Source organism: Dysidea avara, chromosome 5 (genome assembly GCF_963678975.1).
Source record: "Dysidea avara chromosome 5, odDysAvar1.4, whole genome shotgun sequence".
NCBI classification, from domain to species: Eukaryota; Metazoa; Porifera; class Demospongiae; order Dictyoceratida; family Dysideidae; genus Dysidea; species Dysidea avara.
Window position 1 is genome coordinate 12,937,581 of NC_089276.1, and position 144,179 is coordinate 13,081,759.

Consider the following 144,179-nt stretch of genomic DNA (forward strand, 5'->3'; position numbering starts at 1 on the left):
CGTTACATAATAGTTATTACATTTTGTGATTTCAAGTAATGTAATGCATTATTATTTAAGTTTCTTTCAAGGAACCCACAGTTCATTATATTAGTAACAAAAGTAACGTGTTATTACATAACGCATTACTATTACAGTTCGTTAGTGATGTGAAATGATATTCATAACACATTACCAGGTCCAGTTAGTGTTACTCAACAGCTTAATGGCTGAAATAATCTACTGTCTCAATCCCCTATAATAAAATTATCCATTATTAGTTCACACCTCAGACAACTGATCACGTGATTTGCCGGCAATGGTTAGGTATGGCTGAAGAGAGCATCTGCACACAGGTGCAAGAAGCCAGTAGCTATATTTACAGAAGTGTTTACTATATACTACATAACTCAGTAACTAACATACAAGGTGTAGCTAAAGGAAAGGTGTATGGTCAGAGCAAAAGTAACTTAATATAATATATTAAGTTACTTACATTTGGAGTAATATGTAATCTAATCCAAAACAGCCAAGCTGTAAAAATAGAATGCGGCCCTCAAAAAGGCTATGGTGAAAAAAGATGTGAAATCCAAGGTGGCGGCCAAGAAATGGCTGTGATGGTAGGTTAATGATGAAAATTTTGATAACGACAAGTCAGGTGAATTTTGGTGCTGCTTGGTCTTAGCACAAAATTCACCTGAATTGTTGTTATTAAAATTTTTGCCATTAACCTACCATCACAGCCATTTCTTGGCCGCCACCTTGGATTTCACATCTTTTTTTCACCATAGCCTTTTTGAGGGCCACACTCTTTTATTACAGCTTGGCTGTTTCTTTTTGTATATGTATACCTCAAAGCCAGCCATAGGCTGGCTTTGGGGCTTTTTAACCTATCTTTTTGTCTTTACCACAGGAAGAAGAAAAGATGAAGCAGATGTTAAATACTTGAAATATTTCTGATTTTATCAGTAAAATTGTACCAATTATATATATATATATATAATACATATATTTATTACAGAACTCTACATGGTGGTTTCTTTGTAACTGAACACTCTACAAGGTGACTTCTTCTAGTTGATCTCTGTACAGGGTGAATTGTTTGTGGCTGAACTATCTACATGCAAGGTAACGTCTTCTAGCTGATCTGCAGCTGAACTCTCTACATGGTGGTTTCTTTGTAGCTGAACTCTCTACAAGGTGCCTTCTTCTAGCTGAACTCTCTATAGGATGATCTTTTCATAGCTTAACTCTCTTAAGGTGATTTGTTTGCAGCTGAACTCTCTACATGGTGATTTCTTTGTAACTGAACTCTCTACAAGGTTACTTCTTCTAGCTGATCTTTCTACAGGGTGATCATGATTTGTTTGTAGCTGAACTCTCCACAAGGTAATTTCTTCTAGCTAATCTCTGTACAGGTGAATTGTTTGTAGCTGAACTCTCTACAAGGTTACTTCTACTAGCTGATCTCTCTAGAGGGTGATTAGCTGAACTCTCTCAGGTGATTTATTTGCAGCTGAGTTCTCTACATGACGGTTTCTTTGTAGCTGAACTCTCTACAATGTAATTTCTTCTAGGTGATGTCTCTACAGGGTCACTTGTTTGTAGTTAAACTCTCTGCATGATGGTTTCTTTGTAGCTGAACTCTCTACAAGGTAATTTCTTCTAGCTGATGTCCATACAGGGTCACTAGTTTGTGTAGCTGAACTCTCTACAAGATGACTTCTTCTAGCTGATCTCTCTACAGGGTGATTTGTCTGTAGTTGAACTCTCTACAAGTGATTTGTTTGCAGCTGAACTCTCTACATGATGGTTTTTTTGTAGCTGAACTCTCTACAAGATAACTTCTTCTAGCTGATCTCTCTACAGGGTGATTTGTTTGTAGCTGAACTCTCTACATGGTGGTTTCTTTGTAGCTGAACTCTCTACAAGGTAACTTCTTCTAACTGATCTCTCTACAGGGTGAATTGTTTGTAGCTGAACTCTCTACAGGGTGATTTGTTTGTAGCTGACCTCTAAACAGGTTACTTGTTTCTAGCTGATCTCTTGAAAATGCGTTGCAGTCTTAAAAATGCGTTGCAGTCGTAGTGTGTTATTATTGCTCCTCCTCGTATTGATCCGACGCTGGATTTCTCTTGTTCAAACAGCTGGAGAAGACCAGCTCGATGATTGTGAAGTAGAATTTTGCCGTAAGTTGACTGTTTCTTGCAGGGCAGCATTTTCACACTTTGGTTGCCAAATTACCGAGGCTGCACTATGAGCAGCTCTGTCATTGCTGAGGGCTAATTTCTCGATCTCTGCTCATATTGGCAGGAGATATTTCTACTAACCCTGGACCTGGTTCTTCCAAATACCCTTGTACAGCTTGTTCTCGCAATGTGAATAGTAATCACAAGACGTTGCAGTGCAACGAATATCAATCCTGGTCGCACATCAAGTGTGTTGGTATTTCGCAGTGAGTTTATGGAGAGCTACTGTGTAAGGCTGAATTTTCATGGCAGTGTCCGTCGTGCTTATTTTCAGAGCTTCCTTCCTTTGATGCTTTTGGGGATTTCTTTGATGTACATGATGAATCAAGTGTTGATAGCTCTAGTGTCCCTTTAGCACTTAACCTCCTCTCTGTAGGAATTAGAATTGTTAACCACAATATTCAGAGTATTCGTTTCAAGCTATCTGAGTTAACACCGTGGTTTGAAGCTTGTGAGAACAAGGCTACAATATTCTGTTTTACTGAGACATAGATTAAACCTAATGATCCTCCATTGGCTGTTAATGGATTTATTGTGTACACCTCACCTTTTTTATCACGCCCTGGTAAATCTAGCTATCTACCTGGATCGTGTTTGGTAATATCTAATACAATGATTGTGGAAAGGCCACCAATATGCGAATCATTGGAAAAATCCTGCTGTACCTTGAATGTAGTTTGTTGCTTTGTTGTATGTAAATGTGCAAAGACGGCTGTTATATCTGTATACCGCTCTCACTCCACTGCTGTGAAAGCAGGTTTGGATGACTTGCAATTAATAATATCTGAACTGAAACTACATGCCAAGCACATTATTATTGCTGGTGATTTCAACATTGATATACTTGCTAATTCCAGTACTTCAATTGCCTACAGTAATCTGTTGACAGATCTTCAGTTATTCCAACATGTATCTGAACCTTCCAGAGTCACTCCAGTATCTTCCACCCTTATTGATCACTTTATCACAACTCCTAAATTGAAGGTCAACTCTGTGTGTCAGGCAGTTGGTCTTAGTGATCATTTAGTTCAGGTGGTTGATAACAGTAACATTCGGTCACTTAAGCCTGCTAAATCTGTTATATATGTTCGCTCATATCGCCACTGTGATTGGGATGCCATGAGAGAATGTCTTCGTACTGCTCCTTGGCATGTGATGGACATCTTTGATGATATTAATGATAAGTGGCATTTTTTCAAGTCACGTCTGTATTACGCTCTCAATCAGTATGCACCTTTGAAACGAGTGGTCTCCAAATGTTCAAAATGGCCAACTCCTTGGCTTACTGATGATCTTCTTCTAGCCATCAAGGAGAAACAACATACCAAACGCCGTGCTGCTAGGACACATCATCCTGATGATATGGTTGTGTATAAGAAGCTGAAAAACAAATTGAAAGTATCTGTCCATGAGGTCAAGCTGTGGTATCTATATTCATTATTAGATAAGTCCAAAAGTGATCCTCATATCTTCCATGATTTTGAGGATGGCCCAAATCTCCAGCAAGTGTAGCAAATGCTGACCTGTCACCTGATTCACTGAATAATTTCTTTAGCACTGTTGCTGTTTCTGATGAACACCAGCCAGCTACTCAGTATACTTCATCCTGTAACAAGCCATCTGACTCCTCATTCCACTTCACATCTATCTCTCCTCAAGATACACAAAACTTGTTACAACATATAAATATCCGAAAGTCAACTGGTCCTGATGGCCTCTCTTGTCGCTTTCTCAAGGAAGTTGCAGTTGAAATTGCCGAACCATTGACCAAACTTTACAATACCTCTCTACAAAGTGGGTGTATTCCCCTGGAATGGAAGCAATGTAATATCACACCTGTGCATAAAAGTGGACCTCAACATGATCCTTCAAATTATTGTCCAATCTCTGTTGTTCCAGTCATTGCTAAAATCCTAGAAAAGATTGTTGCAAATCAACTGAATAGGTACTTTGAATCCAACAAACTTTTGAGCCCCTTTCAGGGTACATATCTTCAAGGCAAATCTACAGAACAAATCCTTCTTTATGCTGTTGATACTATTGTAAGTGCTCTGGACTGCGGAAAAATTGTATGCACAGCCTTTTTGGATCTCCACAAAGCGTTTGATTCTTTGGATCACACCATTTTACCGAATCGCCTTAGTGAGATGGGTGTGTCTGGGAGTGAACTTGCATGGTTCACAAACTATCTTTCCAATCATCTCCAACGAGTGAAACTTAATGGTAGTGCTTCTTCTTGCACAACTGTAAAGGGCAGGATCCCTCATGGCAGTGCTCTATTTGTTCCTTATTTATGTTAATGAAATGCCTTCTATTGTCAAGTTTGGTAAACTATTACAATTTGCAGATGACACCACACTTATCTGCTCTGGTTCTGACTTTGACTCCATGAAGATGCAATTATCCCATGACCTTGCTTTGGTTTCTGATTAGATATCTGCTAGTCATCTGAAACTTAACATCAATAAATCCAGTGTAATGTGGCTAACACCTAAATCATCTCAAAATGTGCCATGTCCCTCCACTATTGTTAATGAAAATCAGCTAAAAGAAGTTAACCACCAAACATATTTAGGAATCATTTTTGATAAACAGTTATGTTGGGACCATCAAGTTAATGATATATATAAACAAGTTGCATATCAAGTTGCATATAATCTTCACTTATTAATTAAGTACTCATTGGAACTCTTTGACATTTTCCATCCTTAAATTACTCACAGAATCACTAATCTTTTCGAGAATAAGTTATGCATTACCAGTATAGGGTCCTCCTTTGAGGAAGGATCAAATTTCATGTTTACAGTGATTACAAATTCATGCTGTCCGTATAACCAAATCTTTACGTAAATTTGATCACATATCTGTACATCGTAGAGAGCTGCACTGGCTATCTGTACCTGACATCATACAATTACAATCTATTGCTGCTATGTTTCGCTACTACAAACAAAAAGTGACTTTACAATTAGATCTTTCAATTGTCTTTGGTCGTCAGCACTCATACAACACATGCTGTGGTGATTATGTTGCAAATATTTGTAATTCTAAGCTCTCCAGAACTAGGAAATATTTTCGCTGTAGTGCCTCTGCTTATTGGAACTCAATCCATTCAACAGCATCATTTCCTAGTACATTGACTTGTCCCATCTTTGTTAATTATGCTAAATCTATATGCTTAGCTAAATAATTATGAGTGTTAAATTTGTAACTACATGTCCTGTGTTGTGTATTATTATATGTATTTTTTTTTGTTTGTTTGTTTGTTTGTTTTTGTATAATTTGTTTGTGTTTTGCTCTGTGTGTTGTATATGTACTTAGTTGCTCTGGTAAGGAAGAATGGCTTATGCTGATTACCTAGAGGATAAATAATAAATCAAATCAAATCAATTCTCTTCAGGGTGACTGCTCTATTAGGATGACTGCTCTATTAGAGTATCTCGATCTCGCACTTGCTACACCAAGTTGGATTTCGTGTTATAACTCCGTGGCTTTAAGTCTGATTCTTTTACACCATTGAAGAGCTTTCTAAGTTGATTACTCCATCTGTACAGCGATTTTCAAAGCATTACCCCAAGCAGCTTTTCTGTTAGGCCTGGCAAGTAGTCGTTTTCTATAGAGCGTTTTCATCACGTGCGCATGGTTACGTAATTTTATAGCTTGCCCACACGTCGGCCATTTTGTTGCACATGCCGAGGTAGTTGCGATGGGACTTTGTGTGATTTTTGGTTGTAATAATCGTTCTGATTCAAAAGTACGACGTGTTTCTTTCAGCAGAATCCCTGCCATAAGGTATCATTATGGAGAACAAGAGTATCAGCTGTCACTGAAAAGAAGAACTGCTTGGCTTGCTGCTATTTCGCGGGATGATCTCGACGAGAGCAACATGCAAAACTATATGATCTGTTCGAAACACTTTCATTCCGGTAAACCAGCCAAAGCCATGGATGAAACTAACATAGACTGGGTCCCTACACTCCACCTCGGACATGATAAACTCCAGCAAAGTTCACAGCCTACACAGCTGCAAGTGAAGAGATCTGACAGAGCTAGAAAAAGAGCTGAAAGACAACGGCAGGCAGAAGAGGAGCAGTTAATGTTATCTGAAGTGATAAGTATTGCTAACAATGAAATCGTTGATGAAACTGTTGGTGAGCTGATCAATGAAATTGGTTTTAATGTCTTTCAGTTGTTTGAAATCGAGGCTGCTGCCATGGAGCTGGTGACAGAAAGGATAATGATTGAAGAGTTTTCAATTTCCATTAAGGATCTGGTAAAGGAAGAAGTCAGATCAGCTATGCTTGCCTTTACATGCACTGAAGGCAGTTGTAAGTGTGCAGATGAAGTGACCAGGCTGAAAGAAGAATTACTAAAATGTCATGAGATAATTCAAGAGCTGTCATCCAAACTTGAACTGCACTTGCCTCCCTTTTGTGAGGAGTCTCTCAAGGATGACAGCATTGTGAGCTTTTACACTGGATTACCAAATCTAAAAGTTTTAAGAGCCATTTACAATCATGTGTGTATTACACTACCAGGTGAGAGATCTGCGCAATGTAAACTTACAAAGTTTCAAGAATTCATGGTGGTAATGCTGAAATTAAGAATCAACCCGCCTTTGGTAGATTTAAGTTATCGGTTCAATGTTTCACCATCGACGGTATCCAGAATTTTACTCAAGTGGATAACGCAAATGGACATCAGACTAAAAGGTCTCATCATTTGGCCTGAGAGGGAAAATTTACAGAAGACCATGCCCAATTGCTTTCGCCTATCATTTGGCAAGAAGGTAGCAATTGTGATAGATTGCTTTGAGATCTTTTTGGAACGACCATCCAATTTGAAGGCGCGATCATCAACTTGGTCCAATTATAAACATAGGAACACTGCTAAAGTACTACTTGGAATTGTTCCCCAAGGAGCAGTTGCTTTTGTTTCAGAAGCCTGGGGTGGTCGTGTAAGTGACAAGCATTTGACAGAAAACAGTGGGATTTTAAGGAAGTTATTACCAGGCGACATTGTGTTGGCAGACAGAGGGTTTGATATTAGCGAATCTGTTGGTATGATGCAGGCCAGATTACACATTCCTGCATTCACCAAAGGAAAAGATCAGTTGTCTGCAGTTGAGATAGAGGAAACCAGGACAATCGCTAATGTCAGGATTCATGTAGAATGTGTAATCGGAATGGTTCGGCAAAAATATTCCATTTTACATGACACCATACCGATTGATTTTGTTATAATCAGAAAGGGAGAAGATACTCCATTATTGGACCGCATCATTCGCATTTGCTGTGCTCTTACTAATGTTTGTAATCCAATCGTACCAATTGATTGAATTATTGTAAATAACTTTAACACAACAAATCACAACAATGACAAAATTATGATTATATTCAAGAAACCATAGTAATACAACAGCTCTAACTATTTGCGTGGCAAGAGAACAGCACAGGGAATTTATTTCTTTTTGCTTCTCGTAAATTGTGTCAATTTTCGACAATCAGGGCAATACCATTTACCCTTAGGAATGGCAGTTAACTGGAGACATTCAAAATGGAACCACTCAAATCGACAATTAGGGTTGTCACAAGCTATCGTTGTGCCATCTTCAGGCCCACGACAATAACAGTATTTAGGCTCACTGTTTGCATCTGATGTTTCGAGGTTAGCATTGGGAAATTCAGTGGGCCTAGTGTACCAGTTTCCCAAAAGCTCTGGGAGAAGACATGTTCTAAAGAATTCTTCTGCTTTTGGTACACATTCTTCAAGCCAAAATGAGAAGTTTTTCTCAATCCGTTCAATATACACATTGTCTTGATCACTTTCAGAGGCAAACGTGCATACACAAAAATCAGAGTACTGTGCATCACAAACAAACAGCTGTGTTTGAACCTGATAATAATAAGAATGTGTCTCAACTAAAGTTAGTTTGCCATTTACCTCCTTCAGACAAAATTTAGGATCCTCCCTAGCTGCAGCAACCACTGAAGTGTCTCTATGGCAATATGGACATTTAATTTCCAGCACACCTTTTCCACAACAACTACATTCAATAACCCCATCAGGGGAAGCCCCAATAAATGGCCATTGTGGGTTTATGACCAGTCCGCTATCCAAAACTTTAAAATCATTATGCAAGTTGGAATTAATTCTGCAATAAATATCTCGAGCTTGTTTCTCGTGTTTGCATCCCCATTCCGTCTGCTTGCTGGCAAAGCTAAAAGCCTCAGGATAGCAGATACCCTTAACTAGTGACTGTGATGGATGAGCCAAATTCGTATGACACACAGCTTTCATCCGTGAGGCCGTCACCCTTCCAGCACGGTATGCAAACCACAACTTGGAGTTACTTTGTGATCGGGTTGCCTTTTCCACTGATTGTGCCATCTCTAAGGTGAGTTCAATTTCGATAGACTTGCAAGCTTGCAATAAGCTTGGATAGCTTAAAGTGATGTGGCTTGATTGTTGTAGGGACTTTAAAGGTACTGGAAAGGTATCCAGGGTAGACTTTGGGACATATTCATCAGAGTGTTCTGGAATCAATGACAAAACCAATGGCTTGGTACCTCCAACACTCAGATTTGCAAACAATGTTTCCAATTCTGACGCCGTAGACTCTTTACCCATAGCTGTTGCTCCATGCTCAGTAGCATCGTCATTGCCTTCTTCGTCTATTGCTTCATCCAACTTCCTTTTTTTACCCTTTGCAGATGTAAAATCAAGATCTTTGATAGGTAAATATTCAGCGTTTTTCAGAAAGGATGGAATAATCCATTGGCACTTCTCCTGAGTGCAAGTAGGTGAAGTACCTTGTATTTTTACCACAGCTTCAAGGTAAAACAAAATACTTGCAATGTGAGAACACACTTCTCCAAGCCCTGCCATGCAATTGCAGTGGGCGCAGCATATTTCTCCTGATTCCTCTATGATTATCCAGGAACGTAATGGAGGTTCACTTACTCTTTGGGAATGACGGACCTACAACAATAGCAATTTTATTAGACAGTACTGTGTTAGCATATGCATAAGTGTATATAGTCACATTTAATTCTTATGTACAATATTACAGTAACAGCTTACACGGCCAGTGGTCAAATATTTTCCAGCAATCTTTCTTGTAACAACATCTTTTACCCACCCGCAAACAAATTGGTTATAAGCTTCCAAACTTTTACGGCCTTTAAATTGTGATATAGTAACGAAACTAGTCTTTAAAACCAGATACGAAAGCAAGTCAGTAAGGTCCACAGGGGGTAAATCGCTCGTTGCTCCGGCTCCTGGAAACACTCCCAGAAAAGGATCCACGTTGTTTATCAGCGATATCTTCTTGACATATCGATCTTTCGCATCACGTGGAAGACCAGCAGCGTACGACGACAGATTCAAGGTCATAATTGCGACCATTCACAGGAGTACTGAGATTTCAACATGTGCAACAAAATGGCCGACGCGTGGGCAATCTACAAAATGACGTGAGCATGCGCACGTGATGAAAACGCTCTATTAGCTAAATTAAATCTCGATTGCATAAATGTCACACACTGTTAGTTTTTTCGTTGTATCTTCCTGGTTGTTAGCTTGATTTCTTTCAAACCACAAAAGGTTTTAGGTTCAATAGTTAACCTATTCACCCATCAATTTTCAGCTTCTTCCCATAAGCGGTTTACCCTGTAGGCGTGACAACATAATGGTGTTATTTTTCGTGAATAATCGATAAAAACTCTGCCTGTTTATCGTATTTAGTTAGGTGGCTTAGCAAAAAAATGTGGACACAACTGACAAAAGCACCAATGTTTTTTCTGTGAGTTCCTTACCACATTAGATTAAAATTTTTGATTGGATCCACCTCAGGCATGCATGCTGGGAAGCCATCCAAGGCTCGGAAATATGCCTTTTTGCTATTTTGGCATTTTAAATAGTAATTTGAAACTTTAGAATAACCTAGAGTATTTCAAGTGACACTAAATTATAAAGGATGTTATTAAGTTATAATTTATGTCATTAAATTTAAATATTTATCAACACGTGTCTATTTTTTGTGTTTTATTCACAATTACTGTATTAGAGCAGTCAGGCAGTCCTGTAGCACAAAGATAAGCACATATCCACTCAGCATTTTACATTCCCTTGAACCACAATCACTTAAAGCATGCAATAATCCACCAGATCACCACCACAAGTATCCCTAGGCTGTGTTGTGTTGTGTTGTGCAGTACATATGAACTCTCCTCAAGCATATATGTACGTATTTTGACATATGGAACCTTTAGATTAGCTTGCTCTGAAGTGTACAATTTCCGGCGTAGGGGTCCAGATCTAGGAGTGTTTACCCCCTCAGAAATTTAACCATGTACGTACTTGCTTATAGGAGAAGCTAGTAGAGTACATTTCATCATTTGTTTACTTATGATACAACAAGCGTACCATAACAAAAATAAAAACAGCAAGGAAGAGAACTAAGCTCTTCTGAAAACTAATCAGTGCTGCATGGTCAAAATCAAGACACACGGTAGTGTGTCGTGCGGCCCAAGAAGCCGGCGCCCCACACCGTGAGTATATTTACAGGAAGAAAGAAAACGTCATTTTCACACCTTTGTATCTCGATGGTCCCTTATCCGATTGGAACCAAATTTGCTACAGAGTTCCCCGCCAGCCAAGGGAGTCTACATTCCAAATTGTAAGGAAATCGCTCCAGCCGTTTCCAAGATACCAGCTGCCAAAGTTTCGATTTTTTTTCTTCGTTTTTTTTCTTCGTTTTTTTTCTTCGTGTTTTCGCACACTTGCAAAAATTGCTATAAAACGCAAGCGCGTGCTCCGATCGCCTTGAACGTTGGAACACAGAAAGGGAGTCCAAAGGCGAATCCTAGCATCAAATTTGGTGCAAATCCGATGGATGGTTCAGGAGTTATGACCGATTATTCGCGTAAAACAAGATCGATTTGTTGTCACGCCTACAGGGTAAGCCGCTTCATGTAATGAGTTGAAAACTGCTATGTAGATGGAGTAACCATCGTAGGAGTGCGTTTTGGTGGTTTGAAAGGAATCGAGATAAAGACCATGGAGATATGACACAAAACCCAACCTGTGTCACAATTATGCGATCGATTTTTATGAATAAAAAAGTATTAGTTATTACGCCTACTAGGCAAACCGCTTAGAGCAATGAGATGAAAATCGGTGTATAGCTGGAATACTCTTCATAGAAAGTCCTTGCAGTAGTACAGAAGAATCGGACTACAAACCACTGAGTTATGATTCGAAAGCCAACTCGGTGTAGCAAATGGAAGATCGAGATATTCTAATAGAACAGTCACCCTAATAGAGCATTCGGCTAATTTATTTACTCCATTATAGAATTCTATTACATTACAAGTTATTCTGTAGGGAGTTCAGCTGCAAAAAGTTAATCTTATAGACAGTTCAGCAAGAAGCAAGTCACCCCGTGGATAGTTAAGCTACAAATATATATCACTGTAGAGATTCAGAACATTACAAGTCACACTGAAGAGAGTTCAGCTATAAACAAGTCATGCACCCTGTAGAGAATTCAGCTACAATTAAGTCACTCTCTAGAGAATTCAGCTACACACAAGTCACTGTGGAGAGAGTTCAGCTACAAACAAATTACCCTGTAGAGAGATCAGCTACAAACAAATCAACCTGCAGAGAGATCAGCTACAAACAAATCAGCTTGTAGGGAGATCAGTTACACACAAATCAACCTGTAGAGAGATAAGCTAGAAACAAATAACCCTTTAGAGAGTTCAGCTACAAAAAATCACCCTGTAGATACATCAGCTAGAAACTAGACACAATGCAAGGAATTCAGCTACAAGCAATCACCCTGTAGAGAGTTCAGCTAAAACAAATCAACCTGCAGAGAGATCAGCTACAAACAAATCACCTTATAGAGAGTTCAGCTACAAACAAATCAGCTTGTAGAGAGATCAGTTACACACAAATCAACCTGTAGAGAGATAAGCTAGAAACAAATAACCCTGTAGAGAGTTCAGCTACAAAAAATCACCCTGTAGAGACATCAGCTAGAAACTAGACACAATGCAAGGAATTCAGCTACAAGCAATCACCCTGTAGAGAGTTCAGCTAAAACAAATCAACCTGCAGAGAGATCAGCTACAAACAAATCACCTTATAGAGAGTTCAGCTACAAACAAATCAGCTTGTAGAGAGATCAGCTACACACAAATCAACCTGTAGAGAGATAAGCTAGAAACAAATAACCCTGTAGAGAGTTCAGCTACAAAAAAAATCACCCTGTAGAGACATCAGCTAGAAACTAGACACAATGCAAGGAATTCAGCTACAAGCAAATCACCCTGCATTCACCCTGTAGAGAGTTCAGCTAAAACAAATCAACCTGCAGAGAGATCAGCTACAAACAAATCACCGTATAGAGAGTTCAGCTACAAACAAATTACCCTGTAGAGAGATTGGCTACAAACAAATCATCCTGCAGAGAGATCAGCTACACACAAATCAACTTGTAGAGAGATCAACTACAAACAAATTACCCTGTAGAGACATCAGCTAGAAACTAGACACAATGCAAGGAGTTCAGCTACAAGCAATCACCCTGTAGAGAGTTCAGCTAAAACAAATCAACCTGCAGAGAGATCAGCTACAAACAAATCACCTAATAGAGAGTTCAGCTACAAACAAATTACCCTGTAGAGAGATCGGCTACAAACAAATCATCCTGCAGAGAGATCAGCTACACACAAATCAACTTGTAGAGAGATCAGCTACAAACAAATTACCCTGTAGAGAGATCAGCTAGAAACTAGACACAATGTAAGGAGTTCAGCTACAAGCAAATCACCCTGTAGAGAGTTCAGCTACAAACAAATCAACCTACAGAGAGATCAGCTACAAACAAATCACCTTATAGAGAGTTCAGCTACAAACAAATTACCCTGTAGAGAGATCGGCTACAAACAAATCAACCTGTAGAAAGATCAGCTACACACAAATCAACTTGTAGAGAGATCAGCTACAAACAAATCACCCTGTAGAGAGATCAGCTAGAAACTAGACACAATGTAAGGAGTTCAGCTACAAGTAAATCACCCTGTAGAGAGTTCAGCTAAAACAAATCAACCTGCAGAGAGATCAGCTACAAACAAATCACCTTATAGATAGTTCAGCTACAAACAAATTACCCTGTAGAGAGATTGGCTACAAATAAATCAACCTGCAGAGAGATCAGCTACACACAAATCAAATTGCAGAGAGATCAGCTACAAACAAATCAACCTGTAGAGAGATCAGCTAGAAACTAGACACAATGCAAGAAGTTCAGCTACAAACAAATCACCCTTTAGTGAGTTCAGCTACAAACGAATCAACCTGCAGTGAGATCACCTACGAAAATGCACCTTGTACAGGGTTCAGTTACAAACAAATTACCCTGTAGAGAGATCAGGTAGAAGAATTCACCTTGTAGAGAGTTCAGCAACAAAGAAACCACCATGTAGAGAGTTCAGCTGCAAACAAATCACCCTGTCGAAAATTCAGTTACAAACAAATCACCCAGTAGAAAGATCAGCTAGAAGAAGTTACCTTGTAGAGAGTTCAGCTACAAAGAAACCATCATGTAGAGAGTTCAGCTACAAAGAAATTACCCCATAGAGAGTTCAGCTAGAAGAAGTCACCTTGTAAAGAGTTTAGCTACAAAGAAACCATTATGTAGAGAGTTCAGCTACAAAGAAACCACTATGTAGAGTGTTTAGCTGCAAAAATCACCTGTAGAGAGTTCAGCTAGAAACAAATCACCCTGTAGAGAGATAAGCTAGAAGAGGTTACCTTGTAGAGAGTTCAGCTACAAAGAAACCACCACATAAAGAGTTCAGTTACAAATAAATCACTTGTAGAGAGTTCAGCTACAAACAAATCCCCCTGTAGAGGGATCAGCTAGAAGAAGCCACCTTGTAGAGAGTTCAGCTACAAAGAAACCATCATGTAGAGAGTTCAGCTACAAACAAATCACCCTGTAGAGAGATCAGCTAGAAGAAGTTACCTTGTAGATAGTTCAGCTACAAACAATTCACCCTGTAGAAAGATCAGCTAGAAGAAGTCACCTTGTAGAGAGTTCAGCTACAAAGAAACCATCATGTAGAGAGTTCAGTTACACCACCATGTAGAAAGTTTAGCTGCAAACAAATCACCTGTAGAGAGTTCAGGTAGAAACAAATCACCCCGTAGAGAGATCAGCTGGAAGAAGTCACCTTGTAGAGAGTTCAACTACAAAGAAACCATCATGTAGAGAGTTCAGCTACAAACAAATCACTCTGTAGGGAGTTCAGCTAAAAAAAAATCACCCTGTAGAGAGTTCAGCTAGACGAAGTCACCTTATAGAGAGTTCAGCTACAAAGAAACCATCATGTAGACAGTTCAGCTACAAAGAAACCACCATTTAGAGAGTTTAGCTGCAAACAAATCACCTGTAGAGAGTTCAGCTAGAAACAAATCACCCTGTAGAGAGACCAGCTAGAAGAGGTCACCTTGTAGAGAGTTCAGCTATAAAGAAACCATCCTGTATATAGTTCAGCTACATTTCAAGTCACCCAGTAGAGAGATCAGCTGCAAAAAAATATCCTGTGGGGAATAATGGGCATGTAATAAATATCTAATCCAAAACAGCCAAGCTGTAAAAAAAGTGTGCGGCCCTCAAAAAGGCTATGGTGAAAAAAGATGTGAAATCCAAGGTGGCGGCCAAGAAATGGCTGTGATGGTAGGTTAATGGTAAAAATTTTAATAACGACAATTCAGGTGAATTTTTGTGCCACTTCACAAAATTTACCTAAATTGTCATTATTAAAATTTTTACCATTAACCTACCATCACAGCCATTTCTTGGCCGCCACCTTGGATTTCACATCTTTTTTCACCATAGCCTTTCTGAGGGCCGCACACTTTTTTTACAGCTTGGCTGTTTTGGATTAGATTTCATTTCTTTTTGTATTTGTATACCCCAAAGCCGGCCTATGGCCAGCTTTGGGACTTTTTTAACCTATGTTTTTTTCTTTACTACAGGAAGAAGAAAAGATGAAGTAGATGTACATTAAATATTTTATCAGTAAATGTACAAATTATATATGCTGTATAATACATATGTGACCGGATTTGCGAAAAGGGGTCTTCCACACACATCCAATTTGCCAACTTTGACAATTGATAACTTCAGATTGGAAAGAGCTATTGCCTTGAAATTTGGGCAGTAGTGAGCACCACTATAGCTGAATACATGGTGAAATGTTCAGGTTAATATGTTACTTGAACACTGAGTTATGGTCTCCAACGTTTATGGAATTGGATGTTTGTGGAAGACCCCTTTTCGCACATCCAGTCACATATATTGATTACAGAAATCTCCATGGTGGTTTCTTTATAACTGAACACTCTACAAGGTGACTTCTTCTAATTGCTCTCTCTACAGGGTGAATTGTTTGTGTAGCTGAACGATCTACAAGGTAACTTCTTCTAGCTGATCTCTCTACAGGGTGATGTGTTTGTAGCTGAATTCTGTATAGGTGATTTGTTTGCAGCTGAGCTCTTTACAGAATAGTTTCTTTGTAGCTGAACTCTCTAAAAGGTAACTTCTTCTAACTGATCTTTCTACAGGGTAATTTGTTTCTGGCAGAATTTTCTACAGGGTGATTTCTTTGCAGCTGAACTCTCTACATGGTGGTTTCTTTGTAGCTGAACTCTCTACAATGTAACTTCTTCTAACTGATCTTTCTACAGGGTGATTTATTTGTAGCTGAACTATCTACAAGGTAATTTCTTCTAGCTGATCTCTCTACAGGGTGATTTGTTTGTAGCTGAATTCTGTACAAGTGATTTGTTTGCAGCTGAGCTCTTTACAGAATGGTTTCTTTGTAGCTGAACTCTCTACAGGGTGATTTGTTTGTAGCTGAAATCCCTACAAGGTAACTTCTTCTAGCTGATCTTTCTACAGGGCAATTTGTTTGTAGCTGAGTTCTCTACAGGGTGTTTGTTTGCAGCTGAATTGTCTACATGGTGGTTTCTTTATAGCTGAACTCTCTACAAGGTGACTTCTTCTAGCTGATCTCTCTACAGGGTGATTTGTTTGTAGCTGAACTCTCTACAGGTGATTTGTTTGTAGCTGAACTCTCTACAAGGCGATACTTCTAGGTGATTTCTCTACAGGATTCCTTGTTTCTAACTGAACTCTCAACAGGGTGATCTGTTCATAGCTGAACCTTCTACTGGGTGATTTGTTTGCAGCTGAACTCTCTAAATGGTGGTTTCTTTGTAGCTGAACTCTCTACAATGTGACTTGTTTCTAGCTGATCTCTCTACAGGGTGACTTGTTTCTAGCTGAACTCTCTACAGGTGATTTGTTTGTAGCTGAACTCTCTACATGGTGGTTTCGTTGTAGCTGAACTCACTACAAGGTAACTTCTTCTAGCTGATCTTTTTACACTGCATATTTGTTTGTAGCTGAGTTCTCTACAGGGTGATTTGTTTGCAGCTGAACTCTCTACATGGGAGTTTCATTTTAGCTGAGCTCTCTACAATGTGACTTCTTCTAGCTGAACTCTCTACAGGGTGACTTGTTTCTAGCTGAACTCTCTACAGGTGATTTGTTTGCAGCTGAACTCTCTACATGGTGGTTTCTTTGTAGCTGAACTCTCTACAAGGTAACTTCTTCTAGCCGATCTTTCTACAAGGTGATTGAGTTTTTTGCAGCTGAACTCTTTACATGGTGGTTGCTTTGTAGCTGAACTCTCTAAAAGGTGACTTCTTCTAGCTGAACTCTCTACAGGATGATTTGTTTGCAGCTGAACTCTCTACGTGGTAGTTTCTTTGTAGCTGAACTCTCTACAATGTGACTTCTTCTAGCTGAACTCTCTACAGGGTGACTTGTTTTTAGCTGATCTCTCTACAGGGTGACTTGTTTCTAGCTGAACTCTCTACAGGTGATTTGTTTGCAGCTGAACTCTCTACATGGTGGTTTCTTTGTAGCTGAACTCTCCACAAGGTAACTTCTTCTAGCTGATCTTTCTTCAGGGTGATTTGTTTGTAGCTGAATTCTCTACAGGGTGATTTATTTGCACCTTAACTCTCTATAAGGTGACTTCTTCTAGCTGAACTCTCAACAGAGTGATTGATTTTTTTTGCAGCTGAACTCTCTACATGGTGGTTTCTTTGTAACTGAACTCTCTACAGGGTGATTTGTTTGTAGCTGAACTCTCTACAGGGTGATCTGTTCATAGCTGAACTCCCTATAAGGTAACTTCTTCTAGCTAATCTTTCTACAGGTGATTTGTTTGCAGCTGAACTCTACATGGTAGTTTCTTTGTAGCTCTACAATGTGACTTCTTCTAGCTGAACTCTCTACAAGGTGACTTGTTTCTAGCTGATCTCTCTACAGCGTGACTTGTTTCTAGCTGAACTCTCTACAGGTGATTTGTTTGGAGCTGAACTCTTTACATGGTTTATTTCTTTGTAACTGAACTCCCTGCAAGGTGACTTCTTCTAGCTGATCTCTCTACAGGGAGATTTGTTTGTAGCTTAACTCTCTACAGGTGATTTGTTTGCAGCTGAACTCTCTACATGATGGTTTCTTTGTAGCTGAACTTTCTACAAGGTAATGTCTTCTAGCTGATCTCTCTACAGGCCGATTTGTTTGTAGCTGAACTCTCTACATGATGGTTTCTTTGTAGCTGAACTCTCTACAAGGTGATTTCTTCTATAGCTGATCTTCCTACAGGGTGATTTGTTTGTAGTTGAACTTTCTACATGATAGTTTCTTTGTAGCTGAACTCTCTACAAGGTGATTTCTTCTATAGCTGATCTTTCTACAGGGTGATTTGTTTGTACCTGAACTATCTACATGATGGTTTCTTTGTAGCTGAACTCTCTACAAGGTAACTTCTTCTAGCTGATCTCTCTACAGGACAATTTGTTTGTACCTGAACTCTCACATGATTGTTGCTTTGAAGCTGAACTCTCTACAAGGTGATTTCTTCTAGCTGATCTTTCTACAGGATGATTTGTTTGTAGCAGAACTCTCTACAAGGAAACTTCTTCTAGCTGATCTCTCTACAGGGAGATTTGTTTGTAGCTGAACTCTCTATACATGATTTGTTTGTGGCTGAATTCTCTACATGATGGTTTCTTTGTAGCTGAACTCTCTACAAGGTAACTTCTTCTAGCTGATCTCTTTACATGGTGAATTGTTTGTAGCTGAACGATCTACAAGGTAACTTCTTCTAACTGATCTCTCTACAGGGTGATTTGTCTGTAGCTGAACTCTCTACAAGGAAACCTCTTTTAACTGAGCTCTGTACAGGGTGAATTGTTTGTAGCTGAACTATCTACAAGGTAACTTCTTCTAGCTGATCTCTCTACAGAATGATTTGTTTGTAGCTGAACTATCTACAAGGTAACTTCTTCTAGCTGATCTCTCTACAGGGTGATTTGTTTGTAGCTGAATTCTGTATAGGTGATTTGTTTGCAGCTGAGCTCTTTACAGAATGGTTTCTTTGCAGCTGAACTCTCTACAAGGTAACTTCTTCTAGCTGATGTATCTACAGGGTCACTAGTTTGTAGCTGAATTCTCTACATGGTGGTTTCTTTGTAACTGAACTATCTACAAGGTGACATCTTCTAGCTGATCTTTCAACAGGGTGATTTGTTTGTAACTGAACTCTCTACAAGAAAACTTCTTCTAACTGATGTCTGAACAGGGTGAATTGTTTGTAGCTGAACTCTCTACAGGGTGATTTGTTTGTAGCTGATCTCTATACAGGTTACTTATTTCTAACTGATCTCTTGAATTCTGTTCAGGGTGACTGCTCTATTAGGATGACTGCTCTATTAGAGTATCTCGATCTCGCACTTGCTACACCAAGTTGGATTTCGTGTTATAACTCCGTGGCTTTAAGTCTGATTCTTCTACACCATTGAAGAGCTTTTCTAAGATGATAACTCCATCTGTACAGCGATTTTCAAAGCATTACCCCAAGTGGTTTATCTGGTAGGCGTGGCAAGCATAATAATAATAATAATAAAATAAAATAATAAAAAAATAGCTAATCTCGATTGCGTAATTGTTACACACTGTTGATTTTTTCGCTGTATCTTCCAGGTTTTTAGCTCGATTTCTTTCAAACCACAAAAGGTTTGAGGTTCAATAGTTAACCTATTCACCCACCGATTTTCAGCTTCTTCCCATACGCGGTTTACCCTGTAGGCGTGACAACATATTGGTGTTATTTTTCGTGCATAATCACTCATAACTCTTTGCCTGTTTATGGTATTCCAGCCAAAGTTGGTACCGAGATGCGCCTTTATACCCCCCTTCTGTGTGCCAAATTTCAAGACAATCGGTTAACGCGTTCGCGTTTTATAGCAGTTTTTGTAAGTGTGCGAAAAGAGGAAGAAAAATAAGAAGAAAAAAAAACCGAAGAAACTAAGCCAATTTTTGAAGTCGCATATCTCAGGAATTCCTGAAGCGATTTCGCTCAAATTTGGAATGTGGAGTACTGAAGTTGGAGGGAATCTACACAGAAAAATTTGTCTTGTTTCATTAAGGCAGCACAGAGCTACGGAGGTGCGAAAATTGCGTTTTGTTTCTTCCTGTCAATATACTCACGGGGTTGCGCGCCGGCTTCTTGGGCCGCACGACACACTACCGTGTGTCTTGATATGTATATAATTTGTATAATTATTAATAAAATCAAAAATAATTGAAGTGTTAAAAATCTGAAGTTCTTTTCTTCCTCCTGTGGTGAAGAAAATACACATGGGTTAAAAAAGCCCCAAAGCCAGCCATAGGCCGGCTTTGCAGTATGCAAATACAAAAAGAAGTGATATCTAATCAAAAACAGCCAAGCTGTAAAAAAAGGTGCGGCCCCCAAAAAGGCCATGGTGAAAAAAGATGTGAAATCCAAGGTGGCGGCCAAGAAATGGCTGTGATGGTAGGTTAATGGTTAAATTTTAATAACGACAATTCAGGTGAATTTTGGTGCCGCTTGGTCTTCGCACCAAATTCACCTGAATTGTTGTTATTAAAATTTAACCATTAACCTACCATCACAGCCATTTCTTGGCCGCCACCTTAGATTTCACATCTTTTTTCACCATGGCTATTTTGAGGGCCGCACCTTTTTTTACAGCTTGGCTGTTTTTGATTAGATTATATTTGCAGGACTGATTTATTGAATGTAGGAATTTGAAAGAATATTACCACTAGAACAGTCATCTATAAAGTTCTGCTTCACAGTAATAAAATTACCATGACCACTGTGCTAGTTGAACTCTTCTTTGCATGTAATTTCAGCACAGCTATATTGTATGCATACAATTGTGCCAAACATGTCATAGTTGAAATTCTACACTTTTCATTAACTTATCAGCGACGTATTGCAATTCTGTATTTTTTACATCCTAACCTAGCATGTCAAAGCTAAATATGTGTAATCTTTGGTTGCTAAGTTTCACGGTAATGGTGAATGTAAACATGCAATACTAAAAGTTATTTTTCACTGCTACAGTTTGATCTTAAAATTGCAATACTTCATCAGTTTGCATCATATGTCTGAAACATCTTTAAAACTATAGCATTTGATATATACATACCTGCATGTCCAGCCAAGCTCTGGTAGTAAGGCAATTATATTTACATGTACAGTAGGTTGCAAAATAAAGTTTACGTTTCGTAATTGTAATTACGGTGTGATTACTAAGTAATTACCATGTTTGTACTGTAATTACGTTTTGACCGTAATCTGTAATTATGCAAAAAAGTAGTTTTTCACCAGCCATATATACAATATACTCATAGTTACCAATAGAGCATAATTCGTAATTACGCTTTGTAATTACGCTACTACAGCGTAATTAAAATTACGAAACGTTAACTTTTTTCTGCAGTCTACTGTACATAGTTAGTCATTTATACTCTACCATTGCATAATGAAAGCTGTTTGGAAATTCATGAAAAAAATCCATCCCTGGGTTATACTGTACTTAAACCACACTTTGCTCTCACAAACCCTGGTGAAATCCTATACATCATATCCACTACTACAAATAATATTATGCATTTTTAGCATTACTTCAGCTTGAGACTTGAGTAAAGGAATTTTATCTTACATGGTATATAGTTGTACTGCTGAGTTAATGGTATGGAGAACCTTATTGTTGTGGTCATGCATGCGATTTCACAAAATCATGCATGTAGCACTAACACATATTTTCATACTAAATAACAAGAGCTGGTGTAGTATAAGCTGGTAAGTTATCAAGCTATAGCTACTTTGCAAACAAGCATAAAATGAATTCTGTATAAGATGTGACATCTGCATGACTACAGTATTTATTTATTTATTTATTAAGGCTTTACAGCAAAAGTATTGAAGGTCTGTAGGACACCTGGTCCTACAGCCTGTTTAAAGTTGTTACAGAAAGTGTGTTTGAAAAGGTGGAGAAAGGAGAAAAAATCCATGACTGGACCTGGGAGGCCTCGAACCTGCAGCCATCCGATTAACGCTTGAACAGGCAGGTGTCCTACAGACCTTCAGCACTTGTGCTGTAAAGCCTTAATAAATAAATAAAATAAAGCATATTATGTAAGAGATATTCATTTATATACCACAAACTAATTACTGCAAATATTTTTTTTTACAATGTATATTCATTTCCATAGTGAGCAACTATAGAGAAATTTCTCTATACAGTTTGTGGATTATACAAGCTGTATACGCTGTAAACCATAGGTGACTGAATTTGCGAAAAGTACACAATTTAAATACCAGCAAACAAAATGATGTAACACTTGACTCCTTATACTGAACTTGCTCTTAGTACCAGAATACAGCTAGATACTGTAGTTACACCCATGGAAAATTTCAGGCTATTATATGCCATCATCAAAAAGTTATGAAACTTCAAAATTCAAAAAATGGGTCAAATTTTGTGTGTCACAGAAAAGGTACCTTTTTGCAGATCCAGTAACAGTCAGTATGAATGAAACAATTACTTGTCAGCATTGAATAAAGCTTGTGAGAGTAATATTACTGTTTATCAGCTCTTGGTTTAATCTTCAACCCTGCATAATGTTCTCTTGCATGAAATAGAGCAAAACTAGCACTTATATGGCTTGCCAATTTTGAAAATTCTTCAGCTACATAACTATAAATGCTTTTATGGAAAGGCCCTTTTTAGAATAATAGATCCTATCAAAAATTGAAGTTAAGGTTGCACTAGATATGTGGAGAAAGTTTGGTGCTTTTGTCACTGGTGACCACATTAGTTTTAAATTTAGCTTTAAGCAACCTAACTAATTCCAGCCAAAGTCCGTACAGAGATGCGCCTTTATACCCCCCTTCTGTGTGCCAAATTTCAAGGCAATCGGATATGGCATTCGCATTTATAGCAGCTTTTGCAAGTGTGCGAAAAGAGGAAGAAAAAAACCAAGAAACTAAGCCAATTTTTGAAGTCGCATATCTCGGAACGCTTGCAGCGATTTCACTCAAATTTGGTATGTGGAGTACTGAAGTTGGAGGACATGTCCACACTAAAAATCGTCTTGTTTTATCTAGGCAGCACAGAGCTACAGAAGTACGAAAATTGCGTTTTCATTCTTCCTGTCAATATACTCACAGGTGTTGTGCGCCGGCTTCTTGGGCCGCACTACCGTGTGTCTTGATATAATATTACATTGACAAAGTAACTTTCCCAACACTAGTGTACTGCCTGTGGTGAATATTCTTTTTGAGTATCTCGACCCCACAATTTACACTTATTTGGTTTTCGCTTAGTAACTCTGGAGCTGTTACTCCTTTGTTTCAAAAACTATCATAGGCATTGCTATCATGGTTAGCCTATGTAAATACCAATTTTTAATTTATTCCCTAAAACATTTTACTCAGTAGCCATGATAAAAGTTCAATCTTTGTTATGTAAATCAACATCCATAGCACCGTGGGTATTTATCAGGTATTTAGAGATAATGAGTAACTCTCTAGAATGCCTATGGATATAATTACATGAAAATAACAAGGAGAAAACATCCTGACCACCTGGTAGATTCCTGTAAGCATTCGAACGTAAATCGGATGGCTGCAGGTTTGAGGCTACCTAGGTCCAGTTATGGATTTTTTCTCCTTTCTCCAACTTTTCAAACACACCTTATGTAGCTAAAGTCTTTGAGCAGGTTGTAGGACCAGGTTTCCTACAGACCTTCAGCCCTTGTGCTGTAAAGCATTAATAAAAATAATTTAAAAAATTTATCAGATTCATAACAAACTCAGTACCTTAATTCATCTTTTAAATTTCAAGGTAATCAATTTATGCATTTGCACTTTGTACCAATTTTTGCAAAGTGTGCGAAAAGAAATCTTGGCCTCGTGAAGGAAAAATAAAGTTTGTTGTGTGGCCTACCTTATAGTACTTGGATATAATGCAAAAATAGTGTAGTTTAGAGAAGGGACCATGCTATGCATGTAAGAAAATTGCATTTTCTTTCTTGCTGTCACTAACATGTAGTGCGCTGGCTTTCTTGGCTGTATGACATACTACCATGTGTATTGATGCTGTTATGATTACAAATATCTTTAAACTGTCTTTCAGAAGTGTTAAAAATAAAAAATAAGTTAAATTCAGAGCAACAGACTATATTGTTAATAAATCAGTGTAGAAAAGTTTCCTTGCTTGTTGCTGCTTTATATGTTGCTGCTTGGTGTTGCTTGTTTTATAGTGCTTTTGTATATACTTTTGTTTTTGCATTTGTTTTGCACTGCTACAGGTGTAACTGTACATGTGTATATTCTGAAATGGAAGAATGGCCTTGGTCGAATTCCAGAAATAAATCAATCAAATCACCACACCTCTTACCATTCTATTTATTCAAATATGATTACCTACTTCCTTATTGTTCTAGCTGTATTTATAAAGGTAAAAATAAGGAATAGTGACCACATTTCTTGGACCAGGTAGATGAGAGACTGACTTGAGATACTCTAATCCAGCAGTCAACCTAATAAAGAAGTCACTTGTGTATAGCTGTATGCTATATAACTAAAAAATATAAAAAATATTAGTAATGATAAATGAAGTAGGGATCCAAATAGTGAAACAAGAGATGAATGATGGTATTGCAGTACAGCTGGGAAAATTCCTACTTTGAAAATGGCATTGAACAAATTAATTATTTTTTATTTTACTATAATATTATGCCAATGTAGGGATTTTCTCACAGAGCTATGATATAATACCATCATTTGTGTCTTCATTTGCTATATTTTATCATTTGGGTGTCTACTTCATTTAATTTTCTATTGTAATAATTTATATACAGGAAGCGACTTTACTTGGGTTTTTTCAAAAATTATATTGCTGGTAAAGTGTTCTTAATATTGATGACCACTGAATTACAACCAGTGTCCTATTCCATTGAGATTCCAGGAATAGAGTATTATTACACTGGAACAATAGATGTTAACAATGAGGACATTGTGGATCTTCCTAGAAGTGTAGAAGTGCTATCGCACGATGACACTGTGAAAAAAGCTCAGAATAATAAGGTCTATAACAGTCTTATTATGTTAGTATTGGAATGAAATAGTACAGCATATATTAATAGATTAGGACTTTACTATAACAAGCTTATTGAATACATTTAAGACAGTCATATATTAGAGATTAAATCACTAGTATAGTGCAGTGTATTATCAGACTATACTAAGCCTATTTCAACCATATATTGGCTACTATACTACTGTACTTTTTTACTTTCCATAACCTTAATTAAATAATTTCTATAATTATATTTGTAACGAATTTAATTCTGTAAATATGTTAAAACCACAATAGGTACAGCTAGTAAATCAATGTCTCCTTGGCCATGACAGTATCAAATCAATTTCGTCATTTATCAGTCTTTATCCAACTGCAGCAGGTAAGACAGTAAATACAATTCACAAGTTCCATTACAAATTACCTGTATTATCATCACTATGTAGAACTCTGTGACAATCTGTTAGTTGTCTGGTAGAACTGTCCCACAGCTCTAATACAAAGACGGTAAATATAATGTGTATTCTGGACAATCGTTGGACTTACAGTCTGTAACAATAAGAATCTCATAAAACTGAGACCTTGTCTGGAAACCTAGTATTACCATGTAGAACGGCGGCTAGGTCCCACAACTCTATTAAAGATGGTAAATATAATGCGTATACTGAACAATCATTGTACTTACAGTTTGTAACAATCTTTTAAAACTGAAACCGAGTCTGAGACCGACAATCCATGTACAACTAAGACAAGTCTGATAAGACCAGGTCTCACAACCCTAAGTGGAGGCAAACATAATTCATATTCTGGATTATTTGGTGTACTTACAGGTGTTATCAGTGAGTCTAACCAGACATAAAACAGCCACTTAGTATGTGACTTTGTTGGGCTAACGTGTTACATAAGCTCACAAGAAGCATCTGATACACTGATAACCAAGTCCAAGAATCTTGTAATCACTAAAGTACAACTGAAACAAGACTAAATATAATATAATTTGCATACTCTCAGTGAACTTACTTTTGTTAGCAATACGAGCATGGTCAGTGAAATAAGGACAAACAAGACGGAAAAGGTTCTTGAAAGCACTCAACTCATTTACAGTGCCAGACAAGGTAGCAGCCATCAGCTGTTGATAAAAAGTAGTGAAAAACATGAAGAAATGAGACCGGTTCCCAGAAGAAATGAGACCAGTTTCCACAAACCTAAACGAAGGTAAATATAAATTGTATACTGGACACTCTCAGTGTACTTACTTTCAGATGTTAGATGGTATTTATCACACGGATTCCTTGAGTGTTCTTCAGGAACTGGGCAACCATCGGATTCTCGTTACTCTTACCACACTGTCTCTGTATGCCAAACAAATTCTCGAGAGCATCTTGGCTCAGTTTTTCACTCAGAAAACTGTTCACCCCATCCATTTCAAATAAATACGGAATAAGTCCAAGAATGAGGAAACTTTAAGTAAAGCATGCAGTAAACATGTTGGAATGCATATACAAAGGCATTATCTACCTGTTATCCTAATGCCTTGCTCCGTTATGCTGCTGAGCACCATTTGCTTTTTATCCTCTGGGTCACAATCCTTCCAGTCATTGACACTTCTCTTCCAGTGGTCCAGGTACATTAATAGTTCTCTTAAAAACTGTGTAGGAAAACATGAAAACACTCAAGTATTATTACTAGCAAATCTTACAGTCAATCTAAAGTCATTGGGACCACGATATGGCAGTAGAAATGGCTTCCTGCTTCTCTTGCCAGCTGAATATGAGGACACATTAAAACAACCGAAAAACTTGTCAAACTTTGCAATGAAATATGAAGTCTCAAAGCCTCCCCTCCATTGAGTTGTATTGCTTTGGACACCGAATCACTCAGAACCTTCAAGAAACACATGTAAAAAACATGTACACTATATATATATATATATATATATTACAAACCTGTACCGCCAAATCAACACGCATCTTTGAAAAACTGGTAAGCTTGATGTGCTCATAAGTCAATTTCGGCACTAGAGACAGACTTGGTGTTGTTGTCTGAGCACCAGTATTCCTGTAATATAATTCAACCACCAGTTGCCAATCAATCGAATACCCATTGCACTGCAGTAAAACAACATAACAACAATGCATACAGGCCCATTTTATTCTTACCCAAAGTTTTCCCCTTGCAAAGCAATTCCTTATGGTTTTAATAAGGTGAGATGGGTCTGATATGAAAAATATTGGTGGTTTTCCTGGACAAAACACATTCACTGTCTTGTACGTCAGTTCTTTCTTAGTACCATGTAGCGAAAACATGCGACAGTTGTCACTGGCTCCATCACAGGTGACTGACACTACAGTTAGGCCCAAGCAAGTTAAATGAAAAATGCATTGGTGAAGTAGTGGAAACAACTGTGCACCCTTGGTACTAGCAGCTGGGAACTGGGCATAAGCAAACTTCAGACTATAGAAAAGTCCCCTCACCATAATCACTAGCATACATTTTGCCAGTGGTCTTTGCATATTACTGCTGGGGTCCTTGAACTACCGCTCTGCTGCCTCCAACACATTGTTCATCTCTCCCAGGTCTGCATAGCCAGTTAAACAGCCTGTGCTCTTGTCATACACCAACCCTTCTTTAACATACATCTCGTCAATCACAATTCCCACATACTTTGAGAGGTGAGGTGGCTTTTGTTGCTTGATTTGGTCTAACAGCTGCAGATCAGTTGAATGACTAAAGCCTACACCAGCAGGAGCAAAATGTTTGTAATCCCTGAGAGTTCTTTCTGACGGTAATGATAAAACCCCAGAGTTTCTCAGTGTTTTATAGCAGCCACTGGAGCAGTGGTGCAAGTAAAGACACCATCAAATTATTGCTGGATGCCATTGCATGGATCGAGAGTCCTTCAGAGAAGCTGCTTGTAGCTGCTGTTGCCAAAACATTTCTTTAAATTTACATTCACTAGCATCATTACTTGATGGACTATGCTTCTTCATAATAGTCAGCAGGTCATTATGCATAATAGCATCCACTCTAACTCCTTCTTCTTGTATCATGTCACTGATCTTCTTTCGTAATGACTGTATTTCTCGTTCCTTCCTTCTCACTACATCATGCAAATTTTTCATTCTTTCATCTTTCTCAGAGCTTGTCAAACATTTGTAGTTGGTGTGACTTGAAGTTTCACATGACTCTGTCCTTAGCTGGGGCTGCTTAAGCAGTCGATTGAGGCTACTTCTGATTACGTTCCTGTATTGTTTGCATACTCCACACCTATTTCCTGAATTCCCATCTGGAAGTTTCCACAAGCATTTCACATGACGTATTGTAGAGTGACGCTGATCATAATAGGCAACAACTGACGATCCTATTGTGCAAAAAAATTACATAAAAATCATTTATTGCCAACACTTACCTTGAAGATTTGTAAAAACACCTTGGTGCTTCAGGATTAGTGGATGAAACTTAGCATCAGGGTTTCCCTCGCACAAGTTCTGAGGTTTGTCCACAACATCTTCAGCTGGTTCATCTTCGGTGATATAACTATCCGTCTGGCATGACGCATCACACATTATGGGCTTCTTGGCAACAGTTTCCTCCTCAGGGTTATAAAGCAGATCACATTGAGTAGACTTGTCCTTGGTTGGTCCAATATCCATAATGTTGACTGGTACCTCCTTGCTGTTGACTGGTACCTCCTTGATGTTGACTGGTACCTCCTTGCTGTTGACTGGTATCTCCTTGCTGTTGACTGGTACCTCCTTGATGTTGACTGGTACCTCCTTGCTGTTGACTGGTAGCTCATCATTGTGGGCTGGTATTTCATCGCTGCTGGCTGGTAGCTCATCGTTGTGGGCTAATACCTTGTTACTGCTGGCTGGTAGCTCATCACTGCTGGCTGGTAGCTCATCATTGCTGGCTGGTACTTTATCTGGTATATCCTCATTGCCTAAAGCTTTCTTTGATGACTTTTTTCGCGATGCTCCCTTAGGCACATACTTCAAAAACTTGCGTCCCATTTATTACAAATCTACGACATACACAAGCTTGTCAGCAAAATTTATACACAAAACTGCACATAGGGATACTTACCCTAGTCAATAACACTGAAAGCTTTTTGTCACCTCACATCCCTCACCAAATATGGGTACACAAACTTTTTAACTCAGAAAAAGACTCTTTTCCACCTGAATTGAATAAAACATACGTAATTAAAAAGTTTACATCGAAACCGTACACAGTTAGCCACCATAACGCTGCAAACCTACTTATAGTCCCCACACTATCACGTGGCGAAAGTTACAGGTTCACAAGTGTACAAATTTTATACAAGACAGTTACAAAACCATCCCTATAATAAAATAACCTTAACAAAAGTATTACCTGGCAGTTATTAGGCAAGTACAACTTCTGTAAACATCGATTCAGAGCGATAAGAGCAACAGAACTCCACCACGAGGAAATAAATACATTCGTGCAACCGCGCAACCGTTTTATTTCAGGAAACTATTTCCGTGTTACGGTTATCGACACCTATCGAAGGTGTCGATAGCCATGGCGAGGAGTGTATATCACAATCCATTGTGAAGTGCTGCCGTTTCCAATCCCGTGTCCGGAGGTATATATTATCTATGATGGAACTGAGTATAGAGAATACAATTGTATTTATTTCTAAGATGTGTGGATGTGTGGACACATTACAACACATTACATGTACATACAAGACATGCTACGGACTGTTTTAGCATTTCAAGTCACCACATTATGTACAGACCAGTCAACAATGCTTCATAGTGCCCATCAGTAAACCTGAAGAAAAGTTATGAAAAATAAAAATTCACATAAGTACAATGAAACCTCGTTAATATGGCCAGCTGTGGGACCAAAAAATTTGGCCTGAATAACAAGGTGGCCTTATTAATGAGGTCATAAAGTACTGCTTAGCTATATTTAGGACTTACTAGAGGTGGCCAATATAATGAGGTGGTCTTATTAAAGAGGTGGCCACTAAGTGAGGTTTCACTGTACATACAGTTCACAATGGTAAACAATATTTATGGTTAACAATATACACTGAAACCTGCAGGTCACTTCTTGTGAAAGATTGCTCTCTACACAAAATGACACATTCAGAGATTGTATTTAGATGGATGATACAGTAACGCATTGTGACTTCAATACTTGTGATGTGTCATTGCTAGGCAACAACCATATACACAACACTGCCAATGCACAACATCGCACTTGCTTGCACACACAATTTTTGCTCAAGAGTTTACAAATTGATAATTAAGGGGTGTGGCAACTAGCTGTTTCACTTGAAAGACGGTGTGGCAGTTGTTTCCCTTCTGTACAAGTGGCCACCAAGACAAGCCCACTGTGGATGAAAGTCAGGCATTAGATATTTGGTATTTCATGTGTTGAAGGCATTCCAGGGCTTCTGGTAGTCTCAAATCTCACCACAGATTAACTCAGGCAGTGTTGTGGTCACCAGTAACCACTGGAATGCTGTGTTAAGTTCATCTTATGCTTGGCTACTATATTGTAGGACTGAAATGGATACTCTGAAAAATATATCTTATGGATAATGACTTCATCACTTTCTTCATCAGGAGCTTATAAGGACCAAAAGTGAAACCTTTTACACGTTGGGCTGACAGCCAACTGTCTATGTCTGAAGCAGTGCCTTTGGTGCTCTAACAGATTGGCTGCCCCCTTGCTTCCAGCACTCACTGTCTCATACACTGTCACACACTAAATCCATCTCTATAGCCAGTTAGAACAGCATGCTTCTTACCTTTTTTTAAGGCTGCAAAATGCAGCCACCTCTGTAAATAGCTAGGTCAGAAAATTTTGTCCCTACAGCCTGAATAATGACCAATTTTCACTGTACTATTAGTGATCATGGAGGATTATTTATTAAGATACTAAGATATACAAACGCTACAACCTCTAAATATAACAGTAAACTTTTTTACCCTGGTCCAATGTCTAATAATTGTGAGAGACATATGAAGAAGTTTTGCTCAAAAATGGAACTTTCAGGCCAGCTGCCATGACTAATTAGGTGATTTGTCCAATCAAGATCAAAGCAATTAAGCAGCTGTAATTGATTCAACTTGCTATATTTCATTTATTAAAGGCTTTACTGTTGCTGATTTTTCATTTTGTAGGTTTCTACTACACTGAGCGTCAAAGATTGGCTATTCTTCCATAGTGCCAGTTCATGACAGATGTATTGGTGTACTAGAACTTTTGCACACATACAGTGTTTCATTAATAAAATAGTTTTAAAGCACTGGATTAAGTGTGGGAAATTATTTATAGTTAAAGATTGGCTGTGCGTTGCTTGTCAAACCTAACTCGACGAACTCCGTGCCAAAACACAGCTTTAATCTCGCTCCGAATTGCCCGCATATTTTACCTCCGACTTTAGCATCGTTTTGACGAGATATACTTTACGCTGGAAGTGCTCACTACGGCTTGTTAGAAACGCTCAAGAATAGGCTACCAGAATCTAGCAGCGAATCCTGAAAAATCCAAACATGTCACGAGATATGATCGAATCTATAAGAATAGTGAAAATGCCCCATAGGAAATGTATTGAAACCAATTGTGTTCCTGTATTGTCAAAATGACGAGCGGGTTTTTTGTGTGCTGAGCTTCATTTAGTATCATTCTGTTCACCATGAGTTGCTCTTTCTCATGCTACTTGGGAATCTGAAATACGTATTTGGAGTGAAAGGATACGTGAGTATAAAGTGTCTGTACAATAGAATTTATCCACTTTATAGTGAACAAATCGGTGAGGCTGGAGCAAAAACGTAGCAAATTTCCGCAAACTTCTTGATATGCTCTACTGTGACAATTACATGTTTTATCATATGTGCTAATCGCCTTTTTACAATTAAGTTTTACAACACAAATACATGTACAGTTAAACTCACCAATTGTGACTAAATCCCTTCAACACGAAAAGACAAGCAATGAGACAACAGCCAGGCAAGCCTATTCTGATGCGCTTATTTAGTAGTAATATAAATTTTAAAGGCGTTTATTTACAACAGGACATAATTACGCGTCCCTCTATTGTCTCTGTACATAGTTGCCTTTTCTTTACTATTCTCATTTCATTTCACAAGATCTCTTATTGATATCGCTTGAATTAGTCAATGCTTGAAGTAGATCGAGATACTCTAATAGAACAGTCACATTTATACAAGTGCTATATTTTTATATTGTAAAGTCTGTAAGTAGCTAGTAATTTGAACTATACAATCCGATGCTAGGCAGAAGTTGTAACTGCTAAATATTGATTGCTGTGTTACAGTTGTTTTGTGACTGCTCTAAGGCCACTCCAAATAAATTCTCTGTTTCCCGTCCTGGATTCAAGCACATTCGCATGCGGGCGGGCGGTCCATTTTCATTATAAGATTGGCAGCTTTTCAAGCCATTATTTGCCTGGCACAACCATAAAAAGCTGCATAAAAGCATGCTTAAACTTGTTCCTTCCCATTTAAGTTGCAAAAATAACACAAACGAGAAGTTTGTGCCGACTTGATAGTACTGCTGACACGTGAGCTGACCCTGTTTCGAGATGGCTTTTACTGAGCCTATCAGTATGCAAGAATAACCGGAAAATAATGGAAGACTACGGAATAATGGAATATTTAGAGCTGACAGTAACTAGATGCGGGCGGTGGACGGGAAACAGAGAATTTATTTGGAGTGGCTAGAGTATCTTGGTCGTTTTAATGCAGTACAAGATGAAAGGCAAAGTGTTATTAAAGGTTTACTAGTTAAAATGGGTGTTAGTTGACTGCAGTTGCATGCCACTAACAGGGCCGCCCAGAGAAATTAGGGGCCCAGGGCAAAGAGTTAAAGAAGGGCCCAGAGGCAATGAAGGGTCTAGATCCTGACTGCTCTATTAGAGTATATCGATCTTTCTTTAAACAGGTATTCAAGGGGCCCCTGATGGGCCTCCTGGGGCCCTTTCAGGTTGGGGCCGGGAGCAAAATATCCCAGTTATCCCCCTCCCCCACATGTGGGCGGCCCTGGCCACTAAAATTAGTTATATTTTAATATTCTGTCACTGTAATCTGGGGTTTCTGTCAAAACCATGGAAACTCACCTACTGTTATCAACAGTGCATTGCTTATTCTAACAAAAAGTATTGAAATCCCATCCAAAAACAGCTTATAGCTGTAAAAAAAGTGCATGTCCAAGTAAAGCAGAGTTAACTGTGACAAAAAGTAATGATATCATAATGCGGCCATGTGCGAGGTGTGCAAGTTGTAAAATTAATATTAGCTAATCAGATAATACAATGTTATTGTTAAAGTGTTAATGAGAACTATGTGATGCTGCTAGTTTTTAAGTGTGTGAGAGCATCTTCATAAATACCACACAAATTTAATTCTCAATAAAGCAATGTGTATAGATTCTCTGGTAGCAATAAATAGTTCGAGTTTGGCCGCCTTTCCTGTATACGTAGCTAATATTAATTTTACAACTTGCACACCTCGCACATGGCCGCATTATGATATCATTACTTTTTGTCACAGTTAACTCTGCTTTACTTGGACGCGCACTTTTTTTACGGCTATAAGCTGTTTTGGATGGGATAATAGTTTACAAATTTTCTCTTATATAGGGTCCTTTCCCAACATAACTACTCATCCATCAAGTCATGTAACCAGGTTGTCCACTAACAACCACAACCTGTCATTAACTTGTGAGGCAGATGGAGCAACATCATATAATTGGGAGAGACAGAGAGGTAGTATTCCATCAGGTGCCATTGGAGTGAACACTAATACTCTCACTATCATTAACCTACGACCAAAAGATGCTGGTAACTACCGATGTGTGGCCACTAATGATTTTGGACCAAATTACTCTAACTATGCTGCAATCAGTGTTAGAGGTAAGGAAATTTTGTACTTTATAAATTTGATAAATGTTCTGAATGATATACAGTAAAACGTCCAGTACTTACAAAACCATCATCATCACAAAGTGTTGATCTCACACAAACTGCCACATTCACATGTTCTGCTACTGGTTATAATGTCAGTTATAAATGGACAATTGGATCAGGATCATTTCCTAGCAAAGTGACTGGTATAAACATCAATACCTTGGTGATCCCAGATGTGAGATCATCTGATGATAACACATACACTTGTATGGCAAGTAATGAGGGAGGGAGTGTTTCATCAAATGGTGCTAAATTGACAGTTACTGGTATGACTATGATGATGTTGTTAGGTGGTAGTGTGAATGTTTTATTGGTGGTACAGGTCTACCAGAGGTGACAGTGACACCATCCAGTCAGAGTGTGGAGGTGACACACACTGCTACATTCACTACTACAGTCAGAGGTGTGGGAAATATTTCATTCACTTACAAGTGGAGGAGAAAACAAGGACATTTTAATAAGCTTATCAAAAGAGAAATCGGACCCATCCTTAAATTTGATAAGGTATCAGAAAGAAATGAAGGACACTATAGCTGTTATGTTGAAAATATGTATGGAGACTTTGCTGTTTCTAACACTGTATACCTAACAGTAACAAGTAAGAATCATAACATTGTTGTCTGATTTATTTGTGTGCATTGCTACTTGTATAATATTTGATAGGAAATATTCTAAAGATTGTCAAGAACCCAAAAGATATATCTGTTGACTTAAACAGCAACTTTATGAATGTCACACTAACTTGTGAGGCAGATAGAGCAACATCATACAATTGGAAAAGACAGAGTGGTAGTATTCCATCTGGTGCCATTGGAGTGAACACTAATACTCTCACAATCATTAACCTACAACCAGAAGATGCTGGTAACTACCGATGTGTGGCTACTAATGCTAGTGGGAGTAGTTACTCTGAATATGCTACCATTATTGTTAAAGGTGAGACGTCAAATACATTATGTGTTATGAACATTTTGGTAGCAGGTATAGCACAATACACACTTGTATATGTACATGTATTCAAAAACCTGACACTGTATTTATATGCACATTTTTATTTTTATGCACACTATGTAATACATGCATTCATTTGAATCAAACTTATATACTTACTATTGTAGTTGTTTCTCCTCAAATCACCACTCATCCTACTGATACAAGTGCTGCTACTCCATTCAGTGGTGTGTTCACATGTTCTGCCAGTGGATATGGTTACCTGAACATCACTTGGTACAGAACACCTGGTTTACTACCTGACAAGTCTAGGACCAGTGAAGTGTACTCACCAGAAATTACTACTAGTACTCTTGTTATTCCCAATGTGACTAACGATGATGTTGGTAGTTATTATTGTGTGGTGAGGGCTAACAGCTTGGGAGCTTGGTCAAGTATGGCAAAACTTTCTTATACAGGTATGCAATGACTACATATAGCTACATAGCTTAATAACAGTACTTTATAAAGTGCAGAACTTTCAATGGTCAACTTACATACCACTCTCCTCAACACATAGGCGTAGTAACCGGGGAGACTGCAAAAGATCAAGATACTCTAATAGAGCAGTCAATAACTCTAATAAAACAGTCACACTATTCAGAGAAGCAGTGTAGCAAATTCTGAAGTTGTAAATAAGGGTTTTTATGTACTTTATCAGTGATACAGTCTATAGGGAGCAGGCATTGATCATTTTTTGCTCTTCCTCTTCAACACGTTGCCCTACTAAACCAAGAGTCTAAAGACCCACTATCTGAAAATATCTTGCTATGCCTATGGGAGATATCAAGACACACAGTAAATTATGAAGTTGTAAATAAGGATTTTATATGCTTTATCAATGATACAATGCATATTAATTTTATGGAGGGCAGCCATCCTTAGCAGGTATTGACCTTTTGTTTTTCTCTTTAACACTGTGCCCTACCAAACCAAGACCCCAGAACCCTCCTATCTAAAAATATCTTGCTATGCCTATGCAACAAGCATACAAATGTTCTATATGCTTTTGTATGACCTACCAATGAATATTGTAATATACTGTAAGTAACAATTTTTGCATTAAATGGTTTACACACTAACACCACTAGCTATTTACTCTCTTGTAAAAATATATTGCTATTGTTGTTTTGGTTGTAAATGTTTCCTCAAGTGTTTCTGTTTCATGCATGCCCCAACTCTACGTACATTGTTACCAACACACAAAGATTGAACTATCATGTACATTTGATAATGTGTGGTATACATTAAATGTGTACTGCATATAATGTGCACATGGAAAACTTAATGGTTTTAGAAAGTGCTTAGTCAGTTGTATCATGTTGCCATGAATGGTTACTAACTTACTATACTATTTCATAAGTAGTCGTAACCTATTCTTTAATGTGCTGAGCATAAGAATCCATAGTTGAATAGAGTTCAGCATATATAGAGTCAAATTCAAAAATTCTGTACACTTTACATTGTATCCATTTGACTAAATGTGACCGGATTTGTGAAAAGGTACCTTTTCCACACATTTTACATACTAGCAAACAAAATGATGTAACACTTGACTCCTTATACTGATTAACTTTCTCTTAGTATCACATTGTAGCCAGATACTGTAGCTACACTCATGAAAAATATCAGGCACATATATGCAACGGTTAAAAAGTTATGAAGCTTCAAAGCTCAAAAAATGGGTAACCTTTTGTGTGTGAAAAAGGTACCTTTTCGTAAATCCGGTCACAAATCTATAGTTGTGAGTACTTGAACACATAATGCGCTGCAACAAAAGTTGAAGTACACAGTGATACTAGTAGTGAATAAGATTTTTACTTCTATTGTTTTCTAGGCACTCCTACTAAACCAACAGTACAAGTACTACCCAGTCAAATGATCAGTCTTACAGTAAACAATTTTAATATGTCCTTGAAGTGTATACCAGATCAACATGACCTAAACTATGTGTGGGAGAAAAGAAATGATAATCTTCCTTCTAGAGCACAAGGTGTACACTCATCAACCCTTACTATTTTTAACTTGAAACCAGAAGATTCTGGAGAGTATCGATGTGTAGTGAGTAATTCTAGTGGAAGAATAGCTTCTGAATATCAACCAGTAACTGTTAAAGGTGTGTACTTTAATAATTATATGCACTGTAAAACACTCAAAACAACAAGTTGACCATGTGTACAGTCACCCATATTTTACTTTCACTTTATACAGTTTCACTACCAGTGATGATAACCCAACCAAAACCTACTACAGTACATGTATATGATACTGCTACATTTCAATGTACTGGAAGGAGCTATGGGAAAGTTACAATTACCTGGAAGAGATTGATGTCTGAATTACCAGTAACTGTCACAGTAAATGTCACTAAAATATCATTGAATGAAGTTACTAGTATCCTAACAATTGATAAAAGTATTGGTTATTACAAGGGTAACTACTACTGTGTCATAGAAAATGATGTTGGGAAAGTGAATTCCACATTTGCATACTGTGATGTAACAGGTATGATTGTAAACTGTTAATTATCATGATCACTGATGTTACTTTATGTGATTTAGTTCCTTGTCCAGAAATAATCCAACCACCACAACCTGTTATCATACGACCTGGAAACATGGTAACATTTTCTTGTTTAGCTTGGAGTTTTGGTGGACTAGAGTACAAGTGGACTAAAAATAGTATTACTCTACCATCAAATGCATCAGTATCATTTCAAGATGGTATAGTTTTCCCTATGGGTACTAGTTGTACCACTACCATGTATCAGTTTAAAATGTCTAAGATTCAGACAGCAGATGAAGGTCTGTATTGTTGTGTAGCATCTAATGAGTGTGGGAACACTACAAAATGTGCTCAGTTAGAAGTAGACAGTAAGTTAGAATACGTTTGTATGTAATATTTTACAATTGCATGTTGTAGCTACTCCAAACATTACTGTACAACCACAATCTGGTGTATTTAAGAACAATGACAGAAATGTAATGTTATTTGAGGTTGTTGCTACTGGAATGGATCCCATTTCTTATCAGTGGGAGAAGTACCAGTCATTCAGTAATAGTTGGATAAGACCTTCCAATAGAGCTGTGAGTGTCACATCATCTAAACTGATATTTAGTGTGATCACAGAAGAAGATGAAGGCATTTATCATTGTATTGTTACCAATGATGATGGTAGTGTAGTATCTGATGATGTTAATGTTACTGTGTATGGTGAGTTAAAATTTCTGTAACATTGATACAATTGTCCCTTGTTTCAGAACCACCATCAATAACTTATATGAGTGGCAAAACAGTTGTATTTGAAGGAAGGAAAGTCAAATTAACATGTAATGCTACCAATGATGTTGATGCTGATTATCCTGTACAAATCAAATGGTACAACTCCAAAGGCAAACAAGTTCAAATAGTTAACAAACATGTTCTAATATACAGTAACACAAACAGTGTTACTGGTGAGATACAGTCAGTGTTGTTATTTGATCCAGTGAACCACACCGATACTGGAATGTACACATGTAGAGCTTACAATCACCCTCAATGTTTCAATGAAGACAAGGTCAACCTGACTGTTGAATGTGAGTTATGCTATTAAAACTGTACATATACACTACTTTAATTACAGCAAATTATAGTAGCACTGATATGATTTCCAGGGCCACAAAAAAAGGGTAATTACATACTGACAATGACAATAGATACCCCTCACCAACCATATGTCCTTATTTATAAGCTTGCTACACTGCTCCTCTGAAGAATACTGTAACTGCTCTATTAGAGTATCTAGGTCTGACTGCTTTATTAGAGTATATCCATCTTTACACAGGTATTCAAGGGGCCAGGCTGGAGCCTGGGGCAAAATGCCCCAGTTGCCCCACTCCCCTCCCCCCATGGGTGGCCCTGATGATTTCATTATTAAGATTTCAAGTTGATGTTGCAGTGGATGTAGCAACCCAGAAATTGTCCTATAGTATTTTATTTTCTTGTATGTAATTATAATGGAAGTGGTTACTGAACCAAAAGGTTTTTATTTTCACATCGAGTAGATGCCCCGATCATTTATTAGTTGCCTTGAACATTCAACTTTAGGGTCCACGAAAAGTAGAATTAGCATTGTGGTTAGGGTCGGGTTCAGCTTTGATTTCTTCTTCACCTTTTAAGTTAAGTTCTTCTTACTACATATACTGAGATTACTACTTGAGTAACATAATATAAGATAAAAAAGTAAGGGAGGTGGGTAGCTAGTAGCAGTAACGCAGTGGTTTGCACACTTGCCTAAAGCTCATAATTTTGTGTTTTTTGTTGTTGTTAAGTTGTTGATTTTTTTGTTTTTTTTAGTGACCCTTTTTTCTCCAAGTTTTACTGTCAGTTCAATAGCCAGTATGGCATATTGAACCAACGTTCAATTTAGTATCCACTGCCAATTATAATTACCTTGCAGCCTGTTGGTCACTACTTATAACTACTTAAATTTGCTGTGTGCTTGTTGCTTCCCTGCGTATCAGACCTGTAGCATTAATTTTGAGCACACTATGCCCTTTTATGAATGCAGCCCACTTTCAATCAATTGATTAAAAATATCACAATTTTTATTTCTGTGCTGCTTCTAAGTTGCTGCATGTAATAGAGCAGCAATATACACTGATATAAAAAGGAAAAGTTACAATAGCATTTTTGAGTAGACGAGGTATCCACTAGAGACAGCAACAAGAAGACAATGCAGTTGCTAGATACACTGCAGTGTAAAAATTATAGGAACAGCATTCATGAACTGTTTCATTGGTTAGGCACTATCATCCATAAAATAATGGTCAATGAAAATCATAAGCTTTACAGCTTTGGGAGACAGGAAATCAATTAATTTATCATCACGTTTGTTTGTTTGCTATTTGTGTTCGTTGTTGTAGCAGCTGGCAACCAGACTATAATTTCTGTGTAATTTCTGTTTTTCTCCACAGATGCTCCAAGAGTTGAGCTTGATCCTGCAGATTCACCACACACTGTCACAGTTGGTACTAGGTTATTTTTGTACTGTATTGCTGAAGGACATCCTATTCCTACTATAAAATGGTACAAAAATAACACCATAATTCCTCAGCATTTGGGACCATTGTATCCAGTACCAACTAATTCTCCTCACACTACCAAGTACACTTGTGTAGGAACAAACAATGCTGGAAATATGAAGAATACTGACAGTGCTAGTGTTATTGTGGTGGTTGAAAATGAGATTGAAAGTAAGATATTGTTTTAACCATGTATTAATATTGAGGCAAAGAGGAATATTTGCACTAGTGTTCTGCCTTACAAAACTGATAATGAATGGAAAGCTTTTACTTATAGACTTTATCCACAGTGACGTCATGAACACAAGATGGCCGCATTATTTTGGGGACTAATGTACAGGTGAGAAATTGTTTTGATCGATCATATTTCACTCGTCAAGATACCAACCAGTAGCCAACAGGTATGGGTATAATGTAATAAAAACCATAGTAAACAAGTTTTATCTCGAAAACTTTCCACCATGTGATACACATCATTCAGTATTGTGTTGTCTTGTGCCCATGCCTGTTGCTTAGAGCTCAATATCTCCTTCCCTGGCTGAAATATGATCGATCAAAACAATTTCTCCACAGGCATTTGTACATTAATCCCCCAATAACATGGCCATCTTGTGCTCGTGACATCATTGTGGATAAAATCTATACCAATTTTCACATGAAAAAGATAAAATAGGCAGCCATATTATTTAACGTATTTTCACATAGTCAGAAGTATGGGCATTGCTAAATTTACAAAAAGCTATGCTTAAAGTGAAAAATAAGAACTGAAAGCTCAGCTCTACAAGAACTTGATTTATATAGATTCATTGTGTCAACCCTGAGCAATTCTGTTTGGGATTGCAGATAGAAAAAAGTAGACTGCATGACTACATTAGGCATGCGTCTATTATGCCGGAATAATTTCGGGAATAATAGGTACTGAAAAGCATTGGGGAATATTCCGGAATAATCGGATGAATTCTAAGAATAATTGGTACAAAATTATAAGTTTTTGTTGTGGTGCAGTGTAAAAATCTTTTAGATTTACTACCAAAACAGTCAGGGCCGCCCACAGGGGGGGGCAACTGGGGCATTTTGCCCCGGGCCCCAGCCTGAAAGGGGCCCCAGGAGGCCCCATGAAGGGCCCCCTGAATACCTGTTTAAAAGATCGATATACTCTAATAGAGCAGTCAGATCTAAATACTCTAATAGAGCAGTCACAGTATTCTTCAGAGGAGCAGTGTACCAAGCTTATAGATAAGGAGATATGGTTGGTGATGGGTAGTTATTGTCATTACCAGCAGGTTGTGACCTTTTTTTTTTTTTTTTTTTTTTTTTTTTTGGTCTTCACCTTACAACTTGGGTCAAGGGCCCCACTTTAACTCTTTGCCCTGGGCCCCTTAATTTCTCTGGGCGGCCCTGAAAACAGTACAATCATAAAAACGGTGAAAACGATCGAGATACTCTAATAGAGCAGTCACTTACTCTAATAGAGCAGTCAACTTCGAGTCCATAATTCTAATAAAGCAGTCACTTGTTTAAAAACCCTAACAAAAATACTAATTTGGCACACATATTTGGGAATAATTTAAGAATAATAGGTAGACTCAGGAATAATTTTGAGCATAATAGGTGAATAAAAAAAGAAGTGCCAGAAAGAATAATAGGAAGATTTTGGAGCATAATAGACTTAAGCCTAGGCTACATTGACTTTTAGATAATAAGGCATCTTTAAGATTTCTAACTTGTTGGGCATATATAGTAGGCATGCAAAATATTTACACAAGATACATTGCTCCAATTTATCATCGTTTGAAACTGCACTACAGTAGTTTAATTTAATCACTATTATGCAGAAGTTTAAGAATAAGTTCTCGCACTGGGAAAATGGCGAAAGTGTAAAGGAAAATGAAGTGAGATGACATTAAAAGGTTGCAAAATTAATTTGCACTGGAACTGTACATGACATGGTATCATTTAAAATCTGCAATAACCAAGTAATGGTTTATAATAAATAACGATAGCATGAATAATTTTGTTATACAGCATAATGAATTTATATATGAGCATGGAAACAATTCAATCAACATGATAGCATGAAATCTTAAATTTTTTCAGCTCTCAGGGAACAACCCTCCTGCTCCCACGTGTTCACTACCCTGGTCACTCTTCCCTCACATCACCAACTTCCTCCACACTCTGTTTGTGCTACTATAATGGGCAGTATAGTGCATCCTTGGTAGAATCCATCCACATCACTTTAACATGCATGTAAATAATAGTTTTTGTACACTGTAGGTAGTCTTCACCATCCAAGAAGAGGTGCACATGTCCCATTTCCATATCCTTTAAATCAAAGAAATCCACCTTGTAAACTTAAGATGTTCTATCATAGACAGTCAAAATACTCTAATATAACAGTCACCGGATACCCGGTACTATAAAGCATTGAAAGAAGTCTACAAAATTAATGTATTCCTTTACAAAACTGCCTAGATGACTGTCCTTTCCAGAATTTATAGATATGTTATACTTTTTGGAAGCATAAGTGGCACTCTACCCTATTTTTAATAAAACACCCGCATAGATTATTGCCATGATTTAAAATATTTGCACTAAATTACACCTTAAAATAAACTTCTGACAAAGTTTATAGCTTTTTGAGAGCTATGCTACAGCACCGTGTTAGTTGCTGGTGTGCAATCTTTTGGAACAAATTTGTATTGTGGTTACAAATATGCCTGATTGCATAAATTGTAGTTACTTGTGTCATGCCAAGTTTCTTTGTATGCAGGGGCAAGTTGTAGTGGTTTATGCTATTCACAAATTATTATGTATGTTCTCATAATTATTATTTTTGCAGCAATAGATTGCAGTCCTCTGAGCGATCCTCAAAATGGAAAGGTGTTCCCATTTCCTGATGGCAATCAAGCAGTATATAGTTGCAACCTTGGCTACGCAATGAAGGTTGGGACACAATTTGTGCAGTGTATATCAGGAAAATGGAGTAGTCCACCGCCAACTTGTGAGCTTCTTTGAACAATTTCCAGATATGTATCTGAACAGTGTGTTATTAGTTTTAGTTACCAAAGTAGAGTTTATAAAATATTTTGTATGACCAGTTAGCAAGTAGCATTAGATTTATGCCTTTTGATATATCCTGTTGTCTTTTTGTATTGCTAGTATTGTGATCTACTTGCATACTACTTGTAATAGTGCATGTGTAAAGTGATCACTTGAAGTAATACATACAACATGTACAAACCTGTGATGATATGGGATCATGACAGTGAGTTTGTGGTGTGGTGATCATGAGTGTATTGTGGTTCTTACCCAGTACTCTTATTTAATGTGCTACGTAACAGTAGCTTGTTTGAATTTGCATGATTATGTACAGAGCGATGCTTACATATGTACACAGGTAGACCCAAAGTAAATTCTGTAGATCTCCATGTGACGTAGCCAATAGTGTAGATTGCAAGCTAGCTATATAATCTTCATAGACTTCATTTCATAGCCTTCATCTTCTAATTTGGATTTTATTATTACCGTATAATATATATAGTGTGTCAAACAAAGAGAATTTGTGAATTAATTACTAGGTACACCACAGTAGCAAATTCTATACATTTTGCAGTGATCACAGAGAAGACATAGTTAAGGTGCTAAGACCTTTTTTGTGCACTTTTGGATAAAAGCATGAAACTTGCCACATAGTTTGTATGTATCATAAAGGTTATTTTTGATAGGGAGCCACCTCAGATGTGACCCTTGGTGACCTTTATACCCAATTTAATGCTTTAAAATGGTCAGTTTTTCATCTGTCTCACTACAAACTTGGTATCAAATTAATGCTCTTGCTCTGAAGAGTGTACTAACATTTAAAGAAAGTCCATAGCTTTTATTTACTATTGCAAAGTTACAGCCAGTTATAAGAGCAAAAAGTAACCCTATTTCCTCCCACCCATACACATCATGCAGTATGGTACCTATACATAGTGCAGATTTGTATTTCCAACATAAATATTAGATGCTGAGTTAGATATGTGATATCATTTACAATTATAAGGTGGAACATGTCATATAGTGACCACCTGTGCTAAGAGACCACATTTCTATAAAAGTTAACTTCAAGGCATAGAATGTACATTGTACAGTAAAACGCACTGCATACTTGTCTACATAAGATAAAACACTTGGCTAAATGGTGCTAATGCCTAAAAATAGCCAGTAGTTACACTTAAGAATGCAGTATATGTTTAGTTGTCACCCTGTAACAATTCCCCCATTCTATGTGTATCCTTAAGCTGTATATACAGTGTACCAAGCATTATGTTGGTGTGTTGTGATTGGTATAGTACAAGAAACTAGCATTAAGCAGTGCTTACTAACCTGGTGCAATAAAATAGTAAAGGAATTGGTAGGTAATTTACAATAGCAGTATAGGCACCACTGGCTAAACAGCATTATAATATTTGCACATATTGATCACCCCTATTGACATTACACAGTAAACTGTACAAATACGAATTAAGAAAACTACTAAGTTACTACATTCCAGACAGTATAAAACACTGCTTGAAGGCTCTTAGTTTACTAATTTGTTAAGCTGCTTTACTGTAGTTGTACCGATAGTAAAATGTCAGTAACTATAAGTATATGGAACATAATTGTTTTACTAAGTTTTAAACTCTCAGTAAAACATCAGTGAATGCAGGTTTACTGAAAAACTACTAAAATAACAAACAATTAACCATTTCATATACTGGGGATATATCACTCTAGTAAACTAAGAAACTTCAAGCAGTGAAAGGTGCAACATAAATAGTCACACTACTGACTACTTTAACTTTGGACAAATGTTTTGATTTTAAAAACTGCACCATGACCAGTACCTATATATGGTATGTATGAACAATACAATTTTACTTAGTCTAATTTCCTGTATAGAATTTTCCTATTATATATCACAGGGGCGGATCCAGAGTTTCGAAAGAGGGGGGGCACCTTTCTGAAAAACAGTTGAAGACCAAAAAAACTTGCTGAAAACCAGTTGAAGACCCCAAAAAAAAAAAAAAAAAAAAGGTCACAACAATAATAGCTAGTTATCCTTACCAACTATATCACGTCTGTTATGTAAAATAAAATCCTATTTGTAGCTTCATAGGTAAGCTACACTGCCTCATGAACATTGTGACTGCTTTATTAGAGTAATTGACTGCTCTATTAGAGTATCTCGATCTTGTATGCAATTTCTTGAAGGGGGGGGGGGGGGGGGCATTTGCCCCAAATGCCCCATCCTGGATCCGCCACTGATGGTATAGGGTGGTTTCAAATATTCTTCCGTGATATAGATACTAAACATTAGTGATACTATATATTTACGAGTTCATAGCAGAAATTTCTGCAATTGCAAACTTTAGTCTACAAAACACAGGCAATTGTCTTCACTATGACGATTCAATAAAAATAGAATCCAGAAAGCTTAGTCAAAATGTGTGAATTCATACAAAAACATGCAGCTAAAATTTAGTGGATCAAGAATTTGCAAAATATACACAAATTGTACCTCGTACATAAACCCGCCATTCAGAATAATGACCTGCATGAGCATGTAACCAATGGCAGTCAATTGATCTATCCCTAAGTGCCTATTTAATATGTCAAATTGTTATACAGAATAATTTATGTAACAACTTTAAACAGGGTGTAGGACCAGGTGTCCTACAGACATTCAGCACCTGTGCTGTAAAGCCTTAATAAATATACTAATATCCATTTGGTTCCACCTGGGGTACTTTGAGATAATAAGTCACTCTCTAGAGTTCCTATGGATACATATATACATGAAATTGAACATCCTGGCTGTCTGGCAGACTCCTGTAAGCATTTGAGCATTAATCGGATGGCTGCAGGTTTGAGACTGCCTGGGTCATTCCAGTCATGGATTTTTTCTCCTTTCTCCACCTTTTCAAACAAAACAAATTTCAACAGGCTATAGGACTGGGTGTCCTACAGACCTTCAGCACTTGTGCTGTAAAACCTTAGTAAAAAAATATAAAGTATTGAAAAGGTAAACCTTCATTCTGTACATATTTCAAAATTGTGTGTGGGTGGGAGACAATAGTGGCATATTTTACCACAAAAATTATTGTAACTTTAGAACAGAATAAGCTATAGACTTTCTGTAAAACCAACTTATTCTTTAGGGAAAATGCTTCAATTTGACACCAAGTTTGTGGATTTTGGATCATACAAACATGAAATAGAGACAAAATGGACAGTTTTTGAACATTAAATTGCCTGTAAAGGTCACCAAAGGTCAAATCTGAGGTGGCTCCCTATCAAAAAATAATCTTTGTCATGCACACAAACCTTTTGCCAAGTTTCATGCTTTTGTCCAAAAGTGCACAAAAAGGCCTTTTTTTTTTAAAGGCTTACAATCCTGACTAACATGAGCCAGAGCCCTCTTAATTTTTTTTTGTAAAGATCCACATGCTTTAGTGGAGTAATCAAGCATTCATTAACAACTGAAACTTGATAATCTATAATGCAGTAAAGTTTCACCTCATATTAATATTAAAAAGTTATACATTCCATTACACATGATAGAATATCACACATTGCTACATTATAAACACAGGTGATGCATAACCGAGTACCTGTATGAGTTGATAGTGCTGTAGTCTGCAGATTTTTAAATAGTCATGGGGATTAATCTATCACTTGGGTGTGCAAAATATAGACTCACTTGCAATTAGAAATCACAATAATTGTTTATAGGTCATTCCATTTTTGTCAGTGTATTCATGGTTAACACTTTGTACTGCGATATCAATTGATAATGAGAGGTTTAGTTAAGGAAACATAATTGTAACATTGTTTCATGACCAATCATTCAACACATATCATGCACCACTATGGTCAACAGATGACTATGCAATTATGTGATCGTGAAACCGCTATACTGCTGCAAAACAATTACATAGCTGTGTATGCGCACATACAGACATTCACACCATACTATCATCTACAAAAATCACTAGCACCATTGTCATCAACCACCAGAGGACGACCCTCTGAACATTTCAAAATACTACAAGTCAGAACAAAATCTTACTGATTTTCCTTCTTACCCCCCCCCCCCCCCCACACACACACACACACACACACACACACAATAGAATTATGTACATTGTCAATCACCCAGTTCAGCCATTCACAAAAACTTAAATTGATAATGCCTGTTGATCGCAATACATGATGCATGTATTTCAATGGTGGAATGGTGGAATTACCATAATTCGCTTTATTTTGTGCAAAAAGTTTTCATGTTACAAATGAAAATATTTTCGCATGATCACTTGAATGACTGCTCTGTTAGAGTAATTTGATCTTATGTAAAAAAATTCATGTAAAATTTTCATGCATATGAAAATTATTTTATCACAAAAAAAGCAAATTATGGTAGTCCACCCTCATTTATATGCATGGTACTATTCAAAGCATACACAGAAGCTGTATTCATGCTATATATAGAAGCTGCATTCATGCTATAATATAGCTTCATTTAATAAGGAAAATACACAGAGAGGGCATCTAGGAATTCCTGCATAATAAAAGCGGATATTTCAAACTATGGAGCACATGATTAACACACTAGTCTATTATGTTCTAGAGTTCATAAACTTTGAACAAACAGCTATTGCAAAGAAATAGCTTCAGTGAAGTGCTCACTGCAAGTTCAAACATGCATATATAATTTGGAGCATGAAGTTCAGACTCGTAAGAATTTAAAGCCCTCAATTAATTAATCCCTAAGTTACTAGTGTGAAGAATGAATGGCCCAGCTATGCTAATCACTTCAACGTAGGCACTTATAATTTCTAGGCTGGTCAGTTTTTATAACCAAACACCTAGCTGTGAGAAAAGGGTAATGATAAAGTTTTCACATATACAAAGATCAAACTTATGTCACAGCTACAGGATGAACCATGTACGTATGGGAATAACTTGAAATTCGGTGTACATATACACATAGGCTGATCATCATAGCAGTGCTTGTCAGCTGTTTGAAAAACAATGGAGTTACAGCTAAGATCTAGAGTTACAAAGCAAAAATCTAAGAAGTCTAAAATCATTAGATTGAGATACTCATCACTGTGTGGTTAAAAAGTGCACAAAAATGTTACTGGGTTTGAACCAGGGACTTCCATACCCATATCAAATTCTACAGTATTTTATTGGTAAAAATCCCTTGGGATAAGGGGTGGTCCATAAGCATGAAAATTCCATATCTCTGAAACTATGTAATAACCTTAAATAGCATAAAGAACATTTTCAATGTTATTTAACTACCCTAATAAATCAGTCACTACTTTAATTAAAAGAGCAGTTATTTGGTTAACCAAAAATCTATTATCTTTCAAGTTTTGGGGACACATGGCAAAGTGTACCAATTTTCCTCCCCTATTGGCAGTTCTGCTTTATAGTTACGTGCATCAATATGTAGCCCCAGTTGAAATTCAACTTTAAACTCAAAACCATACTGCAGCTGAACCCCTATACAACAGCTAGTACTATACCAGCTGGAAAATACTCTACACATTAAAACATTCTAATAGAGCAGTTAAGAATGTTTTGTTGACCAGCTATCCCAGACCTGCATTGAGAGCCTGTGAATTGATGGACTATGTATAGGTATGTACATAAGCTATACAGTAGCTTAGTTGGTAACATGAAAATTTACCTACTTTGTTAAAATTATAAACATTATTTTGTAAGATTTCAGATTTGAATTAAAACTTATAGGCTTTGGAAATTGCACCTGCATGCTCCTTACAGATAAGAAAGCATGCATAAATATTATTTTGTATTTTTTTATTTTAGTTTTTCTTAATACAGCATTTCAAATAATTAAAAGATCTTAAAGCTCAACCTATATGGGCTGAGAGGTGAACTCTACCTAAAACTGTGGGCAGCCCTACCCCAAAAAAAGAAGTCGCATGATGGGGTATGCATCAGTATGCTATCAAGCTGAAGTGGCTCCAAGTGCAGTTTCCATGACTTGCGGTTAGTCTCCTTACTGGAGCCACCTCAGCTTGGCACATATGCCAACATGTGACTTTTATCAGTCTGGAGGTTGCAAGTACAACATGTAAGGATCTGTCGCTTATGGAATGCGCTTCCATTAATTGACGTTAATCTGTCTATTGACACTATCAGGAACAGAGTCAAGTCCCACTTCTGGAATCATTTCATTCATAACTTTGACCCCCTCAACCCCCATACACTGCACTACCACTGTCCCTGTAGTCGGTGTGTTACTGATCATTTCTCGATTAACTACACACTGTTTTAGACAATTTATCATGTGTTCTTTTATTATTATTTTATAATTACTACTTTTGGCTGTAGGAACAAGCCTACAGACCTTTAGTACACCATGTGTATTGTCAATTCTTGTATCTGTGTGTGTACCTAAGCTCATGCTTGTATGTGTGTACTATAAAGCATTAATAAATAAATAAATAAATAAGACACTATCAAGACACACGGTAGTGTGTCGTGCGGCCCAAGAAGCCGGCGCGCAACACCCGTGAGTATATTGACAGGAAGAAAGAAAACGCAATTTTCGCACCTCCGTAGCTCTGTGATGCCTTGATGAAACAAGACGATTTTTGCTGTGGACATTTCCTCCACCTTCAGCACTCCACATTCCAAAGGTGAGCGAAATCGCTTCAAGCGTTCGCGAGATATGCGACTTCAAAAATTGGCTTAGTTTCTTCTTCTTCTTCTTCCTCTTTTCGCACACTTACAAAAACTGCTATAAAACGCGAACGCAATGTCCGATTGCCTTGAAATTTGGCACACAGACGGGGAGGGTATACCGGCGCATCACTGTACCAACTTTGGCTGGAATACGATAAACAGCAAAAGAGTTATGAGTGATTATTCACGAAAAATAACACCAATATGTTGTCACGCCTACAGGGTAAACCGCGTATGGGAAGAAGCTGAAAATTGGTGGGTGAATAGGTTAACTATTGAACCTCAAACCTTTTGTGGTTTGAAAGAAATCGAGCTAAAAACCAGGAAGATACAACGAAAAAATCAACAGTGTGTAACAATTATGCAATCGAGATTAGCTAATAAAAACTACTATACTTGCCACGCCTACCAGATAAACCGCTTGGGGTAATGCTTTGAAAATCGCTGTATAGATGGAGCAATCATCTTAGAAAGGCTCTTCAATGGCGTAGAAGAATCAGACTTAAAGCCACGGAGTTATAACACGAAATCCAACTTGGTGCAGCAAGTGGGAGATCGAGATACTCTAATAGAGCAGTCACCCTAATAGAGCAGTCAACCTAATAGAGCAGTCATCCTGAAGAGAATTCAAGAGATCAGCAAGAAACAAGTAACCTGTATAGAGATCAGCTACAAACAAGTCACCCTGTAGAGAGATCAGCTACAAACAATTCACCCTGTAGAGAGATCAGCTAAAAGAAGTTACCTTGTAGGGAGTTCATGCAACTATGGAAAGAGATAGTTCAGCTAGAAGAAATCACCTTGTTGAGTTTAGCTACAAAGAAACTACCATGTAGAGAGTTCAGTTACAAACAAATCGTCCTGTAGAGAGATCAATAGAAGAAATTACCTTGTAGATAGTTCAGCTACAAAGAAACCATCATGTAGAGAGTTCAGCTACAAACAAATCTCCCTGTAGAGAGATCAGCTAGAAGAAGTTTCCTTGTAGAGAGTTCAGCTACAAACAAATCACCCTCTAGAAAAATCAGCTAGAAGAAGTCACCTTGTAGAGACTTCAGTTACAAAGAAACCATCATGTAGAGAGTTCAGCTACAAACTAGTGACCTTGTAGAGACATCAGCTAAAAGAAGTTACCTTATAGAGAGATCAGCTACAGAGAAACCATCATGTAGAGAGTTCAGCTACAAACAAAACTCCCTGTAGAGAGATCAGCTAGAAGAAATTACCTTGTAGAGAGTTCAGCTACAAAGAAACCACCATGTAGAGAGTTCAGCTGCAAAGCAATCACCTGTAAAGAGTTTGGCTACAAACAAATCTCTTTGTAGAGAGATCAGCTAGAAGAAGTTTCCTTGTAGAGAGTTCAGTTACAAACAAATCACCATGTAGAAAGATCAGCTAGAAGAAGTTACCTTGTGGATAGTTCAGCTACAAACAAATTTCCCTGTAGAGAGATCAGCTAGAAGAAGTTACCTTGTAGAGAGTTCAGCTACAAAGAAACCATCATGTAGAGAGTTCAGCTGCAAACAAATCACCTGTAGAGAGTTCAGCTACAAACAAAACTCCCTGTAGAGAGATCAGCTAGAAGAAATTACCTTGTGGAGAGTTCAGCTACAAAGAAACCACCATGTAGAGAATTCAGCTGCAAAGAAATCACCTGTAGAGAGTTTTACTACAAACAAATCTCTCTGTAGAGAGATCAGCTAGAAGAAGTTTCCTTGTAGAGAGTTCAGCTACAAACAAATCACCCTGTAGAAAGATCAGCTAGAAGAAGTTACCTTGTGGAGAGTTCAGCTACAAAGAAACCATCATGTAGAGAGTTCAGCTGCAAACAAATCACCTGTAGAGAGTTCAGCTACAAACAAATCTCCCTGTAGAGAGATCAGCTAGAAGAAATTACCTTGTAGAGAGTTCAGTTACAAAGAAACCACCATGTAGAGAGTTCAGCTTCAAAGAAATCACCCTGTAGAAAATTCAGCCACAAACAAATTGCCCTGTAGAAAGACCAGTTACCTTGTAGAGAGTTCAGCTACAAAGAAACCATTCTGTAAAGAGCTCAGCTGCAAACAAATCACCTGCACAGAATTCAGCTACAAACAAATCACCCTGTAGAGAGATCATCTAGAAGAAGTTACCTTGTAGATAGTTCAGCTATTCTAGCTGATCTCTCTACAGGGAGATTTGTTTGTAGCCAAACTCTCTATAGGTGATTTTCTTTGCAGCTGAACTCTCTACATGGTGGTTTCTTTGTAGCTGAACTCTTTACAAGGTAATTTCATCTAGCTGATCTCTCTACAGGGAGTTTTGTTTGTAGCTGAACTCTCTACATGATGGTTTCTTTGTAGCTGAACTCTCTACAAGGTAACTTCTTCTAGCTGATCTCTCTACAGAGAGATTTGTTTGTAGCTGAACTCTCTACAGGTGATTTATTTGTTTGCAGCTGAACTCTCTACATGATGGTTTCTTTGTAGCTGAACTCTCCACAAGGTAACTTCTTCTATATAGCTGATCTTTCTACTGGGTGATTTGTTTGTAGCTGAACTCTCTACGAGGAAACTTCTTCTAGCTGATCTTTCTACAGGGAGATTTGTTTGTAGCTGAACTCTCTACAGGTGATTGTTTGCAGCTGAACTCTCTACATGATGGTTTCTTTGTAGCTGAACTCTCTACAAGGTGACTTCTTCTAGCTGATCTTTCTACAGGGAAATTTGTTTGTAGCTGAACTCTCTACAGGTGATTTGTTTGCAGCTCAACTCTCTACATGATGGTTTCTTTGTACAAATTATATATATATATAATACATATATTTATTACAGAACTCTCCATGGTGGTTTCATTGTAACTGAACACTCTACAAGGTGACTTCTTCTTGCTGCTCTCTCTACAGGGTGAATTGTTTGTAGCTGAATAATCTACAAGGTAACTTTTTCTAGCTGATCTCTCTATAGGGTGATTTGTTTGTACATTTACTGATAAAATCAGAAATATTTAAAGTACATCTGCTTCATCTTTTCTTCTTCCTGTAGTAAAGAAAAAAAGACAGGTTAAATAAGTCCCAAAGCCGCTATGGCCGGCTTTGGGGTATAGAAATACAAAAAGAAATGAAATCTAATCCAAAACAGCCAAGCTGTAAAAAAACAGTGCGGCCCTCAAAAAGGCTATGGTGAAAAAAGATGTGAAATCCAAGGTGGCGGCCAAGAAATGGCTGTGATGGTAGATTAATGGTAAAAATTTTAATAACGGCAATTTAGGTGAATTTTTTGCCAAGACCAAGCAGCACAAAAATTTACCTGAATTGTCGTTATTAAAATTTTTATCATTAATCTACCATCACAGCCATTTCTTGGCCGCCACCTTGGATTTCACATCTTTTTTCACCATAGCCTTTTTTGAGGGCCGCACTGTTTTTTTACAGCTTGGCTGTTTTGGATTAGATCAGTTTATCATGATGAATTTCTTCATGTTTAATGGTTTAGGCCACTCCAAATAAATTCTCTGTTTCCCGTCCACCACCCGCATCTAGTTACTGCCAGCTCTAATTATTCCATTATTCCGTATTCTTCCATTATTTTCCGGTTATTCTTGCATACTGATAGGCTCAGTAAAAGCCATCTTGAAACAGTGTCAGCTCACGTGTCAACAGTGCTGTCAAGTCAGCACAAACTTCACGTTTGTGTTGTTTTTGCAACTTACAAAGGAAGGAACAAGCTTAAGCATGCTTTTATGCAGCCTTTTTGGCTGTGCCAGGCAAATAATGGCTTGAAAAGCTAGCCAATCTTATAATCTATGCCAGCTATAGTCCATCAATTAATGCAGTCAATTAACAAAAAATCTTGACTGCTCTATTAGAGTTTGATAATGCATGTTAGTGCTCTATTAGAGTGTTTCGATCATTTAGCGGAAGAATCCAACATTGTTACGAAGATGGTGACATGCACTACAATAATTATACCTAATTCTATATATGGCCATGGCTGTAATCATGACCATATTTGGTATTATGGTATTTGAGTATGTCCCTGGTTTCGCTAAAAGTGGAGTGCGAGTGTATTGCAGCCAATTGATTGCAGCCATTGATTGCAGCAGAGAGAATTTCAATAAGTTATATAGTGTACTGACTGCGTAGTTGCTAATCTCGCCAGCTCGACTCGTGACCTCTTGTGTGTTTGGTTCCTTCTTGGTTGTCTAAGGACAAGCAAGCTTAGATCAGTAGTTTTCGTAGTCAGGCTGGCGAGGTCAGTTTACAATCAGTAGATAATATCATAGATTATATATTCCCTACCCGATGATAATAATTATGTAGACTCAAAACAAAGAAGATTAGTATATATCTAACTAGCTAAAGCATCAACGAACTAGAGAGCGTGGGAAACAAAGGGCACTGGAAGCCAGACAGGAAAGTGAGTAACTAAAATAATTTTGTGTCGTCACGTGTATTTAATGTGACGACACAAAAGTACGTCTTGCTTTACGTCACGTGTTTAATGTGACGTGACGTAAAGCAAGACGTACTTTTTCTTTAAATGTATTTGTTTTATTTGTTTTGTTTTTTACTGTAATTTCTCTCCTTGCCACGCCCACCTTATGGTTTTCCATGTTGTGGTTGTGTGTGCCCAATGTAGTTTCTGTGTGGCATACATTATTTTCATCATCAATGATGGTTCTCTCTCTGATGTCTAATGAGCCAGCCATCCACTTCTATATTCTAAGCATACTAACTAATCATTTCTTGTATTCCAATACTCATAATAGCAATGCAGACAAGAGGATTTTCTTTGATACTGTGGACTCAAAATTTTCTCAGGCTGCTCTAGCTAGATTCTGATATCATGGTTAAATTGTGCACAAATTCCTTGTCCTGGTTGTCCACCCAATAGTGGAATATAATAATAATGTCTTGTGGGGCGCTTCTTACATAAAATGGAAAGAATAGTACGTAAAACAATTACCTGTAAAAGTATCCCATCTATCAGCCATTTGCCATGCCGCAACAGAAACAGATTGAGCTAAACCCACCATCTCTGCAACACCATCGACAAAGGTGTGATCTGATATACTTCTACGTATATAAACTTCTCAAGGACGGCCAAGATATGGTTATTCTGTCATCACAATAAATTGAGATTATGAATTCCAGCAGGGGCAGCAGAGAAGGGGAGCAAGGGGGGCTGCAGCCCCTGTGAAAAAATTATGGAGTGGCTTAGCCCCCCTAAAATTATTTAATAGCATTATTCCAGATACTCTAATAGAGCGGTCACAGTATTCTTAAGAGGAGCAGTGTAGCAAGCTACGTATGTAGTTATAAATAAGGAGATATTATAGTCTAGTTAGTAGAGGGCAACTATTGCCAGCAGCTACAGGTAGCCAGCAGGCAATGACCTTTTTTGTTTGGTCTTCAACTTACAACTAGGCCATGGCATCCCCCAGCCCCCCTAGATATAGGTGTCTCTGCCGCCACTGAATTCCAGTCATTATAATCTGTGACTATAATAATTAGATATTAAGTGTGTCGCTTGAATAATTTCACTGTGTGACCTCTTGTTGTAAATAATTCCAACAACAAGAGGTGTCACACAATGAAAGTGATATACCGTACAACAGGAAATTTTGACGAAAGAAAAATTTGACAAATTCACACTTCATTATTGACTGTATCACAGATCTAAACATGCACTTTTGAGATGCTTATGGAAACTGACTGATTTGTCAAATTCGTAAAATTTTTCTTTTGTCAAAATTTCCTGTTGTACAGTACACCAGATCTAATTTTATAGTAACAGAATAATTAATTATTAGAATTCATTACCCCAATCTACTGTTGTGTCTCCTTCAGTAAATGAATTCAAAACACTACTGAACAGGCACTATGATTATTTGATTTTGTATCACACAGTATGGTAATACTGTATATTAGGGATCATGGAGATTTGGGCTTTCCTAGCCAAAAGCTTCACCCAAAAACCAGCTTCACAACTCCATCCTGGCACCTTAGCAGTATTGGTTAGGTATAACCAATAGTTCATAATATATATATATATATATATTTAGGAGAGTATCTAACGCTGTATTGCTCCTTCAAAATGCATTGTTCCTTCAAAATGCATTGTTCCTTCAAAGCGCACTGCGTAATAATGATATGCAATAGTCATCATCACCAAATGTGTTAACTTGCTTCAAGAGCTATAAGGGTCTTGAAGTACTTGCAGGTCTTCGCTTTGGTATATCAACACCTATCAACAAGTCTTTCAAGGCAAAGCCATGTGTTGGAATTCACTGAAATTATACTAAAATTTTCTGATAAGTTGTGCAATTATTACACAGTGCATTTTGAAGGGGCAATAGGTGTGTGAAATAATTTATTTGTAGATGCCAAATATTGTTCGTGAAAAGCCACATATCAAAATATTTGTTAATTTTTCCTTACTTTGAATTTGTATAGCTTTGCAATTACATTTCATTGCAACACCATGTAATAAACAGGATGCCATAACTTCTGCATACAGAGATGGGATATGGTTCACTGTTTTCCTTGATAATAGGCGATTCACATAATATATAGCAGAGTGTGCTAGGTAAAAGGCAGGAGGGAGCCTTGTATGGAAAAATTATGTTTTGAGGTACGTACTAAAAAACCTGTTTATGTACTTTTTGTAATGGATCTCTGTAAAATAACCATTCAACCATTCTGTTCAGGTGGATTCTTAGTCAGCAAGCTCCAACACATTGAGTGATACCAAATTTGGCTATAATTTGATTGATGGTAACAAGTTGTACTTTCAAAATTTGTCCACCCTAGTAATTAAATTCCTCAACAGCACTTTGTATAGACCACATATTATATTGTAATCAACAGCGAATAACTGTTACTATGGTAACATTGCAACAAACGTTCGGATAGTATTGTATAAAGCAATTCAAAGGCTTTTTTGTGAGTGGTAATGCTTGTACTTTTGCATTTTGTATTATTGTGCAAAATAAAACAAAAATGGCTGTGAATGAGGCTTTTCAATCTGCTAGTTCAGCTAAGCTAAGGATGTTAAAAGGATAAAGATTATGTTTTTGGTTGTTTTGATGCATACTTCATAAGAACTAGAAGTGAGATTTAGCATTGTGTAAAATTTGTTTTTATGGCTTCATTTAACAAATCCCAACAGCATGTTTTGACTTGTACACATCCGCAGCATAGATTTCATTGTCATATATACCCATGCAATGGATACAATACTAACATGAACAACAAACTCCACACAAACTACATTATGTATCTCTTTTCTGACATCATTTATACTACTGTGCACCAGTAAACCGATTTAGTATAATAACATACTTAGTATAATATTGTAGTCCATGCATACACCCCTGGAAAAACTGTATGTGATTCTTCTTATTATGTACGGTCTTGGCTGAAATAATAAAAGTGACCCAGTCTGAGAAAACCAATATTATCGCCCATGTCAGCAGATTCGATTTTTCACCCCAGACACACAGTTACATGAATAAACTATCTAATTCCACATTTAAAATCAGCTAGACTTGAGCTCGAGTGGTCTGGTTTTGCTGGCTGCTTTTCCCAAGCCCAGTGGCGATCCATACATGTGGTGTGGGGCCTTAATGGAGCTCTGGTCAGCCTGGGAATGACTGTATGTGGCTGTACAGCTCTGTGGTGTTGAATAAGTACCTCTGCTATGAATTTTCTTTCATTTTAGCCAGTTTTGAGACCTCAATAGCTCAAAACTTGGCCTAATTCATCCCTTGGCCTTCCTTGTCAATTTTTGAACACTATCTTGCCCACCTTCCAGGGCCCCTGCCTCCTACCCAATTTGCAGCTCGCCTGATACAGTCAACCTGGGTTTAATAACTATCTAAAATGGCGGGAAACTTAGTTGTTGGCTACTTGCACAGTGGATGCTCTGGAAGGTAAGGAATTGGTGTAAAACATGTAAAAATTTGGTACACATAGCTTAATAAATCATTGGCGAGCTACTACACACTAAATACTTAAACCAGCATTTCTCAATACTTTTAAATAGGCGAAAAGCTTGGTTTTGTCAGACTGGGTCACAAATGCACAACCACTGACTGTTTTTAACTTATAATTATATGCTCATGCCTTGTGACAGGTAGCTAGCTCATGCAGTATCATACCACTTGGTGTGTATTCATGAGCACAGCTACACTGCATGAGGATGCAAACGTGAAGACAGTGACTGCAAGTCCTGAGACTATATATAACTAACGTATATGTACTATGACAAAAGCTGCTTAAGATTAGGTGTACACATCACATAAATACTCAAATAATGCAGTCAAGTGTGTCTGATGACTTGCCAACTATTAAAGACACAAATGTAAATGCTCTATCTACAGCAATTGTCGTTATCCATAAAAAAATCCATTAATGGATTTAAAAAGTACAAAAGGTAGATGAATAAAAAATAAATGTTGAATAGGCAGAGTCAAATAGAAATTTGTGGTCTACGTTACCACCCCAGTGATCCCTTCTTGTTTTTCAGTGATCCATATTTCCCATTAAAATTTTTCAATTTTCTAGTTTTGCAATGGTTTTTGTCAAGTGTGTGAAAAAAATCTAATCCCCCGATTGAAGAAAAAGATTAATGAAGAATGAAGATATTAAGCCAAATTTTGAGGACTTGTATTTCACAAATCCATAAAGTGATTTTGCTCAAATTTGGTATGTAGGGTGCTGATGGTAGAGGACAGTTACTGTATAATGCTAACTTGTTATGCTTTTGAGAAGGGGTCATGCATGGATACACGAAAAATATGTTTGCTTTTTTTCTATCAATATACCCATGGTGTAGGGTGCTAGCTTTTTGTTGGCCGCATGACACACTACTGTGTGTATTGATTCCTAATATGGTTTGCCAAACTGTGCATAGTGTAAGCTGTCAGTGTTGTATATAGAAGTCTGGGATTGGAGAGCACCTGTTGATAGCTAACAATTTAGTAGTATAATGTGCTGTAATACAGAGTTGTTACTACTCTGTTTTGTTCAATCCATCATGTAGAATGATATTGTTTAACAAACTGATCATTACTGGTTTGATCATTGGCACACTGTTAAGTGATGTAAGTGATATGAGTTTTGTGATGTAACATGTTATTAAGTGTGTGTATCATCTTGTAGGATGTGTTGACACAAGCCACAGGTACAATAAGTTGTGTTCTATAATTTACTAACAAGTGCAAACAAAATGACTGAATTGTATAAATGAACTTACTTTTTGCCTTTTGGGCACATATGTGACCAGATCTGATGCAATCACGTATTTTTGCATTCCTGTAATACTTATAGCCAAATGTACCCTCTGGCAAAGTTTCAGCCTCATATGTCAATACCTTTCAGAGTTACGTACAGCCCTACAAAGTAACAAAAACAGAAAAAGCAATTTGTACAGCAAGTATAGGGAAGATACATTACAGGCGCTTACTAAAATAGATGTAACTTAGGCCAATGAAACTTGATTAGCAGTTTTGTGTCATCACTCGTATGCTTTTGATGCACCCGCATAGAATTTTATTTATTGGTATATTATATATTTCAAATCGAAATACTCTAATAGAGCAGTCTATTCTACTCTAATAGAGCAATCAATTATACTCTAATGGAAAATCACTTAATTAGGAGTTACAGAAATAGCTGGATATTCTAATATGGATTAGTAATGCATTTGTAGCTATTTAATGCACGAACAATTAATTAATTTGTAGCTTTTAGAGTGATTATAGGAGTAGCTATATATAAGCTAGCTTATTGTTTTCATCTTTTATTATACATGTACTCACTCTTAGATATAACTATGTAGAGATCTCACTGTTTTATCAGAAATCTTCATGTTTGGGATGTGTGTTCACTGTGTTCTGCTTTTGGAAAATAATGAATAATGAATACTAACCACCTGCCCGAATCAAATTTTCAAAATCTAAGAGAGAAACTGGTAATCAAGTTTCATTGGCCTTACGAATGGATTGCTGTATGGATCTGAAATTTTCACCATAGTGTTTGCCATGAATAGGAAAATCAATTACTGAGCATGTTCACTGCATACAAATACGAAATTCATGAAGAGAAATCGATTGCATACAATTGCTTGACATGATGAAAAGAAACGCTCGTAACTTGTATCTTGTGTATTCTTGGTTCTACTACAATGAAGAAAAAATTATCCAAATCTTCTTGAGTAGGCAAATAAGATGATATCCAGGGTTTTATTATTAGTCCCTTCCTTCACTAAGAAAGAGGCATTCAAAAATTTACAGAATTTTTTCAATAATGTGCAAATATTTTTCACCTATTGTATTCAATGCTTTAATATAATTATACTGTTAATTTTGGCTTGCTTGATTGTGTCGGGTTTTCGCAGATCCGGTCACATATATAAACAGGTTTAAATAACACCAACATGAGAAATCTGCACTATACACTATCTAGTTAATAATTTTTGCTTTTAAAGGGATGATGCGTTGGTACTGTTTACATGGCAAAGCCATTTAAGTTTATGATGCAACATTACTTTATTGCATGACTTAGAATAATAGAAGTAGTGGGCAGAGTTTGTAAACTTACTGCTATGAAAGTATAGATAGGCACAGCTGTGTGAAATTAACACTACATAACAAGCTATGTTCATGTATTGTAACCAGATGAATCATCAAACTGCTACCATCGTCACTGTCGAAGCCGCTACACGGCAATTGTCACGAGGCATCTGTTTATTGTCTGTTACAGTGTTGTGCAGCTGGAAAATGTATTAGACCATATCTCACCTGGCTAAGCAGTGATGTACAAGCGTGGATCCTACCATTCCTGGTATACTTGCCGTAAAAGTTCATATAGTTCCAATTATACAATGATTTCACTGGCAGTGAAATAACGCAAAATTGAACTGATGCACTGTCCCTTTAAACTTATCAACCCTGTTTTATGAGTAGGAGTTTACACAACCTTCTAGAGGAGCAATTCTTAGCAGATTTTACATGCATTAATAGGCCTACGGCCTTCTCACTAGTCCCTAATGGGATGATACTTTTGGTGGATTCAACATGGAATTTAGAACAAATAAATGTACTACATTCTGCAAGTCTAATTATGCATGACTGGCATGGCAGCTTATTATTTACATTTTATAAATGTGGAAAACCTACCTTTTTGGGCACACTGTAGAATCATGCTGTAGATAAAATGTACTTTGTATTTTCAATGGTAATAACTCACAAACCTTGAAAGGGAAATTTTCCCCAAACATGAAGAGATTTATGGCCTTTCAGAGCATCTAGTGATCATTGTAATGACAAGCTTCCAGGCCAAATTACATGCCACAGGGAACTCAGTGACAGAGGAAGTAGTTGATTTGAGAGGGGGCTGACCAGGGGAGGATCCAGACTTATGGAAAGGGGGGTCAAAAATGAACTGAGGCACTACACTGTTTCTGGTTTGGTAAGGTGAGACCAAACAAAAAGGTCACAGCCAGTTGACAATAGCTGCCCACCTCACCAGCTATGAATTTATAGCTGATTAACTAAATAAAAATCCTTACATAGCTTGCTACACACTGCTCTAACACTGTGATTGCTTTATTAGAGTGACTGCTCTATTAGAGTATCTCAATCTTGATCACGGTTTTCAGCCCCACTCCAAGAAGGATAATTTTGCATGATATCATTCTGAGGGGGGCATCAGCCCCCTAGCCCCCTTTCTGCTGCCTATGAGGGAACTCTAGATGGACTGCAATAACACAAAAACACACACAATTTATGTTTGAATAACTAATAACTCTGCTACTCTATCATCTGAAGTCACTCTAGTGTCTTCATCAGGGCTCCATTCAACCTAAACTTAAAAGTATTGCAAACATTCTACATGTTATGTATATGTTATATATTATTACTTTTGATAATTGAAATTACAATTATTCAAATATGTGTGCATGATTGATGTAAGTAGCTATAAAAATAAGCAGTATATACTTGCAATTTTTAGATTTAAAACTTTATATTAGTACATTAATAAAATTTTGTAGGCTTTAGACAACATGTCATATGATACGATGGTTCTGTATAGTAGGGACCACAAAGGAGTGGAGTGGCCCACGAAAAAACAGCACCCAAAAATCTGCCTCGATTTTCCCTGATGACGATGAGACAGTATTGGTTAGGTAAAACTAAGCCCAAGCAAGCTTCAAATCAACCCGAAACGCTTTCAAAAATTTGCTACGGAATTTAAAAAAAACATATTTAATAGAATTTCTACTGACTGACTACCTGACTGACTGCCTAACTAAATGACTGATGCCTTCAGACAAGCGTAACTAGATGAACGGCTAAGACTATGGGCTTGAGTTTTTCACTGTTCAACATCACTTTGGCCTGAGAAGTACCTTTTGGCATACCGCAGTATGTACAATGCATTCTTCATGGACTTACCAGTGTCCTCTATTATGTCCCATTCATCTTTGCTGACAGTGGAAAGTGTCGATTTAGTGGTAGCACACACTGGCTTCCCTTCGTAACACAAATTGTCCGTATTTTTCATAATGGCTACTTTGATTGCAGAGGTGCTTTTCGAACAGTTCTTGATTCGTAATGCTGCATAACAGGTTGAACATAGCCAACAACGAAGTGTAATGGATGCTTCACTTTTCAGATGATAATTTGGGGCATGGCACCATTTCTTTCTTTCAGTATGCATGGATTGCAGAGGTGCTTTTCGAACAGTTCTTGATTCGAAATGCTGTGTAACAGGTTGAATTTAGCTGACAACAAAGCATATGGATGCTTCACTTTTGAGACGATAATTGATATAGCTGGTGCGTGCGATGCCATTTCAGATGCGGTGTACGTGGTTCACCAGTCATAATAATTATTAATTTACAAAAAAAGGTTAACAAACAAGTACACAAAAAAAATTGAAATTTTCAACTAGAGTATGGACCATAGCTCATTGATAAAAAATAATGAACAAGCTGAAGTAGTCCTTGATATTAAATCACAGTAAAACAATAAGAAGTATTGGTAATTTTTTTGTGTACTTGTTGACTAATTAACTGACTGAGTGATGCCTTCAGGCAAGGATAACTCGATAACAGCTAAGGCTACATGCTTAATTTTTTAAAGTGTTCGACACCACTTTATCCCGAGAGCTTTTGGCATACAGCAGTATGCACAATGCATTCTTCGTGGACTTACCAGTGTCCTCCTTTGTGTCCTATTCATCTTGGCTGACAGTGAAAGGTGTCAATTTGGTGGTAGCACATGATAGCTTCCCTTCATAAAAGAAGTTGTCCACATTTTTCATAGTGGCTACTTTGATTGCAGAGGTGCTTTTCGAACAGTCCTTGATTCGTAATGCTGTGTAACGGGTTGAACAAAGCTGACAACAAAGCGTAATGGATACTTCACTTTTCAGGTGATAATTGGTAGCTGGGCATGCAGCACCATTTCTTTGTTTTGATGCAGTATGCGTGGGTTCACCAGTCATAATAATTTATTTTTAAAGTAAAAAAACTACCAAAAAATTTTTGAAAATTTTCAACTAGAGTAGGACCATAGTGCATCAATAAAAAGTACTGAAACAAGCTGGAGTAATGCACTATATTAAATCACAGTAAAACAAAAAGAAAAGTATATATATAATATATATCCCTACTGTGCTCAAGATACCATAAGAAAAGAGCACAGTAGGGATATAACACTTCTTTTTGTTTTACTGTAATTTAGTAACGTGCACCAGCTTGTTTCAGTACTTTTTATTGATGTGCTATGGTTCCTACTCTAGTTGAAAATTCCAATTTTTTGTGTTCTTGTAAAGTAATAGATCTACACTGTATTGAATTGTTTTAGACTACAACATTAATAAGTTTGATACTGAAATTTGATTGGCTGTAAACGTGGTCTCTAAATCCCATAGTGCCACACTCATGGGTAATGGTAAAACCAGGAACGATGAAATAGGAAATGAGAAATGGAGAAATAGAATTCTTCACTGCTGAACACCCTTCTTTTATACTTGAAGGGGTGGCCAACCCCAGATTTCCTCACAACATCAGTGGCTGAAGTAGCAATGAATGTTCTATTAGAAGGTTTTGTAACTTAATTATTAACATCTATATTATCATAATTATATGCATGTAACTACAACAGAATAATTGCATGTATGTAGTAGTGTTTTAGGCTAATTCTAATGATGGATATAATGCAGATCACCTTGGCAGTATCAGTGGCATCAGTTGAAATGACTGCTCTATTAGAGTATAATAAATGTACTACCATTAAAAAATATCAAATGACATTGTATAAGTAGGCTGGCATGTAGTGTAAAGTTAGGCATACCACCTGTGATGAGCGACTGCCTGCAGTAGCTAATCATAAACAAATAATAAGTTCATACGAAGTGCGGTACATCATACTAAGTGGCCACAGGAGACACACCATCAGTGCAACCATCATGCACAATAACATACATACCAGCCTAGAGTTAATCCTTAATGTCATTTGAGATTCTCATGCGTGTACTTGTAGTGGCAGTATATTTGTTATCTACCATATTTACTCTAATAGAGCAGTCACTTTAATTTACACTACTGATGCTGCTAATATTATATACCATCAAAATTATTATGCAATCATACATATGCATATAACAAGAATTATTAACAATTGAGTTACAAAACACTCTAATAGAGCAGTCACTGCAATTTCAGCCACCAATGTTTGAGGAAATCCACCCCTTCAATTGCAAATATATGTGTTCTGCAGCGAGGGAATTCCATTTCTACCCATTTCTCATTTCCCGTTTCCTATTTCCTCATTCCTGGTTTTACCAATACCCCATGCTCATGTCCAATAGAGACCACACTCTGAGGTGATACGAAACGTGATAATTACTGTAATTCCTTTGTAAAATAATTTTCATATGCAAAACTTGTACGAAAATTTCTTGCACAGATTTTTTTTTTTATGTAAGATTGAACTACTCTAATAGAGCAGTCATTCACATAAATCATATGAAAATATTTCTACGTGAAATTTTTATCATGAAAATATTTGTACAAAAAAAAGAAAATTACGGTACTCACCTGTAACATTTACAACGCATGGGCATTTAAGTGGCTAGTAACAGCTATACTGAATTAGAGGGAGGTGTAATGGGCTTGCTTCTACTAACCGACACTACATTTCTTGTTTACAAGCAGCTGTCAAGGAACAACGACAGCAACAATGAGTTGCAGTCCAGTACTTCGAAACATAGCACGCACCTGTAGCATTGGTAATGCATGGGCATTTAAATGGGTAGCAACAGCCATGCTGAAGTCCTACCACATAGAGGGCTTGTTTCTAGTAATGACATGTTTCTTATTTATAAGCAGCTGTCAACTCAAGGTACAATAACAAGTTGTAAGTTAGACATCAAGAACCAATGGGTTCTACGGGATTTAGAAAACCCTCAGGCTCTTAGTAGCGCCTGAGTGTACTTCGAGTTTTTAAAATCCTGTAGGACCCTTGTTCTTGACGTCTAACTATTATATAGTTGACTAATTGGTTGTCCATTGTAATCACCAGTGTATTAGATGCCATATTGTACAAAAGGGTAATAGCAACTTTTATCTAGTAGTCAATGATCAGCTACGTATACATGTGCTGTGCTTGATGTGGCATAGCTAACGGATAATACTGTAAGTATGTTAATATATACACTGTACAGCTAAGCACTACATGTAGTTATGTTGCAATTTGTGTGCAGAGAGCAACTATTATTTGGGTTTTTTCAAGAATTATCGAGGTGGCAGTCCATCCATTATAATAATGACCACTGAATCACAACCAGTGTCCTATTCCATTGAGATTCCAGGAATAGGATATTATCACAGTGGAACTATTACTGCTAATAATGAGAAGATTGTGAATCTTAAAAGTGTAGATTCTGAAGTGTTATCACATGATGATCAGGATAAGGGGATTTACCTTAAGACCAGTAGTGACAGAGTGACTGTGATTGGTCAAAATGTGAGATCTGGTTCCGGTGACACATTTCTTGCCTTACCCATTACAAGTTTGTGCGTTGAAGAATATGTGTATTATGGGATGTCAGTACGCACGGCAGGATTTTACAGCTCAATATTGATAGTTGGTACAGAGAACAACACAATGATGAAGTTGACAGTCACACAACCAGTCACCATTAAAGTTGATGATACTGATACTAATCTCACTAGTGGTAAACAACATTCATTTGTGATCAACAGGTTACAAACAGTGTATGTTAGATCATTTCGCGACTTGACTGGTACCAAAATTGTTACTGATAAACCAGTGTCTGTGTTTAGTGGTCATGAATGTGCTTATGTACCATATCATGTTGGAGCTTGTGATTACCTAATAGAACAAGTTCCACCCACCACATTTTGGGGTAGAGTATATTATACTGCACCATTAGCCACCAGAAGGTCATATACTATTAAAGTACTGGCAGCATATAACTCCACTAATGTTGATATTTACTGTAATGATACAAGGAGATCCTATACTATCAATGAAGGCAAATTTATTAACAGAATATTGGTATATCAAGAATACTGTGTAATTAGATCAAATAAAAAAGTGTTGGTTGTTGAACTAGGTCATGGACTTAATGATGATGGTGGTGCTGGTGATCCAATGATGACTATGGTACCTGCTACCATTCACTACTCAAATGAGTTCAGCTTCTCTACATCTTATAATCCTACATCTTATAATCCAATAAATTCACGCTTCAAACATTTTGTTAACATCATAGTGATGGCACAGTATTATCAACCTGACATGATGTACTTGATATCGGGAGGAGTGAACAAGTCACTAGACACACAGGAATGGGTACCAGTTAAAGTTAACAATGTCATTGAAGCATATACTACAAAAGTGAATATATCAGAAGGTGTGGTTGAAATCATCCATACTAATACATCAGCTCTGATGACAACAATAGTGTATGGGTTTGCCGAGTATGAAGGGTATGGTCATCCTGGAGGATTAACTTACCACATAGGTTTGTTGTTTTTCATTTATTAGTAAACTAATGTCTTAATTCACATTGTCACTTACCCAACATAACAGGTCCAACCATTACTATTCATCCATTAAGCTATGTAATCACTAACAACCACAACCTGTCACTAACTTGTAAGGCAGATGGAGCAACATCATATAATTGGGAGAGACAGAGTGATAGTATTCCATCTGGTGCCATTGGAGTGAACACTAATACTCTCACTATCATTAACCTACAACCAGAAGATGCTGGTAACTACCGATGTGTGGTCACTAATGATTGTGTAGCAACTTACTCTAACTATGCTGCAATCAGTGTTGGTAAGATAAATTTAACCTTATGAAATGTTCTAATTGGCATACTGTGCATACAGAAGTCAAACATCCAGTACTTACAACACTACCATCATCACAAAGTGTTGATCTCACACAAACTGCCACATTCACATGTTCTGCTACTGGTTATAATGTCAATTATAAATGGACAATTAGATCAGGATCATTTCCTAGTAAAGTGACTGGTATAAACACCAATACCCTGGTGATCCCAGATGTGAGATCATCTGATGATAACACATACACTTGTGTGGCAAGTAATGAGGGAGGGAGTGTTTCATCAAAAGGTGCTAAACTGACAATTACTGGTATGACTATGATGGTGTTGTTAGGTGGTAATGTGAATGTTGTATTGGTGGTACAGGTCTACCAGAGGTGACAGTGACACCATCCAGTCAGAGTGTAGAGGTGACACACACTGCTACATTCACTACTACAGTCAGAGGTGTGGGGAATAATTCATTCACTTACAAGTGGAGGAGAGGACATCGTAATAAGCTTATCAAGAGAGAAACTGGACACATCATTAATTTTGATAAGGTATCAGAAAGACATAAAGGAAACTATAGCTGTTATGTTGAAAATATGTATGGAGACTATGCTGCTTCTAACACTGTATACCTAACAGTAACAAGTAAGAATCATAACATTGTTATCTGATTTACTTGTATGCAAATAATCTTTGATAGGAAATATTCCAAAAATTGTCAAGTATCCAAAAGATGTATCTGTTGACTTGAATAGCAACTTTGTGAATGTCACACTAACTTGTGAGGCAGATGGAGCAACATCATATAATTGGAAAAGACATAGTGGTAGTATTCCATCTGGTGCCATTGGAGTGAACACTAATACTCTCACAATCATTAACCTACAACCAGAAGATGCTGGTAACTACCGATGTGTGGCTACTAATGCTAGTGGGAGTAGTTACTCTGAATATGCTACCATTATTGTTAAAGGTGAGACGTCAAATACATTATGTGTTATGAACATTTTGGTAGCAAGTATAGCACAATACACACTTGTATATGTACATATATGCAAAAACCTGATACTGTATTTATATGCACATTTTTATTTTTATGCACACTATGTAATACATGCATTCATTTGAAATCAAACTTATATACTTACTATTGTAGTTGTTTCTCCTCAAATCACCACTCATCCTACTGATACAAGTGCTGCTACTCCATTCAGTGGTGTTTTCACATGTTCTACCAGTGGATATGGTTACCTGAACATCACTTGGTACAGAACACCTGGTTTACTACCTGACAAGTCTAGGACCAGTGAAGTGTACTCACCAGAAGTCACTATTAGTACTCTTGTTATTCCCAATGTGACTAATGATGATGTTGGCAGTTATTATTGTGTGGTGAGGGCTAACAGCTTGGGAGCTTGGTCAAGTGTGGCAAAACTTTCTTATGCAGGTATGCAATGGCTACATATAGCTACATAACTTAATAACAGTACTTTATAAAGTGCAGAACTTTCAATGGTCAACTTACATACCACTCTCCTCAACACATAGGCGTAGTAACCTGGGGGGGCAGCCCCCCTTGCAATTTTCTGATTGTAAATTGAAAAAAGATTATGAATAGAGCTGTAAATAACTCTAATAAAGCAGTCACACTATTCAGAGAAGCAGTGTAGCAAATTCTGAAATTGTAAATAAGGATTTTTATGTGCTTTATCAGTGATACAATCTATAGGGAGCAGGTATTGACCTTTTTTGCTCTTCCTCTTCAGCACTGTGCCCTACCAAACTGATAGTCTAGAGACCCACTATCTAAAATATCTTGCTATGCCTATGCAACAAGCATACAAATGTTCTATATGCTTTTGTATGACCTACCATTGAATATTGTAATATACTGTAAGAAAACAATTTTTGCATTATATGGTTTACACACTAACAGCACTAGCTATTTACTCTCTTGTAAAAATATATTGCTAGTGTTGTTTTGGTTGTAAATGTTTCCTCAAGTTTTTCTGTTTCATGCATGCCCCCAACTCTATGTACATCATTACTAACATACAGGTATAAAACTAAAATTACTTAGAGATTGTAGGATCATGTACATTTGATAATGTGTGGCATACATTAAATGTGTACTGCATATAACGTACATATGGAAAACTTAATGGTTTTAGAAATTGCTTAGTCAGTTGTGTCATGTTGCCATGAATGGTTACTAACTTACTATATTTTTATCTTTTCATGAGTAGTTGTAACCTATTCTTTAATGTGCTAAGCACCAAAATCCATATTTAATTTGAGTTCAGCATATGTAGAGAGTCGAATTCAAAAATTCTGAACACTTACATTGTATCCATTTGACTAAATCTATAATTGTGTGCACCTGAACACATAATGCACTGTAACAAAGGTTGAGGTACACAGTGATACAAAATGTGACTAAGCTCTGTGCTTCTATTGTTTTCTAGGTACTCCTACTAAACCAACAGTACAAGTACTACCCAGCCAAATGATCAGTCTTGCAGTAAACAATTTTAATATGTCCTTGAAGTGTATACCAGATCAACAAGACCTCAACTATGTATGGGAGAAAAGAAGTGATAATCTTCCTTCTAGAGCACAAGGTGTACACTTGTCAACCCTCACTGTTATTAACTTGCAACCAGAAGATTCTGGAGAGTATCGATGTGTAGTGAGTAATTCTACTGGAAGAATAGCTTCTGAATATCAACCAGTAACTGTTAAAGGTGTGTACTTGGAAACTGTATTGAGCGGTCAAATTTGAACGTAGTAACTATATTGATTAAGTCACTTATTTTTCTTTTTTTGCATACTATATTGAGAAACGCGTAAAATTAACGATCTGTAATGTGTGCAGACAGCTATGTTTTATTTCACTTCATACAGTTTCACTACCAGCGATGATAACCCAACCAAAACCTACTACAGTACATGTATATGATACTGCTACATTTCAATGTACTGGAAGGAGCTATGGGAAAGTTACAATTACCTGGAAGAGACTGATATCTGAATTACCAGTAACTGCCTCAGTAGAAGTCACTAAAATATCAAAGAATGAAGTTACTAGTATCCTAACAATTGATAAAAGTATTGGTTATTACAAGGGTAACTACTACTGTGTCATAGAAAATGATGTTGGGAAAGTAAATTCCACATTTGCATACTGTGATGTAACAGGTATAGTTGTCAACTATTATCATGGTCACTGATGTTACTCTATGTGATTTAGTTCCTTGTCCAGAAATAATCCATCCACCACAACCTGTTATAGTACGACCTGAAAACATGGTGACATTTTCTTGTTTAGCATGGAGCTATGGTGGACTAGTGTATAGGTGGAGTAGGAGCAACAGCACCACTTTGCCATCAAATGCATTAATATCATTTCAAAATCTGATGTTTCCTTTTAATACTAGTTGTACCACTACAATGTATCAGTTTAGAATTTCTAAAGCACAGACATTGGATGAAGGCCTGTATTGTTGCATAGCATCTAATGAGTGTGGAAGCACTACAAGATGTGCTTGGCTAGAAGTAGATAGTAAGTTACAATGCTATTGATATAATAATTTGCGTGTGTATGTTGTAGACTCTCCAAACATCACTGTACAACCACAGTCTGGTGTATTTAAAAACAAAGGTGAAAATTTAATGGTATTTGAAGTTGTTGCTACTGACATGAGTCCCATCTCTTATAAATGGGAGAAGTACCAGTCATTCAGTAATAGTTGGATAAGACCTTCCAGTAGAGCTGTGAGTGTCACATCATCTAAACTGATATTTAGTGTGATCACAGAAGAAGATGAAGGCACTTATCATTGTATTGTTACCAATGATGATGGTAGTGTAGTATCTGATAATGTTAATGTTACTGTGTATGGTGAGTTAGAAATTTTAAAAATTAAAATTAGTGTAATGCATATCCATTATAGGTCCACCTAAAATAACTTACACCAGTAGTGCTACAGTTTCATTTGAAGGAAGGAAAGTCAAATTAACATGTAATGCTACCAATGATGTTGATGCTGTTCATCCTGTACAAATCAAATGGTACAACTCCAAAGGAAAACAAGTTCAAACAGTTAACAAACATATTCTAATATACAGTAACACAAACAGTATTACTGGTGAGATACAATCAGTGTTGTTATTTGATCCAGTGAACCGCACTGATACTGGAATGTACACATGTAGAGCTTACAATCATCCTCAATGTTACAATGAAGACAAAGTCAACCTGATTATTGAATGTGAGCTTTCTAGTGTTATAGTCTATTGTTTTGACATGCATTTTGAATAACATTACAACAGTAGTTGTAACTGTGTAACTATGTGACGTTATTATATTATACAAACTAAGCCAATGTACATACAACCAGCCCCACCATTAAGTAGCTACGCAGTGTACTGCTAGTATATCAGTTTTAGCCTCAGCATTTCTTGCAGATAGTTATGTAAGATGTACCTCTTGTGTACAGCATGACAAGCTCAAATGCAATTTCTGGCCTTGGTACAAGAAACTGATCAGAAGGAAGTGGTACAAGGTGGCCTTGTACAGGTAGCCAAACACAATAATGGGCCTACTACTAAATGACTGTTTTCTGTGATGATTTTGCTGTACTGTATCCAATGAAGAGCCAGCACAGCCCTATAATTTCTTCACTAGCCTTTAAATATTGTCCCTTCCCATTTTGAAGCCTTTCTGTTGCGTACCGTATAGTGGGAAATTTTCAAGGGATGAAAATTTGCGAAACGTGCTTTTAATTCACGAAAGTCTAGAAAATGGTTTTGGTAAGACAAAAGCTATGTGTATAAACCTAAAACATTTCACAATTATATATTCACATAGCTATCATTGCTAGCAAAATTTGCAAAAGTTTTGTCCCTCGAAAATTTCCCGCTATACGGTATCCTCCATCACAATGTGATACTGTTGCACTCCTTAAACTTTCCGTCTTATCTAATAAAACTCTGAACAGGTAGCTACTAGCGGAGAGAGTTCTGTGAAAGATGCAGATTGCAATTAGATGAAAATGTCACATATATCCTCATGACTTACCCTTGCAGACTGAGATCTTTAAAACCATTTTTCTCAAAACTACTGGGGTGTGATTGTTGGTTGGTATACAAAAATCCTGTCACATAAATAACTAGTCTATAAAAAGGAGATAGCAGTAGATAGCACTTAATTTCCAGATGAAGAAACATCACTCACTGAACTGATGCCGTAAAGTCAGTTTGTTAAGTGCATGCACTTATAATTTTCGGAGAAAACTTTTTGTAAAAATCATACTATCTGTTAGGCACATACGCCTAATAAATAATTATGGTGAGTGTAACATGGAATCTCTAGAGTAGTTAATAGTTTGTGCCGGTCACAACGCCATTCTGTAAGGATATTTGACTCCGTTCCTGAGTGAAATCCTTCGTGATAAACAAGATTATCACTATCCAGATGGCTGATTTGCTGTATAAATAATGAAGGGAGACCTCAAGGTAGACATATGCGCTTGAGAAGACATTAATTTTCAGCTTTTCTTGCCGTTTCTTGCTGTGTGTAGCCTTATCATCGCATTTGGCCATGTGCATTTATCATACTTTGATTAACCAAATGCCAAAATGATTGCTCTGTTGCAATAGTTGAGTATTCTGTTAGATTAGTGGAAGGTACATCATGTTTGGAAATATTTTACATATCATACTGTGGTGATGTGGGAATTATACCTAAATAATTTTGGGAATAGTAATGGGATAAAAGAGTTCAGCATTATTCCAGCATTTTGATGCAGTTTTAGAGCATGATTGGCATAAAAATAAATTAAGATCGAGATAATTTAATAGAGCAGTTACTTACTCTAATAGAACGATTAGTGAGGAATAGATTATACTAGTCACTAAACATCTTCCTAGCAAAATATAGCATTTCTGACAAATTGATACAGCTAAATTTTTACTGGTCTTGCTGTACAAAAGTGAAGTATAAACAATGGGAATTAGTTTGAGATTAATGAATACATTTTGGGAATAATAAAGCACAATGATAGCTTTTTTGAAGAAATTCATAATGTGAAGGTTATAAGAATAATTTCCACAAGCCTAGTTGAACATCTTAAATTGAACAAGATGCTGGCTTTGTTGATTACTATGGTGTATACATATAAAGAAAAGCTACAATAATTCTCAACTATCAGTGCAATGCAGTGTTCCATTACTTGCAGATATCACTGTAGATCAAATCGATCAGCTGTTAGAAAAAGTGATGCAACTTTCAAAATTGAGAAAAGATACAATATGGGGTAGGTAGAATTCTACAGTAGGAAAACAAGAATGGGATAGGAAAAGAAAGGAAAATGGGAATGAGAATGAGAACAACCAATGGAAAATGCGTGATAAAGGTATATAAAGGTTGGATTTTACAGCACTATGCTTCTTTGCAGCATTGTTGGATTCTTCTGTTAAAACTATCGAAACACTATAATAGAGCAGTCACCTGTAGTAAAAAAAAATTTAAATACTCTAATAGATCTAGAGCAGTCATCTGTCTTTAATAGAGTAGTCAAGAATGTTTCATTAACTATCTTACTAGGGACCCACATTGATGGTCTGTAAATTGATGGACTATAGCTGTAATAGATTAGGTATATAGACCTGCCAAGTCATCAACATTGAAAGTTAGCTACTCCCTTGAAACCATAAAATTTAAACCATTATAGCATATAAATAACTGACAGTGCCTGCATATTTAGGAAGTTGTACCTGTAACCTCAGGAAAAAGTGGGCATGTGGTAGCTGCAGTATGTGTAGGTGCATGGCTCCACTAACAATATGACCAGTCAAAGGGACTCCTCTTGGAGCCACTTCAGCTTGACAAGCATACCAGTGCTGCATGCATGCTCCCTTCATAATTATGACTTCTTTTCTGGAAGCAGTAAGTGCAGTTTTTGAAGCCATAATAGGCACTGTCAGTTAACTAGAGTACTTTGTGAATCTCAGATTTCATCAGTATTAATTTAATATTATATTTTAAAATGTTTATGGTTTCAAAGGAATGGCTAACTTCAATAGCTGGTCTATATACCTAATCTATTACAGTTATAGTTCATCGATTCGCAGGCCATCAATGTGGATCCTGGTGAGATAGTTAGCAAACATTCTTGACTGCTCTATTAGAGTGTTTTGATCATTTTAGCAAACACAATGCCGCAAAGAAACATTGTGCTGTAAAATCCAACCTATTCAACCCATATATTGCATGATGACCTTTTATCAGGAATTTTCCATGGGTCATTACCATTTTCCGTTCCCGTCCCATTTCCATTGTCCTTGAAATCTACTTATCACTACAATATTATGTACTTGCAATATCCAACACCAAATTAGTACATACATGTCTGATATGTAGCACATACCCTGTGAGGTGTTGGGTAGTTTTGTCTAATGCATCATTTTATAGTTGCTCAGGTACAGTTGCATGTAGACTATTCAAATGTAATGTTTCTACAGATGCTCCAAGAGTCACAATCGATCCTCCATATTCACCACATACAGTCAGTGTTGGTACTAGAGTATTTTTGTACTGCATAGCTGAAGGACGTCCCATTCCTACCATTAAGTGGTACAAAAATAATTTCTTAATTCCTGAGCAGACATCACAGTTGTATCTAGTCCCAACTGATTCTCCACACTCTACCAAGTACACTTGTGAAGGAATAAACAATGCTGGTAATGTGAAGAATACTGCAAGTGCTAGTGTTACTGTGAAGGTTGAAGGTATGAATATACACTGTCATTATGATACCGTAGTATAAGTGTACAGACTGAGGGATTGGAATAGATTTAGAATGCTGGTACCAGCTCCCTAATGTTTCATTGTTTGTAGTAGTTAAACAAGGAAGTAGCCTACACCTGAAGATACATTTAACCCCTACTTCAGTCTATTGCCACAACTGAATTAGGGATTAAATGTCCACTAGTATATCTTCTGGTGCAGCTAGACAACCTCCCTTGTTACACTACTTCTTATTTCTGATCCCTAATCAAGCTGAAAATTCCTAATTTTTTTGTGTACTTTTTTATAACCAGTACTATTATGACTGGTGAACTACCGTATTAGAAGAAAGAATGGTGCCAGGGTCTGAATGAGCTCCCCAACTATCAATTACTGAGATAGCAAAGTGGCCATTATGCTTTGTGTTACCTGTTCCAAATGTCATCATGTGTTGCTACAGCACCATGCATAGATAAATGGAACACAAAGGTAAGTCCATGAACCATGCATGTACTGTGATATGCCAAAAGGCACCTGTCTGGCTAAAACAATCTCGATCAGTGAAAAATCAAGCCCGTATCCTTAGCCAGTATTGTGTTACACTTGTTCGAAGGAATCATCCAGTCAGTAGAAAATTCCATTAAAATTTTGCATCAACCTATTGGAAACATTTCAGGTAATGCTGAAGGAATTTTCGGGTTTGGTTATACATAACTAACACTGCCAAGGTACTACCAATAAGATTTTCTGAGGTTTTTTGATCATTGTTTATGAAGAGTCTCCATGATTCCTAATAATACTACCATACTGTGTAATACGTATGCTCTAACACCTTGTTTTGCATGTTATCATAATTCTGTATTTTTGTACAAAATATTTCACGATAAAAAAGTTGTGCAAAAATATCATACAGTATGATAGTACTGTATAGTAGGGACGGCGAAGGTATGGGCATGGCCCATAATATAACTCAAAAACCTGCCTCGATTCACAACATCATGAAGGTATTGGTTGGGTAAAATTAAGTCCAAAGTGTCTTCAGATTGACCCGAAAGGCCTAATGTATTTCATGGACTGGACTCGTGGACTGGACTCATGCACTAAGATGGAAACAGCTTTTAACAATAATTCAGGCATTATCCATCTCTTGCAACACTGGAGACACCGCTATCGAGCTACAACTACTGATACTGCTCTTCCTTACAAGTCAACAAACTAGCGCGTGCACTAATTAATTAGAATACACTTACGATACACGAGTACTAGAAGTGATAAAGCATGATAGAGGTTATTGTTGCAGTGCAGATGTTTTCCTTTATTGCTTTAGCACTAGTGCTAGGCTTGTAGAGATGAGCCAGTAATAATTCTTAGCAGGGTAGCTATAGGTGGCACCGCCCAGCTACTGTGATGGGGCTATGCAAATAAACTGGCTCATACAGGCCTAATACTAGTGCTAAGTACTGAAGCAACAAAGGAAAACATCTACACTACAACAATAGCCTCTATCACGCTTTACCACTGCTAGTACTTGTGTATCGTAAGTGTATTCTAATTAATTAGTGCATGCGCTAGTTTGTTGACTTGTAAGGAAGAGCAGTACTAGCAGTTGCAGCTCAATAGTGGTGTCTCCAGTGTTGCAAGAGATGAATAAGGCCTGGATTATTGTTTAAAAGTTGTCTCCAGCTCAGTGCGTGAGTCCAGTCCGCGAGTCCAGTCCGTAGGTCCAGTCCGCGAAATACATTACGCCGATGAAAGCTAAGTATATACAATGGATACTTTGTCTAACATCACTATGTGGCACAGGTTACATCATGTTTAATACATCTGATACCGTTCTTTCCTTTGTTAGCAACCTCAGACTATTCTAAATATTTGCATATTTTAATATTTTTCATTCCTGGTTTGTAAAGGAGCTATTAGGAATACCAGATCTGAAAACAGAACTTAAATATCTTATTTCATTGTCATCATATGGCACAAAATGTCTTACAGTGTAAGACATTTTTTGTACAGAGTTTCCCAATGGGAAAAATGGCACCATAACTTTAATGTTCTGTAACTTTTGGTAATGTGAAGATTTGAACTTGAATTTTTTACTACAGAATGCATATATCTCAAAATGTCAGTATAAGCCATACTCACTGAAGTAGTATCTCATCAAATGATTCCTATATGTGTACTGGTAGACAAATGATCATTTTGCTTTGTGCATTTCACGTGTAATAAGTAACTCAGAATCTACAAAATATGTGAAAAATATTAAAGAAAGCATAGTGTGTAGCTATACTTACATAGGAAAATTTTGTAGGATTATATACCAAGTACGTATATCATGTTGTAAATTCTCGCCAACAGGCTAATAATTATACTGAACATAGTGAGCTCATGATTATATAAAACCTGTTACAATTCAACTTGGGCCATACATGCAGTGTTAATTTAACTGTAGACTAGCTATACACATAGCTGGCTATGCAAATGATTATAGTGTCCAACATATAGCTGTGTTGAAAGCAATTCATAGGCACAAAAAAAATCCATTAATTTTGCATATTGTGTAACAAAACTGACAGGCTGCAAAAACAACTCTTACCCTTTTGCATGTGATTACCATAGGAACCACAGGCCTTGCTCAAAATAATTAACACAATTTACTAGCTAGTTTAATGTTACATCATTCCATGATAACTAATCAATGAAAACTTGTTATAGCACTTTTCATTGCAGTGATCCCAATGTACTAACTTTAAACTTGTTACATACCCTCAATGGTACGTATTATTCATATCTGCACCTTTAATACATTTGTATAGTTGACCTATACAATATTGCTTAAGCTTGCAGTGCTGATTCAAAACAGTGATAATAAATTATTATTATCAGTTCACTTTATCACCATTTTGTTTTTGATCCACATATGCTTGATCACAAAATCTAAATGGTGTATGACAATTGATTAACTGCATACAATATAATGTGTTTATGCCTTGTTCATCAATATGCTTTATACATCAACAGACATTCAGACATGTAGTCAACCAAGTGATCCTCAAAATGGAAGAGTGTTTGTCATTAATGGTGGCAATTCAGCAATATACACTTGCAATGATGGCTACATTACTAATGGGGCACGATTTGTACAGTGTATCTCAGGAAAGTGGAGTAGCCCTCCACCAACTTGTAAGCCGCTTCCATGAACAATACTTGAGAAGTGTGTCATTAGTTTTAGTTACTGATTTAGTAGACTTTAATGAGTTTGTGTGTGTTTAGTTAGCTACCTGCTACAGACCAGTTAGTGTGTAGCATTAGATTTAGGACTATTGACATATCCTGCTGTTTTGTTGTTTTTTTTTGTTTTTTGTTTTTTGCATTGCTATTTACTTCATTACAACTTGTAATGGTATCGATCAACATAAACTGTATATTATGATTAAGCCAATGATGATATTGCTTTTTTACTTTTAAAAGCAGGTAACTTACGAAGCTAAGGGTTCATGCAGGAAGTTTTGACACCTCAACAAATATACACTCAAATGCATACAGTTAAATATCGCAGTACTGATGGTCTCTGAAAGTGTCACAGTTATTCTGTTCATAGATTCTCAGACAAAAAGAAAGTTGACAGAAGCTAGCCTATGCACTAGAATGAATAAACCAATGTCTAAAAGAACATTTCCATTCCTCTGTAGGAACCAACTGAAAAGTTGAAAGTATGTGGAAGTCATAATGTTGACATTGTAACTTGAAACAAAAATATCCCACACCAGCTAGGGAGTGACTTGTCCAACAGACAACTTTGCAATTGCATGAGTTACTTGATGGAATGGTTTGACAAATGGTTTGTATAATGTGCTCACAACTATATAACGCACCTTTTTATATTTGCTATAGAGGTCTAGACAGATGCTTTAACCAGTTGGATTATGGCGAGGTAAGACAGAAAGACAAACTATTATATAATTTAAACAGTAGTTGTTTGTAATGTAATTGGTATATAATTTCATAGGCATTGATATTGTATTGTTGTCTAATTGGTAGCTGTAGGCATACATCAAATGTAACAACTTTAAACAGGCTATAGGACCAGGTGTCGCACCGACCTTCAGCACTTGTGCCGTAAAGTTTTAATAAATGTCCCAGCATAATAAAAAGCATAATACATTGGAGTGCTATATATGCTAGCAAATTAAGTGGATATTCGAGCTTAATTCCTTGAAAACTCCCTAATAGGAGCAGTCAGTGGAAAATGCATAAAGCACTAAAATGCATTGTGCATATAACTCCATAGACTTATACTATCTAATAAAACAGTCACTTTGTAGTGAAATACTCTAATACAACATTCACTGGTTTAATTGCTCTGTGATTATTGTAAGAAATGTTACTAAACTAGGAGTATAATGCAAGCATAATGGATAGAAATTTTGAAAAAAACATGAAAACATTTACTAGGTAGCTGTGTTGAAGCAGTCTATATGTAACTGTAGCCATCTCTATAATTACCTCTGTGTGTGTGTGTGTGTGTGTGTGTGTGTGTGTGTGTGTGTGTGTGTGTGTGTGTGTGTGTGTGTGTGTGTGTGTGTGTGTGTGTGTGTGTGTGTGTGTGTGTGTGTGCATGGGTGTGCGTGCGTGCGTGTGTGTGTGTGTGTGTGTGTGTGTGTGTGTGTGTGTGTGTGTGTGTGTGTGTGTGTGTGTGTGTGTGTGTGTGTGTGTGCATGGGTGTGTGTGCGTGCGTGCGTGTATGTGTGTGTGTGTGTGTGTGTGTGTGTGTGTGCGTGTGTGTGTGTGTGTGTGTGTGTGTGTGTGTGTGTGCATGGGTGTGCGTGCGTGGGTGTGGGTGTGTGTGTGTGTGTTACAAATAGCTTGACACTGTGCATGCTTTGCCAGCGTATAATGTAGTTTTTACAAATACATCAATCCCATATGTTGCAGAAAAATTGCACCTATACAGGGATTTCTGAGGTTTCTAGCAAGCTAGATTGATAGAGCAGTCACCCTAATTAATACAACAGTCAACATGTATTTAGTAGTAAACTGCTGAAAATGCCATCAAATATAATTTCAGAGCCAAATCAGAGGGTCTAATTTTCTCCCATATCCCTTAGAAAGGCAACCCTCACATGCTGGTGTACTTCTCACACTAACCTTAAGGTACACCGGTTCCTTTCTTTCTGCACCATTACCAACTTTGTATAGTCAAATGGTTTTGACACAAAATTTAGTCATCATTAAATTTTATGTATATTACAAGGCAACTTCAAGACCACAGAGTGGAGAGACTACAGTGAAACGATCACTACTATTCAACAGCTTCAAAAGTTATCAGCCATCTGCTATTATGTGCTCTGGTCTGAGCAAATTAGCTTAATATTTTTAAATTGCTGTTATCATCAATTTTGGCAATTTAATATGTATGTTGTGTTATTATCACATTTTGGGACAAGAGCAAACAACCATACAGATGGTTACTGGGTATGCAAGATATTGTGTTAATTGTTCAACATTGAGATTCACAAACTCTTATACACAAGTACAACTAAGTTTTTCAGTATTTTGTGCAATCCTTAGCATACAATGATATAGTTGCAACACACGATTGCAGATTAAAATAAAGGCCACTGACAGTAAATTACTCATATAAATCTTTATATTTCCCATGCCCAGTGGACAAGAGAGTTCATTTTATATGAAAATTGCAATGTATTTGGTTAGGGACGTGGCAATCATTTTATGAATTGTATGCATGGTGCATGGGAACCAGGTATTATGCTGACACAGCTTACACAACTACGAAGCTTACACTAGTTCTTGCTTACAGCAAGTACTCTAATAGAGCAGTAAAAGGGAACAGACTGCTCTAATAAAACAGTTACTCAATAATACTTCAATACTAGAACATTGAAGACTGTTCAAATTAATGTATATTGTCTAATCATATAACTCGTACATTTCTAGTAAGGTGATTTTTGGCACTGCACTACAAAATTATCATACGCAGCATTCAGGTATTTTTTATGAAGGTAATTATGGCTTACACCTATAATATTATAGTTCTCCTAGTAGAAATGTGTTTAACACAGAGATCTAGTGGTGTGTTAATGAAAATCTTGTTGTGAATTTTTAAATACCTTATGCATGTGCATGACTGCATGCCTTGTGGACAGAGCACGATGATAAACCATGAACTATCATCAGTGATGATTCTATAATAGAGTAGGGAAGCACAGAATAAAATGTATCCACGAAAAAACAGCCAAGTTGTTTTTTTAATTTTATTTATTTATTAAGGCTTTACAGCACAAGTGCTGAAGGTCTGTAGGACATCTGGTCCTACAGCCTGTTTAAAGTTGTTACAGAAAGTGTGTTTGAAAAAATGAAGAAAGGAGAAAAAATCCATGACTGTATAAAAAGGGTGCGGCCTTCAAAAATCCTGGGTGAAAAAAGTTGTGAAATCAAAGGCGGCGGCCATGAAATAGCTGCAATGGTGCACACTAAAAACAAACTAGTGCAAGGGAAAAAAATCCCTCCAACCCCAGGATTCGAACTGCAGGTCACCCAATGTCTAGTCGGGACAGTCTTCCTCCAGGAGGGATGGATTTTCTTCCTTAAACCTAAAGTATTTATTGTTAGCACTTTACAGTGAGTCAGTGACCAGCACTGAAGGTCTGCATGACAGCGACATGTGCTGCAGCCTTAGGATTGCCTAACCTAATTTCAAGGACTTAGACCTAATGACTTCACTTAGTGACTGAAAAGGTGTAACAGAAAAGGGGCCAAACTAAGGAAAAAATCCCTCCAACCCCAGGATTCGAACTGCAGGTCACATAGTGATCACCATGCAGCAACAGGGTCCAGCCATCCGCGTGACTGGCAGAATGAGACTGCAATTGTATACACCTGAGTCCTGCATGCATGGTACTTCCACATAAAGCCAGCATTGTGACTCCCGGCTATGATGTCCATTAAATTAATGACCTAGTCTAAAATGTTAGTTTTTGAACTTGTTAAGTTTCATCTTGATAGCTATATACTGAGAAACAACAGCTAACTACTGTACCATCTATAGCTGGTTCAGTATAGCACTTTAGGCCACTACCAACTCTGTTCCCTAGCTGTCCACTGCCCAAGTTGCCACTGCCTGCATCTGCTACTGTCAGCTCTAAACCGTATTCTTCCATTGTTTTCCGGTTATTCTTGCATTCTCTACAGGCTCGGTAAAAGCCATCAATTCAGTGTAGCTAACGGTGTCAGCTCACGCGCACAAATCTCGGCACAAAGTCACGTTTGTAGCAATATCTATGTTAAAACTCAGGGCAAAATGATAGTAGCTTGCTAGCTAAAGACTCACCACTAAACTTTTCTTTGTTTAATTGTTTACGTTTTACCATAGATTATCTATGGTTTTACGAGTTGCATGCGAATAGATTATCTATGGTTTTACGAGTTGCATGCGAGGTCCCTAGTGGGATTGCACAACTTCGGATAGAACTCAAGAGGAATGTTAGTCTCGTGCCCAGACCCCACCCACTGGCCACTGCGTTGTTGTGTTGAGTAGGACGCATCGCAGTGGGTGGAGACTGGGCACGAGACTAGAGGAATATGTTGTGTAGGTGAGCTGTAAAATATAAAGAAGAGGCGCTTAATCTTGGAAAAACGCCTACCTTCGACGACGCTGCCGAATGAGCTCGGAGAAGTTGACTTCTTGAACGATAGTGCACTATTTCAAACCTAAAGGTATCGTGTATTGACTTAAATGTAATAGGGTTATCAAACGCACGTGCACCACACACACAGCATGTACGAATGAACCCTCAGGGTCACTGCCGCTGAGGTCACTGCAGCCTGTGAGGGTGAACGAAGCTGCGTGAGTTTATTGATCAGTTTTAATATCCCACTTGGACCTGGCTACTGAAATCCTGTGTAGCAGGGAGTCAGAAACGTGTTTCTAAAACTGCTGTAATCTCTGTTGAATGCAGAAAAAATTTCCCTAACTTGATTCACAGACAGCTCTAGGCTAGTACCTGAGGAGCCACATGGCCTGTGATCTAGAATGTCCACATAGTTTCCAGTTAGCGTAACGTGAACAAAATGCAATAAGGTGATAGACATGATATTGGAAAATGATTGTACCTTTCAAGTTCCATCTTACTGTGTTATCTTTTGTGAGACCATTTCTATAGAGTTAGTGTTAACCCTATAGCAAGCTGCATGCATAGCAAATTAAAACATGCACACAGTAACTACAATCGTAATATTTCAACATTCTTAAGCTAGTGTGGTGTTTGTATCAGTAAATGCTAATTTTGATTTTCAAACATAGAGCTGCAAGCACCCAGTATGAGTGATAAGAAATTAACAAGTAGTCCTTCAGAGTTGGAGCCACTCGCAGATGTCACTGAGGCCTCCACCAATAATGATGACGTAGCACAATCAGCAAAATTTGCTGTATCGTTCAACCCTAAACTTGAAGGTGATGGTGACCCCAGACCTCGAGGGTATTCCCAGAGCCATATGCTTGAGGACAGCTGGCGTCGAAGGGACAGCAGTACTCGCATCATGGACGCTAACAAATTTATTTCATTTCATGACATTGTCTACCAAATACCAGTAAAGAAATGGTTTCGTGAGCAGTCAAAGAAAGTTATTCTTCATGGAGTGAGGTACAACAACACATGTTTGATGTACATGTTGTTATGGTGTGTATTGTTGTAGTGGAGTTATGAGGACTGGAATGAATGCTATCATGGGACCAAGTGGTAGTGGAAAGACGAGGTTATACGTCTGTGTGTAGTTAGTATATGTAGTGTTTAAATGTTGTACATACATGCGTGTGTGTGTGTGTGTATGTGTACATGTTGTACATGGTAGTGTGTCACTGTGTATGCATCCGTGTGTGTTCACATGTGTTTGTGTGTGAGTGTATGTACATCCGTGCATACGTGTTGTGAATATGTGTACAAGTGTACATACATATGCCAACATGTAGGAGTATGTACAGTAGTATAGCAATGTATATGTGTGTACACTACTTGTATGTCTACCTTGATTTGTTAGATCTTTTATTTTAAATACCTGTATTGTGTAGCTTGTTAGATGTTTTGGCTGATCGGAAGAAGAGAGATCATGTCTCGGGATATGTACTCATCAATGGTGAGAAACAACCACGGAATTTTAAGTGTGCGGCTGGATATGTGGTGCAAGTAAGTAAAGGTAGTTAGTTACCTTCATGCTTCTGTGTGCATACACGTACATACCTTATACACACACACACACACACACACACACACACACACACACACACACACACACACACACACACACACACACACACACACACACACACACACACACACACACACACACACACACACACACACACACACACACACACACATGCACGTTGTACCCCATCACTAATGGATCATTCACACTTTAGGATGATATGTTGAGTGGAACACTAACTGTACGAGAGAACATTGCGCTATCAGCAGCTCTACGACTACCTAGGGACATCAGCCATGGAGAGAGAAGTGAAAAGGTTGATGAAATCATTGAGGAACTCAACCTATCACATGTTGCCAAATCAAAGGCAAGACATGCTGTACAAGATACAGTAGGACCTCTCTATAACAGACACTTTGGGACCTAGAATTTTGGCTCTAGATATTTTACTGCTGTATAAAGGTTTTCTCTTTTGGAGGTTGTAGGGATCAAAATCTTTTCCCTTATTATGAAGTTTTTTTTCTATTAATTGTGTCCTGGGAGTTTGCTAAAAAGAGGCTCCACTGTAGATACCCAGTGAATGTTTGATCCCTTGTATCTGGTCTTTAAAACAGCTTCAGATTTGTGCACCTTATGTGGAGTTTTGTGAAGAGTGTAGCAGTTATCTCTCTACTGCATACATGGAGTTTATAGTATTTTTATTGCTTCCCCTCAGATTGGTAACCAGTTTATTCGTGGTGTGTCTGGCGGTCAAAGGAAGAGGACCAGTATTGCCATGGAGATGATTGTGTCTCCAGCAATCTTGTTTCTTGATGAACCCACAACTGGACTGGATGCCACAACAGCTCTATCAGTTATCAGATTACTCCACAAGTAAGTTGACATATTTTAAATCTCACCTACAAAAATATACTCCATTGTATATTTTTCTCTTATACTGTAGTTTGAGCAAAGAAGGACGAATCATTATCATGTCAATTCATCAGCCACGCTACTCAATATTCAGACTGTTTGATCACTTGACATTATTGTCCAGAGGAGAGATCGTGTATCATGGAAAAAGCAAAGGAGCACTACCTTATTTCTCAGGAGTATTAAGTGAGTATAGGGATTCTTGCTATTTCATACCTGTATCTTGTCATAGACATTTACAACACTCTACTTATATAGAAGGAGTCAAGGGTTATGAGATTTGTATATACTCTATACTATATGACACGTGTATTAATTGATAGAAATGGATTGTGAAGATTTTGATAATCCAGCTGATTTCTTTTTGGATAAAGTTGTTGAAGTTGAGAAGAAGTTTCAGGGAGCCCCAGATCAGTACTACAATACTGGTATGTACAGGCTGTATGTATGCATTTACTAATACTACCCAACCACAATTTACGTACAGTATGTGCACTGCACATAAGCATGCACGCACACCACTCACACCCGCATGCACGCACAGATTAAAATCTGATGGTGATTAATAACTGGTCTTCATCATTTAGTTACAGGAGAAGTGACTAATGTTCACCCACTAGCTAAGCAGTGGAAGGAAAGTAGTTTACATCATGATCTTCAACAGGAGCTAGATCCCATTCTGGATCAAGCCATTGATCAACCTGAGGCATTAGCACCTCGATATGCTACCAGCCTACCCACCCAAGTAATTTCTACATACGCATTGCACATGTGTGCACACAACACTACATGTACAGCATGCACTACGTACGTACACACACACACACACACACACACACACACACACACACACACACACACACACACACACACACACACACGTATAGTGTTTTCATATTCCCATGCATAGTATGCTTATTATTTACTGCTCTTTTTTGCTTTAGTTTGGACTCTTATCAGTCCGTGCTGTGAAGAATATACTAAGAGACCCTGGTGGAGCCATTGCAGTGGTATGTATGTATGCATGTATGTATGTATGTGTGTAGAACAGCATGTGTTGTGGAACCTTTGTGAATAACCTAAGAATACATAACTTTCACAGATTCACGGTAGTTTGGCTGTTTGTAAAATTTTCATCCTTGATATAATCAGTAGCTGTATACCCTATGCTAAGAACAGCCTGTGTGGAAATCACTCATCTTCAAAAACAAAACAGCAAAAGTCATAAAATTTGTCCATCCACAAAAATTATTTGCCCCGATAACTGGTACATATATGATATACACTTTAGTTTGTATTTAGATAGTTTGTACATAGATAATACAAACTTATTGTAGTGAACACTCAATTACAGATGCATACATACACCTGTATATACTTATATTGTACTTTGCATGGGAGGATCAAAACGATGCCACATATCGTATTCTCCATACAGTACTAATCAATTGCATAACTGTACTGTATGAGTCATACAGTACAGTTTTGCAGCTAATTGGGCAAATACAGCACACTTGGGCAAATACAGTACAGTTATGTGGAGAATTTATTTAAGAAATGTTACGTAAACAACACACTGTAAATCGCTAAAACCAGCCAAACTAATCGTTCTACGGCTAGGATTAGATTGTATAAACACTTACTGATCGTCTGATCACGAAGCTTTTAAACACGAAGACAGCACGATTGATCACGTGCGTGACATTGTAAATCGCTAAAACTAGCCAAACTAATCCTATTAGTTCGTTCTACGACTAGAAATAGATTATATAAACACTTACTGATACCCTTATCACCGAAAATCTCAGTGGTTTGAGTACTAGAGAAAATCTCTCCGAGCCAGACGCGACCAGGAAGTACAATATAACACTTAAAGCACCGCCTTGCTTGTGTGTATGAAAAATACAGTACTCGGGGGATGTCTCGAGGCAAATACAGCACTCAGCTTCGCCTCGTGCTGTATTAGCCTCTCGACACACACCCTCGTACTGTATTTTCCATACACACGCACGGTGGTGCTTTAACTCGAACTTAAAGCAAGAGATTGCATGTAGTAATAGTGAAGTGCTCATTTTAATACCTTCTCTCCATCCCATGGGAAGCAATGTAGAGAGCACTGTAATACTACCAAAACTATTGTTTGTTTTGTTATCCTGTTAAAGGCTTGTACTCTTACCACAGCAAAGTGGAATACAGGCTATATACACACTCTAACCAAGACGTCAAATATTTAAACATCAGACATAATTCACTAATTGTTCTGTTTTTCAAACTGTTTTTTGTATCAGTTGATTCTTAAATCTATCACACCATTGTGGATATCTAGTTCTGTTATTTTTCTTTGTTCTATTGCTTCTCACAGGCTATTCAGAATGTAGTACTGGCTATCATGACTGGGATCATATACCTACAATTGGAAGATGATGCTAATGCTTTGATCAACAGGTAGGGTTTATCCAGACATGGACGTGTGTGTTGTGCATATGCATGCATGTGTTACAGTAAACCTGTCTAGTCAGGTCACCGTGGTCATCTGGCTAAACTGGCCACTGACTTGCTGGATTAATCCAACCACTCACTTATAAAGTCATTAAATGATAGTACTGCAGTTTATCAGAATGAGTAAATAGACACAAGCCTAATACTGTAGATACACAATTCATAGTGTGGAACCCAGTCACCTAAATATTGGCCAAACAGTTTTGTCCTTAGTGAAAAGGTGACTTAAAGACATAACCCTACTGTACAGGTAGTCACTAAGATAATAGCACTAGTGACATACAGTATGTACATGTACCAATCATTTATACACAGATCAGGGGCCTTGTTCTTTGCTATAATCTGTAACACGTTTGCTGCTACTTCATCACTGGAACTATTCATCACTGAAAGAGCTCTGTTTATGTGAGTGACATGTGTACAGTACCTTGTGAAGTGTTTGTATATAGCACTCTGTTATTGTACGTTAGAATTCCTGATGAAATGTAGCATCACTATCATGTATGTGACAAATACCTTTAAACCAAAATATTTTGTAAGTAGGTTCTACCTACTGTACTTTTGAAGCTTAAAATTTTCTTACTGTAAATAACAGTTGAAATCCAAAAGACTAGATTGTACATGTAAATACGACTCAGTTTTTACGACCCAGTGACCTGTAGAATTGTATATGAAGGTATCATGGGATACTGTGTATAATTACCATTCAATACTATATTTTATAGACATGAAAACTCCAATGGTTTCTATCGAGTATCAGCATACTTCTTGTCTAAAGTATTGATGGATCTTGTTCCACTGAGATTACTGTTTGTGCCAATATACAGCGCCATAGCATACTGGATGATTGGTATGTTGCTAAGTGCTGCCATATTGTTGTCCTGTTGCTATGGAGAAATATTGTGCATAACATATACATTACAAAACATATACATCCTTGTCAATACAGTCATATATGCACACTGATTTTGTGTAATTTAAGTTGATTACAAGAAAGCGTTTGTATACAAGGTAATCGCATAAATGGTGTGTTATGTGTCATAATTATGTAGGGCTTCGTATTGGAGCTGGCCATTTCTTCTTCTTCATTGTAACACTAATTGGTCTCAGTTCAGCTGGAGTGTGTTTGGTGTTCTGTATCGGTGCAGTGATAGGAGTGTTTACTGTAGCTCAGAACTTATACTCCTTAGTCTTCACATTTAGTTTGGTGAGATGTTGTACTGTACAGGGGGGTGTATGTGATCCTAGTAGTTTTTTGTGTTTTTTTCACGCATGTGTGTGGTATCCTACATATGTGTATGCTTTGTGTATCTGTCTGTCTGTCTGTCTGTCTGTCTGCCTGCCTGTGTACCGCATGTTACTGCATGTGAGTATGACTGTATTGTATATGAGATTGTGTGCTCAGTGTTGGCATGTGTTTGTACTGTATTGCTTTCATCTGCACACAACTATCATACAACACTTTTCCTCCACAGGTGTTTACTGGTTACCTGATCAGTCTGGACAGTGTACCAGTCTGGCTCAACTGGCTACAATGGATCAGTCTGTTCAGATATGCTTTTGCTGTAAGTATTAAATCGCACACATGCACACACACACACACACACACACACACACACACACACACACACACACACACACACACACACACACACACACACACACACACACACACACACACACACACACAATGTATGCATGCATGCACATAACACACATAACATTCTTGACTGCCTATTCAGTAGAAGTTCATTCCAAAGTATCCACCAACTTAGCCAAGGGATGATGCTGGATAATTGCAAGCAACTTATTTAGCTAGGCCTAGTGAGTGAACACCCCCAAGTTAGCTGGTGGACCATGGATGATAGCAGGGATCTGATCCATCATTTCCTGCAGTGTACGAACTGTATGCATGTTGTAAGCCCCATTGTTGGTGTGCAAATCCACCACAAAGGAAACCCTAACCCTGCCTGGTCTCCACCACACAGTCAAGGCCAAGGTGCTGCCATTAGCCAGACCACCAAATGTTGTGTTACCAGGCCCACCACTATGAACACTCACACACAACACACACACTACACACAGTTTATAAGATGTTCTGACATACAGCCAACCTCTAGCTGACATGCCGTCTTTCTGTTTATTCATGATTTAGGCACTGACAGAAAATGAGCTTGAAGACAGAGTCTTCTGTGCTACAAGTATGAATAACACCTGGTTAGTTTGTGCCATACCTAACACTTGTCACTGTCATTGCTAATTCATTGTACAGTGTTCAAATATTAGAAGGCAACGAGTATCTTGAAGAACTTGATTTTCTCAAGTACAACGTGTGGTTCAATGTCATGGCATTGTTCATCTATTCTGTCATCATGTTGTCCATCGCCTACCTGGCTCTCTTGTTTACGAAGAAGGACAAGTAGACCACCTTGGATCAGGAATCGCTGATCTTGTTTGTGTGTACCCATCAATCATCTTATTATGTAATTTACAAAACAAAGCAGAACTGATAGTTACATATTTCTGTGTGTTTATATGAGTGAGATTTTTATATGTATGAGATTTTTTATTTTGCAGTGACAATTTTTTATTATTACAGTATTGTGAATTGGGTTCAAAGGTCAAATACTAACCACGCCCCATTCACAGGATCTTTGTTGCGATACAGCGCAGGCAGCATACATTAGAACGCAGAAGGTTCTCCAACTTTGGTGAGTGAATTTGTATCGCATTCAATGACAATGTTAAAGGCGTACAGGTTTCATTTTCGTTCTGCGCATCATCGCAGTGCATGATGTGTGTGCACTATCCGCTGGCCCACCTGACAATTTACCTACGCTCGTCCTCATGAATGCGTGGTTTTAAGAATCCCATTCCGTGCTATTAGGTCACTAAGAGACTGACACACTCACACTTTTAAGTGATAGACTACGAAGTAGAGACAGAAAATTAGAAGAGGTTGCCCCCGGCTGAATATGTAGACAAATTGAAGGTCTTGTGATTGCTGTTACTGCTTTTACTATGCATCTGTCAATTCTTAGCCCCTACCTCCACCAGTAAGGGTTGTAGCTATATGTGTATCGGCAAATTTTCAACAGTCAAAATTGAAAATTGATCTTGACTGGCCACGTTGAAAATTGTAGACTCCCCTCTGTTGGGGACTCAGACAAACCCTTAGGCCACTCCAATTGGTAATTATGTTTCTGGTCCACCGCCCGCATCCTTTTTTGGAGAATGTGAAATTTCAGAAATATATGGGTAAAATGCCCGCATCAGCTTTTTGAAAAACCTGGATTTCGGGAACAAATATTGGGCTTCAACAAGTATGCTAAATCTAAGTGACGTAATTGTATTTTATCAGTGAGAACCTACAAGAAATGGGCAGAGTGCATAGTATGGATCGATATACTCTAATAGAACAGTCAGTGAATCACAAAAAAAATACTCTAATTGAGCAGTAAATTCATTGTTGCTTTGTTGCTGAATTCCACCCACCTGCACCTAAAACTGATTTTCAAAGGACCAGTAACATAATTACCAATTGGAGTAGCCTTAGTGTGCAGTGAACTGGTTCAAGGAGATATAGCTGTTAACAATTTACAAATAAAATTTCATGAGTGAACGTCAGTCACAAAGTTTACCCCTTGAAAGTAGCCCGCACTGTATATGAACAAAATTTTGAGGGATATGATTTTGTGCTTGCACAAATTTTTTATCCTTGAAAAAAATATAGACCAGCCCTATATGCTAGCTAAATCTGAGCGAAAAATCATGAATATTCATTAATCCGCAAAAAAAAAAAAAAAAAAAAAAAACGTATAAGGTATTCACTACCAACCATTGTAGTCAGTGTTTATGACATAATCATCAAATTTCACATCATTGTATACAGCAGAAATACTACAATATGAGCATAGCTATGACCTTCAAACACTCTAATACAACATACACTAAGTGTAAGTATTATTATATGGATGTTTCTGTGAATGATGAATACTGTATGTGTCATCCAGTAGGTAGTTTTAGCTATTGCATATAATAGTGTATAGAGTACACAAACAATGTACCACTTGTTTATTTACATTAAAGAAATCATGTTTTTATGTCTTTCTGTGATTTGTTGATGTGTCGTGTGTGTATTTCCACAGTGCTATCTATTCAACATGACATCAGATGATAAGGTGGTATTGACCAGTGTTAATCCGATCATCACAGAACCATTGGTAGCATCAGCAAATAATTTGTACTTGACAAGGAGAGGTTATGGAAGTGTCATTAATGAAAGTGGACTGCAACGAGTAGCATCTGTACAAAATCAAGCTGATTACTTATCATGTCATTGTATAAAACAACTGGTAAAACAAAAAACATGGTTACGTGAACTCCCTCCTAAAGTCATACTACATAATATAGGGTGAATAACCATTAACATGTGTAGATGTGTATGTCATACCATATTCACAGTGGAATGTTTAATATTGGGATTAATGCTATAATGGGACCATCGGGCAGCGGCAAGACCTGGTAGGTTTTTAACTGTATATTGTCAGTTAAAGAATTACGTGTTTATACATTTGCTTCTTTAGCTTACTGAACATCTTAGCTGGTCGTAAAATAAACGGAGTGTCTGGACACGTTGTATTTTCTGGTAGACTAATACCTCATAACTTCAAGTACATTACGGGCTATGTACCTCAGGTGAGTGGAAATAGTCAATACTAAATTGTTATAGAGAACAATGCAATGGTAATAAAATAGTCTAATAAAACACACACAAAATACCTTAACTGTGAACAGTCAATTTCAAACTCTAATTCTATACTTTCAGGATTATAACAATATACAGATGTACATAACATCACATTCATGAACAATCAAAAAATATACTTGGTCGCTTACGTAGACACAGTGTGTATTTTTCTAGGATAACATTATGACTGGTGTTTTAACTGTACGAGAGAACATTATGTTTTCAGCACAATTGAGGTTACCTCGTAAAATGTCATATGATGAAAAAGTGTACAAAGTGAATAAGCTGATTGAAGAATTGGGTCTTGATGACTGCTGTGATACAAAGGTATACTGCATGCATTCAGCAAACACTTTACGCAACGACACACATTCACATACGCACACACACACACACACACACTCACTACACACACACACCATACACACACACACCATACACACACACACACACACACACACACACAATACTTTTTACTGCCTATGTGGAGGCCATCATCCCCACTTTTGATCCTCCACTGGAAGTACCTGTCCCCAAGAGAACAGATAAGCCACAAGCAACAAAGGGGACTGACCTAGTCTAAATACAAACACTCTATTCCTTATTAGAATAGCATCATACATGCTCACACTCACAACACATTAGGAATACACATTTCAGTTGGTGTTGTATTTGTTCAGGTTGGCACTGCATTAAAACGTGGGATATCAGGTGGAGAGAAGAAGAGAACTAGTATAGCAATGGAACTAATAGTGTCTCCTGGAATCATTTTTCTTGATGAACCCACGTCTGGACTAGATGCTGCAACTGCTGTAACCATGATCCAATATTTGTACAAGTTAGTATAACATAAGTGCACCTTACTATCAAGGACGTCTGTCTCTTTGTCACCTAGCATGAGTCGTCATGATAGAATCGTCATCATGTCAGTCCATCAACCACGTTACTCCATCTTCAAAATGTTTGATAGTGTAACATTGTTGTCCAGAGGAGAATTGGTTTATAATGGACAGGCTCGTAATGTACTGCCATATTTTACTAATGTGTTGGGTGTGTTCATGAGAAATTAAGTGGTGCACACATTTGAGAAGTGGTCTATTGCAGGATTAGAATGTTCAAAGTATAATAATCCAGCGGATTTTTTCTTGGATGAAATTGATGACAAAGAAAAACATGAAGATAACCCAGGTGTGAATCCTGTATTGCTAGTATAACATTGCATCATAGTATACAGTAGCATGTCTAGTACAGTAGTACTGTTTAGTAGGGATCATGGAGGTTGGGGCTTTCCTACCCCAAACAAATCACCCAGCAACCAGCTTCACTTTTCCATCACAACAGCTTAGGCATAATCAAGCCCAAACATTCCTTCAGACACTTCCAAAAAGTTTCTAATGAATTTTATTTTAACTGAATTTTCTAATTTGCTAACTGACTGACTGACTGATGCTTCAACCTTGCACAACTTGACTATATGATTGAGTCTATAGGCTTGATTTCTTCACTGTTCAATGTATGTCATTGATCAAATGCACATGACTTTAGGTGCCTGCAGCAGCTACAATGAGTACATCTTGAACTTACGTACCTTTGTCCTCCTATTTCTTTCTCCGCTACCACGTAGGTGCTAATTCATGGGTAGCACGTAATTACTTCAGTGTAGAATATTACTCCATAGTGACTGGATTGCAGTGGCACTTCCTGTGCTGTTCTTAGTTTTTAGCAGTCAAAATACACGCAGCTAAAAGCAAAGCAGAATGGTCACACCACTTTTCAATAACTGATAATCATGATGCACATTCTGTTACACGATTGATTTCATGGTATGTCTGGTGCCATTCTGTACTTTGATGTGATATGCACTTAATTTCACAGTCATAAATGATATAATGTAAGGAACATTCAAGTAGGTATCATAGAGGTTAAAGTAATGAAACAAGGGAGGCCATCAACACACGCAGCTATACTAGTGGACATGTAATCTCTACTATATTCATGGCTGTATTGTTGACATGACTGAAGTAGAAATTAAATATGTTCACTAGTATAGCTGCACATATGGCCTCTCTTGTTTCATTGCATTTGTTTCTATGATCCCCTACTCATGCTGTATTTACTGGTTAAGTGCTGCATCTTCAATAGTAGCTGGTTCCACAATTGATTTTAAAATTATGAGCTTAAGCATTGTTTTGGGGTGTGAAGTAGTGGTTGAGTTTAAATAATCACTGCATCAAAGGTAATATGCTTAACCAAGTAAATGTAAAGTATCTGAATTTGTGAAATACTTCCTGTAAAATCCAATTGCTGATGGAAACACAAAACATTTGGTACATTTTAAGAGAGCTGTTTGAAAGTGTAAGGTTGCTTATTCTAATTGACTGAAGTGAGTATAGTGCATCATTGCACTCGACTGCTCCATTTAACATACGACTGTTCTATTAGAGTATTTATCGTAACCATCAGACTGGTTAGCGTGTTGTGAGAATGTTGGACCATTTATTTATCTTCTCCCAACCCTAAAATTATACACACTGATATGTGTGTCCTGCAGCGGTGTACTTAATCATTTACTGTATGTTTATTTTACTGAGAACACTTTTGATGTAGTCTTGAGATAAAAATAATTCAGTGTCTCCTGTATGTCACTACTGTAGATAGTGAACTAACTCATCAGGGAACTTATGCCTCAAAGTTTAGAAGCAGCAATGAATTTGCAGAACTTAAGGACACACTTGATCCAATCCTAGAGAATGCCTTACATTATCCTGTAGTTAAGTGTTCTGCTTACAAAGTCAACTACTTCTGGCAGGTAAGAGAAATAATGCAATTGATTTGTGTTTGTCATATTCTTTGTAAAGAGACTTCATTGCATTTTACTCTACACAGACTTATTACTTATCAAAACGTGCGTTTAAAGTTCTGAGAAGAGACACAGCACCGTTGTTTGGGGTATACACATTTGATGCACTCTAGAAACTTACATGTTAACTCAATCCTTAGACTATAACAGTTATCGCACTGTCACTCATTACTGGACTATTATTCTTCCAACTGGGTACTAATGTTCAGAGCATACGAGATAGGTACGCAATTTAACAGGGCACCATCAATAGTATGTATCTCTCTGCAATTTTACATGTAGGTCTGGTGCCATGTTTATGGCTGTGGGAAATGTTGCTATTCTGGGAATTTCAGCATTAGGTATATTTATACAACAAAGAGCTCTACTAGTGTACGTACAACTTATACTAATATTAATTGAATATGTATTTATGTAATTCCTTTAATAGCCATGAACATGCCAATGGATTTTACAGTGTTGGAGCCTATTTCATTTCAGTGATATTTCTAGACTTAATACCACTGAGAATTATACCTGCTTTGATATACTGTCCAGCTGCATATTTTCTTAGTGGTGAGAACTTGTATTTGAAGCTAAGCTGGTTCACAAACATGTAATACACACAGGTTTAAGAAGTGGACTACATCATTTCTTATTCTTTGTGTTAACACTGACACTCGTCAGCTTTACATCTGTGGCACAGAGTTTTATGTTTAGCTCATTCTTTGAGACATTCAACGTTGCATATGCACTGTATCTTATGGTACTCACAATGAATATGGTAAGTTATGATGACATTATGATGAGTGCTGTGTTTATCTACTTGTGTAGTTATTTGCTGGATATATTGTCACACTCGACAGCCTCCAAAAATGGATCTCTTGGTTGCAATATCTTAATTTTCTACGATATGGATTTAATGTAAGCACATTTGTGTATGGTTTAGGGTTTTTTGTTGTTTGTACCATAGACAGTGGAGGTGCTATAACCCCTCACTTTTTATTGGTCAGTACTAGCATGCTTGTAACTTGTAACGTCAGTCAACCACTTTAGTCACATTATATATCTCTTAAACCTGTAAGTAGCTACACAACATAATGAACATGTCTGTAACAACACAGTGAAATTATAGTTTGAAATATACACTCTAGCACTCATCTCTGAGAGCTATTAAACTATGAAACAATATTTTTCCTTGGTGGCATGCTCCTAGAATTCCAGAATGGTATCCATGTTTGTTGTACGCTTTGACCCCCCCCCCCCTACCCTTTTCACTGTTTTGCCGCCTATGACATGTACGTGTGTGTGGATGGGGTGGGGTGGGTGGGTGGTTTTTTTTTTTTTTTAACCCTCCTCAGAATCATATCTTACCAAAATTATCCTTCTTGAAGTGGGGCTGAAAACCGTGAAAAAATTAATATACTCTAATAGAACTCTCAAATACCCTGAGCGCTTCATAGAAATGTGTTCCTAAAAGTAGTCTAAACACCAAAAAATTTGACCTACAACAGGAATCAAACCACTGACCTCTTATTTGAGAGTTGATGTGTTACCACTGCACCAAGTGTTTTCGAGGTGTCTAAAGGCTATTTTGTACTGCTTGTAAAAGCTGTGTGTTTATTAGCCTTGGTATCACCATTGCCAAAAGAGTTTTCAAATAGCCTGTTTTAAATACTTTTAGCTAAAAAGTTGCTGTTTTTGTTACAATGTTTCAAATTGTATCTACCGTATAGTAAAAAACTTTGGCAGTAAAAAGTGTGGCGAAACCAGTCTGTTAAAAAAAAAATTGGCGGAAAAACTTTGGCAATTGAAACAAAGTTTTTACCACCAAAGTTTTACTGTGTACAGTACGTAAGGATAACAACAAGGTGTCAACTCATCAGTTAAGTAGCATAGTAAGTATATAGGTAGCTAGTGTTGTTGTTGTAGCAGTACTTTGTAATTTTTTATGGTTTTTGTATTTCGTGTTACTATAGCTACTGATCTAATGACGTGCTAGCAAAGGCGTGCTTTGCTATCTCCTGAGACTGACATTTACTTTTTCAGTGAACTCCAGTAGCAGAGGTTATCATGTATATCAAAGTATTTGGCCAAATTCATTGCGAGACGATGGACTGACATACGAACGGGAAGTTGGAAAATGCTCATGATACATGCCGTCACTATCAAGAAGGATATTTCTAGAGTGCTTACAACTGTGGAACGCATTCCTAGGAAGATCTCCAAAGTCAGCTTGATCTTTATTAGGCATGGTGGTACAAGCTGACCTTCATCTTCAGTTCAACCTCAACTCAACCTCAACTTAGTCACTCAATGTGCTCATGTGATCTTCTAAAATAATTGATGAAAAAAACTTTGGTTAACCGAACGCTATTTTCCATAGTTTTTTACTATACGGTATAAATTATTTATGGTGAACTTTGAGACATTGTAAAATGGCTATCTCCCCAGACCCCTGTTGCCAGAAATTCTATACTCTGGTTAGCCCCTCTGTTCCCCTCTCATCAACTGCTTCCTCCACCACTGGTACACACACACACACACACACACACACACACACACACACACGTACGCACACACGCTCCACTCCCCTGTACTGACATACAAACAATACTGTGTCATGCGTACAAAAATATATTATATTCTCTTTAGGCATTTATGTGGAATGAGTTTGAAGGGACCGTGTATTGTAACAAACTTCCTGGAAATGCTACAAATAAGTTCACGTGTAATGTCACTGATATCCAGCACAAGTCCTGTTGTCATATCATCCCACAAAATTGGTTAGTATAATACATCATAGCTAGTAAATGCTGTGTTTACGTCACTGTTCTCCAACAGTAACATATCCAGGACCATCTGTGGAGAACGAGTACTCGAACTCATTGCATTGAGTGAGTTTAATGTCTGGTGGAACATAATTCTGATGGGGGCTCTTGGAATGATATACATGACAATAAGTTTCCTTAGCTTTATAAAGGCAACACGTAAAAAGTGATCAATTTTATTTGTGTAATTACAATACAATGAACTAATGTGTGTATATTTGTGTGCAATTCACTGCTCAATTTTATTTTTATTGCAAGAAGATTATGATAGCAAGCTACATTTGTATAACACACTCCAGTATGTATATATAGTGGCTCCTGGCAATAGTGTTTATATATGTGAAATATTATGCAAGTTACACTAATCAGCTGTCATGTACATAACACGGATGGTAACTCTAACTACCACTTGTGTTTGTCTGATAGAAGTATCGTACACTTACATAAACTGTATGAGTCCATTAGACTTGAATGAATATTATGTAATAATTGGTAGAAAATCTTTTTGCAGTTAATAGGGGGAGGGGGGTCACTGTCCCCCCTTCAGAATTTTTTTATAGTGTTGCTCATTGAACATAGTTATAGGCACCTTAGACATAATTCAAACATTTTTTTTAACAGTTTATGACTACGTATAATATAATAAATATGAATTGTTGCATATACACCCTTTTCATATGGCCACCCAAAAGTGGGTTCAACCCGGGTTGAGTAACCCACATTCAACCCAGTTTCTGTTCACAAGCAATCATCACATGATGGCATTCATTGAGTGATAATTGTCTTCTATGCATTTTATGTATTCATTAAAAACCGTAACTCGCTTTTGAAGCCATAAACTGAGTTAAACCCGAGTTCAATCCTACTCCTTTGTAGGGTTGAACTCGGTTATGACTTCTGGGTTCAACCCTGGTTATAGTGGTCATATGAACACGTTAACCTGGGTTGAATGTGGGTTCAACCTGGTTTAAAGTGACCATATGAAAGGGGTAATAGACATAGCACAAGGGGGACTAGGTGAGTTAGAGCACCCTCTATTATTTAGAAATCGAGATACTCTAATAGAACAGTCTTTTACTCTAATAAAGCAGTCAAGAGTAGCATAATTATAAAACACTGTTTGTCATATTAAACAACTAAAACCCCTGTTCTAAATTGAGTTACTGACTCTAGCCACAACATTCTCTGGAGAAAAATATCATGCAGCTGCACACCACATTCCAGGAATTAAAATTTTAAATTAAATTATTAAAATTAAATTTTTCCATTTATTTGTGATGCTTGTGCAGGGAACCTTATGCTAATTCTGTTTTGTAGTTTGGTAACGTTTGAACATTCAATAAAATTTTTCAACTTAATTTCAGCCAAAATTAGTACCAAAATCATTCTCAAAAGGTCAAAAATTTCCCTATAGACTTTATAACTACTACCATAACATTCATGCTTCCAGCATTGAATTTTCATAAACATTTGCATAATTATTTTAGTGAAAATTGCCACCAAATTCAATATCAGAAAGTTGTTTTTTCTAAATTTCCTTGAGAAAACCTAATACTATAATATTATATACTATAGCTAATTCTTCAGTATAATTATATGCAGCTACTATTAGCAATCATGTACTTCCAGTGGTAAACTCAGCAAAATTCAGTCGTAATTGCCACCAAATTCAATCTCGGAATCATGTTAATTTTCAAAATTTCCATTAGGAGCAGCCTAGCTATTAATTTTACACTATAGCTACTAATTCTGGTTTTTAACTCAGTGTAGCTTTACTATTAACATTCATACTTCCAGTGTTGAACTATCAACAAATTTCAGGCAAAATTGCCTCCAAATTCAATCTCAGAATGTTAAATTTTCAAAATTTCCGGGGAATTCCAGACTCCCCCCCCTAGAAAGCTCATTTTGCAGAGTGTGTTCACACTGTGGATTGACTTCCATCTGCAGGTGTGTGCCAACTCCTTAGCAAAATCCTGGATCCACCTCTGGTTAACACTCAGTAATTTGCATGGTTGTTCTATGTTATGCTATCTTCACATCAACATTGTTAAAGAGAATTTGAAGGAATGTCTTCTTGTAGCTATATATACCCATGCATGATCTTTTTGCATAACGGGATGTGACTTACTGTAATCAACTAGTCTATGATTATGATTATGATTATATACTGGGTCGAGACAGCATAGCTGATAATTGACCCAGGTAATTACAGACAAAAAAAACATTTAACACATACATGCATACATAAAATTATTTATTGTGTGATGACAAGGTGGTTGGTAAAAATTTCTGTGGATTGCTCTTCAATAAAGTTGTTAGGTAAAGTGTTCCATTCTCTTAAAGTATTCGGAAAGAAGCTTTTCTGATACGATACAGTGGAACTGACTGGGATGATGAATCGATGTTGATGGAGCTGTCTAGTTGGATACTGAGTTGGTAAGAAATAAGATGGTAGCTGTATGGAAGGAGTAAGCTGATGAACAATTTTGTGAAATTGGCTTAACCTATTAATGTGTCTTCTCTCTTGTAGGGTTGGCCATTCAAGGAAGTTCAACATATCGGACACACTACTGTACCAACTAAAATCAGAAAGGACCCATCTTGCAGCACGTCATTGGATTGCAAGTGAACTAGCCATATCAAAGGAACTGTACTGTCAAAATTGGAGCTTAGAACTCTTGCATGACTCATACGTCAATTGTGACCAGATTTGTTAAATCAGCACTGAAATTATTATGATTAAAGTAAGGCAGTACAAACTTCTTCTCGGCTTTACGGTGATTAGATCAGTAGTCAGTACGTACCCTGAATAACAAGAAATATTTTAACAGGTGCATAAGTGCTTTAGTGGTGACACATATTAAGTGTAGATTTCTATGACACAGCTGGGGTCTGGAACCATAAACTCCTCTAATAATCTCAATGCTTTTACCACTATACATACGTATATTATGATTATGATTATGATTATGATTAGATACTGGAAAGACAGCACTCAGTGCTGGTTACATCCAGGAGGGGGGGGGACCCTCAAAACAAAAAGGGGGTTAATTACAACAAATCTAGTCCAAAAATACAATTATTAAACTGTTCTAGTGACTCTGTATCGATGATGTGATTAGGGAGGTTATTCCATTGCTTGATAGTTCTTGGAAAGTAACTCTGTTGGTAAGCAAGTGTTCTAGTTGGAGGAATTATATATCTGTATTGGTGATGCAATCTAGTTGGATATGAAGTAGGCTTGAAATACTCAGGGAGCTGGATAGATGGCAAAGCGTGATGTAATACTCTATATAGTAAGTTCAAACGATCAATACATCTTCTGCTCTGTAGGCTCTTCCAATGCAGTTGATCCAACAGGTAAGTGACACTACTCATTGGATTGTAATCCGATGCTACCCATCTTGCAGCACGACGTTGTATATACCCATAACTCACAAATAGCTGCTCCTCACAAGCTCAGCTCTATTCTGTTGTGCAGCTGGTGTGTCACATGACCCATATACATGCATGTCTGCAGCTGGTCATATGAATTCTAGCTATCTGTGGTGAGCTGTAGGGACCCGCCGATTATGCTGGCATAATTATAAGCATAATAGGTGCCTGAAAGCATTGAGCATAATGCTAGCATAATAGGTAGAATATTTGTGTAATAGTATGAATTCTTGCTTATTAAAATAGCTATCACAGAAAGATCGATATACTCTAATAGAACAGTCAGTAACTCTAATAGAACAATTACATAGCTGACTGTTCTATTAGAGTATATCGATCTTTTCTGTGATATGCATTTTGACAAGTAAGTTTGTGCTGCAGCCACTTATTATTTATCCATAAATTGGAAATTATTAGCAGAGCATGAGAACTAAGGCATAAATAATTGGGCATAATTTGAGCATAATGGGTAAGTATTGAGCATAAATTTAAGCATAATAGGTAAATTTTTGAGCAGTGCAGCATAGCATAATAGGTAAAATTATGAACATAATCGGCGGGTCCCTAGTGAGCTGTATGTTGGGCTCCTAGAGCTTCAGCAAAGGCCACATGCTTTATTGCTCACTTGCATTCACTGCAATGTCTACACCCAATTGTCTACACCTCAATTGATCATGAGTCTAGATGACTATAACGAGGTTTCTTCGAATCATAGGCGGTGGAGACGGGGGGGCATGGCTCCCCACTTTTATGGGACACTGTTCGCAAGAAAAGATCGAGAGAACAGTCGGCAGGATCTACAGTATTCAGCGAAGCAGTGTAGCAAGCTACTTAGCTAAGGAGATATAATTGATGGAGAGTAGCTATTGTCAACAGGTAGTTACCATTTTTTTCATCTTCAGCTTACAGCTGGCCTGGCCCCTCACTCTTTGGCCTGCTTCACCGCCCCTGAGAATTTTGATAAGCCGGCCGCCGCATTGTTGTTCCACTGAATCGGAACTTGATTCTTAAACCAACTGTCACATGATGTTAGTAGCTATAACCACCATCCTAGTGAGTCAATGCATGCCAAGTGCTTGTGCTTATAAAGTGCGTGCCATATCATGGCTGCAGCAAGATCACGTGAGGTCTCGTGCTGCTAAGTATCTATCACCCTGTTCATCAGCCACACGGCGCTTATCGTTTGGAAAATATAAGCGCCTGCTAATAATTTCTAATCATTAAGCGCCGTGAGGAGGAGTTGGTTAAGCGATACTAACTCACAGTCGTGTCAGTGAGTGTTATGTTGTGTTAAATAGTAGTAGCTACTTGCAGTAACACCAGTTGTGTGTGTACGTAATAAGGCCTCGTCCCGATAGCTGTTGAAAACTGAATGCACCTTGCAATCATTATCAGTGTCAATCTGCATGCTCGCGGTAGTCTACAACTCGGCCTACCATTCAGTACGTACTAGCTCTATTCCTACAGTACGTTAGTGTGGTTGTTGGATCACTAGTCAACTGAATATGTTTGCACGGCGACCAGTGTTTGTGCGTGAAAAGTAAAGGTCGCTACTCAGTGCCAACCCCCACATTCTCTAGCCACTTTAAAGGAATTGTTGGAGTGGAGAATAGTGATACCTTATATAGCTATCTGAAACCACCAGCAATATTTTGGATTGTAAAAGAGAACTGCACCCAAGATAGCTAGTCACTTCTGTATTCAATGTAGTTTTGGTACAACTATAAAATTTGACTTCACTAGCATTATAAGACTGGTAATCATTTTACACCAAAACAAAAATGTCTCTATCTGTCCAAGCAAGCAAAATGCAAGTGCAAGTTTCTATAACTAGTGGCAGGTCATGATTAGTGGCTTCCCATTTGCACACATTTCTCAAAATCAGTTGCACAAGTATCTAGCTACTAGGCTAACTACCTGCAATGTTATACTGTATAGGCAGAAACTTTGATAGAGAATTAACTTCGGTGGTTGGCAAATTTTCACTGAAATCATCAAATTTAATTCCGCCAAATATCCAAAGAGATAGAAAACACTGAGAAATTCAATGAAATACCTATGGCCTGCACAGCTTATTCTAATGAAGATCTAACCAACATTGAAAGATATGCTAGCAACTGAGCATGGTCCCACAGCTGTAGCCAGACATTTCTCTGTGCCTTTCACATTTTTCATACATGGGCCAGAGGCACCTAGCTACAAAGCGTTCTCCTACCAAATGATTCTCCTACTAATACATCCCAAATAGCCACTATTGATATGGTAACCTTGATCTTGGATGCAGCCATAATAGCCGAAGCTACCATTTGAGCTGCCATGACTATCTCATGACACCATCTGAAATTGTCAAATAGGGTCCATACGTGCATGATTAGCACAGGCTCCTGAGAGCAAGAGGAGCCGTCAGATTTAAATTAGTCAATCAGACATGTCATTCAATTCACTGAATATTTTTCCCATCAAAATTTCTGCAGTCATGCAGGTTATATTTATCAATCTATCCATCTGTCTATCATTTGGTTGAGAATTATATCATTCATGCAAAGGATTTGCTTGATACACACATGCAAGTTGATGCAACGTACCAAGGGTATCACTATTATACAAATTACCATTATGTAACGCTCCTATGCTTATGTTTACAGAGTCTTCTGAAATTGTTGACTGTGTATTGGCTGTGATTACCATGGCTGAGAAAGTCAAGCTACTTTCAGTAAAAGAGCCCCTACTGCTACCAGTAGATGATTCACAACATCAGACAGCTATGAATAGTACTGGTGGCAAACACTGCCCAGAGGAAAGACAACACATGGAGTTCAGTGTCACTACAATGAAGAGGAAATCAAACTACATGTCTTGTCATGGTTTGAATCAACTTGTGGGACAAAGAACACGCACATGTCGTCGACTCCCTTCTAAAATCATACTGCAGAATATAAGGTGAATCATTGCCATATCCCTAATAATGCTATTATACATGTCTGTTGTATATAGTGCAATATTCAATGTTGGTGTAAATGCAGTAATGGGACCATCAGGCTGCGGAAAGACCAGGTACCATATTTTTAGCTTACTATCCAGATATCCCAAACTAAAGGTTTCCAGATATCCTACAAATAGTGACATAAATGCCCAATGTTTTGCTTGTAATTTAGATCATAAACATACATTAATGTTTAGGCTGGTAGTATTGGAATAGCATGAAAGCTTTGCATCCAACATGAAACTGCCTGAAATTATTAAAATTATCCTGCTGACTTTAGATTGCTGATTAGTATCCGGATATCTGGATATTATGGATATTTGTTTCAGCACTGTATAATGCATATCTGTGCAGTCTAATAAACATCTTATCTGGTCGTAAGACAAAAGGAGTGTCTGGACACGTCGTGTTTTCTGGAGAAGTTATACCTGACAATTTTAGGTACATTGTAGGCTATGTACCTCAGGTTAGTAATGTGTAGTGTTTTGTACATACACACATATTGTTATACTACATATAGGATGACAATATATCTGGTGTTTTAACTGTACGAGAGAACATAATGTTTTCAGCACAGTTGAGGTTACCTCGAACGTTTTCATATTATGATAAAACGCAGAAAGTCAAGGATGTGATCAGTGAATTGGGTCTTGAGCACTGCAGTGACTCCAGAGTACGTTAGTAATTTTAATTTTAGCATATTACAAGACATATAACTAACACTACGTTGTCTTACTGCACTGTTTGATGTAATTTCTAGGTGATAATATTTTTTGTTAAATACCATCATTCTTCTCAATATTTATCTCATTAGGGGACTTCCTAGTGGCTTTTAAGTGATGTACAATAATGAATATATTTAATGAGGAGAGTTATAGGCAGTATCAGAATTTTTATAGTCAGTACAAGCACCATTGAATATTGTACATGTGGTATAGATTCAATCTAGCAGACCTTGAGGTAAAATTACTGATAATGGTTACTCCCCTAATACATAATGTTATTTGAGTTCTCTTTCCTACAATACATAACACGATTAGTGCACAAAAATGTCATTTAAATATCTACAGGTTGGCACTGCATTAAAACGTGGGATATCAGGTGGAGAGAGGAAGAGAACTAGTATAGCAATGGAACTAATAGTGTCTCCTGGAATCATCTTCCTTGATGAACCCACGTCTGGACTGGATGCTGCAACTGCCATTTCAGTGGTCCAATACTTGTACAAGTAAACTGTATACTTGGTATCTTCAACAATATGATTATATTTGTGTTGTATAGTTTGAGTCGTGATGACAGAATTGTTATCATGTCAATTCATCAACCACGCTACGCCATCATTAAACTGCTTGATAGTGTAACATTGTTGTCCAGAGGAGAACTGGTGTATAATGGATCAGCTCGTGCCGTGATCCCATATTTTACGAATGTGTTGGGTAAGAAAAACTTATCATCTGCATAAAAAAAATGTAAATTTTCCATAAATGCATGCAGGATTGGAATGCTCAAAGCACAATAATCCAGCAGATTTCTTTCTTGACAAGATTAATGAACAGGAAAAGGAGTATGATGAAGAAAAGGGGGAGGGTATGTGGTATTTGTATTCAAGATACTTAATAATGTGCCATGTAACCAAGATGTCTGCCACACCACAGTGTGTTTATTAACAAGAAGAGTGAAATGTGATTTTCACACTGTCACATATGTATATAGCTTATACAGGTAGTTACATATTCTGTATAGAGGAGAAACTTTGGTGGGGGTAAACTCAAAATAAACTGGCAAATTCAAGCTAGCTAATATCAGGTGCTACAAGTAATTGGCGGGTTAAACTTTGACGAATTTGTAGTAAATTTAAATTTCCGAATTCGATAAAGTTTTCCCCTGCCAAATTAAAGTTTCCCTCTATACGGTATTGGCTTTCAGCTAAGACACATCACTCTTCAAAGAACATGGCTGACAATACCACTGCTGAAAAAGATCAAGAACTCTAATAGAGCAGTCATGTTAAATAAATGTTGTAAATTATACAAAAATATGAAAGTTTTATTTTGTAAAAGAATTTAATCTTGATCTTCTACTGCCCATTATGTATATCAATTGCGTAGATTTTATGGAGGGGTACGCAAGAACTGTTTATCCACTTGAGAAAATCAAGACTTCCACACTTTTAAATTCAATGTCAGTTTTAAGCTTTTGTAAACTTCCCTGGCCAATGAGCATGCTTGTCATGTATGTGCATTATGAAGAACTCTGTTAACCACAAATATAATGGAGCCTTAAAATTTTGTATTTTATTTTAATTCTGTTTGGCCATGCGTGCAGTCTTTCTTGACTATATGGTATTATGTGGACATCTTCACTCTAGTTAAAAAATCTGTGCCAACTAAAAGTAGTATGTTTGCTGCAAAGTTCAGAAACAGTGATGAATATGCTCAACTACAAAATAAACTTGATCCTATCATACAAACTGCCTTACGTCATCCAGTGGCAAAGACTCCTTCGTATGCCAACAACTACTTTTGGCAGGTGAGAGCACTAATATGTATATGCACAGAGTTCACTCGTACATTTTTACTGGTAAAATTCCTCTTTTCGTTGATTTGTAATGTATAGCACAAGAATTTACTGAAATCTTGTCTTTATTAACTGCCATTAACAACTAATATTTGCAGACTTTATACATGTTCAGTCAACATAGTGTATCATGTGACCTGAACAATGCATTTTGTATATAATTCAAGCAAGCTGATTTGTAGCAAAATTAATATATTTTATAATTTCTTTTGTACTTTGTTTATAAGCATTGATTTAAGCCTTATGTACAGTTGTAAACCTTTGAATGTATTTGTAGGTTTACTATCTAGCAGTCCGTGCTAACAAAGTCCTAACCAGAGATCCGTCACCTTATTTTCAAGTAAGCATGTGTTTTGTTTCTTTGATGACCACCTTGCATGGCAATGTAGGTTTTTTCTACAATTGTACTAGCAATATTCACTGGAGTAATATTCTTTCAACTGGACACTGATATTCAAGGCCAGCGTGACAGGTCAGACTTTGAAGACATCTTCATCACATCTTTTATAATGCATGGTGTCCATGTAGGGCTGGTGCCATTTATCTGACCATTGTAAACATTGCAGTTTCAGGTGTATCAGGTTTAGATATATTCGCAAGACAAAGAGCATCACTAGTGTAAGAAAATTTGTGGCATAGAGCATTGCAGTATTTACAATGATCATACAGTCACGAGAGTACTAGTGGGTTCTATAGCATTGGAGCCCACCTTACTACGGTGATCTCCTTGGATCTAATACCATTGAGGATTCTGCCTGCTTTAGTGTACAGTCCTATTGTTTACTTCCTTAGTGGTAAGTTGAACACACACATGCACTCACTCATGCACGCACGCACGCACACATACACACACGTGTACACTCACACCTCAAGCTGCTGAATATTCAAGAAACACATCCTATAGGTTAATCTGTGGCAAGCAATCTTATCTGTTGTAAGGTTTTTGTAAAATTAGTTCTACAAGAATTCATGATGCTTGAAACTGTTTTGTCTTTGGTACTGTGCAGTATAGCCAGTAGCTAGCAAAGTGTACACTCAGGCAGGCACTGAGTAGCTAGGAAAATAAATGTGCATATCCAAACTCATTGGGTCCTGGGTGAATCAGATAGAAGCTCATTCATTTCTTTCCAAAACTGTTCAAATACTCTAATAGAACAGTCACTTCCATGATTTGGATGATGGAATGTTTGGATAATTGATGGCCAGATAATAGAAAGGCTACTGTATAATGAAATGTCTTAGTTGCAACAAGATTACCCATATTGTGTAGTGAGGACTTACAAGCAGAAGCAAGTACTAAAGTGAGTGTTCACCCTCAAGCCAGGTGAGCACTGAATACTGATCTTAAGAAAATTAGCAAAACACATAATATTTAGTTCATGCAATTACGTTACTGATGATAATTTATTGACCAGTATATACAAATCACTGCATGAAATTTCTATAATAGCATCTCAAAAAGTGACCAGTACAAATTGGCCTATATGATGATGTACTGCTAAACTGTATGGTATGGAAAGTCATGTGGCTGAAGCTCTGACTAAAGTCTTTCTTTGCACTACCAACAAACTTCCAACTCTACCAACGTATCATTACTGAGGTTGTATCTATTGCCCATCATCATGGCAATTTGCATCCTCCATGAATATATGTATTCCTCAGAATTTTATGTGTTTAACAAATGTTTGGGTCCTACTCATGGACACTCACATGTTGCAAGTGGTCGTTATACTTTTTTATATGCTGGCCATACTCCCTTTCAGATTTCCGTGCTGGTGCAGGTCGATTCTTTTTCTTTGTACTCACATTGACACTACTCAGCTATGCATCCATAGCAGCAATTTTCATGATCAGTTGCTTCATCAAGGCATTCAATGTTGCTAATGCAATAAGTATTCTGATGGTTTTAGCAAGCACGGTAAGACACATTGATTAGGTAACATTAAGAGTGTTTGTATATGTACACAGTGTTTTGGTGGGTTTCTAGTGACCCTTGAAAGTCTTGAAGATTGGATTGCTTGGCTACAATACTTCAGCTTTGTCCGATATAGCTTTGTTGTAAGTTTCTTTTTAGAACTGTGTTTTTTAGTATTGATACACAGTTAACACAAGCTATCCACTTGTCAATCTTTATACATCAACGTTTTTGTGACTGCAAGTGATGGTACATTATCTACAAGTGTAAGAGCTATAGTTAACAATAAATGTCTACTTCTGAGTCAGGAGTAGCCATTATACAGCCAAAATATTTTGAGAGGCAATATTTTCGAGGTTGAGCAATGTGGCTAAAACAAAATTTTCATGGATTTGCAAACACTCCCAAAATGTATGGAGGTCTAAAATATGTCAAGGATAAAATTTTCACTGTTTACTGCCGAAACTTCGAAATTGTCTCCCTCATCTATACTGTACATGTACCTGTGGCATTAGAGGCAAGAGCAGCTACCATGTGATCATTTGCAGTATTCTCTGGTACACTGGTAGTAATAGGTGCTTAGTATGCCTTAGTCGAAAGTTAAAGCTAAAGCCAGTAAGCCACACAGTTAATGTTTGGAAACTCAATATGGCTATATAGTACTAAAGATGTTTCAGTAAAGAAATGCTATTTTATGTAAATTACAGTACATGAGTGTGTGTGTATATCTGATAGGCATTTATGTGGAATGAGTTTGAGGACACTGTGTTCTGTAACCGGTTACCTCAAAACACTGCAAATAACACTGACATATGTTTGTCAGAAGGTGTGTTGACTTGCTGTGATATTATTCCACAAAACTGGTCAGTTAACAACATATTCTCTAACAAATTTGTACATGTTATATTGTGTGCAGTAACTTGTCCAGGACAATTTGTGGTGATGAACTACTAGATCAGTTGGGTGTTGACCAGTTCAATATGTGGTGGAATATTGTATTATTGACTGTACTGGGATCAATGTTCATGGTACTAAGTTTTGTTGCACTCTCAATTGCAACACGCAAGAAATGACAAACTGTTTTATTGACATAAGAGTGTACATAGTTTTATAAATAAATTAACAAAATTTTTATACTTTCAATTACAACAAACAAAACGTGATGTCAGTAACCTAATATCATTACCTTTTTTTTTAAGTTGATAAAATAAATAACTTAAGGACATGGCCACTACCCACGACTCCTACAGCAGGACCATTATGTGTAATTTATAGCTTTCCCCCAACCGTCCTTTTATATGACTGAAACGTTGCGGTATTGTCCAGAATAGCATGCACAGTAATATTGCTATATGTATAAGTAGAATTTAATACACTCAACCTTTCAAACTATACAACTGCAATTTGGTGTGAATACATTTAGAACTGTCTGTTATTGACTAAAATGATGTCAAACAGTTGCAAAAGTAAAATGTACAAAAATGATAATTATGAGTACACAATGTCCATACCAATTTGCGCACAGTTCTGCAGTAACAACAACACTAAGTCATATAATATAACAACTAGCCATACCTGTAGTACAGTGACAGATGGATCAACAAACTTTACATTGTCAACATTTGGAATAGCATAACCTTTCCTCCCATACTCTGAAAGATTTACGTATAAGTATACACATGATTTGACATGCTACTTGTTAGATTATCACTTTCACACCTCAGATCAAAGGAGCCGCCCAGACTGCTACATTCACAATGTAGCCCAGTTGGTGACTTGCCTGGGCTACAAATGGGCAGTGATTAGATATTAAGGCCAAAATCAATTGTGAAGGTTGATTAATAATATGCACGACTTGGATTTAACAATGAAAACCACTCAGACAGAAACCATTTTGTTATTCTCACTATCCCGAAATTACTACTCTACATAAAATAATCACTATAAAAGCAAGCTTACCCATCTAGGTATTTAGTAAACTCAGTAATTATGCCATAAACGATTAAAACATTAAACTCGCACAACCAAAATTCTCCATGATAACTCCAAAATTTCTCCATTCATCACAGCCAAACATTGTAGCTGCTTACCCACAATCAAATCTTTCAGGCATGCATATTCAGTGGTTGTACTTGTATTGGCTAATAAAATTTGAAAGTAAAATCCTTAGTTTGGGTAATTGATCGCCAGTACGGATTGGAAATTAGCAGTATATAACATGGGGCATTTTGGGCTTTTGCCTGGCTGATATGTATGCCCTCAGCCCTCATGCTGTTGGGCATACGTATCAGGCAAAACCCTCATTCCTGTGTTACAACTATCACATGTAGCTACGCACTGTGAGAAAGACCAATGGAAAACTTTCACTGTTATAATAGCCTACCACATGAAAGTTCATGGGGGATCTTTGTGGTTACAAGATTACATATACTTACAGAAAAATATTTTCAATTAAAGGTAAAATCAAAAAACTCCGTGAAACTGTCCCACAGTAGGTGATCATACAATAGCTAGTTACTGACCATTGATGATGGGTACAAGAAGAAACTGAGACATTCCGTTCAATGCATGTTCAAGAGGTGCTGTCTGCAATGATATTAGCTGTAGTATACAAGTTGTCACGTTATGGAACTTACGTACATCGAAATCACCAATTGATGATGACAATCCACCAAACTGTATTCTAGTAAAAGTAAGGTAAATATGTCATTACTAGTGCCATTACCATATATGGTCACTACTTCTACACACACAAATTGGCATACAGTGAAGCCTCACTTATAGTGGATGTCTGTTTAGTACTATAAAGTTGGTACATGATGGCCACCTTTTATAGTATACTTCACATTTATAATACAATCATACTTTAAATTTTCAGTTTCTAGCACTACAGTAGGTACATCAGCAGTATGGACAACATCAACTTGTAAAGTAGATTGAACCGTCTGCAGAGAAAATATCACACAGTAACTTGCCAGAATGTTAACTACGTACCATCTTAATGGAAAATGCATCAACAGTAGTATCATCTGATTGGATCACTTGAAATAATATATCTCCTAATAGAGTCACATGAATGCCAGCTGGATCTATAAATATTTCATCGTGTCTATTAATAGTAACATCCAGAACAACTCCCATGTTTGGAAATGACTTGAATAGCTACAGACAAGTAAAAATATAGGACATTTCGTAACAGACTTACATACCATGGGAACAGTAGATTTGAAGAATAGTGTGTTCAGCTTCAACATGGAGTCTTTAGGCAGCTACACAAGAACATCAAATAATACATACAACACAAAAACAGCAGCAAGGTTTCATTATAAAAGTCCCCACAAAATGCACATGTTATATTAAACAGTCCCCTTACCCAGCTAAACTATAAAATGCATTTCTTTCTAAACGACTAGTTTTCCATGATATAATTAGTGTTGTCACATAACGCACAGAACTGGTTATCTCAAATGAGTTAATCGATAGACCAACTGTTTAATTACTTGTATGAATCGCAATTGTCAAGTTAAACACATGTAAGATACATAAATCCAAACAATGGACTGTCCTTCCCTAAGGCTATGCACAAACTGTGGAATCTAACTGAACATGCAACAAACCATAAACATACCATTTTGTCTACATGCTGTACCAATCTTTCTTTCCAGCAGTTGTTTCATTTTTCACCTATTCAATAGTTTGTTCAAAATTTATCTATTTTGTTCAGTGTTAATTATCAATTTTGTCCTTTCCAAGTACACATGCACGCACAAACACACAAGCCTCCAGCAGCCATACAAAGTACTGTATTCCCACCCAGCAAACCAGTACTAGGATGTCTGCAGGCACTTGGATCTTGTGCAGGAAAATCCTCCTGAGGCACCCTCAGGAGGGCTATCCAGGTCTCATGGAGGGAGGCCGCAGAACCCAAAGTTGCACAATGACCTCAACACCACTAAGCCAGACAAAGGCAGCTAAGAATTTGCTTCCCCAGGTACCCATTGATGTTACAGCTGGGTGGGCTGCTTCCCCAATTGACACAAGCTGCAGTTCCCCCTTTAAATAGCTGGGTAGACTGGGGCAATGTGAGTATTAAGTTTCTTGCTTAAAGGGTAACAATAACATCACCAATGTAGCAAAACTGGATATCATCTTGGAACCTTTTGATTACCGGGCTGATGTTCCATGCTACATCCACACACATACGCACACACACCATATCAGGGGTGACTCTATGATGCAGCACACCAGACTGGATTGCTGCCGTGATGGCAGATCCAAACAACTTTGGAGTAAGGAGCAAATAAATCATCTTATCAGTACTTGACACATCTGGTAGTTGAACAGGTGGTGTTGAAACATCATCATTCACTGAAGGGAACACTCCTCCCTACAGGTGTATTTCAAGTGAATTTAAAAGAAGTGGTACATGTGTTTATAGTACACAATCCAGCAGTATGCTAAGAGCACTGCAAGAGCACATACACACATTGCAAACAACATTTAACACACATACACACACGCGCACGCACGCACGCACGCACGCACGCACGCACGCACACACATACTTCTAAGTCAAAGTGAATATGAGTTGACGTGAATTCAGGATCACGTAATAATCCATAAGTGACTGTAAACTGATTTATTTCTTTTCTCACTAATAAAACAACATACCAACATTAGTACCCTTGGATCAAAATACAAGGGATCATATAGCATGAAACAACGATAGCATGGACTACATTTTGTAAACTCTGTGTGTGCATGCAAGTGTGTAGTGCGTGTGCGTGCGTGTGTGCGTGCATGTGTGGTGTACTTACAAGGATAAGATGAAATTTTGGCATTCCATTTTGAGTCCACTACATGAGCTTTGTCACACAACAGAGACACGAGTCGTTTCTTCAGAGAATCTTCCATTTTATTATGAAACAATTTGTAAAACCAACTACAAATACAATGGTCTAATATAAGCGGCAACATAGTCACTATTACAGACCTTGCTCCTCCATGTAAATCAACTGATAGAGAAGGTATGTTTGGTTCACATTTAGTAACCTTAAGTACTGGGTGTCCATCTGAACTCTTAGATATCAAAACTGTCAATTTGATAGCAGCATGTTTGATGTCAATCTCAGCTCTGCCATGATCACTAACACCCCTGTGTCAACAGTAATATACCAACACCTGCCTTTCTCTGTTATCATGACTTATACAAACATGCAACTTATAGTAACTTAAATCTACGGCATATTTAGTATGTAATATGTTTTACAAATATCACAATGCATTGAAGATCTGGTGTACGAATGTGTTTTGGACACTGTTTTGCTTTCAAGAGACACAGAATAGATCTGTCCACATGCATGTTCAAAATGTAGGTACAGGTAGCCATTATTATGCACTTACCATTTCTTGTATTTCCAGTCACATTTTGTTTCTAGTAGAATATCGGACAATTCCAGTGTAATACCAGCAGTACTACTGCTAACTGTTAATGACTTTATGGAGAAGGCTGTGATCCTGATACTGAAATACAATAAAACAAAGTGATTACAAACACATGTGACAAGAAAAAAAAAACGTCAAATCAATATTACAGCTCATGCAAAAGTCAATAATATATCTTACATAATGGGTACACACATTTTGATTAAATTTTCATGTGCAAATTTTCATTACCCAATCCATAGGAAGGCCTGCTACAGTTCACTCTAGCAACATACTCATGTGTACAGACTCTATTTCAGCACAGGGGCTTCTTATCAATCAAACATTGTAAGTGTTCATACTGAAAATAGCTGAAATAGAGCTCAACCATCTGTTGCATAAAAACTACTGATATAAAATTTACCAGATGTGAGATATAACAGGGGTGGGGGATCAAAGATACATCCACTGTTAAAATTAATGAAGAATAACCACTACTCTGAAGAGTTCTTATAGTTGTAGTATCCACTACTTTAAACAGAGTAACCATACGTTACTCTTCTCTCTATGGATTACATGTTACTTTGATCCCAGTAGCTCCCCAGATAAGAGGTATTAATCTTCCCAGCCATGGGAACTCTGAAGTGATTTGTTATCCACCATTCATTTTTAACAGTACTATTAAAGGATGTGAAGTGTTGGACAGCTCACTTAATTATAGTCTCGCGGCGCCCGACCCTAAAAAGAGGGTCTGGTGAAACTCTGTACAAAAAGTTTGAGCTCTGGAATGTTTATTGGATGACGTTTACGTGTTACGTAAGTACATGTTTACGTCACAACATCCATTCAACCAGATCCACTTACAGCATCACCAAACTAATGGCGCTACTTTATTTATTCATCTATGATTCTACATTAAAACGAACCCAACAGAATTGTATGGCCATTTCTCAACGATTTTAAGCGGCAAAGTCACCGGAGAGAATAAACGTCTTAGTGATTAAGACAAAAAATATACATTACAAGCATACAGGGGCCTAGACACAAGGGTACCATGTGCTGATGGATCAGTACAGGAGCCCTGGCAAGACTTACATTAACTAAAAGTAAATTAAATTACAATACACAAAAAAAAAAAACTATATCTACATATATGTAATACTTAAAATTTACCTAAGGTGGTCTAAAAGATCCCAGCCCGGGGAGGCTCTAGAATTAAAAATTCTGTAAGAACAGGACACAGCAATGCGAGCTGCCTGCTCAAACAAGGATCTTACGGTTTTCTTTGGCACTTCACAAGCAGTAGCCATTTGAGCAATTGTTTCTGACAAAAAGTGGCCTAAACAACCAATTTCAATGGGAACAAGATTGACAGTTAACCCAGAAAGTTGGAGGTCATATTGCAAGGAACTATATCGATCTTCCTTTCTAGCTCTAGCAGCAAGAAGATGTTGCTGGGTATTAGTTGGTACTGTCAATTTATGTAATTAACCGTAAGCCGCGAACCTTTTGCAATGTACGCATTACACAATCAATTTGAAATGGAGCGATCTGATTGGAGCTTCCAACATTCCGGCAGCGCCAAACTTTTTGTATTCACCAGACCCTCTTTCTAGGGTCGGGCGCCGCGAGACTAACTTAATTATGAACGTAGCAATGGCAAACTTACTTACTTTTTAACTGAATACTCAATCTTGCCAATCACTTTAACTTTTGCTTTGTCAGAGATGTCAGCAATGTTCAGTTCTGATAGCTCCTTCTCCAACAATGGTACCACTAGACCAGACACTATAACAGGTAAAATTATAATACAATTTATATAGCCACAGTGGTCAATGATCACCGTAATTCAAGGCCTTCGATGTGAGAGTTATCCTAGCTCCAGAGGTGTTAGCATTAGTGACGCATAAATTACACATGGACACAGCAAGTAGAAAGATCCATATCCTGGTGGTCGCCATCCCTTTAGTGCCGGCAGATCTCGCAACAGGTCGACCCTAGAACTGAACCTTGGACAAAACGTGAAGAGGGTACGTAATACCAGAACTCTGCTCGAGTGTGCTTCTCGCAAAAGGGCGAGCCAAACGGGGAATCACCTATTCTGTAATGAGCTTGTTGATTTATAATTGTAATTGTCCTTTCATAGCTAGTGTATTTATCACATATTTAGTAAATTTCATGTTATTTAGTGAAAATGTTTACCTCGTGATGCTCAAACCATAGATTATCGAGAGATGGATTTGGTGTAGACAAGGAGTGAGGACAAGTTCATGATGGTGTGTAGTCTGGCGGCGCCCGCCCCTTCGCATAAAGTGAGTCTTTGCGAAGGGGGGCGGGCGCCGCCTGACTAGATTGTGTGTACAGTGCATAGTCATCAAGTGATCAAGTACAATATTATTATACGTTACATTTATAAAATGGGGTCAACTAAAGCATAGATATTAATAGGTGTCTATTATCTATGCCGACCTAGCAGGTGACCTCATTACACGTGAGACACACGCATCGGATCGCTGTCTCATGCGTAGTTTTCCACCTCACACATTGCAATTCCTGGAAAATTAAACTCTCACGTAATTTAATTTCACTTCATACCTCTCAGCAAAGCACTAAACAGTGCTTAAAATGAAAAAATATAACTGAAAATAGTCAAAGCAAGTGATCCATTTTTTTTTGCAATTTTTACAGGAATTTTTCTGAGAGAAGACCGGCCTCACTCATTCATTTTAACCTTGGGTCTGGTCTCACTCCAAGTGCACGTTGGTATCATGTCTCTGATTAAATCGACTCATGGTGGTCTATTCATGTCTATTTAATATGATGGCATGTCCTACCCCCACCCTACTCTGGGTCATCTTATGATATAGGGTAATACATTTCTAGTATCAAATTCCCCTCCATTGGGGCGAAGTAACTTGAGTCATAAACTGCAGTAGTCAATAGCCCCATAAACACATGTTTAGTACATGAGGACTCACAGGTGAGCATGGCATTGATAGGTGTGTTACTGGCTGCTAGCATGTGCATAGTATTTTAAATGAGGAATTGACATACAGTGTAGTCTGGGATGGTGGGACAGGCCAAAGTGGGAGGGGGTGGAGTAGGAATTGGCAATGAAAATACACAACAGGATATTTCTGAGAAAAGTTTCAAGCTCTGTTCTATTTTAGACTATTTTCACGGTGTTGTTACAGATAAATTAAGTGGCTACAGAATGTGACTGTTCTATTAGAGTTATTGACTGCTCTATTAGAGTATCATTTGTATAAGCATTGATTAATGCAGCAGGAATGGGAGATGACCAGCCCATTCCACTGCCTATAAGGGATAGTCTACTACATTATAGACCCTTGTCACACTGAGATTTATCAATTTGGAAATTGAAAAGTAGATACTATAAGCTTTAGTGTAGGGAAGGGTCTGTGATATACCAGACTAGCTATGTGATGTGTGTCAGTGTATAAAACCTTTTAGCGGCGACCTCTATATTAAGGTCACTTCATTATGGTCACCACATCAACTACATGGGGTGTATACCACAAGAACACGCTGACTATAGATCACACATAGATCACAAAAGGGACAATTTTACTGAGCTATAAGTAATTTCATAACAATGTATAGATGTTTGAGGTTTGACAATTACGTATTCTATTTTGTAGTGGGATTTTTAACATTGGTGTCGAATAGTGGGAAAACTAATTGTGCATATGTACAGGTATGTCCTAATTACCACTCTGTGTGTGTACGTATGTCTGTCTTTCTGTGTGTGGTAGTTTGTATAGTAACATATGCGGCAGTAAGGGGAGGACTAGACCTCAGAATGAGATTTTGGCCATTATATATGTGGACTGAAAACTACAGAAAAATGCCATAGTCTAATAGAGTATTCATATAGAGCAGTCACAATGTGTTCCTAAAATTGTGTTAAAACAGAAAAATTTGTTAGTGCTGAACTATACTAACTAACATATTAATTTTTCAATGATGTATTGTTATGTACCAAAATGTATTTTTGGCTAGACACAAGGTGGAAGGATTTGATGCTGATTTCTTGTCCTGGATTATATGGCTGTAGTTATAACAGTAACTTTAGAACAATCAAACTCGAAAGGTTAGCTAAACTGCTGCTACTTCTTTTGTGTTAGTAAGAACTCATCCTGCTGCCTTCTGTTGGTATCATCCCCTTTTCACCTGTATTACATACAGTACTATATGAACAGTATCATTTGTAATTTAGTAATTATTTAATAATTATACAGTACATTGCTATCAATTGGAGTGAATGAGTCATACGTGTGTGTGTGTGTGTGTGTGTGTGTGTGTGTGTGTGTGTGTGTGTGTGTGTGTGTGTGTGTGTGTGTGTGTGTGTGTGTGTGTGTGTGTGTGTGTGTGTGTGTGTGTGTGTGTGTGTGTGTGTGTGTGTGTGTGTGTGTGTGTGTGTGTGTGTGTGTGTGTGTGTGTGTGTGTGCATGTATACTGAATACAGTGGAATCTTGATTATCCAAGCACCTACACTGTATTAACCAAACAATCACTTATCCAAATGTCAATATTGACTGTTCTAGAGTATTTTGTCAACAAGTGTATGCTTTATTAGAGTAGTTGAGCAGAGCTCTGTATATAAATGTATGGATGTTTGATTTTACATACCTTTCAATTATATGAGCACCCTTCTCTCCCCTCATTTAGTTAGGATAACCATTGTAACATTCTGTTCTCTGTATTTTCATACACGCAACCACTACACTCACACTACACTCTACTATATGTACACTGTACTTGCCAGAAGAAGTGAGGTGCATTACTAACAGGTTGTAGTAGCAGTGGCTGACAGTGCTGGTGGACTGTTACCCATTCCAGTATCAAATGACCACCTATACAAACATGACCATAGAGACCACAATTATGTTATATATAATTTTAAAATACTTGGTTAACGTTGAAGGAAGACACCTAACATGGACTTTTAAAACAACAACATTGTAAGTAAACATTTTCAGTTAACCATTGTGGAATTATGCAAGCAGTTTAAATACAAAATGTAGATGGATTGATGTTATAATAACCACACCATCACAGCTATTACTAATATTTGTATGTATGGATACGTATTGCATGTGTGTGTGTTTGTGTGTAAAACCAACCAAAAAAACCTGTTACCAGCTGTTATTTGGTTGGCTCCCTAGAAGTGTCCTGCACATGGTGCTAAGCTTTGTTGGAGGGACTAGATCCGTCAAGATTTGAAGAAAGTATGGGATAGATGAATCATCATGGTACAAAGATTGTACCAGATGGCATAGTCAACAAGTGATGGTGCCACCTTTAAACAAGCTTTTGTTTGTGCCACTTGCCATCACTCTTTAAAAAGATGTTGCAAGGCATAAGTGTACCGCTACTCATCCTTGCCGATGATAAGGAAGAGTGACCACATCCCTGGACAGCATCATCCCAGGTTGGCTGACTTTAAGTTCATGTGTGCGCGTGTGTGTGTGTGTGTGTGTGTGTGTGTGTGTGTGTGTGTGTGTGTGTGTGTGTGTGTGTGTGTGTGTGTGTGTGCGTGCATGTGTGCGTGCATGTGTGTGTGAGGCAGCATAGCCAAGTGGCTAGAACATCGTCCTGTTAATCAAAAAGGTTCCTGGTTCGATGCCCAGTTATGCCACTTTGGTATTGTTGTTACTTCTTTGGGCAAGAAACTTTACTCACATTGCTCCAGTCTACCCAGCTGTATATTGGGGACCTGGTGGCCTGGTGTCATCTGGAGAAGCAGCCCACCCAGCTGCAACAGCACTGGGTACCTGGTGTTTACTGGGGAAGCAAATACCCAACAGTCCTTGTCTCGCTTAGTACTGTTGGGGTCGTTGCACAACTTCAGGTTCTGTGACCTCTCTCCATGAGACCTGGACAGTCCTCCTGTATGTTACTAGCCCTGCCCCAGGAGAATTTGCCTGCGTAAGGCTTAAGCGTCTGATAGGTGCACAGGCATCCCAGTGCTGGTTCGCTGGGTAGCAACAGCTCTGTTTCGCACGGCTGCCATAGGCTTTATGTGTTTGCATGCACGTGTGAATGCGTGTGCCATGACTTATTTCACAGTCATAGAGTAAATAGAATTCTGGGAAAACAGGAACAAGAACGACGAAAAATGCCTGATAAAAGTTGTTACGCAATATACAGGGTGGATTTTACAGCACAATGCTTCTTTGTAGCATTGTGTTGGATCCTTTCACCAAACAATCAAAACACTCTAATAGAGTAGTCAAGAATATTTGGTACATTGGTGGCCTATGAAGTGATAGACTACAGCTGTCATAGATTAGGTATATAGACTGGATAAGTCATCAATACTGAAAGTTAGCTACTCCTTTGAAGCCATAGACATTCCAACCATTAAACATTAAAATGAAGAGATTCACAAAGCATTTTAGTTAACTGACAGTGTGTGTTATATTAGAAACTACACCTACTGCTTCCAGATAAGAAGTCATTTGATGGGACTATGCATACAGCACTGGTATGTTAATCAAAATGAAGTAGCTCCAAGAGAGTGAGTGCTGCTCATATTGTCCTTAGTCTCCTCATTGGAGCCATGCACCTACACATACTGCAGCTACAACATGCCCATCATGTGACATTTTCTCTGAGGTTATAGGTGCAACTTCCCACATCTATATGCAGACACTGTTAGTTAATGAAAATATTTTGTAAATCTAATGGTTAAAAATTCAAAATGTTTATGGTTTCAAGGGAGTAGCTAACTTTCAGTGTAGATGACTTAGCTAGTCAATATACCTAGCCTATGACAACTATAGTCCATCCAGGTTCCTGGTGGGTGATAGTTAGTGAAACATTCTTGACTGCTCTATTAGAGTGTTTCGCTTATTTTAGTAGATGGATCTAGCCACAATGCTACAAGGGGAAGCAATTGTGCTGTAAAATCCAGACTGTATATTCACATGATGACCTTTATCAGGTATTTTCCATTAGTCATTCCCGCTTTCCATTACCATCCTGTTTTCCTAGAATTCCAGCTACTTACCCTCTCTAGATGGTGTCCAAGCAGCCAAGATGCCTACCTCTATTGGTGGCCCTTGTACCCACATCATTCCATGTATTTTATTAGTTTTTCAGGAGATGTTATTCTCACATGCAGCCAATTTATTTTGAAGATGCTTTATTATATAGTTATACAACGGCCACGAGTGCTCTGCCTGATATAAACGCACGAGCCTGAGGGCCGTCAGGCCTGAAGGCAAGTACGTTTATACAGGCAGAGCACGAGTGCATGTTGTATAACTGTTATGTACCATTCACCTAATAGGTGGGGAGAGTCTCACAAGACAGCTGTAACACTTATAAAGGCCAGGTTTCTAACATCGATTGTGGGTAACCAAGCCTGACGTTGCGATGACGTTCCCCCTGCAGTACTGCAGCCACCTGAGATATTGAAAGCTAGTACGCTATGGGTTATATCACTAACCTGCATTCGCTGTTCCACTCTCATCATGTAGTGCTCAGCATGCCAGCGTGCCATATAGACTAAGCACCAGACTAATCGCCATAGTGATTCTCTCGAGCGAAAAAAAAGCAGCTAAATAGACGGTTTAAGTAAACAAAACCTAACTACTAAATGATATTAGTCTAACTCTTACTATTCACACTGGCTAAACTCGAATCTGGTGGCATGACAAAACTGGTTACCACAATTGAACGTAAAGGTTAGTATTATTTAGAATATATTTGTATTATTGAGTCATTGTCGAAGTGGACTACAATTTAATCTGGGCTAAGATGGCACCAGACTAGTAAGGTGTATAAGTACGTTTATATATATGTAGACTAGAGTTGTGGCCACCCGCGTTGGCTTTTTCGATCACCATTGGCTGCTTGTAAACATTATACGTATTGGTGACATTATGGCCCACAATCGACCTTTACATGTCAGGCTATAAAAGAATTCGAGTGATCTGTGTAGTGTCTTTCCACCTATTAGGTGAGGTGTCGTAGTGGTCTTCGCCACCGGCACTTGTGCTATGCTGCACAAAACCGCAGCCAGTGCAATATCTGTATATTGCACTGCGGTCGGTGCATTATAACTTATAATGCACTCGTTGTGGTCTACAAAACCGCAACCAGTGCGTTATAAGTTATAATGCACTCGCTGCGGTCTGCAGCAGTGCAATATACAAATTATGGCACTGGCGGTGCCTTTGAACTGCCTACGCAGAGTGGTACATTATAGAATAAACCCTCAATACTTTTTCATGATTGAAATAGATACCTTGAAATTGTTTGCCAACTTATTAGTATGACATAAACTTGTCATACAAAAGTTAAAACCTTTACTCTGTGATTTGGTTCAGTATTTTTATATGAAATTGGGAAGACAAAAGGATAATAAGCATGGTGCACTCACAATGTGTATTATGGTACCATATCAGCCATCATTTTAGTTGAACATTATTTTCAAAAGGATGTTAAGCAAGTTGAACTCTAGACACTTTATTACTTTAAAAAATAAACCATGCACTCTGGCAAAGTATTGCCGTGCTGTCAGAATCATTGATTGCTACAGCTTATTTGGATTTTGAGGTTAAAGTAGCTGAATAATTTTGTTTTATGTGTAGTTACTTGGTAGTATAATGGTTAGTATCCCTGTCTGTCACACAGGAGGCCGGGGGTTCACTTCCCCACCAAGGAGTTTTTTCTTTATAGTATTGTTAATGTACCAGAAAATTCCATGTACAAGTTTAGTGTAACCGCATTAGTAGGATCATATATAAACTTATAGTCTTGGTCTACTTAATGAGGTGTATTTGGAATTGGTGACTATGAAGACGTAGAACTTAACCTGTACTGTAGTTTTGTTCCACCTTATTATTGAGGCTGTATTATTGACTCCTTACGAAAGAGGCTTCATTGTACCACCAAAACATATGTACGTAACAAAATTTTGTACTTAAATATTAAAAATTTCCACCGGCGAACTGTATATGTACATGTGCATGTGAATTTTACAAAGCAATTTTAGGTATACATTCTATATCATGAAGTCATTATCTTCACAATTTTTATCGTGCCCTGCAGTCAGTGACAAAGCTATCATACAGCTACAGTTATCTCTACTGGGTGTCTACTACCTGTTAAAGTGCTTCAAATAATGCCCAATTATGGTGTCTTATTATGAAAGTGTCAATATGGAGAATTAATGCCTGGATATCATTGTTTTGTTGTTTGTTTGTTTTTTCTTTCTTTCTTGCATGAAGAAGATGACATATCCAGTGTGTTTTGGAAAGGTAAGTTGCAGAGGACAGACACTTGTCCAGATGTGAGTTAGGTTGGCATACAGTTGTAGCTGAATGATGCATGTACCATTTAGCTTCAAACCTTCCAGTAGTGAAGTAAGTAAGAAAGCCAAAACGTAAAGTGCTTTTCGACACACAAAGTGATTTTTGGTGGCAGCTTTTAGGGGAGCACCATTTTGTTTGGGGATATCCCTCCTATACAGTGTGATACACATTGTTACCAAATTGGACCACAATGTTATGGTACATGGTGTACAGTGATAACAGATGTCCATATTGTTTTATGGTTTGATTAACGTGGTGATGTTTTGATAGTGTTTATGGTGTTGTGTCACAGGATCAAGGACTATTATTGTCATAGTAATTTGTCATATAATTAACTTAACCTTGTAAGCACTGTTGTATGTACTCTGTGTGTATCTGTGGGTATAATACTTCAATGGCCTTGATAAGTGCTTGTTTCTTTTATGTGTCTGTAGTGTTTGTGTACTTGTGTATTTTTATATGTGAAGAGTGTGCGTGTGTACTATATATACATAGTCAGCTAAAGGCTGGTTTTGGGGTACAAAAAGAAATGAAATCCACACAAAATGCCATTGTTAGCATTAACATTGTTGCAGCCATTTCCTTTGATTTCACTTTTTTCACACAAGCTTTCTAAGGTCATACCATTTTTTTCATCTTAGCTGTTTTTGTGTGGATTACATATAGTTGTGTAACATCAAGTACCAGCAGTCTACATAAGTTAAAAGTCATGTTTCAAATAGTTTTAGTACTAAATATGCTACCAATAGTCTACAGGCTCTTGTGTTATCACTTGTAGTTCTGGTACACCATATGCTGGTACATATGAATGCACTGAAAACAGTTATCAACAAATGGATATTGTTTGTACAAATCTCTACACATACATATGTTCAAGGTATATATTTCAGGGATAAATGAAAGTGAGGATTATAAGTTATTATTTTTATTTATTAAGGCTTTACAGCACAAGTGCTGAAGTTCTGTATTTCTACAGTGGAATCTCTCTATTACAGACATTTTGGAACCCAGAAATGTTGGTCATATTTTGCTGTAATATAGAGGTTTTCCTCATTCAGAGGTAAAAAAATGTATTAACCAGACCTGTTGGAACCAAAATTTTGTCCTTATTATGGAGTTTTTTTCTATTGTGTCCTTAATTTCAGGGAGTTTGTTAAGAGAGGTTCCACTGTATACAGTACCAGTTATCTGCATATTAACTGTACTGTATAAGTCATACAGAACAGTTATGCAGCTAATTGGTATGTCAAAGCAACAATTCCATACTGACAGTATGATGGTTCACATTTGTGACACAGTCAAATGCCAAACTAGCCAAACTAAACCTCCCACCAGTTTGTTCTATGACTACAAATAAATTATATGACAGTCTGATCACCAAAAATTAAAGCAACCAAGAAATCACTCTGAGCAAAACGACCAGGAAGTACATTATAATACTTAAAGCACCACATATGGGATGTACAAAAAATACAGTACTTGGGGAATGTCTCAGCCCTTGATTTTGCCTTGTGCTGTATTAGCCTATTGACACACACCCTTGTGCTGTATTTTCTGTACACATGTGGCAGTATTTTAACTATAACATGTAATATGGTATAGATCTGGAGCAAATCCTAACAATTTCAAACTTTCAAGAAAATTTGTGGACAGGCTTGCCAAGTAACTACAATTTTTCCCCAAAACTTTGTATGGTATGATACAACACTCAGCTTTGTCTCATATGTATATGTATACATACAGTGGACTACTGCAGACAGACTGGCTCAATTGCACACACACACACACACACACACACACAAACATCAATACCAACACTACTGGTATACTACCACTACAGGCAGTAGCTAATGGGAGGGCTGGTTATGCCACTCTGTATGGTTTCCTAAATGAAAACACAAATATGTATACTATCCGGCAGTATCATTGTCTGTAAGAAGAAAAGAAACTCCTGATTTTGATTTTGTACCAATGGAAATTTTGTCTGCTTGTCCAGTAGTCTTTTACATGATGTTTAATGCATGTAACCATGTATAGTGAGAAAGTATACACCCGGACTATAGAATCCATGCATGCACTGCAATTGAAACTCTCATGGTTTTAAAATGTGAAATCTCTGTGACTGAATTATGGATGGTGTTTGCATTTAAGACATCAACAATGAATCCTTCATTTTATTATTCAATAGTAGAAGCTAGGGCAATAAAGAAATGTTGACACTGTGATGTTGTAATTTCATGTAACGTAGCTGGAAAACACTGTTTAAAATGATATATAGTTAAGAAGGTATATCCATTGAGAGGATTCTGTATGTGAAATACAGTACTGCTGATCATATGCATATGATTTTCAACACTTTTAAACTAGCCAAAACAATTCTATTTGTTAACCTGACAAACAACAGACTTTGAATACTTAGTGAAAATTAGGTGACTAAACTCCAAAAAGTGCGTAGGACAAACACCACTTATAATTGTCCCAATATCAGAGTGATGTTATGTGAAGCACCTATTCACTTCATGTGTTTACCACTGTATATACACAGCCTCTATAGAAATCATTGACAAACTTTAAAACTTTTGAACCACCACTGTATTAAAAAGAACTCACATACATCCAATAACATACGTATTCATGTCAGTGTCAACACTATCAAGAAATGAAGTCTTTGTGTGTAGCTCTGAAGGATATTTCAAAGTGTTCGTCCTAGTTACAATATGAATGGTATCATAGATTAAATGTAAGTTACTGTGCAGCTTAGTGCCTTGTAGGGGCATTTACGTGGCAGGGCTTTTTTATGATGCCTGCAAAATTCTGTTATTCACATAGTCGTGAAGACCATAGATAATATATACCTTACCCTTTCTATGTGAAGACTTACAAAACAGCAACCTACATTTGCAAAGCATTAGACATTGCATGTATTTCTCATGATTTTTAAGGTTTTAAAGATTTTCTGACACTTCACATTTACAGTGAAACCGATCACTTTTTCTGGCTTTAGTAGCTGGGGGGGTTACTGTGTATGTAAATTTTTCACTTGAGGAATTTGGAAGTTAGTAGATGGGATTTCTATACAGGTGGCCGCTACAACAAGGCCATGCACTGAAATTGTATTTTCATCCCTTTTGTATGCTTGCCCATGTCATTTGTTTGTGTCTGTTCTCACAAATAGGGAATATTTGTAATGAAAGAAGTCAAAGAACATACCTATATGATTCAGAACTGCAACTTTTAGTATCTTGAAAGATTATTGTTGTGAAGATCTTTATATAGTTTATACACATGACAGGAAATAAATAAGTTGCATGCTTCAACAAATGTTGGCGAATTGTGATAACCATATCTTCATTGTTGGCATCCTGTAGTGGACATGAAGTACTTTAAGTTGTTCAATGTTTATAAAGCACATGCACTTGTGAGTGTGCAGACACAAGTACATGCAATGCCTTGTGAAACACCGCATTCAAAGCAAGGCAGTTTTCATGGCACACAGTTTAAACACATATTATACTCCTATAAGTAGCCTATAGTCCACAACTAATAAAGTCTGAGACATGGATAAAATTTGCTTTGCCAGTTAGCGCCGTCTCCTCATTAATGCACCTTAATAAATTGGTCCAGAGTGCAGTATGTAAGAAATGGTAGCAACAAGCTGTGACGTTAATTGCCAAATTATTCTGAAATGACTTGACTACTACTTCCTGCATGCTCAAATATACATGTGCATGCACACGTACGCAAACACACACTTACACACACAAACAAACAAATGCATGCACAAACACATACATTTGCACATGCACACTGTTGCACGTGCTTACATGTATACATGATTTATCAAGCAATTTTTTAAAAGTTGTTTTACTTGGTGATAAACATCTCCTGACAGACGGACTCTAGCCTACTGCATGCATTTACCCTTCCTCCAATAATAAAGCACTGTACATACAGAGACAAATTTGTTACAAATTTCCATAAACTGGCCAATCCAACACACTGATAATCACCCATGTCTGGTAATGTACAGTATCCTATGGCACACATATTCAAACATAAAAAAGTAATACCATCACTGTAACCACATGTGATTGATTGAAAATTTAACAACCTCGTCATATGAATATCATTTTGCAAGCAATACCAAATACTTAACTTCGTCAGCTGGTCAATAGCTTCTGCCGCAGTATACCCTACCATCAACGTCCAAATTTGTAAAATTGTTTACAATGCACACATACCGGCTGCCAGATATATATTATAATTTTAAAGATCACTGTCTCGTCTACTCTACCTGGAATGGCCAACTTGGGGAATATAACTTAATCAAAAATTATTGGTAGGGAAAGTTTGGCCATAGATATTGCAGCATTGTAATATCTATATATGGTTTTAGTGGTTCATCTAGCTTCATAAATTTGTCAACATGCACCACCAAATTATGCTTAGCCTCCTTAAATTTTGCGAGTACTAAATTGTCTACAAGGATCAAATCACCAATGATTTGTAGTCATGTCCAATAGAATTTGATGTCAGTCTCAAGTATTCACAGGCTTCAGCCTGCTACTCATGAAAGCACAAATATTTTAAAAGCTTCCTCTGTTAATTATAATGATTTCACTGTTTGTTTATTTAAGTCACAGCAAATGCAATATTTATTTATTTATTTTAATACTATACAGATCAAGTTAACACACATACAGAAACATTGGAGAAATCAAGGGTGAAAAATTTTACAAGATCTGAGGGTCAGCTGTACAAGCTGATTATGATGGCAAGCAACCTGCCTGCACGATGAAAATATGAATAACTAAATTTCTGGCTGTTGATAGCTCTCTGGGTATAGTCTACACGGTTTGCTCTTTGTTATCATATGAAAGTAGTTCACAATCTTTCTGCTCGAGCTGTTTTATGTGATGTCACAGTGAGGGAAATGACGTCAGTAAATTAAACAATGGTACGCGGCACGTTACATGTGGCTACGTACCTACCTTGCTTTACGGGTTGGGCGCGCGAGAATATTGTTGTGATTCATTACCAAACAAGTGCAAAGGCTTGAGAATTGTGAAACGGAAGCGCACTAAATCTTAGTAGGTGATGACAGTCCTGTGGCTTCTTGAACTTTACACGAACATCGCACTGGAGACAGTAACACTTCACATTCTGTGTGGCGAGTTTGACAAGTGCTAGCTACTGTAGTAAAAAATTGTGGTTCTACTGTTGTTTCAAGTAAGTGCCTCGTATTGCGTTTGTGTGTGGCCTCGACCTCGCCTAGTAACTTGTGGTTTACATCGTTGGGTCGGGTGGTGCTGATTGCTAGGTATTAACGCTGTAGTGTTGCTTGATTGCGTGTGTATTATTTGCACGTTCGTTTCTGTACTGAAAATCAAGTTGTGTTTGAATTGCAAGCCTTGCACGTCACTTGGTCGTGGACGTACGTCACACAGAGTGTGTGTAGACCTTGAACTACGTGCTATCGTGTTGTGACTGGCCAGATTCAGTTTGTACAGCTTGTGGCACTGAGTCAAACAAGTAATCAATGACAAACTTTAGTGCATGTTAATGGAAATGGAATGTTGGCAAAATTTATAATTAAATTTACGTCCCTATTTCCTTGTTTATTATGCCGATACTGCTCCACTAGTGTAAGTAGATGGCATTATGCATATGCTGGAATGAATCAAGAAATTGCCGGATATCAAGAACTAATAGAACATCTTAGCATAGAGTAGAGTGTGGTGGATGGGAGTGCCAACTTGGGCCGGTTCTTCTTTCTTTTAAAAAAAAAAGAACTAATAGTCTAATTGATATCAAGAATGTAAATCTCAGCTGAATAGCTACATGGCAAGGTGCCGGTGTACTGCATGCCTCAAAGCCCCCAGGCAATCGATATGCTCTACAACTTATTTGATTGCCCCATTTGTTTCTTTAATTCTATATATAGTAAACATGTTATATTCCCTGTAAACCCGAGTGCCCTCGGCACAGTGCTTATAATGATGTATTGTGTGACAACCAATCTTCCCAGCATTCTCTAATTCATATTTATCAAGGTAGTATAAATCACTGTGGCACTTTTTAATTCAACTCTATGAACACTTTAACTTGCTAAATAGCATGCATTTTGCACGTTCACCAGTTGTTTGTTATTTTGTCAATGGTAGTATCACTACTCAATAGGTGTTCAATACATAAAAGCCACACAAGGCTAATTCGGTTTTGATAATTCCGACACTTTCTTGTGTACATTGTATGGCAATTACAAATACTTTTACATGTGGTTGCTAGGATTACTATAATCTTTAGCAATTGACATTGTGGGAAACACAATGTTGTCATAAGATTTCCTGTGATGTCAGTCTGTGTGTGTGTCTGATAACCACATTATCCATTATGACAAGATGATGATGATGATCAAATGGTTTAGATTATTAACCCCAGACCATGCTGAATACTGACAATGACCTGTAATTTGTATTCCAATTAACCATTGTCTAGTCTGAGAGATGTTTACCATTCTATGATCCCCAAGCCAGAAAGATTGTAGGCTTTTGAAAAAATAAATGGGTTTTCTTAGAAGGAGCTAAATTCTTGAATGTGTAATGTTTATGATGTAAATATTTGCTATATATATATATATAATTATATAATCTGTTTCTGTGTGATACAGTGAGAGTCTAGCAGTATAAAGCTATGATGAGTATTCTCAATGGAAGTATAGAAGACATGGAGGAAGGTATATTGGATGAGACTGTATTGAGCTCTCCTGAGCCAATACCAATTGAAGACATGCCTGAAGAATATGTCCCACGACCTCCTAGCCGACCTCGTCCTTCATCAGCAACTTCGTTGATCTTAATAAAACGGGGAATTACCCTTGAGCCATTAATAATCAATGGTAAAGATCACACACATAAAAAGTCACCGAAAACTCCTGGAATTTTGAAGAGACCGGGACAAAATCACATCACTTCTCATTCAAAACATTACGTCTCATTCAATAATAGCAATTTCAAGGGATCCACAGAAACTGTTGACAGTATGCCTTTTTATAGGAAAGGCAGTATAACTGCAGCACTTCGATCACCGATGGTATATTTGCATTCATCATTTGGTCGATTTAACAGACCATCAGAAGGCAGCTGGAGAACGAGAGACAGTAATACACAAGTTGTTGACAGCAGTAATTTCATCTCATTTCACAATGTCACTTACACCTGCATTGAGCAATCTGTGATACGTAAATCACCACCTAAATTAATCCTGAACAATGTCAGGTCAGTGAGATATTTTACCTGTTAGCTACTATTAATTTATCAGTATACTGTGTTCATGGGTTTATCAGTATGTACTTTTGCTTAGTAACTTGAATATCCATACTTGGAAATATTACCTGCTTACTGTATTCACTGTTCATCATATTGAATAGTATAGTTTGTAACCACTATTTCAGAAATTTTATAAGTCACTGATGGATAGAAATGTGATATAAGGTACATACCACATGTACCATTTGATCACATACCCATCATTCTTTAACGAGGGATCCTGCCATCTGCTATGACCTACTGTAGTGTTATGTAATACATCATCCACATACAACACTCTTGCACATTCACACTATACATACACGGACATGCATACATACACACGTAAGTTTTTCACATGTAATTTGTGTTTTAGTGGTATCATGAAAGCTGGATTAAATGCTATCATGGGTCCATCAGGCAGTGGAAAAACCAGGCAGGTGACATTAGATAATATGGTTAGTTATCCATGCTGTTCTTTCTATCCAGTCTACTAGATGTTATGGCTGGTCGAACGGACAGGAAAAATGTGTCTGGATATGTTCTGATCAATGGAGACCGTCAGCCTGAAAACTTTCAGTTCACATCTGGTTATGTTGTACAGGTTTGTCAATTAATGTATTTAATAAAGGTGTGTATGTCACAAGTGGGATTCCCTATATATAAACTAGTTATGATACCTATGTGTGTATGTGTACATGTCCATCACTATAGTGACTTTAAAGCACACCTTAATATTATTGTATTACTCTTTTAGGAGGACAGGTTGTGTGGAGCTCTATCAATTCGTGAGAATGTTCACTTGTCAGCTGCTCTGAGGTTGCCTAAGGACATTGATGCTTATGAACGTGGAAACAGAGTTGATGACTTACTGGATGATCTAGGGCTTAGTGCTGTTGCTGACCATTTGGTGTGTGTATGTGTGTGCGTACGTGTGTAGTGGGTCAGTGCTTGCATGCATATTTGTGATAGGGTCAGGGAAAACTGGTCTTATTGCCCAAGACGGTAGGTTTTTGATTTTTCACCATAAATACTAAGTGGTCTGGGGCCTTGGTGGAGTTCTGGCCAACCAAGGAATGGTTGTATGTGGCTGTGCAGCTCTGTGGTATTGGATAAATACCTGTTCTGACAATTTACTTTTGGTCTTGAATGACCCATAACTTGGCGTAGTTCATCCTAATCAACCTTTTGTTTTCCCTTCCACCCCCGCCCACCACAAGCTTGCCTAATACAGTCAACCTCGAATAAAAAGCCATCTAAAATGGCAGAAAACTCAACTGTTGGCTCCTTATGCAGTGGATTCTCTGGAAGATAAAGAATTGATATAAAACATGTGAAAAATTGGTACACATAATTTCAAACATTGGCAAGCTACAATACTTAAAACCGGCATTTCTCGATACTTGTAAATAGACCGATTACATTTGGATGTGCATATGTGTGTGTGTGTCTGTCTGTTTGTCTGTCTGTCTCACAATCCCATTCCAACACACAGGTTGGTACAGAATACATACGTGGGATATCTGGTGGAGAGAGAAAGAGGACAAGTATCGCAATGGAGCTAATAGTGTCTCCTGGTATACTGTTCCTTGATGAACCAACAAGTGGATTAGATGCTGCTACTGCTTTTTCAGTCATCCGAATACTACGAGAGTAAGCAATCATGGCATGCTGTGCACATTTCACACAATGTGAGCAATATATTTTTATTATAAAGGAAGGTGCTAAATAGACTACAATGCACGAAACTATTATTAGTGTGTTGAGTTGTGGTGTACTTTTATGTAGTTTGAGTCGAGATGGTCGTGTTATCATAATGTCAATTCATCAACCACGTTACTCCATCTTAAAACTTTGTGATAATTTGACACTGTTATCCAAAGGAGCTATTATATACCATGGTTCTCAAAAAGAAGCATTACCATACTTCTCCACAAATTTAGGTATGCATGTATGTACGTATGTACATATATAACCACTTAAATCCTTATTAGGTTTTCGGAAAAATCTCCATGACAACCCAGCTGATTTTTTTCTTGACAAGATAACTGCTGTAGAACAAGGATTAAATGTTCCAAGACAATACAAGGCCTCTGATGGTACGCACTGTATTATGTATGTGTGTACACATCATGTGGTGATGTAATGTGATTGCCAGTATCATTGCCCGGTCATCTATAGGCATTTCAATATCAGGACTGGGCCCTCTTGATTGTTAACTTGACATTGGCATTGCCCACCATTGGCTCCAAACCTAAGGTACCTGTATTGCTCCATATAAAATCTGACTAAGTAACTGGCAAAATTTAGGGGAAATTAAAAATATTGCAAGTGTTTGTTCTTAAACCAAAAGTTGTCAGACTGATTTGAAAGTTCCCTCGCTTTCCAAAGCTAATTTAAATTATAGTCAACTCATATGTACATGTCTGTCCAAGCACATTATGCGTACATACCAGAAAACGTAGTTTAATATATTGGCTAGTTTAATTCTATGCTAAATCAGTACAATGCATCTGTAGTCATTATTCCAGATCACTAATGCAGTAATCAAGATTGTTCACAAATGATAATATTTAGTATGTAATTATCACATGCTAAATATGCATGATAATTGCATATTTGTCACATTTTTTATTTCAATTGTATACTTGTGTTAGTAATATTATTTGGATTATTATAGCAAGCACTAGAATCTAATTGGTACACATGAGCATCCCAAAATTTTTGCAAGCAATGATAACTTCGTGAGGATGTAAGCTTGCAATTGCTTGAGGTTACATGTATGAAAGAAGCAAAATGTCTTGTTTGTGGCACAACTGCTGATGTCTGCATTTTGTTTTGTAATATAGTGGGTGCATGTGTATGACATAATGAGGTGGAGCTGCATATTGACCCACAGGTAGAATATTATAAACAGGTTAATGAATGATCAAATGGGATGTCCCAGTAGAGATCCTGCACTACATGAAATAGAACCCATGATGTGTTAATGATACAGTACACATTGCTTATACAATGAACTAGCATATGCAACGGACTAGCAAGCACACAGACACATGTCTTTCTCCTACTTGCTGCCCAATACAGATCACACAACCTTCCAATAGCAGACAACACTAACTGTGTTTCCATCACTGCCCCAGTGTACATTTGGTTTACTAGTAATAGTCATGGTATAGCCACACAGAAACTAGATAACTCCGGCAGCACCTTGTACCCCTGAAATTATGACAAAGCCCACCAAGCTGTGTCTGTTATAGGTACAAATTATGTCCTTGATACCAGGTCCCCATTATACAGCTGGGTAGACTGGAGCAATGTGAGTAGTAAAGTTTCTTGCTCAAGACAAGAAACAGCAACTGCAGATCAGTGAGCCCCCCTCTGTTTTTCAGCATAATTATTACTCATCATTGTTTGCACCACTCAGTCTGTGTGGCCAAATCCTTGTGAGCACAGGAGACACCCACTCACCTAGCCAAGGGATGCTGGGTAACCTAACTACAGGCCAGATGAATGAATGTACTCCCAAGGAGGGTAGATGGATGGGCCACTGACAATAGCAGGGACCTGTGTCTCTTCTTCCATCTTAGATGCAATAAGTACATGGTGTTAACCCCTTTGTTGGTTTGCAAGGCCAACTCAAGGGCACTGCCTGGTCTCCACCACACGGTCAGGGCCAGGGCTGCTACCATTAGCCACACCATCAAAGTGGTACGTTACCAGGCCCACCATGAGGAGGTTGGTAGCACGGGCCCACACACACACACACACACACACACACACACACACACACACACACACACACACACACACACACACACACACACACACACACACACACACGCACACGTACACTTGTAAAGTTGGTAACATACTTCTGTAATATCCTATCGGCAATCAAGCATTTAAGAAATTTATACACATTATCAATGTAACTGAATCAACAGATACCTTAAAACAGCCAATTTCATTATTATAAACCTGTCCTATTATGTGATTATTAGAAAATTTGTACACTGTCAATACAATTACAAGAAAACGAAGGTGTGGCATATATTGAAATTAACAACATGATGGTACTTCTCATGACAATCCACTGTTCCTTCAAATTTAGCAGACAATGAAGTATAAGAGTCAATACGTAGAAGTACAGTTATACTGCTGCTATACGTTCGTATAAGTTTATGCAGATATCTGCATATACAATAGTATTATAATGGATAGGTGGTATTATTACAGGTGTATAATTACAGCTTTTTTTTTTCACTGTTGATGTCTTGACATGTAATATAAAGCATTAGGAAGATCCCCATCTACAAAGACAAGCCCATTTCAACCAGTAGTACACATTTTCTATGAACATAAGGCCTTGTCAACTTGATTAGTTGTGTCACGGGCCCAACCAACCCACTTTTTCATAGATTGAAAAATTTAAGTAATAAGCTATTAGCTCTGAGCATAAGCCCGTATTCTTTCAGTGCTAACATTTTCACTATGGCTGCAAACGAGCTGTTATATCATCCAGACCACACCCCTTATTTGTATTTTTCACTCCTTTTGTCCTGATTTCTTATTTTTATGCCAACCCACCAACCCTGAGATTTTCGCCCGTGAAACAACTAATCAAGCTGAAGTGGCCTGCAGCTCATTGTTGACTCAGGAAATCGACTCCAGGCTTGATAAGCACACCCCCCATCCCCCAGTAATATATTGTGAGCCTTTTAACAACAAACTATATGTACAACACCTGTTAACTTCTCGTCCCTTGTTTAGGTGGAAGACACAGGGGTAACCCACTAGCTAAGGAGTGGATGGATAGTGGACACAATAGTAGATTGAATGCTGAGCTTAGACCAATTCTAGCTAAGGCTGAAAATCAAGAAGAGGAATACTCGTCTAAATATGCCAGTACATTTTTTACAGAAGTACATAAAATATGTTGTTATACAACTCTAATACATTTTTTCTAAATTTCAGATCTACCACTTATCAATTCGTGCATTAAAAAATCTATATAGAAATCCTGAGGCTGGAATTCTTGTGGTAAGTGTGATTTACATTTTACAACTGAAAGTGTATAATGTTTCAACATTCACAGCTTCTTCAAAATATCATGCTAGGCTTCCTGACTGGAATAATCTTCTTACGGGTAAAAAACAGTGGGGATAACGTATTTATTGACAGGTGTGTAAGGGACTGAGATATTCCATGTATTTCATATTAATAATGTGTTATATTAGCTAACAATCTTGGTGTGTATTTGATGAATGTATATAATTGTTTTGTGCAGGTCTGGGGCACTTTTCTTCTCCATTGTATGTAATCTATTTTCTACTATCGCTGGGTTGGAGTTATTTATCAAAGAACGATTACTATTTTTGTAAGGATATGTACTTATGTAAAGGTCTAACAATATGTTACGCACACACACACGCACACACTATGCACTACAGACAAACAGACAGATGCACTCTCTATATACACTGTTACAACACACACAAAGAACACATTAATTTCACATTGTCCTTGTATAAACATGGAAGCCTTGTCAGAACAGAAATTTGAGTAATCATTTATGAATAGGGATTCCCATTAAGGAATGTGTCATGTAGAAACATTGTCAAACATGTAGCTATCACATCTGTTACTTGTTGTCATCTCTCCTAGACATGAACATGCCAGCGGCTACTATCGTGTATCAACTTACTTCATTTCTAAACTGTTCATGGATTTGATACCACTAAGAATTATACCCATCCCCGTCTACTGTGTTATAGCTTACTGGATGGTCGGTACGTGGAGTATTTTAGTTAGCATTAACACACATGCTTATTACAAATTGAAGTATAAAGGTATTGTGAATTAAACTCTAATGTGTTTTAAATTCGCTAAGTCGTATTATGTAACAATGTAATTCAGCTCTCCAGTGGTAATTCAATAAGAGATCATTAAATCTTTTGAAATTTAACACCAAGCATTTTAAGTGATGTAACACAAGTAGGATTACTTGACATTCTGCACATTCTTGGTTAATCGGTTTAATTTATTTATCACAGGATTTAGAGAAGAGGCCGGTAGTTTCTTCTTCTACATGATGATAATGATTGTACTAAACTTTTCTGGTGCCTGCCTTGTGTTTAGTGTTGGAGCATTATCTGGTAACCTTACTGTCGCCCAAACTATCACTGCTATTATTTTTACAATTACAATGGTAAGTACAGAAATATGATAAATGTGGAACCTGTATGTCCAATAAACTAGTCATTTTTAGGCCAAAATTGTGGCCTTATTAGGCAGGTGGTTGTAAAATTAAGACAGGTGGATTGCTTGGGTAAATTTATGACCTTAAACTGGATGGTTTATAAAGATTGTAATTGTGAGAGGGTGATTACATTTAAAATGTCACGTACGTGAAACCATGAGTTATACAAGGGTGTCAAGAAAACAAGAATTCCAAATGAGATCTTACACAATTTGTTTTAAGGAAGCAATAATAATTTTCATAATTTAATCACTGTTAATGTTGCCATGGTTACATAGCATATGCATGGTAGCATAGGATGTCAGTACTGGGTTGTTATTGTAGTGACTGTAACCATAAAATCCCATAATGTGAATAGCTTGACCTTCAAACAAAATTCCTCAATCCCATTTTCTCAGGTTAGTGTATTCATCTTTAAATGAAAGCCATGTAAAAGTTAGAAGCCATTTTGTAGCTTACATACTTCTACAGATGTTTTCTGGTTTGTTCAGCGATCTTTGTTCTTATCTCAGGTCTATGGCGGCTACTTCATCAGTCTGGAGAATATTGGAAAATGGATGTCATGGCTACAGTGGCTTAGTATCTTTAAATATTCTTTCACAGTGAGTCCTTCTACAGTTTGTATAGAGAAACAATAGGTGGTTACTTGTTTGTGTATTTCTCGACAGGCTCTAGCAGAAAATGAATTCAAGGAACGATGCTTTGGGAGCATTCATGATCATATCAACACCATGTTACATTACGATGATAACACTACAAGATGGTAAGTAATAAGGTGTGGTGTGTGTTCTATTAGAGTATATTTAACCTTTACAATTATTGTGCATCGTATCATTTTATTCATCTAGTAATCCTATATTATCTGGAGATGAATATCTACGTGAGCTCGGTCTACTCAAGTATGGCATTGAACACAATGTTTTGGGACTATTAGGCATTGCGATGGTTATGTTAATATTAGCCTACATTGGGCTACGCTTTGTAAATAGATAATGATTGTCAATTATTCAAACCAACTTTCATGTTTAATTTTTATACTATGAACAGTTTACAATTGTAACATATTTTATTTTTTATATACTGCCAAGTCATGGCCCTGGATACAGTATCCAGACATCATTTCAATTTATTTATAAATATAGTATTTGGTTTCTAAACTGGTTTGATTGTACAGTGTCTGTAAATATGTCTGTATGTACATGGTAAAAATAAATACAAATGATGATGGTAACCATGCCGACTACTCACAGACTTAAATGATTATCTTTTTCCTCTGGGTACAAGCTATAATAAAAGTCTAACTCGTCTGCAAAGGAGTAATACAGGGCTTCCTTTTGTTGACTGGTTAATTCAGAAAAATAATTTGGCACCAATTCTGAAGTGTTGTATTTCTTGTGAGAGATGTAAGATCGATTGTCATAATACGAGGAATTGAGCTGAAAAGTACTTAAAAGGGTATCAGCATCTTTGGGTAAAAGTTTGAAGTTGCCATAAAAGTTATAGTTGATGGCGCAGGGATGACACAAGTAGATGGCCGGCTGAAAATGCTCGTTCACTTTCTTGAGGTTTTCCATTGTGAGATACTGAACAAATTCCGAGAATGTTGGATACATTGGTCCCTTCTTGCCACCTTTCAACCAAGCATTATATTCTGCTGGCTTGAATGCTTTCAGAATCCTTGCCTTATATCCCTCTTCAAACTTTTCACCGATCAATGAAGTATTTACAGTCCTGGCTATTTTATTTCTGTATGCTGACACTACTCTTTCCATCGGGTTCCTTACAAAAACATACTTGAAATATTCAACCAAACGTTTTTTCCTTTCAATTACAGATAAATCTGATAACTTTTTGGTTTTCTTCAGCACTGACTCTGGAAGTCGCTTAGTCGTAAATTGTATAATTCCATTTAGTAGCAGAAAGGTGTATTTCCATTTAGAGCATCCCACTTTAGGCACATAACAAAAAATTATTTTTTTGCTATCGTCATACAAGAGATGTTGGTACTCATGAAGGTCATCTGAAATGAAGCGCTCCAAACCATGTTTCAAACAATACTGGCTTATCTGTCTCCTTTGCCACTACGGAAAATACAAGTATAATTTTTATAACACAGAAAATACACATTATTTCATACAGTCTAGTGAAGCATTATGTATGGCCGGTGGAAGCTATAAATGGCAGATCAGGCCTAAGACTAATTCTGGGAGAGTTTTCAGTAAGGTATTTTTCCTCTAATCAAAACAATATGATGAGTGTTCAACTAGAGTATATTTAGGATTATCTGACTGTTCTATTACAGTGTATCAATAGTAACCATCCACTACTGTAAGGCAGGACCCTACAATTTCTTGAGATCAGAATTTAACACTTAACATTGCCCATACACATAGTGTCACCTTTTCAAGTGTTAGCATAATTAAGGTCCGATAGAGCTATGCTAGATCTCTAAAAAGTTACCCTTAAAAAAAAAACAGCTACAAGGGAAATAGTGAGCACATATCACATTATAATGTACTAAAACTAGTAACTATGAAGTAAGGAAGGAAGTACAGATTTAAATTGGTTGCTACACTTCAAAGCTGTTTAATGTTCCACATGACCTGCCGAACGAAAACCCGACTTGTTTGCATTTTCCTCAAACTTCATTTTATGGCTTTTTTGCTGTCTACAGGAAAAATAAATGGGCTGTTATAGTTTCAGCCTTATATGGTAAGAGCTTTTGGAGTTATAGCAACAGACAACAAGAAGAGCAAAACAATTGATTTGTACAGTGCCTATATGGAAAAAAAATACAAGCACTTGTTTAATCAATCGTAAGTTTCGAGTGCAACAGACTACGGAGTTAGGACTTGTGTCATTCTATCCCCATGATCTGGGGCATTCAACAAGGTATAGTTTTGGCCTAAATATACCCATGCTATCAAACAAGAGGGCTATTCAAGTTTAGTAATTCATAACATTTGCTTCATGGTAAAGAAACGAAACAAAGATATTCTTACTCTCCAAAAAGAGGCGAATCCTTTGGTATATTAGATATTTCAATTCATGTCTTCCTTCACTGTTTACTGAAGCGACTAAAACGTAAATTATTTATGTAACATTTCCTATACCAATGTATTTCAATGGCATTATCTAAAAAATTATGCAAACAAGTCAGGTTTTCGCTCAGCAGGTCACTTGTAGTGGCTGCATTAATATATGACACCAGTAGCTGGTGCATGCAGTTTTCAAAATAAAGTGGACAGCGAAAACGTATATGCAGCCATCTCAGTTATGGTTCGCATATTTTTTTTTCAGAATTTGTTGATCTCAGCATCATCCAAAGTATATAATAAATCTACAATATCTAAGGAATAGGTTACCAATGTTTCAGCCTAATAGTATAGTCACCGTCTATATATATAATTTTACCTTTCCTCTCTTTACAATGTCTGGGTCAAGACTGAGCAGATAATTAGGAGATGGAGTATTTTCTTTAGTATCTGTAAAAACAACATGTATGTAACAGCTACAACATGTATGTAACAGCTACAACATGTATGTAACAGCTACATGACGCATGCACACTACACACACTAGCTGCTAGCACCGAGATTTACCCTAAAGTTCATAGTTAGGATTATATTAGTGTTCTTATCCGTAGGATACATTTTGGCATTTTGTCAAACAACTACAGGCAAGAACGCAGGCTAGATGTAAACCCATCACAAGTTCAGAACCTCTCAAGAGGTCTCTTAGTGATTTAAAGACCACAAAATCTCCCAAAGATCAAGGATTTTACGCATACCATTTTCTAAGTGTGGACAGTAAGTTTCAATTTGTGAGACACAGACAGTTGGTATGTATGTATGTAAAACATTGCTTGACTCAATGACACCACAAACACACACTAGCTTGCACACAATGAAATAATATTAACCACTAATTGAACAACAATAAATCACGTATATTAAATTGACTAAGTGCCAGATTTGGTATGATTTCATCTGAACAGCTGCAACACATCTCACAAGGAGAAATCAAGTACTTTGCTGTGATACAGTGTTCACATACCGTACACATACAAATTTTCAAGGGATCTAATTTTTGTGGATTTCGTGGTTGATTAGCTGTCCACGAAATTTTCATCCTCAAAACTAAGATCAGCGGTAACTTGACTGAAAAACAAGTGATCCATGAAAATTAAATTTGATAATACACAAAATTCCATACCTCAAAAATTTGTGCATATATGGTAGACATCTGCACAATCAAAAAGTGTAATCCACTTACTGTGCCAAATTAAATAAGAAACTCAGATTTTCTATGTTACATAGGAATCGTCTTTATGGATATACACACACGTGTCCTAGTCTAAACACACAAACACAAGGGGTAGTCACTACCGACGGTCAACTGTGACCAGGATCAAAACTGTATCAAGCAATCAACAGCTAAATCAAACAATCAAGCTTCTAAAAGAAGTGATTAAGTGCCCTAGAAGACTGACTAACATACAGCAGAAAACTTTAGTCCTTTCTTACCGAAGTTATTTCGTAAAACCGCAGAAAAAACACAGGAAATGATATTTTATGGCTTGTGTGATCTTTGCACAATACATGAGGACCCCACCCATTAATTAACACAGAACGCTATATACCGTATGAAAGCCCTCTCTCCCTTCTACCCAAACATCTAAAAACTTTACAGGAAAACACATAACTCACACGCTTTGAAGTGAAGAAAGGCACGTTGTTATTCTTCACCATAGCAGCGAAAGATGGGCGCTGCCATCTTGTTATAACCCTGGGTTGCATCATACTGTATATTTTTAGGATCCTTATCACGTGAGGAATATTTTTATTCTTAGTAGATCACACCATGATGCTCAGAGCGAAAGTTATCGAAATTTAAACAGGTAAAATTGTTTTTGATGTGTTTTTGTGTGTTTATAAGTGTTGATAGTTCCCCATACTTGTTCTTATCACCTCGCGTTAAACTATATTAGAAACGCCTGGGCCTACTCAACAAATTGGTGCTTATTTCAACTTCGTAGCCCTTAGGATGAAGGAGTTATGGGCCCATTTATAAAGGGCACCCGTAACACATGTTTTTTGGCAATATATTAGCCATTCGGTAATAAAGGGTTAGCAAAATCTGATTGGTGAAAAAAAACACACAAAAAAACACGTGAATTTCCAGTGAAATACTTGCGTATTTTTAAAAAATTGCGTAAATTTTTTGAACACCTCTTTCTTAGTGATGAAAGGGACTAACAATAAAACCCTGGATATCATCGTATTCGCCTGCTCAAGAGGAGTTTGACAATCTTTGTTTCATTGCAGTAGACCCAAAGATACAGAAGTTATGAGTGTTTGTTTATGTCACGTCGAAGCGATCGATTTTTCTTCACGAATTCTGCCTTTTTATGCAGTGAAGAAGGGTGAGTAAAGGAAAAACCTACCCAGTAATTGATTCCCCTGTTCATGGTGAACACTATGGTGAAAATTGTAGCTCTGTACCTCGATTTGTTGGTAAATTACAACCGTTTTTGTAGGTACCTGTAATTTATTTTCCCTATACTAGCTGTACAAATCAATTTTTCTGTTGTTGCTACTTTGTATGTCTGTAACTCCTAAAGCTATTGACATATGAGGCTGGTACTTTGCCAGATGGTACACTTGCTAAGTAGATTATAAATGTTTACTAAACAGGAATTTGAAAAATGCAAGATTGTGTCGGGTTTTCACAGATCCAGTCACATAGTCTAATACATTTTGGGAGTGTTTAAAAATCCGTATTTTTAGCAGCATTGCTCAACCTCGAAATATTTAACCCCTGAAATATTTAGGCTATACGGTAGATAATGATGGCTGGAAACATAAGTTTGGTGAATTAAAGGACAGTTTTATACCACCTTAGTGTTTTCTAATATACAGTAATAGGTAAAGTGAAGTCTTTTATAATAGACCGTCAAGCAATCAAGGCCCCTTTCAGGTGAAATCAAGCAATCAAGCTAAGTCTTTGTCCATCAAATATCTTGATATTAGTCGCAGATGATTCTACAGGACTATTGGAAGTGACTACCCCTTGTAAATATATACATACATACAGTAGTTACATACACGAGGTGCACACGTGCACGCACGCACACAGTGGAGTTTAATTAGTAAATCAAAAGTATACCTAAACACTTGCAAATACTCACGTTCTTCTGTTGACTGTACCTCATCCCAATCAACCGCCAATCTACTTCTCCTTGCCGCTATAGGTAGATCGGGGAGTAGCGGGTCAGCGTCATCTTCAACTGTACTGCCGTGCAGCGTCAAAAAGTAGACATACATTAATAACAAAATCGCTAGGGTAAGTACCACTTTGGACAACGTCTTAGATATACGAAGTACAATAACATACAGCCTCTCCATTGCCATTGTGTGATTTATGATGGTCACGTGAGTGCAAACTCTAATTAAGCACCATTCCTAGTTGTTTGGAGTTCGCGGAGGTGGCAGAGAGCCCTGCAGAGATTGAGATTGACTTGAGTTGCCTATTCACTGAAAGTTCAAGATGGCTAATGAGATGGCTGTTCTACAAAGTGACGTACTGGAAGAAAGGGGAGAAGAGAGGTAAACGTGTTAAGTAGTAAGGTAAGTGAGGGGGTTTCCGGACAGTTGCGTATTCCGGACACTTTATTACTTTTTTTATTACTAACACTTTACAGCGTCCAGCACTGAAGGTCTGACAGCAACATGTGCTGCAGCCTTAGGATTACCTAACCTAATTTCTAGTCTCGCGTGCCAGACGGTTTGTGTGGGGGCGGCAAATAAACCGTCTGGTCACTGTTGCACACTTTCCGAGAACTCACTGGAATGCAATTTGATTACATCACGGCATTGTTTTGTGCCAAGGATGATGCAATAATCGTTCCAATCACCTCTTTGAGTAGTCTGGCGCCGCCCGCCCCTTCGCAAAAAGTAAGGGTCTGGTGAAATACAAATACCTAATCATTTCAAAAGGAATTCAATTAGACAGCGCACGTAATGCTTGTTACGTCAGATGATTGCACTTCAATTCGAACAAAAGCATTGTGTTGCCAAGGCGATTTCTGTGTAAACGTCATTGGCATGCACCAATTCGCTAGCGCCGAATCT

General features: G+C 37.4%; 12 protein-coding genes and 1 long non-coding RNA gene across 18 annotated transcripts in view; 9 read left to right on the forward strand and 4 right to left on the reverse strand.

Moving 5' to 3' along the window:
• Window positions 1-5,934: 5,934 nt before the first annotated feature.
• Window positions 5,935-7,566, forward strand: LOC136255009 (uncharacterized). The gene has a single exon (XM_066047730.1). The coding sequence runs from the start codon at window positions 5,935-5,937 to the stop codon at window positions 7,564-7,566; it is 1,632 nt and encodes a 543-aa protein (XP_065903802.1).
• On the reverse strand, window positions 7,505-9,698 carry LOC136256321 (uncharacterized). The gene is made up of 2 exons (XM_066049246.1): window positions 9,312-9,698; window positions 7,505-9,209 (listed from the first exon to the last, which is right to left on the reverse strand). Exons 1-2 carry the CDS (start codon window positions 9,633-9,635, stop codon window positions 7,689-7,691), a joined length of 1,845 nt encoding a protein of 614 aa, XP_065905318.1. The 5' UTR covers window positions 9,636-9,698; the 3' UTR covers window positions 7,505-7,688.
• A 15,329-nt stretch (window positions 9,699-25,027) lies between these two features.
• LOC136255717 (uncharacterized) lies at window positions 25,028-31,817 on the reverse strand. Of its 3 annotated transcripts, none has more exons than XM_066048549.1 (15): window positions 31,742-31,817; window positions 29,178-29,603; window positions 28,887-28,981; window positions 28,210-28,824; window positions 26,960-28,161; window positions 26,747-26,908; window positions 26,500-26,684; window positions 26,319-26,448; window positions 26,057-26,261; window positions 25,821-26,005; window positions 25,629-25,770; window positions 25,486-25,578; window positions 25,347-25,434; window positions 25,225-25,293; window positions 25,028-25,173 (listed from the first exon to the last, which is right to left on the reverse strand). In XM_066048549.1, exons 4-5 carry the CDS (start codon window positions 28,811-28,813, stop codon window positions 27,659-27,661), a joined length of 1,107 nt encoding a protein of 368 aa, XP_065904621.1. In that variant the 5' UTR covers window positions 28,814-28,824; window positions 28,887-28,981; window positions 29,178-29,603; window positions 31,742-31,817; the 3' UTR covers window positions 25,028-25,173; window positions 25,225-25,293; window positions 25,347-25,434; window positions 25,486-25,578; window positions 25,629-25,770; window positions 25,821-26,005; window positions 26,057-26,261; window positions 26,319-26,448; window positions 26,500-26,684; window positions 26,747-26,908; window positions 26,960-27,658. The 3 variants fall into 3 exon arrangements, with proteins under 3 accessions (XP_065904621.1, XP_065904620.1, XP_065904622.1); XM_066048548.1 differs by having other exon boundaries at window positions 28,210-28,840; XM_066048550.1 differs by having other exon boundaries at window positions 25,028-25,163; window positions 28,210-28,981.
• On the forward strand, window positions 31,379-43,041 carry LOC136255010 (basement membrane-specific heparan sulfate proteoglycan core protein-like). The gene is made up of 14 exons (XM_066047731.1): window positions 31,379-31,394; window positions 31,488-31,544; window positions 33,448-33,720; window positions 33,774-34,040; window positions 34,097-34,372; window positions 34,438-34,710; window positions 34,893-35,183; window positions 36,602-36,880; window positions 36,976-37,269; window positions 37,326-37,637; window positions 37,687-37,977; window positions 38,025-38,342; window positions 39,723-40,001; window positions 42,673-43,041. Exons 1-14 carry the CDS (start codon window positions 31,379-31,381, stop codon window positions 42,846-42,848), a joined length of 3,402 nt encoding a protein of 1,133 aa, XP_065903803.1. The 3' UTR covers window positions 42,849-43,041.
• A 10,570-nt stretch (window positions 43,042-53,611) lies between these two features.
• Window positions 53,612-78,170, forward strand: LOC136255716 (basement membrane-specific heparan sulfate proteoglycan core protein-like). Of its 2 annotated transcripts, XM_066048545.1 has the most exons (17): window positions 53,612-53,812; window positions 53,881-53,977; window positions 58,607-58,667; window positions 58,726-58,747; window positions 65,338-66,624; window positions 66,693-66,947; window positions 67,001-67,270; window positions 67,327-67,596; window positions 67,652-67,924; window positions 68,108-68,398; window positions 69,417-69,695; window positions 69,856-70,149; window positions 70,202-70,513; window positions 70,562-70,852; window positions 70,905-71,222; window positions 74,476-74,742; window positions 77,759-78,170. In XM_066048545.1, the coding sequence occupies exons 3-17, from the start codon at window positions 58,608-58,610 to the stop codon at window positions 77,935-77,937; spliced, it is 4,668 nt and encodes a 1,555-aa protein (XP_065904617.1). In that variant the 5' UTR covers window positions 53,612-53,812; window positions 53,881-53,977; window position 58,607; the 3' UTR covers window positions 77,938-78,170. The 2 variants fall into 2 exon arrangements, with proteins under 2 accessions (XP_065904617.1, XP_065904619.1); XM_066048547.1 differs by lacking the exons at window positions 53,612-53,812; window positions 53,881-53,977; window positions 58,607-58,667; window positions 58,726-58,747 and adding an exon at window positions 63,594-63,676.
• A 4,053-nt stretch (window positions 78,171-82,223) lies between these two features.
• Window positions 82,224-89,981, forward strand: LOC136255970 (broad substrate specificity ATP-binding cassette transporter ABCG2-like). The gene is made up of 17 exons (XM_066048880.1): window positions 82,224-82,474; window positions 83,061-83,400; window positions 83,453-83,512; window positions 83,826-83,940; window positions 84,177-84,329; window positions 84,678-84,835; window positions 84,906-85,060; window positions 85,198-85,302; window positions 85,462-85,619; window positions 85,819-85,884; window positions 87,237-87,319; window positions 87,689-87,778; window positions 88,099-88,223; window positions 88,426-88,580; window positions 88,849-88,938; window positions 89,529-89,590; window positions 89,646-89,981. Exons 2-17 carry the CDS (start codon window positions 83,078-83,080, stop codon window positions 89,794-89,796), a joined length of 2,049 nt encoding a protein of 682 aa, XP_065904952.1. The 5' UTR covers window positions 82,224-82,474; window positions 83,061-83,077; the 3' UTR covers window positions 89,797-89,981.
• On the forward strand, window positions 89,961-98,053 carry LOC136255971 (broad substrate specificity ATP-binding cassette transporter ABCG2-like). The gene is made up of 17 exons (XM_066048881.1): window positions 89,961-90,084; window positions 91,522-91,787; window positions 91,838-91,897; window positions 91,960-92,071; window positions 92,298-92,450; window positions 92,804-92,961; window positions 93,019-93,173; window positions 93,228-93,311; window positions 94,778-94,932; window positions 95,010-95,072; window positions 95,124-95,206; window positions 95,266-95,355; window positions 95,414-95,538; window positions 95,592-95,746; window positions 95,797-95,886; window positions 97,618-97,748; window positions 97,807-98,053. Exons 2-17 carry the CDS (start codon window positions 91,537-91,539, stop codon window positions 97,961-97,963), a joined length of 2,022 nt encoding a protein of 673 aa, XP_065904953.1. The 5' UTR covers window positions 89,961-90,084; window positions 91,522-91,536; the 3' UTR covers window positions 97,964-98,053.
• Window positions 98,054-102,432: 4,379 nt separating this feature from the next.
• LOC136256377 (broad substrate specificity ATP-binding cassette transporter ABCG2-like) lies at window positions 102,433-109,878 on the forward strand. Its single transcript, XM_066049318.1, has 17 exons — window positions 102,433-102,504; window positions 103,877-104,171; window positions 104,226-104,285; window positions 104,569-104,680; window positions 104,735-104,887; window positions 105,285-105,442; window positions 105,496-105,650; window positions 105,709-105,801; window positions 106,583-106,743; window positions 107,069-107,131; window positions 107,181-107,263; window positions 107,320-107,409; window positions 107,461-107,585; window positions 108,555-108,709; window positions 108,760-108,849; window positions 109,442-109,569; window positions 109,623-109,878. The coding sequence occupies exons 2-17, from the start codon at window positions 103,918-103,920 to the stop codon at window positions 109,777-109,779; spliced, it is 2,037 nt and encodes a 678-aa protein (XP_065905390.1). The 5' UTR covers window positions 102,433-102,504; window positions 103,877-103,917; the 3' UTR covers window positions 109,780-109,878.
• A 183-nt stretch (window positions 109,879-110,061) lies between these two features.
• On the reverse strand, window positions 110,062-116,264 carry LOC136256492 (bactericidal permeability-increasing protein-like). 2 transcript variants are annotated; one of them, XM_066049468.1, is made up of 14 exons: window positions 115,974-116,261; window positions 115,804-115,918; window positions 114,110-114,229; window positions 113,700-113,861; window positions 113,524-113,648; window positions 113,272-113,360; window positions 112,920-113,093; window positions 111,916-111,975; window positions 111,701-111,868; window positions 111,572-111,651; window positions 111,347-111,389; window positions 111,229-111,292; window positions 110,282-110,358; window positions 110,062-110,233 (listed from the first exon to the last, which is right to left on the reverse strand). In XM_066049468.1, the coding sequence occupies exons 1-14, from the start codon at window positions 116,089-116,091 to the stop codon at window positions 110,195-110,197; spliced, it is 1,434 nt and encodes a 477-aa protein (XP_065905540.1). In that variant the 5' UTR covers window positions 116,092-116,261; the 3' UTR covers window positions 110,062-110,194. The 2 variants fall into 2 exon arrangements, 1 of the variants encoding a protein (XP_065905540.1); XR_010701516.1 differs by having other exon boundaries at window positions 110,121-110,233; window positions 111,142-111,292; window positions 115,974-116,264.
• Window positions 116,265-116,300: 36 nt separating this feature from the next.
• LOC136256493 (uncharacterized) lies at window positions 116,301-119,579 on the forward strand. The gene is made up of 4 exons (XR_010701517.1): window positions 116,301-116,386; window positions 117,793-117,848; window positions 118,154-118,244; window positions 119,320-119,579. It is a non-coding gene; the product is annotated as an uncharacterized lncRNA (long non-coding RNA).
• Window positions 119,580-128,476: 8,897 nt separating this feature from the next.
• Window positions 128,477-138,277, forward strand: LOC136255490 (broad substrate specificity ATP-binding cassette transporter ABCG2-like). The gene is made up of 17 exons (XM_066048277.1): window positions 128,477-128,706; window positions 130,148-130,754; window positions 131,161-131,220; window positions 131,274-131,388; window positions 131,542-131,694; window positions 132,280-132,437; window positions 132,573-132,727; window positions 132,779-132,883; window positions 135,558-135,709; window positions 135,762-135,827; window positions 135,883-135,968; window positions 136,075-136,164; window positions 136,452-136,576; window positions 136,841-136,995; window positions 137,559-137,648; window positions 137,715-137,809; window positions 137,895-138,277. The coding sequence occupies exons 2-17, from the start codon at window positions 130,171-130,173 to the stop codon at window positions 138,037-138,039; spliced, it is 2,334 nt and encodes a 777-aa protein (XP_065904349.1). The 5' UTR covers window positions 128,477-128,706; window positions 130,148-130,170; the 3' UTR covers window positions 138,040-138,277.
• On the reverse strand, window positions 138,208-143,504 carry LOC136255491 (carbohydrate sulfotransferase 11-like). Its single transcript, XM_066048278.1, has 3 exons — window positions 143,237-143,504; window positions 140,461-140,531; window positions 138,208-139,127 (listed from the first exon to the last, which is right to left on the reverse strand). Exons 1-3 carry the CDS (start codon window positions 143,457-143,459, stop codon window positions 138,291-138,293), a joined length of 1,131 nt encoding a protein of 376 aa, XP_065904350.1. The 5' UTR covers window positions 143,460-143,504; the 3' UTR covers window positions 138,208-138,290.
• LOC136255492 (tyrosyl-DNA phosphodiesterase 2-like) overlaps window positions 143,459-144,179 on the forward strand; it is an 8,204-nt gene continuing 7,483 nt past the window's right edge. The window contains exon 1 of one of the 2 annotated variants that reach the window (XM_066048280.1): window positions 143,459-143,654. In XM_066048280.1, the coding sequence (XP_065904352.1) occupies window positions 143,596-143,654 (59 nt within the window). In that variant the 5' untranslated portion in view covers window positions 143,459-143,595. The remainder of the gene's footprint in view (window positions 143,655-144,179) is intronic. The other variant, XM_066048279.1, reaches the window with a different exon arrangement.

Coding starts and splice junctions, on each gene's coding strand:
- LOC136255009 (XM_066047730.1), top strand. CDS start 5,935: ATGGGACTTTGTGTGATTTTTGGTTGTAATAATCGTTCTGATTCAAAA.
- LOC136256321 (XM_066049246.1), bottom strand. CDS start 9,635: ATGGTCGCAATTATGACCTTGAATCTGTCGTCGTACGCTGCTGGTCTT. Junction 9,210..9,311: donor AATATTTGACCACTGGCCGT/GTAAGCTGTTAC, acceptor CTATTGTTGTAG/GTCCGTCATTCCCAAAGAGT.
- LOC136255717 (XM_066048549.1), bottom strand. CDS start 28,813: ATGGGACGCAAGTTTTTGAAGTATGTGCCTAAGGGAGCATCGCGAAAA. Junction 28,162..28,209: donor TGTTTTTACAAATCTTCAAG/GTAAGTGTTGGC, acceptor TTTGCACAATAG/GATCGTCAGTTGTTGCCTAT.
- LOC136255010 (XM_066047731.1), top strand. Junction 31,545..33,447: donor TATTTGGAGTGAAAGGATAC/GTGAGTATAAAG, acceptor TCTCTTATATAG/GGTCCTTTCCCAACATAACT. Junction 40,002..42,672: donor GGTTGAAAATGAGATTGAAA/GTAAGATATTGT, acceptor TTATTTTTGCAG/CAATAGATTGCAGTCCTCTG.
- LOC136255716 (XM_066048545.1), top strand. CDS start 58,608: ATGATATTGTTTAACAAACTGATCATTACTGGTTTGATCATTGGCACA. Junction 58,748..65,337: donor TGTGTTGACACAAGCCACAG/GTACAATAAGTT, acceptor ATTTGTGTGCAG/AGAGCAACTATTATTTGGGT. Junction 71,223..74,475: donor AGTCAACCTGATTATTGAAT/GTGAGCTTTCTA, acceptor ATGTTTCTACAG/ATGCTCCAAGAGTCACAATC.
- LOC136255970 (XM_066048880.1), top strand. CDS start 83,078: ATGAGTGATAAGAAATTAACAAGTAGTCCTTCAGAGTTGGAGCCACTC. Junction 83,401..83,452: donor GTTATTCTTCATGGAGTGAG/GTACAACAACAC, acceptor GTATTGTTGTAG/TGGAGTTATGAGGACTGGAA. Junction 85,885..87,236: donor CTGGTGGAGCCATTGCAGTG/GTATGTATGTAT, acceptor TGCTTCTCACAG/GCTATTCAGAATGTAGTACT.
- LOC136255971 (XM_066048881.1), top strand. CDS start 91,537: ATGACATCAGATGATAAGGTGGTATTGACCAGTGTTAATCCGATCATC. Junction 91,788..91,837: donor GTCATACTACATAATATAGG/GTGAATAACCAT, acceptor CCATATTCACAG/TGGAATGTTTAATATTGGGA. Junction 94,933..95,009: donor AAGTCAACTACTTCTGGCAG/GTAAGAGAAATA, acceptor TACTCTACACAG/ACTTATTACTTATCAAAACG.
- LOC136256377 (XM_066049318.1), top strand. CDS start 103,918: ATGGCTGAGAAAGTCAAGCTACTTTCAGTAAAAGAGCCCCTACTGCTA. Junction 106,744..107,068: donor CCAACAACTACTTTTGGCAG/GTGAGAGCACTA, acceptor ATGTATTTGTAG/GTTTACTATCTAGCAGTCCG. Junction 107,586..108,554: donor TATTGTTTACTTCCTTAGTG/GTAAGTTGAACA, acceptor ACTCCCTTTCAG/ATTTCCGTGCTGGTGCAGGT.
- LOC136256492 (XM_066049468.1), bottom strand. CDS start 116,091: ATGGCGACCACCAGGATATGGATCTTTCTACTTGCTGTGTCCATGTGT. Junction 113,649..113,699: donor GATTTACATGGAGGAGCAAG/GTCTGTAATAGT, acceptor TTGTATTTGTAG/TTGGTTTTACAAATTGTTTC. Junction 111,869..111,915: donor TCAAATCTACTGTTCCCATG/GTATGTAAGTCT, acceptor ACTTGTCTGTAG/CTATTCAAGTCATTTCCAAA.
- LOC136255490 (XM_066048277.1), top strand. CDS start 130,171: ATGATGAGTATTCTCAATGGAAGTATAGAAGACATGGAGGAAGGTATA. Junction 132,884..135,557: donor ACAATACAAGGCCTCTGATG/GTACGCACTGTA, acceptor TCCCTTGTTTAG/GTGGAAGACACAGGGGTAAC. Junction 135,710..135,761: donor CCAGTACATTTTTTACAGAA/GTACATAAAATA, acceptor TCTAAATTTCAG/ATCTACCACTTATCAATTCG.
- LOC136255491 (XM_066048278.1), bottom strand. CDS start 143,459: ATGGCAATGGAGAGGCTGTATGTTATTGTACTTCGTATATCTAAGACG. Junction 140,532..143,236: donor GGTACAGTCAACAGAAGAAC/GTGAGTATTTGC, acceptor TTGTTTTTACAG/ATACTAAAGAAAATACTCCA. Junction 139,128..140,460: donor ACATTGTAAAGAGAGGAAAG/GTAAAATTATAT, acceptor TATTTTCCGTAG/TGGCAAAGGAGACAGATAAG.